The sequence below is a fragment of the Triplophysa dalaica genome, chromosome 16 (genome assembly GCF_015846415.1).
Source record: "Triplophysa dalaica isolate WHDGS20190420 chromosome 16, ASM1584641v1, whole genome shotgun sequence".
NCBI lineage: Eukaryota > Metazoa > Chordata > Actinopteri > Cypriniformes > Nemacheilidae > Triplophysa > Triplophysa dalaica.
The window spans coordinates 3,178,758-3,300,653 of record NC_079557.1 but is presented as its reverse complement, the minus strand read 5'-3'; the positions used below and the strand labels follow the sequence as shown (position 1 = coordinate 3,300,653).

Sequence of the window (121,896 nt, the reverse complement as noted above, 5' to 3'; positions counted from 1 at the left end):
ATACTTCAAATCCTCTTATCAATTCCTGTGTGCATATTTTTTATTTTGTGATAAAGCACAGGAACCACAAATTGACCATAGTTTTATAATAGTAACTACAGTTTAACCAAGATGTAGTTAAGGTAGAGTAATAAAAAATTTAATAAATCAAACAAAACATGGTTGCTCTGTGTATATATATATATATACACACAATTTGCAAACCAATCAATAAGCAGGCTAAATGATCATACAGGTTGATATCTAAATGTTTTATTTCAACTGTGGAATCGAAACTGGGAATAAATTAGAATCGGAATCGATAAGCAGAATCGAAATTGGAATCGCTATTCAAATGATACCCGACCCAGTCGCTGCTGGCCGCTCTTTTGAGAATTACCCACTCAAGTTTGGTCTCTATGTAAAGGTTAGAATTTCTGCTTTCAGGTTCATTTACTCTCCACAATGTCATTAGTGCGGTAAGCCCTAGTGAGCGTTAAAACAAACCTGTTTCTTCTTAGCTTATGCTTAAGGGCGTCTGATGGTTAACTTCAAAGGCGATTTTCTCAATAATTAGATATTTTTGCAACCTCTGATTTTGTAATAGTTGCATCTTGGCCAAATATTGCTCTGTCCAATAAACCATACATCAATGGAAAGCTTTTTTATCCAGCTCTCATATGATGCATCTATAAATTTGACCCACAAGACTGTTTTTGTTGTCCAGGGTCATGTAATTCGAAACTCAGTTTGTGAAAAATTTAGACATTTGTGAGATTTCTGACTTTTTTTAGGAGACATATCTGAGACGCAAGGGATTTAGGCTTTCTAAAAGACCTTGCTTTAGCCACAAACTATTGTCTCACATTCTTTACAGGCAAACCCAGAATGCAATGCAACAAAAGCAGAAATGGGTTCAATTTCTTTATTGAGAGAACAGTTGATAATAAACATAATAAGTACGTTCATTTATAATAATAATAAAATTTAATTTAATTACAATTATTTAGAATAATTCAATATAATAGAAAAATACAATATAATTAATAATAATAAACAATAATTATTTACTACTACTTACTGATTTACCACGTTACATATTTAATTATAATACTAATAAAACGTATAAAATTATTAATCTAACATTCATTTATAATAACTCATGAAATAATATATACGTTATTATTTAAAACGTTGACTATTTTACCCTATACTGTGTTGCTATTTATTGCTGTCTTTATTAGAAAAATCTAGACATTATTCTTTGCTCAGCAACATGTTAAAAATCTGTTGAATCAACTGTTGAAGATTGTTCGTCGCACATGTCACATCCAGTTTAAAAACGGTGTTAGATGAACTGTTGTGTTGATGTGTACTTTAGAATAAGATGTGATATTTGTGGTGGGTGGAGAGTTGCACTAGACATCAAGGCAGCTCACTGGATTCTAAACAGAGCCCACGAGTTCAGGAAACTCCCAATACAATCATAAAATTTCTCTTAAAATGCACATATATTTCACCAGGGGGCAATAACCTTGATGCCCGTCCAGTCCTCCCCGCCTCATCTATCTGTTGGGTAACGTTTCCACTCAGTCATCTGCTGCATTTAATGCGCCGCATTGTTTTTCAGTTACAGGTCATTAAAAATTAAGGAACGGCATATCAAAACTCTTAATCGAATCTAAAACCCCTCCCTCAGCTGCAACGGGCTCCTATCTGGACCAATTAGAGGCAGGCGAGGCTGACAGTAATGGGTGCTATCTGCAATCCCCCAGGGGCGGACGGAGGGAGACAGATAGCAGGAGGGCAGGTACGATTTACAGAACCCCCGCGGCGGTACCTCCCAACCCCCCCATCCCAGGAGAACTAATGCTCCCTAATGCACAAGACGGACGAAGATAATACCCCCGATTACAAACGCATCCCTCTCTAATCCAATCAGCCGTCAGCCGACCTACAAACACACACATTTTTCTTGACTGTCCCCTGTACCTGACTCAGGATGTAGAAAGCGAGGAGAAAGAAACAGCAGGGATGATGTGAAAGAGTCAGCGATGAAGAAGAATGACTGACACCCGCATTCTTTAGTGGGCGGCTTTGTTCGTTATGATATCATTACGCACATTATGATGTCATTGAAGAATTATGAGTGAAAACAAACGCAGCGCTAGACTTTCACTCTATTTTTTATTGTAGAACAAAACACCATTTATCTTCTCTCTTTTTCGTCGAAAGCACTTAGCCACAAAAACCCAGTGACCCCTGGACACTCTCTCCCCACCACCATCCAATCAGGAAAGGGATCTATGTGGAAGAGGGTCAAAGGTCATGATATTCACACTGTGGCATTCTAAGGTCAAACCTCAACGTCTTGTTTTATGCATTGGTCTTTGAATTCTGCAAATCTATCCCCACATTGCCTCAGAATTAGAATGGCTGTCATTCATAGAGTTGTGCAGACCCCGGCCCCTGAGTGTTCATTTGAGATGTAGTTCAATTCTGTCATTATTATCCTTACGCTATTATAAACGTGCAGTATGCTGTTTTCCCCATTCAACACAATGTTAAAATTATTGCCAAATAATTATGCAATCGGATTCATAATGACCAGCAGCTGTCAAGCTCCAGAAAGATGATGAGTAGTTTTGTATGACTTCTCAAAGTGTATGACAGCTTTACGTAATTTTTCCCCAAGATGACTTTCACTTCTGCAGAGGCAGAGCTGTTCTAATAAGAAACTGCATATTTGGGCTAATAATGTGTTAAAGGGTTGTACATCAAAAAAATAAATGCTGTCATCATTTATTCACCCTCATGTCATTCATGTATAGGTCTCTATATTCTGTGAAACACAAAGGAAGATATTTTGAGAAATGTCTCAGAGGTTGCGGTGCATACAATGAAAGTCAATGGAGCGCAGTGTTGTTTGATCACCAGTTTTTCTCAAAATATCTTCTTTTGTGATCTGCAGAAGAAAGCCATACTGGTTAGGAATGACACGAGGGTATGTAAATGATGATAGAATTTTCATCTCTTTACATAACTAAATATGTTTTTATTTATAGGTGTTTTATTGATGTAACAAGTGTGAAAATCTGGTAAATTCTTACTCTTGATAGACATCTCAATTTCAAAAAGTGTCCAAATTTATCCAACTACACCCTTTAAAACAGTCTTTTCAGTCTGGAATGTAGCTCGATTGTCAAAATTACTTTGTTCTGCTAAATGAAGATATTTGGAAGAATGTCAGTAACCAAACAGATCTTATCCCCTATTGACTCCTATAATATTTATTTTCTCTACTATGGCAGTAAATGGGGATGAGATCTGTTTGGTTAGTGACATTCTTCCAAATATCTTCTGTTGTGTTTAACAGAACACAGAAATGTATACAGGTTTGGAACAATCTGAGGGGGGATAAAAGATAATGCTTTTGGGGGAATTATATCATAATAAAGTCCTCTCAGTCCTGGCCATTAGTGTTACTCTTCATAGAAACAACCAAAACCCATCGACTAAAAACATCACAGTCATAGTTTTCTGTTGTTTTGTTTTATTTTGTTGTGTTTTTTTACAATCTCTGTTCTCCAGCCTATCCACGTCCTCTCTCAAACCCTTTATTTATCTTGAGGATTTTTCATATAATAAAGTGTTCCTGTGGAGCAGTGCAACGTGAGTATTTTCAGGAAACACTCGGGTGCAAAAGAAAGCATGAGAATTTCGATCTGGTCCCTTTTTTTTAAAAGAGCTTTCAATTATGACATTCACAAGATTGCACACCTGTCTTTGGCAAGAACCGATGGAAGGTGTCTCTCTTTCTATCTGCCTGTCTCCCTTCCTGAATGTTTCACACTATTTTTCTATCTTTTGGTCCCTTTCGCAAAAAGGTGATGGACTACACAGTGACATCTCCCCTTTTTTCTAGCTCCAGCTTGTCTCTCGCTCTCTATCTCTCGTGTGATGGAGTGTGGAACAGTAGCATGATTTATCACCAGCTGAAGGCTCTGGATGGCGTCACTCTAAATGTGTGTGTGTGTCACTCTTAAACTCTGTTACGTCCATCTGTACAGTGAGTTACAATGGGCAGTGTGTGTGTGTTTATGGGGTGTATGTATGCGTGTACAAAGTGGCTTATCATCGCGGAGAACAATTCTCAGATGGCGAGCTCCCTGCTGACTGAGGTTAAATCTCTTTTACACCCCACACACATATGTGCACAACATTAGTCAGACGCTCACACACAAGGCCTGCGAGCACCCGTGTTCCATATCTCAGAATTGAACGCACACACAAAACTACACAACTCCCCCTCTTTTTTACACACCTCACACACATTGAAAGGGTGTGATGGTGATTTGTAGCAGTTACAAGCACGTGTGGGCCCATTGCCACAGTGGGGTGTCATGCTGTGCTGTGACACTGCACAGATAATGGCAAGGTCGAAGGTCGAGAGTGAGGGAGAGGGTGTCGGGGGGGCATTCAGGCACTTTGGCAAATTGGCTAATGTCCCTAGGGAGGGGGGCAGGCAGAGGGGTGACACATAGACATGACATCATAGAATTCCCTTGAGAGGAGGCAGGAGGGGACGGTGAGGACAGAGATTCGCCACCTGGTTGGAAAGAATGTCTCTGTGGCTGTTTGCGTTTATACAGCACTATATACTAGCTTCTTTGTTTAGGCAAGCATTGCTATCACTATTTATGTTTTAAATCCTAAGCATCATATTTTCGTGCATAACTCCTTCCTCCTTGTTTGTGCTACATACGTCAAGGAATTTTTTCAATGTGGTCACATTATTTTGCTTTGTGGGAGACGTTATTAAAGCTGTACTGGTTGTATGTTGTGTAAATAGTAGATCCTCTTCTGTGTATTCAATTGCCCACATATAAAAAGTACAAAGTTTACATACTGGGACATATGAGTAGTATGGTAATGTAATATCAATACTACCAAATATACTATCTATCTCTGACTTATCTAATACCAGTATATGTACAATAAAAACATTGGTTACCGTAGGACCAGAGTACCCCAGAGATGACGTATTTTTGTAGGCCAACCCCAAAATTAGCGCTGACCTGGTTCCCTCGACAGAAAGCCTAAGCATTTTTACCATAGACTTCTGGAAGATGGCAAAAAATAAGTTGTGTGATTAACAAAGGTTTATGATGTTTACACGCTTTGTCTATCATGATAATTTTGAAGCCTAAATACAAATCGGCAGAAGTAAAAAGCTAACATAAGGCTATGACCAGACTACACTACGATCGCTCGATATCAACGTCACCACCCCCAAGTAGTGCAACTAATTGAAAATGAATCACAAATGTCAATTTTTGACTTCAATAATTACAAAAACAACAGAATCGAGGTAAAACAATTATTGTGCCGCATTCCATTTTGCATGGATCCTCTCTTTTCTTGTGGTATCAATCCACAACGCACTCTTTTCCTTCACAGTGGTTCAGGTGTGCTATTTCTTTACATTTATTTTTCTGTTGAATTCAGAGTTTAAAAGTTACGTTTTTCTTTTTCTTTGTTGTTTTAAAAGTTAATGAGTAATCGTATTAAATAATTGGGATCTCAATATAGAGATGATTATGATTTTTTTCATAATCGAGGAGCCCTACCATCAAGCCTCAGACAACCTTTTCAAACTTGATTAAAAATATGTTCCCTGATAAGCAATTACTCCATGAATGAATCCCCATCCATGTTTTTAGAGATTTGTGTTCATGTTACATCGTTTGTGAGATGTATATGCACAATGATGTCCTGCCAAAGGATGTAGACGACTTTTAGCAAATTGTTGGCAACATCGGTTTTTAAGACACAGTGAAGCTTTAAAAAAAATCATGGGCTGGTTAAAATTATCGTGTTTTACGTTAAAGATTAAACGTAAACAAATGTTAAAGGTTTTGTTAACAACTGATATTCACTTAGGAAATTGACCAAAACCCATTCAAAAAACCCATTGACTTTTGAGCGATGGGATCAGAAGTGCTAAAATGCTATCTCGCTTCCGGCTTTTGCATACAAAAATAAGTCATCTTTCCGGTGCTCTATTTTGACATTATTACTGCATGCTCTTCATGTTCCATAGGAATACTTTTGGAATTTTAGATCTAAAAAAATATAAGATAAAAGAGGAGGATGAGGTGCAAGGTACTGAACAGAGGAAGATGAGAGGGACTGTAGAAGAGCAAAAGCCAACAGTGGAACACCTGGAAAAACTTTAAAGAGACTACAGGAGACTGCAAGTAGATTTTTAAAGTTTCTGAAGAAGCTGTGAATGGCAGCACAATTGATGATATACACGCTAAAGTTTTAATCCTTATCTCAAATTCTAATACAAACAATACTAATAGTGATGCCTGCTTTATACATAAATACTAATGATGACCAATCTGACTTTAACACTGTTTGTGTGGGAGGGAGTTATTCTGGGGCTCAGGTGGATTCTGCCCCAATGAGCCAATCAAGGCCGTCATAATGCATGCCCTGATTTCAGCCAGGAACACCAACAAAATTTGGCCCAGAGGACACACGCAGAACACACACACTCTCTCTCTACACAAAAAGGGGTCGGTTTATGACAGCAAAGACAGAAAATGTAGAAACATGAAAGAGAGAGAAAGAGAGAGAGGGAAGAAAAAGAAGTTGATGGAGTGAAGAGGGCCAGAGGCTGAGAGGGAAGCTATCATCAACCCATACAGCGTTTCAGCTTTCTGTGCTTAATGGACTCGCTGAGTAAGAAAGACGGCCTAGATGATCCGAGCGAGAGAGGGAGAGAGAGTTATAAAGCATAACGCATTAATGGCCTGATGCTCGTATTAATAACACAGAAGGACAAAACAAAATCACCACGTCTCATCTCTAACTAACCACTCTCTTAGCTGACCACTCGCTTTCAGTCCCACCTCAGAAATCTCCCTGTTTGAACTGTGCGGCTTCAACGTGTTAAATATTTCATAGGCCCGTTTAAACATCTTATCCTTACTCTCTATGTTTAATTTCAATTTATTCTTTATCTTACAAGAGAGGAACTCGTTGAACATTACAGACCGTATTTATATACTCTAAAGAAGCCCCAGTTATGATTTTCTCTTTGGTTTATTGCATTAGATCCGTGCAATAATTATTTATGAGGACATTGTTGTGTCATATTTAATTTAGTTGCATTTCCTAGCATTTTAGTTGTCCTACATTGATTAAATGTAATTGTATTATTTGAACATCCACAAAGGATAGTGACACACAAACAAACGTTGTTTCATCCAAACCTAACTTCCAGAAGACATTTTGAGTAGTTGTAATTTCATTTAATACAAAACGATATTAATATTAATTACACGTGATAGAAATTGTTACGTATTATAACCAAACATAGACCCGGAAGTTAACTTCCGGCCAGGCACGTGCGACCGATGAAACGGTCTATAACGGCTATTCACACGATTGTAACAAAATGCATATTTAAACAAATAAGTTTTTACAAATTCGCAACTAAAACATTTACGTGGAGAAATTACGACAATGGTCGTTGAATCGGAATTAGCAATTTGTCATTAAAGGATCTTCCCGTTATCCAATCAGATCCGAGCTTTAAATCCTGACTGCCAATCAGAACCCGGTTTTCTTCAGGATCTTTCACTGTGGAAGTTCAGCATCGTGTGCGTGTCCGGTAGGTAACTATCCGCGTTTTTCCTTCCCATCCGCGTTTTTATTAAATAGATAATAACTTTAGACATTTCAATAATGACTGTTGAACTAAAAAGGTCAATTTTAAATGCTTTAATTTTATAAACAGGCACTTTATCTTACATATGAGAGCGGCAGCTGGAAAGGAGAATTCCTTGTCCGCGAAAAGGGAAAACGGGTCAATATTAAACCGTAGTTTTATTAGCTTGAAAACAGGTCCTCCGTTTATATGCCTCGAAGCTGTTGGTCTCCAACATCCCATTTCTTAATCTGTCACTCGTCTTGCTTTGACCTCTCTCTCTCTCTCTCTCTCTCTCTCTCAGCAACAGCTGCTGTTGTGTAGCTCTTTCCCAAACCCCCCACGGGCAGGAGATGTGATCACGAGCACACTACAAGGCTGAGCGGCCCGGTCCGGTGAGCATCCCCGTCTGGCCGACATCGCTGGGATTACAGCATATATATCAGTGAGGTATCCCCCAACAAAATCAAGCACTTACCCTCTCATATTCACCTCGCATCCCCTGCGCCTCGGGCGTTTGTCAGCCATTCGCTGAATAAGATGAGCCCATAAATTAAATGCAACAGAGATATTGATTCAAGGGAATGGTATTATAACCGCGGAGACGCCCGAGGACACCGTATTATGCCGATGCGTTCATTAATATTTGCTGTAGAACACGGGTGGTGCGGGTTCGTCGGTGGAGTGCTTACAAATGCAGCACGGTCCGATACTGCTGACGAATGACACCACACAGCTCAAACGTGTTCGGGATTATATTTATTAGACATCATTTGACGAGATCTTTTATTGTGAATTGTTTTGTCCAATCACTGGCGTGATTGCCATTGCAATCTACGTCACGTGCATTCATATTCCAGGATCAAACTCACAACCTCGAGCAATCTACATCACGACGACATGCATAAAGCGTTTATAAGAGAATGCAGTCAATGTCTTTTATAAAATCACTTAACCTTCAGCTGCCTACACTTTTTCAATAGGCAGTTGTATTAAAAATGTAATAGAAATATGACAAGTGAGATAGAGAAAGAAAGTTCTCCTTTCACTATACGATTATGACAATATGATTATTAGGGTTGGATTTTGCCATTCTGAGTCTGGAGGTAATATGGATAGTTTTTACCTGATTTGTAGAGTTTTAAACACATTTTAAAGTGAGCACATTTCTGCTGACTATGTTGCTCATCTTGTAATATATCGTGAGCAAAAAAATCTACAAAAGTCCACAGCATGGCCGCACACTGGTATCCTGGGGTCACATTTTATTATGCAGATTAAAATGCAAAACTTGCTGCCAGGTATTGCTTAACAGGCGTGACAGTTATCATACTTTATTTATTAAAGTTGTGGAAATGATGATCTCTGCTAAATTGCGATCTGGAATAAATTTGGTGCCATAAAGTTCTACTGTATGATGTTTGCCAACCAAACGATGGTGAACGAAACCAAAGTATTATATGTTATTTCAGTAAAGCATAATCACAATAAAAGGCTGGCTTTTGGCATTTTGCGGTGTGTTGTCGCTCCCTACTGGTCTACACGTGAACTACACTGTTAAATTGGCTGCTTGCTCTAGTCACACACAATGTAAATGCAATTCTTGCTGTAATAGTTTGTAGTGTTGTGAGAATTGGAACCAATGTGTATTGATAACAATTTCCGATAATTTCGGAAAATACAATGGGAAACGTTTTATTTCGAATAATAAAAAATGAGCTATTTTAGAAATATGACACTCACGATTTTGCGAAAATGGCTTGCATGATAGAATAACTATGAATTGCTCCTTATTATTTCCACTTCAAGGGTTGTGACAATATAAATAATAAGAATAATTGGAGGATGCGGGCATCGATCCCGCTACCTCTCGCATGCTAAGCGAGCGCTCTACCATCTGAGCTAATCCCCCGATGTGTCAAGCTAGCGTCGACATGACATTTGTGTCGCACCCTGATGGCGCTCACGGAGGTGTTTCATCATATTGTTACCGTCGGAAGTGAAGCGAACAAGTCTCGCGGACTGGTTCTACAGCGGGTAAAATGTCGTCCGGAGTGGGAAGTAAGTATTCATTTATTTCTTTATTACATTAACCACACAGTCCAGAATAGAAAAACGTAGTATATCTAAATCTGAAGCATTTTTCCGAACACGAAGTAAGAAGCTGTCGGTGTTGATAACGCCAGGGTGAGTGGTTTGCTTCATGCTAACGTTAGTCCGCTAACATGATAACAAAAGACGATCTGTGTTTGCGTTGTCAAGACACATAACGTTATTCCTCTAGTCTTGCACAAAATGTACTTTTTAAGGACTTTAGATCAAATATAAAGACTTTGTTTAATAAATGGTTCGTATTATTTTAAATAACGTTACGTCCCCAGAGAGACGCACAATGAGAGTTTTCTGTTTACAGCATCTCCAACGAAAACGTTAAACATGTTAAAAAAACAGCAGTGCTGCACAGATAAGGTGTTTTATCATGACAATATTTCATTGTCCCTGCAGAACACAAGATGCTTTCTTTGGGCCCGACGGAACCCTGGTCCATTCGGGAGAAACTCTGTCTCGCCTCTTCTGTGATGAGAAGTGGAGATCAAAACTGGTAAAATATTTATAAAATAAAACGTTAAATATATTATAAAACATAACGTTAATAATCCTAGAACAGTTGCGTTACATCATTTAACATAATTAATGTATTGAGAAAAATAACCTGTTTCTATGTTCGGTAATATTATGAAACGTCTATAGGGAATTATTGAACCCCACATATTAATTTATAAACGCTTAGCGGTTTTACGTCTTCTGTGAGGTAGAGTTATATTTCGTTGAATGATGGACTGTATTGTGTTAAAGATTTTGTAAAAATGTATAAATAATTGGAGGATGCGGGCATCGATCCCGCTACCTCTCGCATGCTAAGCGAGCGCTCTACCATCTGAGCTAATCCCCCTATATGGACTGCGTGTGAGGTGCCCTAAACATTCACTTTCTAGTGACCGGCGTTTGTGTTACATGTTTAAAACAATAGTTTAATGTATATAATTCGTTTAATATATGTCATATTGTTGAAAAATATAGTATAATTTAAATCGTTATTGTTACAAGCACAATTAAAATCGAATAGTTACCAGTATTTCATTTTAAAATATTCGTTTTCTAGACATGGAATCCATATTTTCCAATTTGAATAATGGCGCCATCTTCTGGACGAGAGGCGAAATACAGATAATATAAGACACTTGCATTAAGAATCAGGATTTCCGGAATAGATATTCTTTCTTAAAATTGAATAATCTATATATATTTTTCTCCAGCCCTACTGAATACAGTTTGTTGTCTGTTTATCAGGGTTTCTGTAAGCCGAGCCATCAAACCCTTCTCAGAGCCCAGACGACCCCCAGACTGGTTCTCCCAGAAGGTAATCCATAAAAACCATCAGTAGCCATTAATCTGAGTGCTGTGTTATAGAGGTGATTCATAGAAGTGTCAGTGCTCTTCTGTGAAGCTAATTCATATTAGTGTCAGTTGTTTTCCAAGTGATGTCATTCTGACCTCTCTGTGACCTCTACAGCACTGTGCCTCGCAGTATTCTGAGCTTCTGGAAACCACAGAAGCCCCAAAGTAAGTATTTCCATCTCTCGCTTTCTCAAATCACCATCAGTAAGTAATGTTTAACATACAGCAGTAATATGTTTGTGTGTGTGTGCAAGGCAGTTTAATGAGGATAAGCTGTTTAATGACTACGTGAAATTTCAATACATGATTAAAGCATATTTGTGAACTTCTTTTGACATTGATGTGACCTGTAGACGTAAACGTGGCGAGAAAGGTGAGGTGGTCGAGACCATTGAGGACGTGATCGTCCGTCGGCTGACAGCCGAGAGAATCGAAGAACTCAAGAGACTGATCAAAGACACACAGGAGAAATACAGGTACAACTCCACCTGTATTTCTGTGCGACATCTGTAATTGTTCACTCACAGGTGTGAAATTGTTATTTAGTTTAAAAGCTCACATGCTAAAATCCATCTAAAACCACATTAAATTACATTCTTAAATTGTATTATTGTTCACGCAATTTCCATGACATCATATTCATTGCAATTAATGCATGTAATAGTTGTACTTTAAAGTGGCACTCCGGAAGTTTGTCCTCTTTGTCGCCATCTCAGTTTGAAAAATCATAATGTAAGTTATCTGCAGAGTTATTTTTCTTTACATGTGTTGTGTTTTGGCACTTCTGACAAACACCTCACAGCATCAGAGCGCATTTGTAACTTGTGTCTATACCAGGTACATTGCGAATAGTTGAAAAACATCTCTATAACTCACGGTTCGGATCATATAAGGGATTTTTCATTTTCGTATCGGCTAATGTAAATGCTCATCATAGCGAAGTTTCCTAAAATACCCTGAAGATATCAATAGATTATTTAACAGATTAATAAACAGTTATTATTTTTTATTGTTGTATGCCTTTTCATTGTTACATGATATTCCCCAGATCATAGTTTTTACAACATTAAAGATTAAACTCGACGATTTAAATCCTAAACGACTGATATAAGAATGAACAACACTCACCCACATCAGCACTCCACACAAAAAATAACAAAACAAAGGTCCAGGGAAAAATTTAGAGAATTATATAACATTATAAAAGGAAGAAAAAACTACAAACAGACAATGCTTTGACAGCTTTTTTGTTCTTTGACAATTTGATTGAAATTAGGTATTTTTCAAATTCTTTCATGAAAACAAAAAGAGAGGTTTATCTAATTTTTTTTAGATTTATGAATGTGGAACTTAGCAAGTAACAAAACCAAGTTAATAACATATAATTCACCTTTCTTGGACTGATTGTAGTCAATAAAACCTAGCATCACATCCTTCGAACGTAACACGCAATCAATATATATTTAATTCCTAATAAATCCTTAAACATCTTTCGTAACTTTTAGTAGAAGGACAATGCCAAAAAAGATGAACAACAGTTTCATCAGTGTCATCACAGAACGAGCAGCTGGAGAAAATATATTTTATTTATTTAAAAAGTAAATGAACTGAATTATTTTAAAATAGAATTGTTTTACTTTATTGGTTAAGAAAAAAACAATGTGGTAGCATCCTGACTTTTCCCCAGCAGGTGTTACCTCCTACATTATTCCAGTAAGAAAGTACAGGTGGTAAACTAACAATATGTTTACAGACGTGATGTAATGATGCAACGAGGAAATGGCAAATAATCATTATATGCTTAACGTTGTTAATCGGGGTAAGATAATGTATTGACTAAATAATTGATTTTTGTTTATTTTTAACCAAAAAAAGTTAAGGATTGCATCTTTTAAAACAATACTTATCAAGTTGAGTTTAGAAAGTGGTGACCTGTTAATAATTATATGAACATACATTTTCCGTTATTTCCATATAATAATTCAATAAAAATGTGATACATTTTTGTAATAAATGTCTTTGGTCTCTGCAGAAAACTGAAGAAAGAGGTGGATTTGATCCAGACAGGTCACATGGACTCTCAACTGGAGGAGCATTGGGCAGAAATAGAGCTGTGAGATATTTCTTCCCACTTTTGTCTCTAGTTGCAGTGTTGTTAGACTGTATATCACCAATCATATTTGAGAATTAGACCAAACTGTTGTATAATTATAAACCTAACAGATTCATAATTAATATTGACCAATCTAGTTATTAAAAACAAATTCAAACAGCTGACGTAGAGTTATTGGGCTCTGTTGTAAATCTCGCAGTGTGTGTTTGTCAGTATGTGATTGTGTGTGTTTTCTGGCTTGTCAGAAAGAGGAAGCAAGAAGAGGAGGAGGCGGAGCAAAAGAAGCGTGCGACTGAAGCAGCCTATCAGGGTGAGGGATTTACTTTCCCATCAGAACAAAAAGTTAATAGCTCAACAAAACAAATCGTTATTTCAAATGAATATTCTCTATGTAATATGTTATTTATTTGTTATACAAATATCCAAATTAGTTTATTATTGCTATACTACAGCTGTTATTTTATAAATACTTAAATGTAATAAAAATAATGTATTATATTAATACGGGCTTATTTCTGGTTTAAATGCTGTGATCGGTATGTTATATTTTATTTCTTCTTTTTCAGTTCGTCAGGCAGCTAAAAACACACCAAAGAGACTTTCCAGCATAATGGTACGCTCTCCTCTTGGGGCCAGCTCCCCAAGCATGGACATCCCACAGGCGGACACATCACAGCCAATGACAGATGAGCCTTGTGTCAGTCCCATGGTCAGTGCACTACCTGCTCTTCATGAATCTTTAAACAATCCCTCGATTTTGTCTTAATTGTTTGCTGTGTTAGGTCCAGGCTCAGGGGGTGCCCGCCTTCATACCTGTGTCGGAGGCCACAGCCCCGGGACCGAAAGAATCAACTTTGGGTGCTCCAGTCGATGACTCCCCACAAAAGAAGCACCTGACCCCAAAAGCTACACCTCCTCCTTCCCCGCTGCTGTCTGAACTGCTGAAAAAGGGCAGTCTCATACCAGCCAACTCGAGACTGGTAAGCCAAAGATATTTATGTTATACATATTTGTACGCATTTATTCATTTAGCAGATGCTTTTATCCAAAGCAACTTCAACTAAAGAAGGTGTTTATGTCGATCTTTTGGTCAGGCTGTTGAAGGAGAGGTCGCCACGACGAGTAATGGATCTCATGGAGTTGAGCTTCACACGGCTGCGACTGCAGCTGCTACGGTGCCGACCAATCAGGACATCGCAGCCGGTAAACACACATATTTGTGTTAGTTTTAGTACTTAAAACATGTTAAGTTTTGTCGTTTAGAATTTCTTAAGCTCTCTCGTCCTGTTTTGTCACTATTAGGTGGCATGCTATATTATATGTAGTTAGGACTGAGTGGTTTCAGCGACATGTACGTAGCTCTGTGCGTTAGTGTGTGTGCGTTTGTATCGCTATATATGTGTGTGTGTCTTTGTGTCAGATGTTCCTACGTTATCTCGTCTGTTGGAGAGCTCCACCCCAGCGCAGCAGCCTGTCAGCGCTGACCCCCCTAAGCCCCCTACGGTTGTCCCCCCAGCTCCAGATCACCTCTCTGTGCCCAACGCAGGTCTCTATCTATGATTTCGTGTCCTCAGAATTCTTTCTGTAGGGCGGTTTAGTTTTATATGTTTCATGTTTGTGTCATGGGATGTGCTGCATCTGGAAAATGGTTTGGTTCTTTACTCCAGTTAAAGCACTTCATCTTTAGAGGACTTTAAAGGAAGAAATGAGTTTTAATAAGAGCAGAGTGAAAGAAGGATATGTGTGTGTAGGGACGCCAGCTGTGGCTGAAGGTTCTGGAGCGGAGGCCCTGATGGCGAGCTCGTCCACGCCGGTGGAGGTGGAGGAGAAAGAGGCAGAGCAGGTAGAGGAGGACACAGTGGTGTCTGTGTCATACATGGCTCATGAACTCGACCTGGAGACGGTGGGAGACATCATCGCTATCATAGAAGAGAAGGTATACAGAAACTATTTAAGACAGGTGGTAACAGCATATACATTAACCATAAATCCGTTTTTTTCTCAGTAAGATCATAAATTAATTTATATATTAAGATAATATGTTAAGTCGGAGCCAATGGTCGAGTGGTTCGTGCTCCGACATATGGCGCCAGTGCGTCCCGGGAGACCCAAGTTCGAATCCTGACTTGTGGTCCTTTCCCCTACCCCACCCCCTCACTCTCATCCACTTCGCTTCCCATCCTCTCTTAAATAGCTGTCCGTCCAATAAAGACAAAAATGGCAAAAGTAAATCTTAAAAAAAAGATAATATGTTTAAAAAACATAAAATATCTAACAATAGTTGATTCATTAAATATATACTTTGTATGTATGTAAACAGCCAGTGAGAAAATTAAAGCAGCCCTAACACACGGTTTCTGCCAATCTCATATTAATCATGAGTACCTATAGAGTAGGGTTGCATACTTCGTATCTTTTTTCGAGTATTTAGTTTGATCACATTTATAAAAGATGGATACAGCTGTTCGATTATTTCCCGAAATCATACGGCGTGTGCCGGGGGTCGAACTAAAGCACATTGTCAACAAAACACATCAGTTTCACTCATCGCAATACTGCAAAGAAAACAAGTTCATAATCACTTTTAAGCAATACAACAGTAATATTTGTATGTATTTAGGTAAACACAAATTATATGAGAACCTGGATGTTTATCACAGTTTTCATGCGTCTTGTCATGCTGGCAGTCTTTCACTTTGCTGTTGGATGACTTCATATCATTCCTGAGGTTCCATTTGATTGAAAAACAACACTGATCTGGATCTGGATGATTAAATAAAAATTTGGAATGGTCTCTTAAATTTTTCACTGCTGTATGTTATACATCACCTTTTTATCATTTAAAAGCTCCTCCTTTCTGTTGGAAAATCTTGAATCATAATATTAATGATAAAAACAAATGTATATGTCTCAGGTGGATGACCCTGTGGAAGCTCTGGACGCTGCTGCGGTAGAAGCTGCTCTCTCTCTCTGCGAAGACTCCGCAGTCGGAGGCCACTCGCTTACTAGCCCCTGGGAGTCCCAGACATTTAAGGCTGCTGAACCAGAGCCAAACATCCAAGAGATTGCCGCTTCTGGGGTGCCGGAGACTGTTTCAGACTCTGTGGGTGTGCAAGGAGAAATGGAGGTTCTGGTTGAGGAAACAGAAAAAACTGAGGTGGCCAATGGGGCAACGGAGGACTCCGTGGTGACCGCCGCCCCTGATGCAGAGCAGAGCCAGCCCCCTGAGGTTAAGATGGAGACGGATGCAGAAGAGGAAGGTGGAATAGAGGAGGCACCGGAGGAGAACAGAACCCCGAGTCCAGCGGTGAAGTGCGAGGGGGAGGATTGGGCTCAGCCAGAGACCGCCGCACCCTGTTTGGATTCAGAGGACAGCTCGGCATCGGCAAAAGATTCAAAGGTATCAGTATTAACACAGTAGCAATCCATTACCCAGCTTAAATAGTTTAAAAGTTTTCTGTATCACACATCTGCAGCTAGTACTGATGCCTCATCTCACCTTAGTTTCTTTGTGATTGATGTCTTGTTTTCTCGGACGTGCCGTAGGAGGTGAAGGAAGAGGATATAGGCAGTGAAGTAGATGTGGATGAAGGGATGGAGATGAAGGAATGTGCAGACGGAGATGGAGAGGGGCCGTATCTCTCAGAGGTGGATCCTCCTGCCAGTGAGAGTGAAGATGGATACGGCAGTCACTCTCAGCGCTACACTACAGCGGACTCCACAGCCAGCAGTCCTGCATCATCGCAATTGTGAGGCTGTGTTAAAAATCTGTCATCATTTATTGACCCTCGTGTCATTTAAAACCTGTATATGTCTCTCTTTTCTCTTGAACCCTAAAGAAGATATTTAGAGAACTGTCTTGGTGGTTTTTTGTCCAAACACTGGAAGTCAATGTTTTTTGGTTACCAACGTTCTTCAAAATATATTCTTTTGTATTTTTTCAAAGAAAGTCATACAGGTTGTACATGAGAGTCAATAAATGATGAAAGAATTCTCGTTTCTGGGTGAACTAACACTTAAATTCTCTCTCAGTTCCATGTGCAGTGAAGATCAAGAAGCACTGCAAGCTCAGAAGATCTGGAAGAAGGCCATCATGCTGGTGTGGCGGGCAGCAGCCAATCACAGGTAACCGTATGACGCTATTGGTATTTTATACCTCATTTGATGTTATACGATAACCATGGTCGCTCAGAACGTATTTGTTATATGACGTGATGCGATAACCATGGTCGTCCTGAAAGTGTTTGTGTGTGTATTTTAATCTTTGCATTGTTGTAACCAGGTATGCGAGTGTATTTCTGCAGCCGGTCTCCGATGACATCGCCCCCGGTTATCACAGCATCGTACATAGGTACCCAGCTTAGACACAGATATGACACATAATTCTGTGTTTATGGATTTGGCTCATAATATATCTTTCTTCTCCCTCAGACCCATGGATCTGTCCGCTATCAAGAAAAACATTGAGTCGGGCCAGATCCGTACGACGGCGGAGTTCCAGCGTGACATCATGCTGATGTTCCAGAACGCTGTGATGTACAACAGCTCGGATCACGACGTGTACCACATGGCCCTGGAAATGCAGAGAGACGTTCTCGAGCAAATCCAGCAGTTCTTGGCCACGCAGCTGATCATGCAGACGTCTGAATCGGGCATCGGCACCAAGAGTCTGCGCGGGAGGGAGGCAAACCGCAAGCAAGACCCGAACGAGAAGGTTAGAGACGCACATGTACAATCACACACATGCTGACACACAAACACAAACCCAGCGCTATCGAGTGGACCTAAAACCCTGGTACGAAGGTTGGAGGTACAACACGATATCCCACACGCCGTTAAAACGTCTCCAAATATATGAAGGAAAGTTTAGAAACATATGTTGAGAAAGGTTTGTAGGTTAAGTGAAGAGCCTATGTAGACATGAAGTAAAATAGAACATCTAGAACAGAGATAAACCTCTTGGGTTGAGACTCCTTTCAGAGATCAGGCTACAAGCTTCAAGAGCTCTCAAGAACAGAACATACATACAAAATACATGAGAGTCCGTGGACATCTGAAGTGAAGTGCAGTGAGAGCCCAGAGTCAGATTTGGATAGTAAGAACAGGTCTTTTGATGAATCTGCAATCCTCATTTATTTACTAGTGCTACCGTCCAGCCAGCATCTACAACTTGAAGTCCAAATGAGATCGACTAGAATATAAGCAGTCACAAGCTGAAAATGGCCTGGATGGGCATCAGCAAAAATAGCAGAGGTCTTATAATGTCTTTTGGCTATAGACCTAATGGCAGTCGATACAAGCAAAGTGGATTTTGCACCAAGAACCGAGTATGACATTGTTGTGATACACAAAGGTAATCTTCACAAATTGATTTTTCTGCTTCGTAATGGGAGGACAGGGCTGAAGTTGTCGGTTCAGCACAAGAGCCCTCGGGCGAAGTTTTATTTAAAATCCAAAAATGCAGCAATGCAGGAAAAAGTTTCTATGCCCAAATCCTGTGGCGGTCAGGAAGTCAGAAATGCTTATTCAGAACTGATTCACTGTCTGTGACTGTCGGATGACTCATACCGAGAAAAGTCTAGGTTGTAATTTCACCCTGAAATAAAAAATTAAATTTTGAATATAATGAATATAATCCTGTTTTAACACAATCATTTAATATGATTTATTTAATAATTATTGTTATTTTGAAAAATATTGTTATTTTAATTATTTTGGTTTTAAATTTAATGCTATATTTGGTTATGAACAAATAAATCAGTAATTGAACAAGCACATAATAAGTACAATGGTGATCTTATAATATTTTTTAGAGACAGTTAATAAAATATTCTGTCACCACCTTTAGGTTGTTTCAAACCTGAATAAATCACTTTGTTCTGATGAACACAGAGAAAGATATTTTGAAGAATGTTAGTAATTTTCAGTTCTGGAACAGGATTACACATAGTAGGAACAATTAAAATGGTAGTTAAAGGTGCCCAAGAACTGTTGCTAAATTCAACAAAACAAAACATATACAATATATTTTCTACTATGGTAGTAAATCATGTCCCTGAACTAAAAATTACTAACTTTCTTCCAAATATCTTTCTCCGTTCATCAGAATAACGTTATTTTAACAGGTTTGAAACATCCGGAGGGTGAATAAATGATGACAGTATTCTTGACAGGTTTCGTTAGATGAAAACACTGCTTGTACACATACACCTACTGTACATTACTCAAACTCAAAAACAGATTTTGTCCCCTACACACACTCACGTATTCTGCTGAAGTCCCTGACCATAGGGTTAGCGTAATGTGCACTAACACACAGTCTCGTATATAGACCCTGAGTCCTGCACACAAAGACCCTCATTTAGAGCCAGAACCAGCAGCGAGAAGCAAAAGGAACAACTCCAAACAAGACACAAATGAGAAGGTCAGTGATGTACAAACACACACACACACACACACACACACACAGAGGTGAGAATCCAGGGTGTTACATGCGAGACGTACAATCACAATGTTATTAACACGCACTGTTACAGTATTTCACGTGGCATTCTAACTATAAATCTTATTGGGAAACAGGTCACAAACGTCCATATTGTGTGCATGCAAAACTGCTGGCCGTGTGATGTGTGTACGTGTTGGGATAACAGCCTGTTTCACAATCTGTGTGAATGTAAAACGCACACCAGACCAAAGTTAAGTCATAGTCTTTTGTTTTTTGTTTGCATGGTTTTGTTTAGAGGTGAGTTGTGATTTTTTCACAGAGTCTCCAATCATTCAGTTTACGGACAGTCATTTTGTCATCAGCATACTTTGAGTTTATGCTGGAGTACTGCAGTCGTCATGGAAACGGTTGAAACGCATCATTCCTTCATCCGGTTAACGCGCACAACTCAGTCCATCGCACAATCCTCTCTTTCATTCCTTCACTGTCTTTCTTGCTTCTCTGTTTAAACCCCTTTTCCTCATCTGTATCTGTTTGTAGAGAAGACAGTGTTTTTTTGTGGTATGACGCTGTATCTCTGATGTAGGGTTGGTATTTAAAATATGATATTTTACATATATTATATATTTTCATTTTTTAGCACTAATAGCTTTGTCATATGAATTTACTGGGATGTAAGAATCACACCGCCCAACCCCGGCGTGTTTCATCTCAGGATCAGAGATCTTTGGGTTAGTTTACTGCTCCTGTCTGCTTTGCTTTCTTGCTCTGCTAAAAACATCTCTTTAGAGTGCTCGGCATTACATGTCTTTCTCTCCGCCTGTGGGTTTTCATAGGCTAGCTGTTAAATGCTAAACGTATGTTTAGGTTTCTCTTTTTCTCACTTTGCTGTTTGTCCAACAGGACAGCCTCTCCATGGCATCTCCTGCTTTTCTTCTCTCTCTTTTTGTAAGTATCCAGGCTGAAGATGTTTCCTGTCCCCTCTTACCAAACACAAACACACACAAAACGATACACAAACACTGATTGGCTAGAGCTTCATGACTCCAGCAAAAGGTTAAACTCATTATGAATTTACAACGGTTACCGTAAGTTGTTTGGCTGTTTATTACCTGATCGTACTATTGAATGTTTTGCGTTTTGCGAATATGCTAAATAATGCCAGTTTTGGTGACTTCAGTTTACTATTAACACACTTGATCTTATTAACAATTACAAAATCTTGTGCTCTTTCACTGTTGTTGTGCTTTACCTGTTCTTTTCTAGCTCATACTCTTTTTGAGCACTTTTGATAACTTCTTGTCGCTGCACTTGTCAAGTAAGGGTGTCAGAATAAACCAGAATTAAAGGAATAGTTCACCCCAAAATGAAAGTTTTGTCATTATTTGCTCACCCTCCAGTTGTTACAAACCTGTATACTACCTGTATATTTCTTTGTTGTGCTGAACACAAATTGAGATATTTTAATGAAAGTTTGTAACTTAGCCGTTTTGGGTCACCATTGACTCCCATGGTAGTCTTTTATCCCACTATGGGAGTCAATGGTGACCCAAAATGGCTTGGTTCCAAACTTTTCATTTTTGGCTGAACTATTCCTTTAACAACCATTGATGAGTGATATTAATAACCGTGATTATTGATGCTGTTTTACTTCTACAATAATGACATTGTATATTATTTAGATCTGGTTGACAATTCAACATAGTTGGTGGTGGTATAACACCCATTTAACATTTTGACTAAAGACACACGGTATGCCCATACTTCATGGCCAAGAAAGACAAAATCCAAAATAAATAAACGATCAGTCAAGTTCATCTGTAAAAACTTTCATTAGAATTCACGCTATTAATGTTACAGAGGGTATGGACGTGTGGTCACTTTACCACATGAGAACGCCGAAGAGCGCCCCCGTGGGTGGCAAAACACTCAGCAAAATGACTGCTTGCAATACCAGGAAACATTTCAGTTTCAAGGAACACATGGGCTACCTCCGAAATCGCATACTGTGACAGTACTTACTGAATTTGAAAAAGTACCTACCTACCTAAGTTCTATATAGTATATGTGGGAGTAGTATGAATTTCGGACATACTGCTTCAGCCATGTTTTATGGTCATGTGACCCGTATGCTCTTTGACCTATGTCATATTAACAGCAACCTGTACAAAGGCGCAGATAGAAACGTAATTTAGTTACGAGAAATCAATTTATTGGCACTTGCGTTAAAAATGGACGTCTGCATTAAAGGGGTTATATGGTGCGAACACATTCCATTACATCTAAAACAAACCATTATATTCGTTTTAGGCGTGTCATATAACCCCCTTAAAGTTTTCCACTATAATTCTTTGATTTACTTTTGAGATTTGACCGATGCTCATCCCCGTGGCGTCATGGGATAGAGAAGTGTCCATCCAATCCTCACTCACGAATCTCGGCGGAAGTAGTAGACCATCCGGGTAATTCTCGCCTACTGTTTTTGCATACTGAGGTTTCGGACATGCTATTCATGACTCATACTCATTTTCGCCTACCATATAGTACAGATGTAGGCAATCTTAGACGCAGCGCTGATTCCTTTGTAAGTCACAGAGAAGTCGTAATGATCACCGTTAAGTCCAGCTGGTTTTTAATGATCTCCTCGGCCATCTTGCTGGGTGTTTTGCCGTCGATGCATAGTTTGCATTAGTTTGTGTCATGAAAATATTGTGATCAACTGCTTTGAATGAATCGCTTATTTTTTAATAGCAGACACATACACGCATCAGGTAATAGTTTTCAGAACTGATGGTCTGGTGTGTTAGGGCAGTAGATGACATGCTGTGTTTTGATTGGCTCATGGGTTGTGCCTCTTGCTCTTCTGCTCTTTCAGGATGGAGGCACCAGAGGGCGCCGCAGTGCCATAGAGGCCGATATGAAGATGAAAAAGTGAATTAGAATTTCACTGCAGCTATGAGAAAAAGTGAAATGGGTTTTACCTGTTTCCTCTAGATTTTCGGACTAAGTTTATTTGCTTGAGGTTTGATGTAGCGAATACGCTGTCTTTAAATATCCAGATAACTGGACACAAGGGACATTTTACCTCCATGATGAGAGACTTTAAGGGCTTGACACTCGTCAAACCTCAACGGTCACAGAATTTCCACAGTAAGACCTGAAACACAGGTCTGATAGAAGACCCACAGAACGGGTCAGACTGACTTCTCCGGCACTTTCATTTAAGCTTGGAGGAGTTGATTAGTTTAACTGGTGTTAACTTACTGGCCTCTTAATGTTTATGTGGAATGTATTAGCATCTTGACCAGTTGATGGTTAGAATGTCACTCCTTTACAAGCCATTTTAAGACAAAGATTTCCGTCGCCTTATTGAAACACGTGCTGTGTTGGTAGCAAATAAACACTGAATAACATAAACGAGCAATAGAAATGAAAGTTGTTCTTATAAACTGAGCTCTATTTCTTTTGTTTTCTGTCTGGAAAAACGAATATCGATACTTCAAATTAGACTTTTTTTTGTCTGCAAAGCGTCAAGTGAAAATGAAGACACCTGTGCGTTTAGAAAGAACATATAGTTTTGTACAGGGTCTGTGTACAGTGCTTTTGTATAATGTGTTGTGAATTGATTTAATAAAACATAAGGATGCTAATAAACAAGCTATGAGTTCTTGAGGTATTTATTAAACTTGCGTGGCACTTTCAAAATGTACAGTCACAAACGATTCAGTAGTGTTTTTGAACGACAATACCAGCTTGTCCCTTTCATTTTCACAAAAGCACACTCATAACAATTCACAATGACATCAATATAATAAATTAGAGTGATTCATACATGAACCGCACTGCGTTCCTGAGCATCAGTGGAAACAATATTTTATAAAAGACGCTTTTACATTATGGAGCGTCAGTTTCAGCAGGTGACAGTGTCTTGACAGATTGAAGTGTTTGACGTTTTATGATAACTTTTTAAGATCATTTAACATTTCACATCAATTAACAGATCAGTGAATTGTGTAAATTCAACCAATGATATGTTAAACGTGCATAGTGCAATAAGATTTCATGAAAGTTATAAGCTACACAAGACAGCTTTCGAAGACATTTAGTGCATTCTGAATTAAACAAATGTAACCATTTTCCATGCAGTTTGTAACTAGTATATGTTGCCTTTCATGTAATTATCTTTTTTATCATGTTTTTAAATGTGCCGTGTAATTGAATTTTGGCTGAGACTTGAGTTGATAAGAAACAATGTGCATGTGCAAAACTATTCTCCTATGACCTGAAGTTTGAACATTATACAAACTTCCCCCTTTCCCTATTTCCCACAAATCTCGTTCAGTCTCAATAAAATTCAAGTACAACAGGAGTGGCGGATGAGTAAAGCTTCCGTTTAACCAGTCGGTATTCCCGTCTCAGGCTGAGAACTTTCCCACCCCCGAACAGGATCTTGAGGGGCGGCCACCCATCCACATCAGGCCGTAAGATGATTGACAGCTCGAATGTGGGAGTCAGACTTTCATCGGGCGTCACGGTCCCCAGGTTCTGTAGTGTGCCCTTGTTTTCGATAAACAGGTGTATTAAAGCGCCGCGTATACCGCATGGCTCATCCGCCGACGCGCGCAGGATGTCTCCAGCCACGCGCTCGGTCATGCGCCTGGGCAGACGCAGTTCCTGACAGCGCAAACTGGCCTTTTTGGCATCAAAAAGACACTTTTCAATGCGTTTGGAGAGCTCGAGCTGAAGAAGCGACCCATCCTCGCCTTCTTCCTCTTCCAAACTGCACTGGGATCCAAGGCCTGAGTAAGTAAAAGCGAAGAATGTGTCACGTTCAGCTGATCAGAGATGTGAGCATCAGCAGTTTTATAGTGAGGCTCATTAGATTGTTATGCGATACATATAGGCCTACAGTCACGTGACATCACCTGATCTGAAATGACATGCCCTGCTAAAAATAGAAACTGTTACAGGTATAGTAATCCAATAGATTTAAGGGTTATAAATGGGAATTGTATTGACTTTTATAATAATAACACTTCATTAAATCCCACTTGAATTAATAATTTTGTAATGGAAACTCTCTATATGAAACATACATTTATTGTCACGGGGTAAGAACCTGCCGTTTATTGACTAATTTGAGAGGAACGCCTATTTGAGTTATCTTTAAATTTAAGGTGAAAAGACAGACACTTTAAAATGACGACATTTAAAAGATAACCCGAAAGGAAAATTCTCAACGATGAAATCTTCATTTACAGCACTTTCTTGCGTGACAACCTGCCCCGGTGGTTCTACAGTATACATCGATGATTCCAGAACACACTTACTTGATGAGCTTTGTGCTTTCATGAGTGTTCCGCAGTGGCTTAATTTCTCTTTGTCTGACTCGAAGTCCTGAAGAAATCTCAAACTGTCCACTACGTTTTCCTGCTCGGACCTGCCGGCCATCCCGTTCCCGAACACCAGAGCTTGTGTATAGACCATTTCACCGTTTCCTCCGAGAGTTCGTCCGCCTCTTCCACAAAGAGTTTCGTTGATGCTTCCATGAATGCGAGAGAATGAAGTGTGTCGACTCTCATGGCGGTCTGTTTTTAAATGTCTGGGTTGCGTCAGCTGACGTTTGTGGGCGGGGCTCTCGGGCACGGGCCGTATTACGCAAACCCTTCCGAGGTTAGATCAGACTGGTTCGGTCCGAGATGTGCAACCTATTTGAGTATTGCGTGGACTACATTTTCTCTTATGATGTAATATAATCTAAAATCATTTTCTTTTTTAAAGTTGTTCTGTTACGTGACAAATAAATGTTTAATACTGTAGTTGAGGTATAAGTTATAGGAGGTTATAAAGTATTTTGTTTAACATAAAATGGATCTAAACTTTATTGTCTGTGATCATTAAACATTATGCCATAAAAAATAACAGATGAATTAATATAGACATCAGGTGTTTATATGTTATACAAAGTGACATCTGTTTTCTGACATTATAAGAGAACAGATAGTGTAAATGTAGATGCTTCTAGAGACATTGTGAGATGTGATGAGATATGACTATTTACAGGTCACATGACCAGAAAGACAAACACTGGGAAATCCTGTTTAACACCCAATGAAACATCTCCACAAGAGCTGAAGGAACCAATGACTGTAAAGAGTTTTACCAGCTGTCACTATTTGATGGTTTCAAACGGGATTGGTTTAATTTAGTTGTTTTGTGACAGCTGCCACACCTGGAAAATATTTTAAGAGCAAAATATATAACTTCAAAACAATATAAACTCTGAGTGCGTCTGATTTAAAAAGGCCCGCCCTAGTGATAGCAGGACGTGACACACGTTCACTCAAAGTATAATAAATCATCAACTTCTCTTTGCTGTGTCTGTCCTGCTCTGAGTCACGTTGTGGGACTTTTTGCTGTGATCTCACCTTTGTTCTCTGTTATTAACAAACCCAGCCGAGCTGTGATGTCACAGCGCACCACCACAGTACCCAGAAGTGTAGAATTATCTCACAATACTGAAATAAGGAACCGGTTAAGAGTTCTGAAGAACAACTTCACAGAAGTTACAGGATTTAAATGAGAAGGAAGTATATTCACCTCAAAGCTTTTATATATTCATCAATGGCCACATAAGGAAGTCTGCTTCAATAATGTGATTATTATATCTATCTCTGGTTTTTAAGATGTGATTTTTGTATGCAGCTTTTTAAAAAAAACATTCATTTTATATGTAGAAATATAAAAAATATTTGTAGTTCCTTCTTTAAATTCACAGAGGTATGTACTCTAAGCAAAGGGATACATGTAATATTAACTTTTCCTCATTTTGAACAAGCAGATGTTCATCCATCAATTTCAAAACAATTTCTTTTCGGTCAGTTGTATACCAGATTCATGGTATAATAGTCTCCATGGAACTTTTTTCGACATTTTTTCAATCATTGTAAAAGTCTTATCTCCTAACTCGTTTTCTCTGTTAAATATATAGCTACTTGTTTGTTTGTTTGCTTTTTTATCTGAAGCCTTTTTAAAATTGTAAAAAAAATAAAAGCACCATTATTTATTTAAAAATAATAAGCAAAGTTTCCATAAAAAGTAATCCCAGAATGTTTTTGTATTAACTCACTAATTATTGCATCAGATCAAGAAACCTGCTGGACCAGTTTGTTACTGAAAATAAACTTAAGGAACCTTTGACATTAACTATACAAATACTGACAAATAACTAGAATATTTAACTTTAGGGTTGATAAACTTATTTGTAATGCAGTAGTTTGCCGTGATTCATGTTATATCTTGTTCCTCAGTTTTATAGTCACTTGCGTGTTGGTCATCGCAACCTGTTTTAACCTGTTTCTCTCATTCTCAATGTAATTGTTCTGCCACAGGGCTGGAAAATACTACTGAGGATGTTTTAATGTTTATTCAGAATAAGGAAATGTCTTACGAAGTAAAATCTGAATTGGAATTAGAGCTTTCGGTAGACGTGACAAAGCATGTGGCACACAACACACCCCAGCTGTTACTAGTTATACAGACAGCAACATTTCACTATTAATAAATAAGTTAATAAGTTAATAAATAAGCACTATATATATATATATATATATATATATATATATATATATATATATATGTATATTATATATGTATATTATATATAAAAATATAAATTCTTAAAAATAGTAAATTATTTAAAAAAATATATAAATGATTATCTCCAGACTGAAGAGATTTATTTTTTTAAATCTTTTCAACTTTTAGCAACTTTTTAAAGGGGCTTTTGTGTGTAATGTTTTGTAGGATCTATATGCAGTATAATATACATAACTATGTCTTTAGAGGTGTATGAAGTTGAATATTGAAACATCTTGTTTCTATTACCTTAAAATGAGCTATTTCTACCGCGGGTTCCCTTCGCCATATTGTTTCTGTCGTGAATCGCAACCTCACCAATAGATGCCGCTAAATTTCATACACACAAGACCTTTAAGGTTTTAAGTACCTTGTCAATATGATCAGATATTTATGAACTTCCTCTCTGCGAGCTCTTTCCATATTACAACTTTCTTATATTTCACACATTGGGCTGATGTGGGTCAAGCAGAGTTTGAATCCCTCGAGCAATACTTTCATGTCTGAATACCAGTTTAATAAGTCTCAATTTTGTCTGAAGTCTTAATTCATTAAATTGAATGTCAAACTTATTAATAAGTATCATACGTGTCGACTCACACTTACGCTTTATCAAGACAAAAACAAGCTCTTTCCCATGCAATAGAATCATGGCATGAATGTTGAGGAAAAAATGTTAATTCTTTAGTTTTTGTTGCATTAGCTCCTCAGAATCTTTAATCTACTGCTTCCTTCCTTCCCTTATGTCTGTTAAATGCACATGCAAAACAAAGCAAGGTATAGCAGTATATCCACAATGATCTCATGTGTGTGTCTCTACAGACTGTGATTGGCCAAAACTGACCTGTGAAATGTAGAATTAGCACTAAAGAATTGGTGCTGATGTTTCCAATTTGTCAATCATTATAAAAACTGACAAAGAGAAAGTGAAGGTGGTGAACAAAAACTGGACATGAACTACCAATATTCATTTAAAAATGGAGCACAGCTCATAAATAACTTTTATTTTTCAAAACCCTAAATCGTGACTGACACAGGAGTCTCTTCTAGTACTTTATTGGCCGTAATTATCAGTAGTTTCTACTGGCTCTGATCTCAAGGATTGAGGGATACTGAACATGAGGGTCGGATCGCTGCTCATCTGATCTTCTCCAGCTGCACCATAAACATCTCTCATGACTCTATCTTCTGGAAGAGGATGAACCAGATTCTCTTGGATTGGATTCATGTGGATCTCTCCTTCCTGTTGTGTCAGGTGCTGAATGATCTCTCTGGAGAGGTAATGTGGCTCGCCAGTGTGCTCATCTGTGAACAGGTGTGAAAAATCTGCATTATATGGACAGCTTTTGAGATGAAATATCATATACAAACACTGAATATTAATCAGATGTTAACCAAAAACTACTTCAGATTTACAGTGAATAAAAGTTTAATAATGTGGGATTTTTAGGGGCGACACTATAATGTTATATATAGTTTATTCATTATTTAAAAAATAAAGCCCCATGCTTCAAAGACCTCATGACCCGTGTTAAAGAGGGTAGAACCGCTTGGTATGTCCCATATATAACGTCCTTTTACAGGAAATTCGTCAACAAAACCGGTGTTTTTAAATGATTTCTCAAGCTCACCGTTGATCAGTACAAGACGGAACCGATTTCGACAATCAAGGTCATTTTCCAGAATTTGGCTGAGGGTTCGGTAGAAAAGCAAGACTTGTTCTTTTCTTTCTTTTTCTCCGAATCCTGCATCTCTGTCCTGGGACATCATATACAGTGTCTGTAGTGGTGTGGCATATTCCAAGGCACAGTAATATGTCTAGGTATCAAAACACAAACGAAGGTAAGCCATCTAGTATTTTTCATTTCAGCTACAATACACGCTGTTATGCTGTTTCTAAAGTTAAATGATTGGGTTTAGGCTGCATCACGGCGTGCGCGGAAAACTAAACATGATGTCATAAATAATTGTAAGTAGGTTGTTATGTCAGTGGTGCCTGGACTGTGGACTACTTAGTGTACTGATCTGGTGGAAGTAGTATGCATCTATACAGTTGTGCATAAAAGTTTACACACCCCTTGCAGAATCTGGAAAGAGCTGAAACATTTAGAAAAAAAAGGATTTTTGAAAATAAAGGTTTATTTTTAATTGAGTCCTGCCCTGAGCAAGTTATTTCACTAAAGAAATGTTCACATAAAATTCACACTAAAGAATAATAACAGAATTTCTCAAAACATCCCAGGGCAAAAGTTTACATATCCCTGATTCTTAATACTGTATGATGTTACCTAAACAAGCAATGAAAGGTTTTATGTTTAGTTATAGTTGTTTAAGGGTTTCTTGTTTGTCATTAAACTGTCCACTTATCTTCAAAACAATCTCTCAGGTCCTCCACAGTCTTTGCTTTTTCAGCATTTCTGGATATTTGACTCATGTCCAGCAGTAACTGTAGGATGTTGAGATTCCTCTTTTGACATTGAGGACAATCAAGAGACTCATACACAACTATTACAATAGATAGAAACATTCAGTGCTGCCCACAAATTCAACAGCATTCATTTAAAGTCAGGTGGGTGTAAACCTCCTGACTTAGTGTAACTTAGTAAAACCTGTTAGTGTAAATTGTTTCATTTATACATCTTATTTTTTCATTCACTAATGTCCTTGAGAAGATTTAAAAATACATAAATATTTTCTGTAAATTATTTATAATTGTTTTTACACCAAAACCATTTTCAGAGGTTTACACCCCCCTGACTTTAAATGAATTGTGTTAACTTTGTGGGCAGCACTGAATGTTTCTATCTATTGTAATAGTTGTGTATGAGTCTCTTGATTGTTCTCAATGTCAAAAGAGGAATCTCAACATCATACAGCTACTGCTGGACATGAGTCAAATATCCAGAAATGCTGAAAAAGCAAAAAATATTGAAGATCAGGGGAAAGTCTAATGATAAACAAGTGACCCCTAAACAACTATGACTAAACATAAAAACTTTTGCCCTCTCTGTTAATATTCTTTAGTGTGAACTTTATGTGAACATTTCTTTAGTGAAATAACTTGCTCAAGGCAGGACTCAATTATAAATAAACCTTCATTTTATTCTTATACTTCCAAATGTTTCAGCTTTTTCCAGATTCTGCACGGGGTGTGTACACTTCTTAGCAAACTGTATAATACGTTTTCAACTAATCATCCTTTTGACTTGGAAATGTCAGAAATGTCCACAACCTATCTATTGGAAATTGGATTTCTATGCTTTGTTGCTTTTCATTTATGCTATAAATAAGAATGTTACTGTGTGTGTGTGTGGGGGACGTATACAATTTCGTCTCTGTCACACAAACCTCATTATTCTGGCCTGTGATTTTATAAACGCTGTTCTTGTAGCTGCGTTGTCGCACCCCTGCTCTGTTTAGCTGTAGTTCTGGAAGGTTCTCATGAAAGACCACGTGGTTGTCTTCATCTTCTGGTTTGTTTGGGGCTGCAGCATTGAGGGGCAGAAGAATATGGAGGCGAGGAGAGCTTAGTCTCATCCTTGTGGCGTTGAAGTTCCTGACTTTCTCATCTAGATCTGCAAATGATAGAATACAGAAGTGAGAATAAAATGGAAAGAGAGGGGAATCTCTGCCTAAACAAACTGCAAGTTGCATTTAATTCAAAGTAACAGTTCATACATGTTTTGTCCTAGGTTTTTTGTACAAACTGTATAATTATAAGATTTCACACCCTTATAAAAAAATTGCATTTTTACATGTTCAATAAAGAAAATTTAAGCACACTTACAAGGCATCAAAAGTCACCCCTACACACAGTTTTGTTTTGATGTCTTTATGGGGACTTATTGCCACAGACTTTGTTTTTTATACTGACCTAATTGTGTTTTCTATCCCCTAGCCATACACCTTAATATTTTTTATTATGTATTTTTATTTTAAAAAAAGCATAATTTAATATGCTGTTTAAATAATTTCCTGTGTTCTCAGGTTTTACTGTTTCAGTAGGTACATTTGGTTCCCAAAACAATTGACAAACAAGACAACATACGTCAATTCTAAAGAAAGAAAAAAAGACAGAGATTATGCAGTGGCAATAATAAATCATTGACATTCTGTTTTTGAGGATTAAATAGTGTGTGTGCACTGCCCCCTAGTGGTTATAAGAAATGGCTCGTGATAAGTGCAAATGGGTGTAGGAATACCTGGAAGCACAAATTTGAGGTAGCCAAAGTAGAATGACCAGGCCAAGCCATGTGCCACATTCATTTTCCTTACTTCACAGATTTCTGAGATCTCCGCAGGAGCAGGGCCCTGCCAGAACAAAACAAATATAGACAAAGAGAACTAAAAAAGAGGAGGGGGAATACCTGTAATTTCCTTAATTTACATTATTTTGTAAATTTGATTCAGAATCAAATACTTAGAAAGTGTTTTTCTGTCTAAAATCCAATAAGCAAATTGATTAGAACAACCAAAACATGATCATTCTGAAATTCTGATCATTTCTATGCATGTGCAATATTTTTTATAAGTAGACATTTAGGCTGTTTGGATCATTTCTTTAGACAATTCAATGTATATGGTAATTCCTTGATCAGGATAAATCTTACCAGGACCGAAAGGCTCTTAGAGAACAAGTAAACTGCACATTTAAGGCTTATGGTGCTCAGATGCACATAAGAAAACGAAACTCCACCCAACTTTAACATCAAGGAAATGACAAACATTCCCAGTAAGACATGTCCATTAAAGCATGCCTCAACTATCCTCCTTATTTGACCATGATACCTGTAAAAGAGCAGAAATAGATTGGAGATCTTTTACATTTCCATAAGGACAAAAATATTCAATATGAAAAATATGTTAATTATATAAAGAATATTGGACAGTACACGCTACAATAAGTTACATTTGTTAACACGAACAATAAACAAGCATTAATCTTAGTTAAAGGGAAAGTTCACCAAAAAACTAAATTCAGTCACCCTCATGTCATTGAGAACCTGTATGTGACTCTTTGTTTTGTGGAACATGAAGATGATGTTTTGAGAAATGTCTCGGGGGTTTTGTGTCAAGTGGAAGTCAAAAAATCTTCAAAAACCTTTGGTGTTCTGTAGAAAAGTCATGAAGGTTTGGAATCACATGCGGGTGAGTTAATTCTTTTTTCATTTTCATTTTTGGGTAAACTATCTCTCCAATGCTTTTCAACATTTACAAAGACATTTGTTAATAACAAAATGTTATGTTAACACACTACAGTGAACTTACACAAACATTAACAAAGTGTGACAAATGCTGTAAAAATATGTTATGAAAATCTGTGTAAATTGTCCTTGATTATATAATATTGATTAGTGAGGCACATTAAAAAATTAAATCAAACTAAAATCAAACTTAGATTTTCCAAATCTCATAACTTTGAAACTTTAGACTCACAACTTCACAGACAGGGTCACATATACTGCTAATTGTAACATTACTGTCATAACCTGCAAAATGCACGATGTATAGACAATAAACTGGTTTCAAACCGTTGCTTTAAATGGAAAATCCACTCCTCTGCAAACAAGCACATGCTATAAAGAGATGTTTCCAGCATGAAGCAAAAAGCTATCAGTCCAACTCTCTCAGTATATCGATCAGAGTCCAGCAGAAACGAAAATCCCAGCGCTAGAATCCCCAGAACAACCGCACACATCAGAGGCAGTCTGCTCCTCTGTCTGGGGACGAGATCGTCCTCCCTCATCACTGTCACCATCTGAACACATTACATTCATTGTGTTGAGAGGAAAGATTCAGATGATGACATGAATGTTGTCCTTCATTCATCAATAAATATGTACATGACATGTACATGCATATTTGACTCTAAATAATTGTATGTAGTACACGTAAGCATTCTTGTGGTAACAATAGTGATGGCTCAGGATATATTACTTGCAATTGCTGAACAACCAGCAACCTCCTACTTTTGACCCTTGAGCCACAGAACATCCGCTGTCTGATAACTGTCATTCTATACCTGTGTCTATACAGTAATTTTTTTTAATTTTAACAACAAATAATGTAAACATGCTGCAATAAAACAGTTAAATATTTCACATATACAGCGAAAAAAACCATTATGAGAGTAATAGAAGATGTAAAATGTACGGCTCTTGACATTAAAAGATATTATGGATCGTATTTCAGTAAAAATCCTATATATGTTCAATTAGATGATACGTGAACTTTAAACAATTAAATATTGTAATATTGTAAAGTCAAAGTTACTAGTCATAATGAAATGTAATGTGAAAAAAATGTAAGATGATGTTTCCATAATTCATTAAGCGACTCCTCACATTTGTTGTTTTCTATTCAAATAATAAGCTTTCTACCTCTATGTTGTATACATTAGAATGTTTTATAAAACATTTTATGTTATTTAATGTTTATACCATTATTATGTCATGTGTAACCATGAGCAGGTTACACATGATCTTAATTACATTAAACAGACTTTAAATAGCTGTACTTTGTTTTACAACTCAATTTGTTAAATTTGTGTTGTATAATTTAAGTTTAAGAGCTAATTTGATTAATTTAAAAAGTAAAGACGTTTTTTTACAGTGTGGATAATCTCTAATTAAATATTAATTTAGGGCAAGGCCAGTTGTGATGAACTTTGATTATAGGCATCCATTCTTCTTCCTCATGGTGGTTAATAATGTACAAATCAGATCAATGTACCATTTGTATATAAAATCAGTTGGTGAAATATACGGCTATGTCAAATAATATGAAACACTACAATGCATAGTTTTGACAATGAGTTTTCTTTAGTTTTAAAGTGCAAAGCAATTTGTGTTGTGTTTTTTTACATTTTCTGAAAACCAAAACTGGCAGTTAATTTCATCATGAAAAGAACATGATGCACAGATACTGACAGGTATAGTCTACACACATAACTACACCTCAGTCAAATGTACCTATAGATATAAATACAGCACATGTTTTCTTTATTTATTCATAATGCCTTTGAAATGTCGATTTCGGTTGTGCAACAGGTCTTGTTTTTCTGCCACAGAGCATGTTTTTAATGTAACTGAATGACGTCACATCCTTTTGTTAACCAAAAATGCAATTTTACCGTTTTGAATGGCATTCACTGTGGCAAACATTTAAACTGTAAATCCAGCTGTGAAAATACATTTTAACAATACAAACCACAACAGGATAAAAAACGACTGCAGGTGTGAGTGTGCGCGCGCGCGCGCGTGTGCGTGTGCATCCGTGTGTAAAACGCATTAGCTTCACAACACCCGCAAAGCTATAGTATTATCCAAATGTGGACAAAGAAAGTTAATTTAAATACATGCAAGATATGACAATAGAAAAATAAATCGCAAAACACACAACAGCTATGAGTGTTCTCTCATCTTCTTTCAAAAGCTGCTTATTCAGTCATTGAGGCAGCGTTACTACAACAACATAAACTGTTATGGTTTTAATAAAGTTCAGTCACTATAATGAATATATTATAATGGAAGCTTAACAATCAAATGATAAGACGGTGAGAGATGTTGCCTTACCTTAAATCAGCTTTGGTGATGAATGCTTATACAATCGGTTCACAAACTCTTCCGTACTCTCTCTCTTTCTCTCTCTCGTCGCTCATCTCTTCCCACCTACATTTTTCTTTGTTTTCCAACATTCGGTTTCACTTTCATTATTTGAACCACATTTCCACATGAGAATGTTTAAATCCCGTTGTTGTGTAGATTGTATCGATAGGTGACAGACCAGCATATATAGGCCACACATAATAGCCTATATCATATTCTTTATGCACGATTTATACATGGACACAATGGATCCCAACGTCTGAGCCACTGAAAGCCTATAATATGAAAGTAAACTATTATTACAAGTTCCTCAAATCAACCTGAAAGATGAGATTAAAAAACAAAGGAAGACGTTTGGTCCCCACAATACATTTTCTTACCAAATTAGCTGGATCATTTTATTATAACAATTGCATGCCATAGGTTTTTAAATGACTTTTAATAAGAAACGTTTAGCACAACTTTAATGCTGATGATCAATTTAACATCCCTGTTGTAAGTAAGTTTACAGAAAGTAGTGTTTACAAAACGTTAGAACAGTTTATTGTCTTTGTGGTATAATGATGGGGTTGGTCCAGGAAGGAGGTGGAGACTCGGTTCCTTCTTCACTATAAATCCACTGCTAGTGTTTGAATACTTTATGACTGTCACTTTTAAAGGCATTTTTTTAGCTTAACAATCAGAGTGTTTTTTCTTACAATAGTGTGCTTAAGTTTAAGTTATGACAAAACTTTTTGTGAGCACTACAATGCCATTACATTCTGGCTCTTTACCCAAAGCATTTGATCCACTTTTAAAAGAGATAATAAATCACCCTGATATAAGATCAAACGCCTTTGAGATGTATTTCTCTAAAATAACAAAGAAATAATGGAGTGGTGGATGTGACCTTGACCTTTTTGTTGGCGTGAGATTTACATAGCCAACAAAGTGGGTGTTGGTTCATGATGCGTTTACACCTGCTGCTTGTTTTTGAGTTTTGCCTGCTCATCGGTGATGTCCCACAAATATAAAACTGCATTTTGCGCAAGTTCAATCAAACTGGAACTTCCGAAAGGTTCATGCATATTTTATTCAAGAGTAAAAAAAGAGATTTGTCCCATAGGGCATGCTCACACTGTCCGTACTGTAGATCAGAAAATAACGATGATCAAAATGAAGCCTCAGAGAAAAATACAAGATATAGAAGCACAAACAACCCATAAACATTGCCATTAGTTATAAAGTAATGAGAAACCAAAACGAGGATGAAAGGAAGTGGATTAAACCTCTTAATCATAATCATAATTAACGTTAACCAGAATATTGTATAGAATAATGAGCAGAATATACTTCTCCTTAAAAACGCGAGACACGTTCAGGTGTGTCCTTATTGGATTTACATTTTGAAATAACCATGCAGTCATGCTCTGGCAGCCCGGATGTCTTTTGCACAGAATTATACGTGTTCCTTCACACTACGAGATCATTTCTGTACATCGAAAAAGAAACGTACAAACACATGTCATAACACCTCATCTGAACCCAATTAACTGTACAGCGATGTATACGAACGGAAAACAAACGAACCATAAATACCTAAATAAATAAAGTGAACATAGGCTAAGTGATAACAAAACGATCCTTAAAAATATACGCCATTTATATACAAAATAAACTCCCATGGGTTACGCGTGGCAGGAGACCTGTTCAGTCTGGCGGACCTGTTTGAAACCATCCGTTGCATCAACCACCTCTCGCTGAATATTCCCGCTGATCTGGAGTGATGAGGAGGCGACGAGCTGTCAGACTCCGGGGACACGAGGAGTATAGTGCTGCCATAGCAACCGCAGCACGACGTGACGACAGCGCATTAACACGACGCAGCGAGCACGAAACGCGGTTGTTTGCGGATTGTTCGTAGTATTAACCTGTGTGAAGTGGTTTTGTTGAATATTACGTTCTCCGTAGGTTATACAGTATATCGATTAATAGTAGCAAAACATAGAATGGCAGGAAAATTGTTAATGAAGTTCCTCACACAAACTCAAGAATGGAAACACACGCTCCTCTGATTCACAACAAATAGAGCAACGGCCTCGTTGTGAACGAGCATTTGTGAAAACCTACATATCACATAATTATACAACACACGTCTCCGACGCACGCGCACACACATACATACACGCAAAAATGCAAACACGCATAAATCAACGTTTCTTCAGACAAACGTTTCCAGTGTTCATAGCCCCATATCCGTAAAACTACACGTCCCATCATGCAACTCTCGACAGCGCGCGATCCTCTTCACGGAAAGCGATGCGGTCGTTCCGTCCGTCTCGTCTGTTGCTGAGGCGTCTGAGCGTCAAGCAGGGAGTTCTGTCTAAATATATCACATAATCCATCTGCTACACAGACGGCGGCAGTAAAAATTAAGAAAGAGGGGAGAATTGCATTATGGGAGAAGGAGCAGGGACGAGCGAGGGAGAGGGGGAGACGCGGAGGAGAAGATGAATCACTGGATGTTGCTGTTGTCATCCGTGCCGTTGGATTCGGCCATGTTCATCTTCCCCATGGAGACGCCCACGCTGTTCACCACGTCTCGGCGGGGGGGCATGCGCTCGTTTATGCGGTCCAGACCCTTCGCCTCCTCGAAACTGGTGATCTTGTGCTGCGGAGAAAAGCCACGGATGGCTGAGAAAAAAACGAGAGAGAAATCAAAATCCATGACCTACCATGTGTGACAGAAAAAATGTGGAAAATCAACTGGTGATAATATATCATTTTATGTATTAGTGTTTGTCATATAAAAGAGATTTATCTTCATTGCTAGTTTTTATTTCCACATTTTTAGCCATGTCACTTCATTGGACCGGTTTATTTGTCAACTACCGACGTACACACGCGTCGTAAATCTCACAAAAGCTGGCAAGGACATGTCCATTTCATATTTTATTCCAATCTAAAGAAAATACATTTAGAAACGTAAAATGAAGCTTTTTTAGAAAATAATTATGCAGTGCACAATTCAAAATGCAATTTTTCAATTAAACATACTGACTTTGAAACAGGGAATAATGTATAAATTATAATAATAACAACAATAACCATAAAAACAATAGCAAAGTCTGAATAGAGAAGTATATAATATATATATATAAACTTATCTAGAATATAAAATGAAAAAGACAATGAAAATAATGCTATTTACAAATTAAAAGTTAAATTAAAATGTAAAATTATGGTGAAATATATTTATATATGGTGGTAGTATTTATTTGTGATTATTTGTTTATAAAAAACGTACTTTTTTAGAAATTTAGTAAATATATATAATCTCAATAATTTCTTTGATCTTTTACAATTAAAATAATCTTTTTTTTTCCGGAAATATTGAATGCAAAATATTGTTTTCTTGTGATTTTGTTAAAATGTGATATGGACATTTCCCTATTTACATACACACACACCTTTTAACACACCTTAAAAACACTTCACTTATCCACAACACACACATCACAGGTACAGAAAACAGCACAGTACAGAGGGGACAGTTGTGGCAGTGGTGATGAACGTTACAGCTCATCCCAAAATCCAAGATCTACTCAAAATTATTAGGACCGACTATGTTTCCATTAGAAAACAAACTCCTCCAAACTGTTTTGTGCACGACTGCTAATGTAAATGTAAAAGATTTTAATAACCCAGAGCCATTCTGATGGAAACATAGTGCTTCATCACAGTCAGAGATGATGTGAGGTCCTCTGTTGGGTTTGTTCTCAGACACCATACAATCATTTTAGCTTCTTACATCTTCAAACCTCTAAAAAGTTACTTCTGTAAACTTTGAGTTTCATTGAACAAAGCCATTTTTCAGAAGTCACATGATCCCTGCAGATAACCTGGTTGTGAAAGACCAAACCCAGAGTAATAGCCGGGGGGTGATCAGTGTTTGGGCGTGGTGCTGTAAGAATACCAGGGAAACTGTGAGAGACGGAGGGGGGAATGCACCCCCCCCGCCCAACCACCCACAGCCCAGATTCTTGCCGTCTGCGGAGTCGTTCTTAAACAGTGCTGATTTTGCATACTTAAGAATGCCTTCCGCTCGTAAATGGGAGAGAACAGCAGAGCAGAGACCAGCATTTGCATAAGCAGGTAGACACATGTGTGTGTGTATCTGTGAGAACTTGTGTCTACAGGATTACAGTTGAAAGAAAAAGAATGTGAACCCTTTGGGCTTACTTGGATTTCTTCATAAATTGGTCATAAAATGTCTTCTGATCTTCATCTAAGTCACAACAATAGAGAAACACAGTCTGCTTAAACTAATACCTCACAAACATTATACGTTTTCATGTTTTTATTGAACACAACATGTAAACATTCATAGTGCAGGGTGGAAAAAGTATGTGAACCTTTGGGTTTAATAACTGGTTGACCCTCCTTTGGCAGCAATAACCTCAACCAAACGTTTCCTATAGTTGCAGATCAGACCTGCACAACGGTCAGGAGAAATTTTGTACCATTCCTCTTTACAAAAGTGTTTCAGTTCAGCAATATTCTTGGGATGTCTGGTGTGAATCGCTCTCTTGAGGTCATGCCACAGCATCTCAGTCGGGTTGAGGTCAGGACTCTGACTGGGCCACTCCAGAAGGTGTATTTTCTTCTGTTGAAGCCATTCTGTTGTTGATTTACTTCTATGCTTTGGGTCGTTGTCCTGTTGCATCGTCCATCCTCTGTTAAGCTTCAGTTGGCGGACAGATGGTTTTAAGTTTTCCTGCAAAATGTCTTGAAAAACTTTGGAATTCATTTTTCCATCGATGGCAGCAAAGCAGCCCCAAACCATGATGCCCCCTCCACCATATTTCACAGTTGGGATGAGGTTTTGATGTTGGTGTGCTGTGCCTTTTGTTCTCCACACATAGCGTTGTGTGTTCTTTCCAAACAACTCAATTTTGGTTTCATCTGTCCACAGAATGTTTTGCCAGTAGTGCTGTGGAACATCCAGGTGCTCTTTTGTAAACTTCAAACGTGCTGCAATGTTTTTTTTGGACAGCAGTGGCTTCCTCCGTGGTGTCCTCCCATGAAGTCCATTCTTGTTTAATGTTTTCCGTAGTGTAGATTTGTCAACAAAAATGTTAGCATGTGCCAGAGATTTCTGTAAGTGTTTAGCTGACACTCTAGGATTCTTCTTCACCTCATTGAGCATTCTGCGCTGTGCTCTTGCAGTCATCTTTACAGGACGACCACGCCTAGGGAGTGTAGCAACAGTGCTGAACTTTCTCCATTTGTAGACAATCTGTCTTACCGTGGACACATGGACATCAAGGCTTTTAGATATACTTTTGTAGCCCTTTCCAGCTTTATGTAAGTCAACAATTCTTGATCGTAGGTCTTCTGAGAGCTCTTTTGTGCGAGGCATGGTTCACATCAGACAACGCTTCTTCAGAACAGCAAACTCAAAACTGGTGTGTGTTTTTTATTGGACAGGCCAGCTTTAATCAACACATCCAATCTCATCACATTGATTGGACCCCAGGTTGGCTGATTCCTGGCTCCAATTAGCTCTTGGAGAAGTCATTAGCCTAGGGTTTCACATACTTTTTCCACCCTGCACTATGAATGTTTACATGTTGTGTTCAATAAAAACATGAAAACGTATAATGTTTATGCGGTATTAGTTTAAGCAGACTGTGTTTCTCTATTGTTGTGACTAAGATGAAGATCAGAACACATTTTATGACCAATTTATGAAGAAATCCAAGTAAGCCCAAAGGGTTCACATACTTTTTCTTTCAACTGTATGTGTGTTCTTAATTACATAAACAGCATTGTATGTATCTTGTATATTTCTATTAAAAGTATTGTAGTATACATAACATAATAGAATATATACATAATGTACATTTTCTGTCCAGGCTTGCCTTACGAAAATTAACCATGTTTTTATTGTGGTACAAGTGTTTTTTTACCATGGTTTGTGTACCATGTTTTTTTGGTGCATTGATTACTTAGGGCAAAACCATGGTTTTACTACAGTAACCTTTCCTTACTATGGTTTTTACAAAAACATGGTTTTCAAAACCGTGGTTATTTTGTTATAACCATTGTTTTACTACAGTAACCATGTTTTTTTGGTTTTAACTGTAAACCATGTTTTTTCAATTTTAACCATAGTGAACCATGGTAAATTTTCGTAAGGGTTGGAAACACATCCCTGATAGCACACATACATCTGGTTTACGTCTGTTTGACGTCTGCAATTACATCTGCAAGACATCTAAAATACATAGTTTGCTCATCTGCAATATGTCTCGGAGACGTCTGCTGTTAGACCTCATATAGACGTAAGATGTCTGTGAGATGTTTATGGTTTGGAATGGATGTAAAGCTGCTCTTTCTAAGATGTTTAGCAGATGTTTTTACGCAGCAGATTTCCAGATCTTTAGCAGACGTATTACATACGTTCAGACGTCTCCGAGATGTATTGCAGATGAGAAAAATATGTATTGTAGATGCCTTGCAGATGTAAATGCAGACATCAATGGGACGTAAGCCAGATGGACTGTGCTATCTGGGATGTTATACAATTAACCAATATTATTAGTCAAAAGTTGTTTGACTCTGTTTGTGTGATCTTTATTTTGCATTCATGGTACATCACACGTCTCAATATTTTATATCAAACATGCTAGTCTGATATCTACACAAACACCTGTGTTTCTTTATGTGTGCGACCGTGTGTGTGTGTGCAATACACAATCCCTGACCAGTCATAGTGCCCACACGCTCAGTTAGCTGGCCTGCTCTGTCTAGCTAGCTTGCGTGTTACGGTGGTTGCTATGAAACATCCGCGTAGCGTAGAGTGAGAGAGAGGCCGGTCAGTGTTTACCTTCTGAGTCCTCAACTGGCTCGATGGCTTCAATGGCTTCAATGGTAGCTGAAGAGTCACGGACAGACAGAGAGAGGAGAGAGAGGAAGGATGGATGGGGGGTTTATTGTGACAGTCATGCACGGAGCATTAGCTGCAGAGTAGCCGCTGCGGGCCGTTAGCGGTTAGCAATAGCGGCACCTGGTTCCTGTGTGCGCCTTCACGTTTCAGATGGCTTATTACCGATAAGAATGAAGAAAACAGAAGTGTCTGACTAAAAAGAGGGCTCAACAAAACTGTATCTGCGATTCAGTCTGAAAGTCTAAGTGACCTCGAAAGAAACCCTTTAGAAAAATGAACCATGGTTTTACTATGGTAACCAACGTTTTTAAGTTTTACAATAACCATAAGTTAATACTTTAGTATTTGAAGTAAAACTGTGGTACTAGAATCTGCAAGTTACCATGGCTACACTGTTAAAAATGTAGACCAATTTCAGCTGCCTTCAATTTTTAAGTTAAAAGAAATTAACTTTATGAGTCAATTTAACTTAAATTCCGTTGAACTGATAAAAAAATTCAACTAGATTTTCAAAGTCAGTTCAATATAATCTAAATTCAAGTAGTTTTTTTTAAACTGTTCTACACGTTTAATAAAATAAAACCATGGTTTATTTTTAAATTGGGAAATGTTTGGTTTTGTAACTCACCGCTCTGCAAGGTCTGTTTTCCTCCAGCCAGGACACCGCTGGGCAGCATACCGGTTGGGGTCAGTCCTTTCAGGGTTAACACATTCTCACTCTCCTCTCTGTTGAAACACAATTAGAGTCAACCTTTGTGCTATCTATGCTATTTTGGTAAAAAAAATCTTATTTTATTTATTAATAAACAAAACAGGGGTACTGTGCTCTACAGAACCACCATAAATTAGAAGTACATGAACAACACATAATTATAATAACAATAATAAAAAAAGACATAAAAAATGTAACTAAATCTAAACTTAAACTACATTTTCTCTCCCAGGCTTTTTAAACTCATATACAGAACACAGGGATCGTGGAGATTATTGGAGTTTATTCCATAGTCTCGGTCCAACGAGTCACGTTCGAGGCCCTCACAGAGTGTAATTGTTTGTGAATCGTAGGCCTGAGTTGAAGTCAGATAAATAAGAAGGCGCAAACCCATTTAAAGGTTTAAAATCTAAGAGCAATAAAAAAAAAAAACACTCTATAACGCACCGGCAACCAATTCAGAGCCATTAAAAATAAGGGTGGTTTGGAATTGTATAGGCCTATTCCATTTTGTTTCTTCACTTTTGGGGCCATTTGCATGTAAGCTAAATGGCATGCCTGGTTTAAAACATGTCATCTATGGATTAAATATCTCATAGTTTTAGAAAAGCATGTACAATATTAGTACATTGTCTTCTCATAAAGAACAAAGGATGAAAACTTTTTTTTAAATGGTTTCAATTTGATGCAGTTGTCATTCTTATTTTTTCTATTTAGAAACTGATTATAATTATAGGCTGTATCATTTTCATGCTTTGTATCGCTCATATAGACCTACATCTAGCGAAAAACCTGATACACACTTGCTATGGCATTAATACCAGTTATTTTATAGACGGTTTCAGCAGCACCAACATAAACAAATGTTATGGCCCAAATTAACTTCTGTTACACGTCCGCGAAGAATCAACAACTGTGGGGTAGTTTCATTTATTTTAATACTGTTAATATACAAAAAATATAAATATGAATTGATATGGATTAAATAAAAAATAAATTGTTATATTATCACCAAAACAGACCGGAAGTCCGATGACAGTCTCATATTTTGTCTTTCCAAGTTTTAATTGTCAGTTTGAATTTCTTAACTTTCTAGCTGCTTTGCCACGATACAAAATTATGAAAATAGAAATGATTTGAAATTTATCATGAAACATTTTTCTGCTGTCATTCCCCAATGAAAAGAAGCACACAAATTTTAGCTTCGCTTGTAATTGTGTTGTGTTTTTCTATGAAATGTCCAATTCCTTACAGACTCACCGCAAGACTGAGAACATTTTAGCCATTTTGCCGATGGCACGAATCTTGTTCCTGATAACTTCCTTACGGGCGGCCGCTGCATTAGCTGAGGAAAAAACATTTAGAACAGAGTTCACCTATCAAACCTTTATTTAGAGAATGACAAATATTCAGTATTGTACTGACTGTGAATAGTTTCTACTATACAATTTTTATATACATTCAAATCACATGTGCACAAACCGTAAGAAAATATACAATACAAATTTCAGTTTTTATCTGAAATGTGCATGTTTTTCATAACGTAAGCAATCGGTGGTCCTCACCATCAAAGATCTCCTCTCCATCATTCATGAGCTCATCGTCTGAACAGATGCTGAGAACATTCACCAACATCTCTGTCACTGTGAAGGGGTGAAAGGTCAAAAAAGATCTTGACATTTCCAATTTGTACAAGTACTTTGACGACAACAACGACATCAAAAGAACTGTGATTTTAGTATCTCCTGAATTTAATCCTTTGATCTCTATTAGATTACTTTTAATTATCATCCATTTGCAATTTCTTTTTTACCTCATTCTGGTTCTACCTGTTGAGGCAGTGAATAGAAATGTTGTAAGAAATGTTGTAAGCACTTCAAGAAAATGGTGTGTTTTTTGTACACACCCAGAATGTACCGTATGAAGTGTAAGGAATTTGTGTGAACACAAAAAATGTCTCCCATACATCGATGTCTTGCTGCTTTAAACACAAGAGCTCATATTTATACATTTATCTTCCCCTGAACAAAAGACGTGTTCGAGAACACATTCTTGGTTCCCACCTTTCTCTCCAACAAAAGGAAGAGACCAAGTGAAGACGTCCATGAAGTTGGGCAGCCAGTACGGGTGTGGGGAGCAGTTGAACTGTCGTATGTTCATCACATTGTTTTCATATTTAAGCACAGCCGCTGGGGAGAAGCAAACATCAAGAACATGAACATCAAGCGTGTATCAGTCACTCTCGACACATGCATGCTATATAAAGAACTCAACTAAAACAACACTAGCACTTTGTTTTTGCCGAGTGTGGAGTGTTTACTTTATACATCTCACATAACAGGTTTTTTATGGGTGTGCAATTTCGTGTAAATCTCAACCTTACAATGTAAAAATTTAGTTTTTACCAAAGGTTTTTATTCTAACAGTAGAGATATCAACATTTGGGGGTTCAAATACCCATTTCAGGTCCCAAATTTGAAAGCGTTTTTTTTATTTTTTATATTTTTATGATGTTTAAAACTCTATCAACAAGGGTTCAGTAAAATATAAACAAATGGTTCAGTTTATTGGTCACAAATACATTCACTGAGTGTTTTTATATCACATCCATGATTCAAAATGCCACATCCATAACGCTGGATTTGCCTGGGTGTTTTCACAAGCCTGTCTAGAACATATCAGGTTCATATTTTATGACAACATTATAAATATAGATATAAGACCGGTATTGACTTTATTTTATTATTTCCTATAAATTAAGCATAGTGATTTAAAATAGTGAATACATTTTATTTTATTTGATATTTAAGTTGTGTGTTCTGTACTTTGTTTAGTCCGTTCGCTGAATTCAGACCTTTATTGTTGTAAACGTCCAGGTAATTTGGAGCAGAAAAGATGGTGATGAGAGAGGGAAATCCTGTGCTCTGACTCTTTCTGTACATACGGTAACTGAGAGAGAGAGAGAGAGAGAGAGAGAGAGAGGGAGGAGGAAAATAGAGAAAGTCCATCAAAGTTACAAAAGATGAATTAAATCCTGTTAGTGTCTGCTGGAAAATAAGTGTGTGTAGCCAATGTGACAAACTAAAGACTGGCTAATTGTAATTTCTCAAACATATACATTTAAAATCCTGACCAACTTCATACGATTCATAATAATACTTTAGCAATAATACTAAAGTAATTTTTATGCATTTATTGTGAAGAATGTATTTGTACTTTTGATTGTATATGACTATACTGTACTTAAAACCTTAGTACTAATATTGTGCCTTATTGAAGTGCATTGACTACTGTACTCTTATGATCACATGTGATGATGTGTGGACTGTCCTTACCCAGCATCCTGAGCTTCATGTGCCCTGATGACCGACAGTAAGTTGTTGGTCTGTAGAAATTCGCACACAGCAGGATAGCTGTAAACAATGAGCAAACAATGTGATGAAACACTTATTAAGCTTTTTTGCTTATTACATAGAAAATACGTTTAAAACTAAATTTAACACAGGCATTTAACAAGAATTATGGAGATTATTCTGTACAGTAGAGTAAATTAGTGTTAAGCTTGTAAACACAGATCAGTGCACTATAGCAGTGTACAATCTGTATTATTGCAACTTTCAACTACGAGCCATTAGAGGGCAGCAGTGGTGTAAATGTGAAGGGCCACAATACAAATCTTTATTATACTAACCGCAGATACAGTAAATGAGAGCACAGTAATTCTGTTCCTGTACTGTGTTGTATTTAGAGTCTTATTGATTATTAAGGAAAACGTCTTTTTGAAAGTGATAGCTCACCCAAAAATGAAAATTCTGTCATAATAACTTATCAAACCTGTATGACTTTCTTTATCTGCAGAACACAAAAGATTTTCTAAACAAAACTGGTATCCAAACAGCACCGGCTGCCATTCACTTCTATTGTGTGGACCCAAAACAAATGCAAGTTCCGATTAACACTTTTGATTACATTTTTCCTGTTGATTTTAGATGATTTTACAGGTTGAAGCTACAGCTGTATCCATCTAGTATGAAATATATGAAATGTTAAATAACAAGATAAACTGAGTTGGTTGATGTTTTACCTTGGCGTTGAACAAAAAAGGTGATGTAAAAACGGAAAGCCATTATTAATATAAGATATTGAAAATAATGAGCCTATGAGAGGCTTAAAGCATCGTGCACACACACGTTTCATTGATTTTTGACGCCTTCATATGATGTGAAAACGCGAGAGCATTCTGGGATATATTCACACCTCATGCTCTCATTCACAGCCTCCTTAACATTTTTTCCGGTTCTATTACAAATTAGCTTCTATTCCTTCTCCATTTTTTACAAACTCCGCTCTACAACTACCCATCTTTTCCTCGATGCATTCTCTATTGTGTCTCCTATTTCTCGCTTCATCATTTCTCTCTCCCGTTCTCAGATTTTCACTATATCTCCGTATCTTCATATCTCAGCGGATCTGGCAGTAGTAGCCAGTTGTCATGGTAACGGCAGAGTGCAGATTCCCATGAGGCTGTGGGGATTTTGTGCTGTGTTGAAGCTGGTCACTTTGGACTGCTTTACAATTCCAATTAAATTCACACCGCGCTTTCCCGATCCTCCGCCGCTGGAGTTTCATCTGAAGATTCCTGCAGATGTCTCGGTCATGTGAAGTTAACGTATCGAGTCTCTCAAACCTTCACAAAAGAATCATCTGTGCTGCGAGAGAGTCTCAATGTAATCTCAATGACGTCTATGACAGACGATGAAGATGTATAAGAGATCTGATTTGTCATTTTTCTATTCTTTGGGTTCTGCTTTCTCTCTCTGGTGTGATTTAAAATCCTGCGCGTCCTGCGCATCTCACCATCCCAGAATGACCACAAGGTTACCTCTGTATAAATATACAGCTCTGTTTTTTCATCTTGCATTCTTGGAATCTGTCTTCTCGAATCTAAATGTTGAGATTAAGGTGTTGTTTACCTGTAGAAGTAAGAGCATCCACGGACACTGTTGTGGCTAAAGTAATCTTGGCTCTTTTCATTCCCAAAGTCCTCCAACGGATCGGACCACAATAGATCACACATGGGGCCAAACGCCGGGGGTTCTTTAAACCTGTCCAACTGACAGACAGAAAGTAAATAATGATTATAAAGACTCCGTGTTTGTGCTTTGCCGGAGCACTGTTGTAGAAAGTAAATGAGAAGCATAAGGAGGGATTTATAGAGGATCAGTCAAACGTCTGTTGACAGAGCCCAGTCTTAAAGCTAAAACGTGAAATATCCAGAGACTGCTCAGTACGGCCAGAGGAACATGAACCACACGCTATTATACCGAACATATAAAATCCATTAAAAGCTATCTTCTATGAAGAAGATTATAGTAATGCCTTTAAATACTTTACACCCTGGACAAGGTACAATAACCGTTATACGCACTGAAAAGACATTCACACCTAGAACATTTTTTTACAACCACATGTGCACTAACAGAGAGTTAAAAATATACAACGTTTGTTATTCTGCACACTTCTGAAAAAAGCTTAAACCTGACTTAACTTTAAACCGTGTGGAAACATGCTGTTATTTGTTAAGAAGGTTTTTGCAAAGGGGTAAAGTATGTGCAGTATAAAACATGCAATAAGATAACCCCAGATGACACTAACCCAGGGTGAAAGGGGTAGGTAATAAAAAATAATAAACGTTTCTTTATTTTCTATAGGACTTGTAAATGCAGATTTCATGTGGCATCTCAAACTGCTTTACAAGAATAGAAAAATACATTCAAGCAGAGAATACAGAATTATATAATATTTTTGGCACTATTACAAAATAATCACGTAAAAGCTACCTTTAAAAATATTTGTTTCATGAGATTTATAAACACTAATTCCACAATAATCCAGATTTGACTTTTTTAAAGTCAAAGTAATTGATTGTCATATGCACATTTACTGTACAAGTACTATAAAAAAAAGACAGAATACAACACACAACACAACAAGTTACACAAAATTATACATATCGCTGCTGTCCTTCTGAAACCTTATATCTCCATATTTTGTGATATTTATATTTGCCATAAATCATTATTATTAGTCAGCCTTTATTTTTGTCACAGGGTGCAAATATATAACCAATAAAAGGTATTAAAAAGTCCTTGTCAACTTTGAAAACACAGTATTTAATCATTTAAACAGTACAGTGTATTTCCATTTCCTTAAATTTTTTGGACATCTAAGGTTTCAGGAGAACAGTCTCGATCTGTACACAATTTTTCAAAGAGTAATAATCTCTCTCACTCTCTTGATGTCGTCTAACGTGTGGATCTCTGGAGACAGTCCGCCGTGAACACACAAAAACTGCTGATTCATCAGTGCAGCCAGAGGCAGGCAGTCAAACGCATCCATGCAGATGTCATACACCTGCTCAGAGTATTTGATTTTACCTAAAAGACAAAGACACGGATATCACCTGCCTGCTAGGAGCATTTGTTTTGATCTGCACTGCAAAAAGCTGTATTTAATCCCTATTTTTGTTCTGTTTTGTTTGGCAGCAAATATTTGAACATCCCTTTAGCATGGTACATGAAAATTCAGAATCAACACTGCATAAAAGGAAAAAAGTTATTTAATAAAGATTTTGTGCATCTCCAGAAAATATTAATGAGTTTTCTCCATCAATAAAATAAATCATTGATTATACTTAAGTAAAAACAATCTGCCAATATTTACAAGAAAAACAAACTTACAAGAACTGCTCTCTGAAAACAAGCAATTTAAATGCAATTTCGCTTTTCTGCTACCTTGTCTTGTTACGATTACCTTTAAACTTTGCACTGAAAAGTATGACAAAGATTTAAAAAAATGAATGGATGAACAGAGAGAAGTGGAGATGATGGTTGTGTATGGAGTAATGTGATCGTTCTAGAACAGATGCGATCGCTCTTGTTTTGTACATTTAGAAATGAAGTGAGCTTGTTTAGAAGGCTTTCTTTCCTCTGTATGATTGTAATTTGTACATTAAGCTTCTGCATTCATTCATTTACACGTTCAGAGGACGAGAGCGAGAGAGAAAGAGAGAGAGAGAGAGAGAGAGAGAGAGATGTGTGTGAGACATTCTGTGCTGTGTCAATCTAACTGCTCCAAATCTACCAATCTGTTCAGCCACATCACTGCACCATCCTGCTCACTCTCTCTCTCTCTCTCTCTCTCTCTCTCTATCTCTCTATCTCTCTCGTTTGTTTTACACACACATTAATGACAGATTAACCCTTTCAGTGGACTAGATTTCTTTCATATATACAGTAAGCCCCTGAAATGGACCTAAGGTTGTCATTATTCAGACATTAAAGAATCAATCAAGTTGCTTTGCGTGTGTATTGTGCACTACATTTATTGGTACTTTTAGTGTGTGCTTGCCTGTTATAGAAATCATAAAAACTGTTTTTGTAGGAAAAGAAGGGCATGAAAAGTCTTCATAATTTCCCTTTTTTATTTAAAAGAAAAACACACATGCTTTGTACATCTGGGTATACAATTCCATCACATTGTACTTGACATATTAGAGGTTTAGGTTTATTTTGAACAAAAAAAGTGTATGTTTTACATTACGGCAAAGCAAAGTTTTGTGTGTGTTCTGTCTGTCAGCAGATGGTTAAGCAGGGCACCCACTCCTGCTCACTTCTCTCTTTGGGGAAATCAGACTTGCGGGCTCTCTGGGCCCGACATTAACAGGCAAATTAATTTCCTGCTAATCATACTCTCTATCTCTCTTTCTTGATCTCTTTATTTATCTCTCTCTCTCTCTCTATGTTTGACAGTAGACTTCTCTAGAAAAAGACATGCATCATAGGAGAAAAGAGCAGGAGATGAGAAGAGACGGGAGGAGTTTTAAGGTGAACTGTTGTGTTTATAAGAAATCTATCTGTAATATATGTCTGCAACCCTGTTACTAAAGTGTCAGATGAATAGTGAAAAGAGGAGTTTGAGAGGATGAAGACAGAACTCACATTCTTGTTTAAAAGTGAAGTATTCAGTCAAGTGTCTACATTCATGGTTTCCCCGCAGTAGAAACAGAGTCTTTGGGTAGAGGATTTTCAATGACCAGAGGTACAGGACACACTGTAGTAAGAGAGACAGAGATGCTGTCACAGATCAAGAAGTGAATAACAGTGTAGAAACTGATAGTTAAGCAGAAAAGTTTGGGGCTTTTTCTATTAAAGAACTTGTTGGTATGAAAAGAACCCTAGAAAGTGAGCACTAACCTCAATACTGAAGTACCCTCGGTCCACGTAGTCACCTAGGAACAGATACCTAGTTGTCGCAGGAGATCCGCCAACCTCAAATAACTTCATCAGGTCAAAGAACTGCCCGTGGATGTCCCCACACACTGTAATGAAACAAAAGACTTAAACATCAGACCACATGCTTTATTTACCAAAGAATGATTAAAACATATTTGTTAAGTATTAGATTAAACGAATTAAACTTGAAGATCTGTCATCTACATTCATCTATATACAGCTTGCTTCCAACAATCCTCTCAAAGAGAGAGAAACAGAAAAGAACAACAGAAACGGCTGAAGATGAAGTGAATGTTTATTTCAAATGGAAGTCGGCCACCAGCTGAGGCACCAGAAATGCATGCTGGGAAGGATGGGGTGGAGTAAAGGTTCGGTCTCAGGTGTGAGGGCGCTGAGAGCGGGAAAAGGTTCCCGTGGACGGGTTCTCTGTCTGTTCAATTATGACATTTTTATAGCTGAGGAGCAGCATCTTTGTTATGGGTAACATCAAGCTGCTTGACACATTGACTCATGGGAAATTAAAGATATAATGTGGGTTCGGGTGGTCTTTACTAATGGCCTCAGCTAACGATGTCATTTATTCTCTCAGCCCACAGGGTCAAAGAGTAATACTAAAACGTTTTTTTTTTACTTTTAACCTTTGCCTGAAATAATTTACATTAGTATGCAGACTTATCTATGTATACATTAATGTATGTGGCATATACTGTACTGCCGTGAAAAACCACACTATTTTGTTTTTCTGAATTCACTATAAACAGATATGCGTTTAGGTCAAATTATAATTATAAATGGAGGTGGGAGACATCGTCGCTATGATAAAAGAGAGGATTTGGACAGATTATTGAAGACAGATAGTAATATTAAAGACATATTAAATAAAAAAATCAGACTATTTTAAAATCAGTTTTTAAAATGTACTATTTATAGATATGTGTTTAAATAAAATTAGATATTTTGTTATTCTGTTAACTACTAATAAAATTTCTCACAAATTTAAAATTGTTTCTATTTGCATTTATTTGCAGTAAATGAAAATCAGGTTTCAGACCTCAAATACAGCAAAGATAAACATTCATTTTCATTTTTAAGCAATACAACAGTAATATTTGGACATGTTTTTAGGAAAAGTTAAAAATATTTTTCTGTGTAATAACCTGGATTTTAATCACATTTTTCATGTGCCTTGTCATGCTGTCAGTTTTTCACATTGCTGTTGGATGATTTTATTTCATTCCTGAGGTTTGGTTTTATTGAAATTAATCAGACACTGGACTGGAATGACCACAATACATCTAGAAATGCTGAATAAATTAACATTTGGAATTGTCTCTTAATTTTTCCACGGCTGTATATACAATTGTATAAATAGCCGTATATAATTTATGTCTTTACTTTTTTAATAATATTTTATAAGTGTTATTATTAATTAAGACATATAAAAAATGTAGTAATCATGTTGAATAGTTGTACTTGGAGTGTAAACTACTCAGCTTTGTGAAAAATGAAAAGAAGCTTGGCAAAAAATGATAAAAAAATGAAGGAAATGTTTTGTTTTCTATACATTATCTTGTATATTAGAATAAATATAATATTCCCTTTTTGACAAAAAATTTGACTAAATAACTTATAAGTTTTATCTGTTTTGTACCGTACACCTTATTTTTGGATGGTTTAATCTAACCCGAGGGAGCAATTAAAGCAAAGCTGATAGAATTAAAGCCAAAATGAGGTCATCTTATAAGTTCAGAGGGTATATGATCACTAAAAATGTTGTCTAGATAGCCAGCTAAATAGGTTTTTAAAAACAGAGCCCTTTCAATTCAGCTCCTTATATTACATACATTTTTGATGAGTTAATGCAAGCTTTAAGATTAGGAAAACATCAAACAATGTAATGCTATAAAAACATCTGACAGTAACCTGTGACCGGAGCCTCTATGTCCAGCATTGTTTTCTCCTGGCGCAGAATGGCGGCGCCCTCATTAATGATGCGCAGGGCGACGGGTTCCTCCACACGGCCCTCTTTAGTGAGGTGAGCCTTCAGCAGGTCCACGCGAGGCTTTCCTTCACAGTCGAACACCTCGCGCATTGTTAACCTGTGGCTCAGCGGAAATGGCACCGCTGCAGAGAGAGAGCAAATAAAACAATGATCATTGCTGTGCAGTGCAGAATGCAGAGAGATACACAAGTTGTAAAAGGTGTAAAGCACTAATTCGATACACAAATGCCATCACACCTCGTCTGCAATGTGCCCTTACGTAAAAAAAAAGGTTGGCAAAGGTTGGCTTTTCACCAGTGAAGCGCATCACACACACACTGAGTCATAGCAGCCCACATGCAAACCCATTTCAACATCCAAAGATGTGTTTTCCAAAAATATTTTTCAAGCGTTTGAGCTACACAGACATGCTGCGGTGGCCAAAACAGCAACTGTGAACTTGAATCCAGTGAAAATAGGTTAGTCTGTATATGTGACCCTTCAGACAAAAACATCTCCGCCTTTCATCACTTCCACAATTCACACTCAAACGACTGTTGTTGCTCAGAGATTGCTCTAACATTGTTCACAGAGCTAACGGAGTTCTTTCTTTCGTCTGTGGAACACAAAGAAGATATCTTGAGAAATGTCTCTGTGGTTTTGTGTACATACAATGAAAGTCAATGGCCGCCAATGTTGTTCAGTTACGGTCTTCAGAAGACCTTTTTTTATGTTCTTCAGAAGAAAGTCAAGGGGTTTGACATGATGAGGATGAGTAAACAATGACATTTTTTTTATATATTTTGGGGTGAACTATCTGCTTAACGTATCCCATTATGAGTTTCCTATCCTTCAAGTATTTTTGTGTGCATTTTGGTAATTGTGACTAATACATGCATACAATTATTGGATTTCTTGCAAACATTTTTTTATGAAGGTTAAGCTTTTCTACTGTGTTGTCACATATTTCTTTTTATGAGAATGTGTAAATGTTGCTCACGTGCCTGTGAATGCTTGTGAATTGGGCTGTGTGTGTGTCAGTGCTGTGTATTTGCCTGAGGAAAAAGTGTTATGTAAGAGATCTTTGCTGCATACCGCACTTCAATAATACACCCATACTGCTACATAAAGACACACACACAATAACAAATAATATACTGAGATAGATGAGAATGAGACATTTATTCTAAACCTGTACGTAAACAACCTCTCTCTTTCTATGCATCTCATAATGTTCTTACCCGCAGTGGCAAATGAGATCTCTTTGATGTCTCAACTGCTTCTCCTACACATCACTGCGATTACCATGTCAAAGTCTTAATGGTTATATATTTCCATATATACACATTTCTCATCATGGTGTTGCAATACTAGATGATCCAAGCAAGCACTGTTATCCACCGTAAATAAAAGTAGATCCACTGGTTGTGCATTTTGTTAATAATACCAAGGTCATGGGGTTACACATACTGACCAATGTATGGATTCTGTCTTTATTTACTCACCCTCAAATTGTTTGAATAAAACAGAGAAAGATATTTGGAGGATTGCTTGTATCCAAACAATTCTTGGCCACCATTGACTACCATAGTATATGAAAATTGCAATATAAATTTCTTTATTCCGTTGAACACGAAAGAAGATATTTTGAAGAATGTCGGAAAGAAAACAGCTCTGGGGCACTTTTGAATACCATTGTAAAATAATTCTACTATGGTAGTCAGTGTTGACCAAGAACTGTTTGGTTACAAGCATTCTTCCAAATATGTTTCTTCTGTGTGTATCAGGACAATAAAATTTATACCGATTTACTCGAGGGTGAGCAAATGATGACAGAATTTTTATTTTTGGGCGAACTGTTCCTTTTTAATAATACAAAGGTCCTCTTAAAGGGATAATCACCCAAAAATAAAACTTCTGTCATCATTTAATCACCATCACATTGTTCCAAACATTTATACATTTCTTTGTTCTGCTAAACATAAAGTAAGATATTTGGAAGAATGTCATTAACCAAATCTCATCTCCCATTCATAGTGTTTATTTTTCCAGCTATAGAGGTGAATGGAATATGATATCTGTTTGGTTACTGACATTCTTCCAAATATCTTTCCTAGTGTTTAGCAGAACAAAGAAATTAAATTAGATTTGGAATAACTCGAGTATGAGTAAACGATGTCAGAATTTAATTTGTGAATTATCCCTTGAAATGTCACTTTAGATTAAGGCATACGTGTTAACATTGTCCTCTGGGCTACTTATAGCAGCACACAATATACAGTAGATATTTAAATAAATTCCTTGTGAATAAGCATACTGCACGCTGGACTCATTCTGAACATGAGAATAATTCCTGTCTCATGGATACAGTCATACAGCGACGGCTACACACAAGCCTTCCCATGTCAATAAACACACACACAGAGCTCATCTTTTCACAAGGATTTTGTGCAAAGAAAACACGCAGGATAAAACTCGACACGTGTCAGATAATAAACCACAACAATGCAACGCAATTCCATGAATCATTGATCACAGAGCTGGTTCACAACACAATGTGAGCTAAATATAACACTGCTGTTACAAGATGGGAAACTCGACCGCCCCACACACTTTACAAGCTTAAACAACAAATACACACGAGCAGTTAACACAGTACGTTACGTCAAATTGTCTTTTAGGTTTTGTCGTCGCTGCTTTTGATCAGTCATCATTTTCTCAAAGGTACAAATATTCAATGTTTATTTTCATTAATGCATTTGGAAACGCTGGCTTGAAGCATATTTAAAGGGATAGTTCACCAAAAATGACAATAATTTGATCATTTACTCGCATTCTTGTCATTTCATGCCTATATGACTTTCTTCTGCAGAATACAATAAACGATGTTTTGAAGAATGTTTTTAACCAAACAACACTGAACCCCATTGACTTCCATTGTATGGACACTAAACCACAGAGACATTTCTCAAAATTCCATCTTTTTTTCCAATGAAGGATTCGTTTAGTATAGACGCTTTAAATGTCTGTGACGAATATGATTTTAAATGAATGTGGGTGAATTTATAAGGGCAAAATTTTTCTATCATATGTGTTGCCTTGAAATTAAACTTTGCGCTGCTAACACAATGAGCAAATGATCTGTTTTGAAGTGATAGTTCACGGAAAAATAAAAAATATTTCGTCATTAAAAACCTGTATGATTTTCTTTCTTCCGATGAACACAAATGGAGATATTTGGAAAAATGGCCCCCATTTTTGGGTGAACTTTGAATGATATAAGATGATAAAAGCTGCATGCACAACCAATATAGATGGTTTCAGCAGATGCACAGGTCTGGCCTGAAGTAAACTTCTAGTCTGTGTTTGGTTATAATATAAAAAATATTTAATTTTTATATATTTTATTGTATATAAGTTGTTTTAAATGACACTTAATCTACGCAACAGCTTTTGATTTGAGTTCTACCAGAAGTTAAGTCTGGCCCACGTAACATTTGTTAAAGTTGTTACTGCTTAAACCATCTGTAAAAGAAAAAATATATATATATATTTTTCTTTGCATGTCACACCGCACAGGCCATAAACGTGCACAAGTAAACAAAGTGATCAGTAATGTCACTCACAGGTCAAGATGATTTCTGATACAATGTTTCACGAAAAGAAGCTTCACTTTTATTTGTACTTGTGCTTTAAATTTCTTAATGCTGACCCACGTGATAGTGTGTTTGGGATGTAGAGGGTCAGGACAGGACAGGACAGACAGCGTCATTGTAAGGTCATGATAACTGACCCATGAGTGTGTGTGTGTTATATCCTCCAGCTGCCGAGACAGATGCCAAGACTCTTTCCACATCAACACAAGACAAACACACACTTTGCCTTACTCAGTCAAATGCACACGCATAAATACAAATGCAGATACTTATGTACATCCACACAATTTACAATGATTGAAACAGTTTTAACATGAGATTGCCTGACCTGTATGAATGACTCCAACCATACAGATGCAATCTACAGCTTTGAAATGGAGCTCATGCAGGAGATGTTTTTGTTGAATTCATTTTTCATTCTGTCAACTGCTTAACAGCATTTTGTTCAGAGTATGTTCAGAGCTTGGTTATATTTATTATGAGTTTTGGTTTACAAAATAAAAAAATGTTTGCACAGCATTCGGAAACATGGTTGAAGTAGTTTAACATGGCCACATAAAATAACTATGGTTATGAACATCTATTAAAACTGAGCATTATGAACTTTACATTGTCATAATTACTGTATATAGACCTCTTCGGACATAGTGAACAATGCAGATTCAACACTGGTCCAGAAAAACCTCCAGTAACGCTTTACTTAAAGCATATTTGTACAATGCATTATAAAAGTGTTTTTTTTTGTATTAATTATGCCTTGTTATGCACCTTTTAATACACTGTAATATCTTATGAATAATTGTAACTACAGTTATTACATTATAACACTCATCGATTCATTCATTTGGTTTTAATTCTTTAAAACATCATTTAATGTCTTACAACACAAATGGTGAACAATTATAATTCATCAAACCCTTCAATAACACTTTATAATGCATGATACATAAACTAATCAAACGTTTGAACAAAATACAACCAACATAATATATATAATCGATTTAAAATGTCAAACAAATATCTTTAAGATTGAATTATGTAAGATTATAAAATACTAATACTAAATAAATAAATAAATCACTGAAACTAGAAGTGATTCTGGACAAGTATTTGCATCTTGATAAGTGGTCTATATTTTATATTTTGAAAAAGTTTAAAGTACGTTCTGTATTTTAGAGTTTAAAAAAGATATTCATGTAAGGAAATAATTATATTCACAAATTGATGATCATATTGAAATAAAGCCGGAAAAACCACTTGTGCGTAAAGCAATGTAACACATACGGCTTATTGTCTGGCTTCATAAAAAATTCAGTGCTGTCTGCTATTGACTCGTTCAGTGTATACAAACCAATAGCTTTATATTTTTAAAGGCTACTCTAATAGACAAGGAATAATTTGGAAAGAATTCGGATAGTGTCCAATTTCTTCCCGGTAATCCTTGATTTACAATGTTACCAGATTGTAGATCTGATCCCACATGGATCCAACTTTTACAAGTCCAAATTGATTTTTCTATAGGAATATTTTATTATAAAACTTGTTTGGAGAACTCAGTCTGACAGTTTCATGTTAAGTATATTTATAGTACAGTATATTCATTCATAAATGTCAAATTTATTTCTCTTTTTGCAACATCAAATTCAATTCAAACCCAGCAACAAAGCACTTTAGAAATATTATTATTCAACATTTTGCTGTATCTTTGAGTTTCTTGCATATGGGAACCATTATGTCCAAATGTCATTGACTACCTAAGCAAGAAAAGGCTATTTGCTTTTGGTTTCAAACACACTCACATGTGCAATGGTTAATCTTCTGTCTCTTTTCCTGCTCTCTCTCTACTTCTCACCTTGATTTATCCGTGTGAAACTCCCCTCTCAGAGTAACACTTACAAAACACCCGGCCCACCCTCCCTTTACACATTTACAGGCGATGAAAAGCATTGTTCTACGGATCCGTTGAGCCTGCCGGAGCCCCACCACTGGTAACACAGATAATGGCCTAGAATCATACTTTGGGAAAGTAGGGCGCTCGCAGGCTCGCACTTGTTCCCGGACCCAAGAGGTACGAGGGGAGGGACTCATTCAGGTCACAGCTGTGCTAAAGCGCTCTCTCAATCTCTCTTTTCCATCTTACCCTCTCGTCCCTGATCATTTACTTCTGCCCTCACCCTGTCCTGACCCGCACATCACAGAGATCCTCATGCAGCGGTGTCCATAGTCAGATAGTTTGGGGCTTTTTGCACCTTAAAGTGACCAAGAACTGCTTACTCAGAGCCGCATGACTGGAAAGTACAACATTGGAACCCATTGACTTCCATTATATGGATCAAAATATCTCCTTTGTCTTCTACATAAGAAACAGACATATACAGTTTTGGAACAACATAAGGGTAAGAAAATGAAGACATATTTTTTTTTTTTAGGTGAACTATCCCTTTAACCGAAGCATGGGTTGCGTTCTCATAAAGTGGGCGTTATTGCAATCAGCTGTCAACTTTCACGTATTGTTACATACTAACTCTTCCCGCTGGAAAATCAGTGACAACCAAAATAATGAAATATCAAAATATGAATAGACTTTCATAGTTTATCCTAGCTTTCCTGAAATAGCGTCTTCAACTTCTTGACCTGTACAAAAGTAACTGAAGTCTGATGTATAGAAGTCTCCTGATGTGATGAGGTCGTACAATTGCACATTGAGTACCATACTGATCTATTAGTGAGCTCACTGTACCATACAACATATATTATGAGTCTATTACCATTTATGGTGTCGAACAACAACTTTGAAGATCTGAAGCAACAACTGAAACCGAAGTCAGTCGAACACCCACAATGCTGTTCTCGAACCACTTCCAGTGTGCTACATGCAACATCCTGTAGTTAAACTTTTGACAAAACATCATCTAGTGATCCCTCGACTATAAGTAAGAAAGACCCGTTTCAGCGCCCTGGGGCACAAAAGCGATAAAATACATTTTTCTGCATGGAGCTACTAGTATGTCAAAATATAGTCGCCACTATTCCAAACAATCCCAGAATTCCTCAAATGAAGTAAAAGTAAAGAATGGGATTGAAGCAATGAGAACAGGGAAAACAAAAGTGAGTGTGTGACCCAGATTAGCAGGAGGTAACCAGGCATCACCCGCTTTTGACAGAGGGATTTTAACAAGCGCCGTTTGAAGTTGTGCAATTAATGCACACTTCACATGAGAAGGGGCCATCTGCACACGGGTACGCAGAGAGGAGGCGAGCCTTCCCGCTGACAAACGAACCCATCAGCAGAGTCAGCCGGGATGATTGACAGGTCAGAAGTGAGCAGTAAAACTCCATATGAGAGAAGTCAGCTGTAACCATCTCCTAGATTTCTAGATCACATAAATTTCCTGGTTTTGCGCGTCCTTATTAGGTCGCCGCTCTGCACCATTTTACTGTGTCCTCTGCGCTCTAAACTCACACCCGAGTATTTATGTTAAAGAGGCTAAATTTAGTCTCTCCCTCTCTTTCAATCTTGTTCTTTCACACTTCTTTCTCACTTTCACCTTTGTACAGTTTTGAACCAGATCTGTGGACAGGTATCTGCATGTGGCAGCGCGGTACTTTTTACACCTTTACACTTTCTGTCCTATGCAATGGTTTACATGATGCTATGACACAGCGTTACATATTCATCCAGGTCCTAATTTCTGTTAAAAGTAAATGACATTGAAGAAAAAATATCTGGCTTTGCTTTTTTAACTACGAGAATGAACCACGTCAACAGTAGGTTTCATCCCGGAATGGATCAAGCTGAATGCAAGTTTGCAGTGGGTTTCTGTTATCTTATGTTGACTTCAAAGAGTCAATATTACAATGTCCTTAAAGTCACATTTCATGCCGTGTGTAATGTTGTAATGTGTGTGAATGTAAGCAGTCTGCCAAGTTGTAAAGACGAAAGTGAATGAATAACAAAGTTCAGAAAACTTATACTTATTTCAGTTCCGGGTCGGATTTGCCCATAAACCAAAGTAGGACCTTAAAAATCATAAATAATTTACTCTTTAAAATTGATGTGTATTTTTTTAGGCGTGAAATTGCACATTAATTAATATCATTTACAACAAAAAAAATGGATAAAAATAAAGTAAACGGTTATTGAGTGGTGCAGGAATGATGTATTTTTGTATGCAAAACCAGCAAGCTTTTAGCACTTCTGGTTCTATCGCCCCAAAGCCACTGTGTTTACAATATTACAGGAGAATCAACCTGTGAATGATTAACAGTTGATTTTAGCCTCATGTCCTGCTTCATGAGCATCATGACTGTGGTTTGTGTTGCATCTTACAGCATCTGTATACGTGTGTATGAGAGAGAGACCCAAACTGTGCTGTGTGAATGTGGCCAAGTGTGTTAGTGTTCTCAATTACATACATATGCATGTATTGGTGAATGTGTGCTTAAGTCAACGTGTCCTGAGACCTGTGACATATGTGTGCTGTGTGTGGTTGTGCCTCTGTGTGGGAGGAAACAGTTTTCATCATATTCCAGTCACTGCATGATGTGAAATTGCCTCCCTCTCTCTCTCTCCATTGCATAATTTGGGTGGGCAATATAGCTGATTATCTCAGTATCTGGTTATTGGGACAGCAGTACTTTATGATCTGGTTATGTTTTACAAAAGTACGTCAACCATTCAACCCTTACTATTCTACATTGTTTGAATACTTCTACAGTTTGAATTTGCACAGTATGCATATTTACTGTATGCATAAAATACCCTAATGACCCTTTTTAGCATGCCACAGAGCACAACACAGGAAATATCGCATCCCACAATGCAATAGATAAAACACGCGGTCAAATTCATACATGTAAATGTACCAAGCAAATAATATCATCTTTTCAGGGAAATCTATTACAATGTAGTAAAGTTCAGCCCAACGATTTTCTTTTAAGGACATTGTTGGAGATTCTTACGTCATCTAGTGGTGAGGTTGCGAAGTGCAACCAATGGCTCACTCCAACCCTTTCGAAGCACTACGTTGGCTCTCAAAGGACTAAGATGTCGGCGCGCTTTCGCTTCTTTGCGGAGGTAGATAACGTATTTACGAAATGAGCTCTGTAGAACAGTTTGTCCGTTTAGGGCTGCTAAAGAAACAACATAGCGGATTCCATGTAAGGGGACCGGTGATGTATGTAGATATAAATAGCTCATCCTAAGATAATAATAATCGCTTTTATACACCTCTGAAGACTCCTAAATATTGCATCTTTAAGCTACGACCTAAGTGTGTCAGATGAAAAATCATAATAAAGCATTTTGGTGTTGCTTAAAATTAAGTTATAACTGTGAACGTTAGCTGCATATTGTTTCGTAGCATTGATGAAGAATAGTGACAAAGCTATGAAATAGAAAGACTACATTTCTAACCAAATTTAAATACGAACATATGTGATTATGACTTTCTCATTCGTAAGAGCGTCCCAGAAGGACTTGAGTACAGCATAACAGACACACGTAATGAGGTCATGTGACACACATAATGAGGTCATGTGACAACATGTTTTGCATGTATTTAGGTCATGTGACTACATCTGACCATAATGCACTATACCACTATTTTCAAATCTTGTTGTTGCTTAAAGGCATAGCTCACACAGAAATATTATTCATTCAAGTTTATTTATTCAAAGTTGCGATTACCAAAATATCTTCTTTTGTGTTCTTCAGAAGAAAGTCATTTTTATTTTTGAGCAACCTGTTTCACATACTATTCTTAATAAAAAAAGTATAGGGCAATATTTAGTGTATCCAGTAAGCATTACCGGATGTGAGAGAGGATGCTGGAAACAAAAGCATGCACATCCATCCATCTATCTGCTGTCAAGTGCCTCATTCCTCGTCTTTCCCACTTCTCATCCTCCACACCCTTCACACATTCCCACTCTCTTTTCTTTCACCTCCCCTCGTTTCATTTATCGGCAGGCTCATGACAACACTCCCAGTCTCCTTCGGGCCTTAACATCCCGTTCATGTAGCGTGTTTTGGCGCTCGGCAGGAGGCATGCATGAATTAACACGGACACATAATCTGGAGAAAATGTTGATCTGTGAAGTCGTGTCTTCTGTGCTTTGCTCTGAGAGCGTTTGAATGCGTGCTTGCCTGTGGGTGCAAACAGCGTATTCCTGTATTAAAACTGCTTCATTCTTAGAGCGGACACATAGTAGCAATCAAAAATACACTGCGATGCAATTAGCAGAACCTGGTCATTACCGTCGCATTACTACGTTCCTCGGAGAGACAGATGGCGGTGAGTTGCATTCTGTTTAATAGTGAATGCAGCACATAATATCCTGTGTTAATGATCAAAATCATCTCAAGAAATACAGCAAGTTAGTCAATGTGTGCTTGACTTTAATTATCTTAAGGATGACATTCTCTAAACACTACCTTTCATAACTAACAACAAGAGAGCAGAAAGTACCATAGTATTAACATGTCTTTTTAGAGATGGTACCACGGTATTCTTTAAAGTACATCGTAGGGGGGAAATTATTATCATCTTTGAAACAATACATCGCTTATGAAATAAACCTTGGTTTAACTATTGTTTCCAGGTTGTTGGTTTTAATTGTAGTAAAACCATAGTAATCACAAATTAGATATAAAGGCCTCACCACAACAGCCATAGTTTAACCAGGGTTTTTCTAGTAAATCCATGGTAAAGCAAACGGCCAAAAATGTTTTACTATAAATGGCTTATAGTAAATAAACTTTACTATAATAAAACCAAGGTTACGTCTGCTAAAACGTACCATGGTATTCCTATGTTTTGTCAATGTTTACCATTGAAATACTACAATGTATTTATGGAGTAACTTGAAGTTTGGTGTCAATAAATACGACAGCATTTATGAATAATGCAACATTCATGAAGTATATTAGCATGTTTTTAAGCAGGTACCATGGTAATTCTACAATGTTTACGAAGCACCTTGAAGTAAATACTACAGCATTCATGACAATTGTACTCATTCAGTACCATCAAACCATGTAAATAATACCTGATTACCAGAACATGGACTTACAATAGTATTTTAAGAGTTGGGTATTTACACTGGATCCACCTGTTTCACCTTAAGACTTGCTTTCCTTGAACACCAACTTGGTTATATGTGGTGGCATTCTCACATGGACAGACCATGCTTAAAGCTTGCTTCCCAGGCTACCTTACAGTTAAAATCACATGTGACACATATGCCATTATATGATTATTTAATGCGCGATGCCATATGTTGCTAAATAATTACAGGCAGCAACACTCCAGATTTGAGGGATCGTCCCTTGCACACCAGAAAAGAGATTTCTCATTGAAGGAATGGTTCACCCACAAAAGGAATTCTGTCATCATTTACTCACTTTCTGATTGTTCCCAACCTGTATAAATGTGTTTGTTCTGCTAAGCACAGAGAAAGATATTTGGAAGAATGCTCAGAACCAAACAGATCTCATCCACCCAATGACTCATATAGTATTTATTTTCCCTACCATGGGGGATGAGATCTGTTTGGTACTGACATTCTTCCAAGTAGCTTCCTTTGTGTTTAACAGAGCAAAGAGTTATACAGGTTTGGAACAATTTGAGGTTGAGTAAATGATGACAGAATTTGCATTTGTGGGTGATTATACTTTTAAAAGCACATTCATTATAATACAGTTAACCAAAATACCCCCAATTCTGTTGTCTTCCATAATCCAAAAACAATTCCAGCATTCCTCACATGCTCACAGACAGCTTCTCTGTCAACCAGAACTCTAATTAAACGCCCACACTATACATACACATACACATCAAATAAACCCCATCCTTACTGTATGGCCAGCCTAGGGATACGGCAGCAACATCAGCACCATCAGAAGCCGGTCTTGATTATACAGTATGTACCTCATCTTTCATAAAATGGGACTTTAAAATGGTTGAAAACATGCACAGGGATAGTTGTGGTGGGTATAGTGTGCATCATCATATTTATGCATCATCATCATCCCCATGAAATAGGTCTTTGGAACTGCAATGCATTTAATTCGACCTGCTTTTGGCAACAGTATTTAGCCCCAGTATTCATCCTTGTTTGCCACAGAATCGATAAACTGCTTTAGAATGACATGCTAAAATACCCTCATAGGCCATCTAGGCAAAGATGTACGTGTTCGTATATTAAACGAGCATCCCGGCGCATTTTCCCTCCCTGACAAATGCGCGCTCGCGTTAGATCCCAAGGCTTTGCACATTTCACATCATTAGACGCAAAATCGATACGTTTACTCACGAGATCATCTCGTTATACGAGCGCAGGTAGCTACAAAACAGGCGCGCGCACTGACATTGGAAAGATGCGTATAGTTCGATGTACGCCAAAATGCATGCAATAACGCACAGATGCAAAAGTCACGCTACCTTTAAGTCGTCCTTTCGCTGTCATCCTTAAACTGCCAAAAATATTTCATTGGAACGAGATGTTAGTCTCTCTCTGACTCTCTCTCTCTTGTTCTCCTCCCCCCTGTCCCTCTCTCGGGCAACCTGGCACTGTATAACAGTTCATGGATCCACCAGCAGGCGCGCGCAGCCTCCGAAGCGCTCTGGAGATGCGCCTCGCCTGCATCAGCATCACTGACAATATAGGAAGCCTAGGTTGCAAATTTAATAAGCGAAAGAGGGTTTTTTTTGGAGGGGGGTGCAAAGATATGCTGTGATATTTGATCAATCACTGATGCATGACGTTAGCTCAAATAAAAATCTAACTACAAACACACAAAAAATCCTCTTTATTACATCTTATCACCAGAACAATATAAGGCAAGCGACCATAATAGAAACAAAATTATCACAAGTCATGTAAAACCGTGAAGCTGTGGAGTCCAACATGCACAGATATGCATCATTATTCACGCACAATAAACCCACTGCACTTACATTTGATTAAGCGGTCGGCGGGGTTTAAACCCATGATGTCTGCGTTGGACATCTTCATGGGCTGTTGCAGATAACGGGGAAAGCGCGCCTACTCCTAACGGGTGTGTGTACGGTCTTCGGTGGTGCGGGATTCGCGAGCTGCAGAAGCAGCATCACTCGGTGCGTCTCTCCTTCGTCCACCGTCGATCAGGGGGTAAGACGTGTCGCAGCAGATCCGGAGAAACTGTGATGCTGGGGATGCTGGACTCTGCCTGTTGCCGTGAGGGGGCGGATGGATAGAGATGGATTGATGGAGAGACAGGAGGGGGGCTGGGAGACTTCTGCCCAATTCAGGGTATCCTCAGCGCGTTGCAGCACCACCCCGACATGGCGAAGGCAGGAACTCCCACGCTCAGGCTTGCAGGGACTGCCTCATACCGCCATCACGCGGAGGCTGTTTCGGGGTTTCCCTGCGTACGAGATTAGAAAGCGAGCGCGCACCCTGGTCTTTGTGATGCTGCACAGTGAAGAATGTCAATTCCTATGTAAATGTACAACATTATAAATTCTGTTATGGATGTTTAAAAAAAGTGTTCCCTGCTTGCTATTCTGTATGTTTGCTCAATGTATGCATTGGGTTTTAAAATACACGGTCTAGTAAATGATTGGTTTAACTCTGTATTGTTGCACTAAATCCCTTATTTTCATATTCAAAATCTGTTGTTTTCTATGAGTGAATAGTATGATCATTCAGCAACCGAATAAATCCCCTGTCTTTTTTTAACAATTATGTGATTGTCTGAATGGAGGCATAGAGCTGTTTGCCAGATGAAGGTATCATAATATTTTGGTAATATAGGCCGGTAGTTTGATCTTTTTGGATTTGTGTAATCGGGATTATGTGAGGATCAGACAAAGCATTCCTATAAATATATTGCATTAATTCTTCGTTCAATCGAATATTATAAATGCGACCGATCCCAAGTGATATAATACATAATTAAAACGCATCATGCATTTTAACTGAATTAAATTATTTGATAGTCAAGATGATTTCACATGCTGCCCACACAAAAATACTTTGTACTATAGTAAATTGTAGTATCAAGCATACTGCAGTATTCTGTGGTGTTATTAAATATTATAGTGAGTTTATATAAACTGCCAATACTGTTACGCTTAATAGCCTAAAACATAAACACGAAACGTACACACAAATTAATTCCCCATCGTCTATATGGGCCCCGTGTCGTACCGCGATACAAACATTTGTTTGTAAAATATCCCTCCGCATTGGCAAAACTTCCTCCGACCTAACGTTACAGTATTTACAATCATGATAAAATGTTAAAAGTCGTACTGTACTCATCATTTAAACATGTACACGAGTCGTGTGAGTACCAGTTTCAACTAGCAGGTCTCAACCAACCCTACAGTGTCTAATTCTCTCCGTCCTCTGTCTAAACTGATCACCAAACTCGTTTTCTGCTCGAAATGGAAGCGTTTAACCACAGGATTCATTTGGGCTCAAAAGCGTTAAAGTGTGCGAGGCAGAGTCGCCATTTTGGCTCTACTGTTGCATCAGTTTCGCAATTCTCGAAGCGCACTCGAGTAACTGGCGTCGGCGCGCAATCTGTCCCCGGCGACTGCGTCCATTGGCGGAAGGATCTGATTAGAGCAGCGCAGTGTGCGTGATGCGGTAGCTGCTCGCTGCCGCCGCTCCTGCTGCAGGAGGAAGGACCGAACCGCTTTCAGCACCACCTTTCAGTTTCGCCTTCAAATTACACCAACCGGCTCCGTCACATACGCAACACCGACTGAACTATCACCCCAAGGCGTCCCATATTACGACTCCCGAGGGGTTTGTCGAGTTTAAATTGAGGAAACGCCGTTTTAATCGAATATAAAACGGGGTTTGTGTGTTTTTGACAGCACTAACAGCACAACAATGGCTCTCAAAAGAATCCACAAGGTAAGGAGAAGGAAGTCACGCCTGCCAGGGCCTAATTCCGCACCGAAAACATGCCATCCTCCCTCATTTACGCCTAAAAGTTAATATAAGGGATGTTATGGAAGGGTAAAACGTGTTAGCTGTGCCGGTGGTACGATGACAAGTGTTGTAAAGCGCCCCGGTTCGATGGTTCGGCCCGGGCTAGCGGTTAGCACGGAAGCTAGCGCCCCGTCGTCGAGCTGTGTTTGGTTGATGTTAAAGCCTATTTATTATCGTTATTCTATTTACATTTAAACGATTTTCCTTGGATCAAAATAAGTACTTATTTCGAAATGGATATACGTTCGAAAGTGACCATTGGTGGATTAACGTCTGCTCGTGATAACGTGTTAGCATGCTAAACGCTGATGCTAGAGGCCCATTAGAAAACCCCGAATAAAGATCGTGTCCACCATTTACAGTACCAGAGACGAATAGTATTGTGGTAGTATTGTTTGGGGCTGGTTGTTATCACTTCATCGTTAATGTCGTTTGGGGTATGGGTTTAAATAACGGGATGCTAGCCGCGAGACTGCTAACCGCTCGGGGAGAGGCATCTGGGCCGTCAAGTTGCCGCTGCAATGATGCATTTTCAACAGTTTCATGTTATTTTCAACAGTTTCATATTATATCAGCACCTTTTTGAGCGTGTTTATAATTTTAAACTGCTTGGTTTTTATCAGTGTATAACAATACAACCTGTTAATCCACATGTCATGTTTTAAAACCCGAACTCGCACATCATGTGCTTATTTATGTACAAGTTGTGCTCATGTCGCAAACAAATTGTCTTTATAAAAACGCGGTCCAAAGCGTTCATATAACTTTGACATTACAGTAGTTTTGTGTTAACCTTGATACCACAAAAGTTTAAGAGGCACATGGTTTGTTAGAACTGACAGAGTAACGTTAACTTGGAAAAACGCAGTTACCAGTTACATAAGCTGTGATCAACTGTCTTGTCATTACAGCCACTGTAACTTGACAATCATGTTTCTGTTTTGATACTTATCTCCGTTTATTCTTAAATTACTCACACATTTCGGTTGTTTGATATATTTCACTGTTAATTTATGAAAGGGAAGACATTTATAGTTTTAGGTTTCGGTGTCAGTTTCATTTCTTCGCTTCACTGCACGCTGGTGTGAAGGCATGTCAGGCAGGTGATTCTAAGATTTATGTGTAAGCTTATCACATTTGACAAACTGGTTCTCTGTGTTTTACAGGAGCTACATGATTTGGGCCGTGACCCACCTGCTCAGTGTTCAGCGGGCCCAGTAGGGGATGACAGTAAGCCACTCATTTTTTGTTTCCAGTCATTACACTGGTTTCTTGAGATTTCCTGATGGTTTTGAACTTTTTGTGTGATGATTACATTTAAACGCTCTTTCTAGCTATTAAAGGAACATGGAATTGGGAAAATGCAGGACTTAGTGGAAATCTCCAAAATGATATAAATACTGGATTGGGATATTTCTATAGCCTTGTAAAAGATTGACAATTGGACCTTTTTCAAATGATACATTTGCGGTTTCCAGGACTAGGCCTAAGTTAAATGTGACATTTTAGCACTTTTTAGATAACATTACTGAAACAAAGGACTGGTTTCTTTTAAGTTGTGAGCTGTGCATGCTTTTTTTTCAGTTTAGACAGCTCTAACATTTAATTTAGCCCATGACTAGCCTAAACACTACAGGAAACCACCCCATAGTGTACCACAATCAACTTTTGTATATTAAATGTTAGGGCTGCACGATTTATCATTTTTTAATTGTGATAATGATTAGTGCTTCCCACAATTAATTGTGCGTCATTGTTTTGATGCTAATATTTTAAAAGCAAGAACAAAGCTCCTGATCAGAAAAGGTCAGAAAATTGTTGCATAGCTAGTATAATTTAAAATGCCACTTTTAAGAAATATAAAAACACAACTTTTTTCCAATGCATTTGTATTATTTTAATACTTTTTTGCAAAATTTACAGACAAACATGAAGGGTGACCAATAGTAATGGTTTATAAAAAAGCAAGGTGTCATTCGGAATGTAAATTTTTGTAGTGGAGTGTTTAGATGATTGATACGTGCTTTGAAAGACGGTTTTGAAGAAGTTTAATGGCAGCAAATAATAACATATTGATTGGCTGTAAAGAATAGGCCTAATAAACATGCTGAAGTGAAATTAAAAACAAAAGTTCTGAACTGGCATATAACCGTGTTTATTAATCGTGAACAAAAATTTGAGCAAAATAACCGTGATTATCGTTTTACACATGATCGTGCAGGCCTATAAAATGAACAATTTATTCTCAAAAGAATAGAACATTAAAATTTATGCCCATTAGCTCTTTATGGTGGGTCATGCATCATATCCTCAATCACAAATTGTCATGAGTGTTGTTTTCCTTCCTGATTGTGTTTTCATTGTTAACCACCTGATGTGATCTTTTTTGATCATAAATATTTAGTGGGAAGTTCATTCACAGAAAGACAGATTGTTTGAGCCGATTTGACAAATAGCTTCCCTCAAGGAACCGGCCACATTAAATCCTGAATCATATGTAAAAGACTATCTGACCCACTTAGAGCCTCAGGGACTTGACTGGAATATGAAAACATAATTGTACCCAAATTTGCTTCATCATATATTATTCTGTAATCCCAGATGGGTATTTAAATGATTCTGAATTTGCAGATTAGTTTTTTTTAAGATTTGGTCATTTAATCCGCTGATACAGATAATATCATAAAGAGTAGGCAAATAATCAGTCATATTTGAATAAATGTTTTGTAATATGTGTGGGTTTTGATGTGACCTTTATGAATGACATTGGCACTCTAACAATGCGGTTTCTGTTTGTACCTTGTGTTTCAGTGTTTCACTGGCAGGCAACAATAATGGGACCTGTAAGTATTTCATACCACCATAGGAGCTATGTTATTTGAATTTTACTGTTCATTGTATAGATGGAGTTGGTCAGCGTGTGTTCAGGATTACTCATGTATCCTTACCTGTCCTTACAGATAATATAATAAGATACAAATACTATAATAAGACTTGGTTTACATTACTTTGGTTTTTGTTTTATACCATAGTGTTGAAATATCTATGAATGTTGAAATGGATCATATTTTGCTTTAAATATTTGCTTGCATGGGCATAATATATGAAATGTTTGTTTGTTTTACAGAATGATAGTCCTTACCAGGGTGGAGTGTTTTTCTTGACCATACACTTTCCCACAGATTACCCCTTCAAACCGCCAAAGGTCAGTAATGTCCACGCCTGTTTGACAAAAGCTCAGCTTCTAAATTGTTTTAGTTATGCTCAGGTGCTGGTTAATTATTTCTCAGTTTGGATCCTTTCGTTTCACTCTTGCGCATGACACAAGGAAATGGTTTTACTTATAGCGTGCATTCAAAATGTGGTGTAAAATTAGATGCGAAGCATCATTTTGAATACTATTGTCATTTTAGCAGAGCACTGTTTTCCTGTCTAACTTGTTTATTTTTCTCTGTCTTTCTAAGGTTGCATTTACCACAAGAATCTATCACCCAAATATCAACAGCAATGGCAGCATCTGTCTTGATATTCTGAGGTCACAATGGTCACCGGCACTTACCATCTCCAAAGGTACATCTCAGCATGGTTTCTTCATCCAACAAATTAAGGAAAAATCCATGCCTGCTTATAGTTTCCTTGTTGCATAGGAATGTTTAAGACTGATCTACTGTTAAGGTATTTTCATTGCATTTTAACAAGTCTTAAGTTTAAATTCAAAGCTCTCTGGTAGCTTGAAACTGTCGTGTGATACTCTTGGAATTATGTTGATTATTGTAAATTAAAATGAGATTTTACACCTGAGCAGCATGTCTGCAAACAAACTTTTTCTAGTAGACTGCTTTAGTTACAAATATACTTTTTTTTCAATAACTTTTAAAAACAACTGATAAATCAGATTTTAATGTTCCCGAGATTAGCACAAACCTGACCAGAGAAATCTGAAAACATTATTTTAAGCGGAAATGGAAGATTTAAGAATTTAATGCATGTTGTACGTCTATGCAAATGCATGCAGATGCAGGGAATTTCTGTTCATGCGAATTCTGCTCACGTAATATATTTTCACTGATAACCTACGTTATTAATGAAACGCTTTTTCATGTTCAATTAAGTTTCTTGTGTTGTAGGTTTAGGCTTTTAGGGGTAAAGTGTGTACACTCTGTATCTCCATATATAATGATAGTTTCCAAACAAGTTTCAGACGTTCTCTCCATTGGCAGAGTCTGCGTTCTTTTTGGTGCAGCTAAAATAACAGTTAACCTTGTAAACTCAAGATGATTGTGTAGAAGAGTGGGTTACAAAGTACTTCTCTTCTTATTTTGGTTTCTAACTATTTGTCTGTTGCCCTGCAGTTCTCCTGTCCATCTGCTCCCTGCTGTGTGACCCAAATCCGGACGACCCCTTAGTACCTGAGATCGCCCGCATTTACAAGACTGACAGGGAAAAGTGAGTGTCCTCCGGCGCACTAGAGCAGAACAGCACACTTTGTTTATAAGGGCGAGGTGTTTGTTCAAACACTTTGTCCCTGTTGGCTTTTTCACACATTAATATGTATATAATTCCATACATTGTTTGTTTACTCTTTCCGACATCAGTTACATCGCCTCTGCCCTGGGGATGTGTTAATTATGCACTAATGCCCTTAAAGGCCTTTTATGAGATACGTTTACTTTAACTGGAGCTAAACTTTAGAAGGCATGAGAGTATTCTAGGCTTTGTTCAGGCAGATGGCATCAGAATAACTCGTAATGGCTGCTTTGTTGTATAAGTAACGTAACATTGTTCTGACGTTTGCATTGTTACTATAGCAACCGATGTAGATATACCAGATATGGACCACACTGTCTGAATCGGATCTGATTTCATCACTTGCTAAAATGAGTGTGGACATCAGTCCAAAATATTGGATTTGATTTTCAACAAAACTGAAAATGTTTTTTGCTTGTAATGTAGATATCAGGTCAGCAGCTTGAAAAGAACAGCCATTGTTTTCCTTTATCCAAGCAAAGTAGTGTGTGATAATTACAGTCTTTTTGTAGCTTTTGGCAAGACTGTGTGTGTAGGTATTTCCCCTGTAATCTTCATGAGTATTGACAGTATTTTTTTCTTCTCTTTAAAGGTACAACAGAATAGCTCGGGAATGGACACAAAAGTATGCAATGTAGTTTTGGAGTTAAAATCATGGTGGGAGAAAAATACACCTCTCCATCGTAAGGTTAGGGGAGATTTGAAAGTTTAAAAGAAAAAGCTAAAGAAAAACAGATCTTGTTGGTTTCCATTGGAGTGCTTTCTTTAAGCCACGCCTCCCCTCACCAGAGCACCTCCCCTTACTCTTATTCCCCCTGGCATCCATGGTGTACATACTCAAAACTTCAACTGTAGCCCCTCCTCCCCAAATTCAATTCTCCACTCCACATCTCCTGCTTTACCTTCTCCGTTGCTATAGCGACGTGTCCGCTGCTTAGGATCAGTTTGTATCAATTTTGCTGTTGAAAATGTTTATGGCTCTAAAAGCATTCCTTGTTTTTAAAAACTGGGATGGGAGGGCTTTCTTTTTTCCTCCCTGCATTTGTCATAGTCTGGAGGTAGAGGGATGTGTTCTTTACAGATTACTTTATTTTTGTTTCCTGTGCTTCCAACTGTACATTGGATCAGGATTTTTTATTTTTTTTGCAGAGAAGGGAGGGGTATGCTGGCTATCTTTTTGTATAAAATCTGTAAGGAATTCTTTTAAAATCATAGCAGGTAATTAAAGGAAAACGGACCTCCTGTCCTCTCTTCTGGAGTATTCTAAAGGACTCGAAAACTATGAATATATATATTTTGTTTCCATTTGCCATTGCAAAGACTGTCTCTGCCCCTTTCCATAGTCATTTACAACTTCACAAACATTCGCCATTATGGAGGGTTTCGAACCAGTTATTTAAAGCAGTCTCAAACACATCCGTCTTATTGTTTTGTTTTTTTCTCTACCCCAACCCACCCTTGTAACCCTTAATTTGAGTTGTTTTTTTCCTTTTCCTGCTCTTGTTAAATTAGATGCTAACATGGTTCAGCCAGACTCGATAGGGTCCATGGGTGAGAGGACACAAACTCCTCACAGACAAACTTCTGTATATTTAATTTCCTGACAGGCTCGTTGAGCTTTGTGTGTTGATTAAAACTGTGTAATAAAATGATTACTAAAGTCTGAACAACAGTGTCTACTCTGCTTTGTCTAATCGGGTGATACCTCACTGAACATGAAGAACTTTGTCTCATGCATTTAAACCCAGTAACTTAAAAAGCTCTTTAATATGAAATGGTCTGAAGTCTGCGTCCACACAGCCTTTTCTTTCACACACATATATTAAATAATCAAGGATAAATCTGTGGAACAAAACTGCTTCTCTATAAGGGAGGGTGCAGTACTATCACTTTAAAACTCAATGTTACAAGTATCATGTCGTGGCATTAAGAATTGATCCATGCAAAGGTCATTTGTACATGTTTTATAGAAGCATAGTTTCATATTAAAAAGTACAAATAAATTGTCCTTCATACTTAAGAACAGTTTAGCACAAATGTATTAAATTAGCCATTCCCATTTATTGTGACTGTTTCATGCAAATAATTTAGCAAATGCCTAGTATTTTCTAGAAAGTTCTGTGATGTCTTGTCAATCTGTGTTATTTGTGTTGCAATCATTTTGCGTATATAACGACTGACGTAATGCACAAAAACAGGACTACATAACCAACTGAACTTGAAAATCCGGATATGGCCCTCACGTGCGAAACATACCATTCCCTTGCATAACATCAGTGCACTATTTAAACGAAAATCCATGTGTAGCGCCGAAATAAAAGTGGATATTATTTAGTGCACTCATTCAATCCCATGATGCACTACCGCAAATGTACAATCCGAAGTACTGACCGATTGTCCACTCGTTTTGTTCGAATTATGTAGGGAATGAGGGCGTAAGAAGCGATTTAACACACGACCTAGCACTACGCTCTCTAGACATTGGTCGGCTCCTCCGTGACGTCACCGCGCACATGAGTTCCGTAGTGTATTGACGACGTGCTCAGCGTCCGTTCAGCGCCACTCAGACCTTGTAGTGTCCTTATTCAAAACACTTGAAGTTCTGCGACTCTGTTATCATGTTATTCCAGGTTCAAGCTCTTTCTACGTTCACTAAACCGGGATTAATACCGGGTTTAAGGGTTTCAAAAGGTAAAGAATATTTTGTATTATTCCGAAGCAGATTTATGGCAACACCATAAATCATCATCAGTACGTATCTGTGCTCGATCCAAGTTAAACACTATATATATTCAAACTATATAAACATATTGTTGCGCAGTGCGTTGTATTCACGTTAAGATGTGTGTGGTTATGGTGTTTTAATAATTCAAAATGTATTTACACGTTGGTTATAAGGTTTCATTTGCCAGTGCTGTTTTATCCTCAGTTAAAACATTATTAAAATCTCTACAGCATGCATTGTGCGTCAAATGATGACGTTGTCGGTACGTGTTTTCATTACTCGGGGAACACGTGGCTGACTGTACACAAAGTTTTAGTCTGGACACATGTAACAATATTTTTAGCCCTGTGTTTCGTCAATCTGTGCTATCTCTCAGGTTGTTGTCTTGGATGATACGTTAAATTTGAGACATAGGAAGACGATGAAGCAGTGGATGTGTATTTGTTTCAAATGAGATACATATCAGTGCATACTGTCAACGATTGCACAGATTTCGGAAATATGATAATTGATCAGACATGCATTAGAAACATGTGTGTTTTTCATTTTCAAAAGATTTGGGTCAGAATAAAAAACCATGTACCTTAAATCTGAGTTAAGGCAATGGCATAGTTTTCAGATTATAAAAATGCACATGCTTTTCTATATATGCTATTTCTTGAATGGTATATGGTGAATGGTTGACAAACGACTAGATGTGGTTGGAAACACCAGACATTTTATACAGATTGAAGTACATTTTAACAGTCTATTTATTAAGGTTGTCATTTCAATAAACAAGGGAGCTAAGTACTCATGTGAATCATTTTGAGGATTAATTGAAATGTCCTGCGAGGTTAGAGAAGGCAGATTATATGCACGATTCCACCAGACCGCCCTACCTACTGGGCATAAAACCATCAGCAAATGAAGATGGCTGGAGTTGTTGAAACAGGATATGAATATTAACGCGTGACTGAATGTATTCATCTGAGTGTACTCGCCTGAGTGGCCTTGTTAACACTCCACTTTCTTGAAAACAGAAATTTGTGTGAAAGAGTGCATTGTTTGTCACACACGGAGTTAAGTTGAAACCTAGAAAATTAATATGTACATAAATGTAGAAAACAAATATTCAAATGCATGTGTTTCCTCTTTTAATCATGAAAGTGATCTCCCTTTTGATTATGAAAGTGACCCGTCCCCTCATTCACAAGCGAGTCCTCATATGTGATCATCATCGTTCCTGTTACAGTGGCTGCGGTTGTGAGTACGTACATGCTGACACGCTACTTTAGCGAGCAGAGTGATCCCAAGAGCAGAATCAACCAGACCATCAACAAAGACAGTCCCAAAGTAGTGCACAGCTTCGACGTCGAAGACATCGGCAACAAAGTCATCTACTGCAGATGCTGGAGGTCCAAGAAGGTGAGTGAAATCATTGCATTGTGGGAATTTGATTGTTGAATATTGATGGGGTGGTCAGTGTACACAGGAGAAAGCGAGATGCCTAAACAGTCTGTCACTAAATCCATCTAACTGTCTTTCTAATATGGAAAACACAGATTTGATTTCTTTTTACATATTAACAAATGATGAAAGTGAGTAAGGATGGACACCGTTGAGTTTCCAATTTCCATTATTAACTTCAAACCAGGTGTTTTTTCTTTAAAGACGAGACGAGTGCAAAGATATTACCAATTCAAATGCTGCCTAATAGATGAATATTAGTCGACTTGTGATTTATATCAACTTATTTTTTACAGTTTCCCTACTGTGACGGCGCACACGACAAACATAATAAGGAAACTGGAGATAATATCGGACCACTGATCATTAAGAAGAGAAATGCAGCAGGCCAAAAAATCCCTGAGTGAGAGAGAGTGTGTGTGTAGTGAATGGAAAACACTGATGCAGGGTTACCCTAAAAATTACTGTTGTTTCCATTGTCATACCACTATACAAATACATGTTAATGCAGCAGGGGCCTGAACAGCATACTGGTAATCCATAGTCATACATTTTCTTATAACTGCACACGCTCAGGTTCTTGACAAAGTTGCTGTAATTCACTTACCTACTTGATATTAATTTTCACAATTCAGGCCGAGGACGTGCATAAACAAACATACTGTATTTCCTGTAACCACGATGAGGTTTTACGCCTTTTTGCCTCTGACGTAACACAGATTACTTGAAATGTGCTTTAAAATGACACTAAAGGAACTTTGGACAGGGTCAGAGCTACAACCCACAATGTTTTATTGAAATTTTCAGTGATTGTAGTCTTAGCTGTCTTCCATTTCAAATATGCCAGAAGAGTTTGGGTCCAAAATGAGATAACTCTGTTTATAAAGTTTTTCAAAAATCATGTTTTTTTAGCGCACTTCAGTTTATATCATTTAAAACACAGTTGATTGGTTTTTTTAAGCCAATAGAATTTAAAAATTACAGCTAACTAACACAATAAAAACAGAGTTATCAAATTTTGGAACAAAACTCTACTTTTATTTTCTATAGTAGTATCTTGGGAGTCACGGTGTAAATTATAAATGTTGCTATTTTTAATAAATGTTATTTGAAAGTGGTCAGCTCCTTTTCTGTTTTGTCAAGTTTGTGTTTTGAGCCTCAGCAGTTAAATGGTTGGATGAGTAAACAGTTTGGATCTCTACCCAGTGTTTTAACACAGGATGTGGGAGATCATGTGCTCTACTTCCTGTAATACCAAAGAGGAAGTCAAGAGATCACCCTACTGCAGTTCCTCCTACAACCACCAGATGGAGCCACTGTACCAGTTCAAGTCTCGGGTACCTTGAATTAAAGACATAGTTCACCAAAACATGAGGATTCTTCCATTGTTTACTCATCCTCATGTCAAACCTGTATGAGTTTCTTCTGAAGATATTTTCAGGCACATTTGTAACCAAACAACTTTGCCCATAATTGACATCCACCATATGGACACAAAACCACCGAGACGTTTCTCAAAATGTATTACTTTTGTGTTTCACAAAATACATGGGTTTGAATGACATAAGGGTGAAATATTTCAAATTGTGAATCTGGTTAAGGACAGATGTGTTTTCAATCAGACATGTGCCCTGTGTCCAAAATCACCTACTTCCATACTACATAGTAGACAAAAATTAGGGATGGCAAGAATATTAAAGACTTGGAGGTGGGGCTTTTTTGGTTTGGACCAGTAAGTACCCACCTAACAAAGCCCTATGAACCAGCTGAAACACCCTAGCAACTGCAGAGCGAGCGATACTAATAAAAGAACGAAGGACCCATAGGTGAGGTAGAAACCTTACTGGCCTTAACAAAACAGTGACAGAATTGACAGTCTTATGATACGTATACTGTCAGTTATGTTGGTGGCATGGATATCTCAGTCACTGAAAAACAGGAGGTTGACAATGCGGAACTCAAAACCTCAGGAACAAGCTTGTGAGGGAGAGATGGAGAGAAGCTGTCCGGGGTACGAGTGGGCTGTATTTCTACATTTGAGAAGCAGGCAGACAGCATTCCTCAGCGTCTAAGAAAACCGGACGTTTCCTCCATCTCTTTCTTTTTTCATCTCAGTCTCTGTGCCGTCGTCTTTCAAGTGGGTTTTATCCTCTCCTGTGGAGCGGGTCATGTGTCTGGCTGCCAGAGAGAGCCATGTGACGTTAATCCAGCGTCCGTTCCCCACCCCCTTCCCACTCAATCCCCCCAACCGACAGACAGACACACACACACACACACAGACCCTCAGATAGGAAAGTGGGAGGGCAGCTGAGGTATTAAAGTTATCTGAGAATTATGCGGCCGTCAGGAAAGGCGAACATTTCATTGAGATTGTTTCTCTTTATTTAACATTGGCTGTTTAATTAGTTTTGGAGTCAGAAAGGTAAAGCTTTGTCATGTGGCCTATTTGGAGATGAGACGTGTTTCCCCACATGTTCTAACACTGCTGCGCTGGGGCCAGATACTACAGGAATGTCCTCCAGGGTATGAGGCAAGATCCAAAGTCTGATCAATGGGCCTGCAAACAAAACTGGCTCAAGTCAGGACCTGCACCCCCTCCCCCTATATAAAGATTATTGGTTTGTCAATATGGGTTTCAGATCTTTAGATCTACATGTTTGGCTGCCTTAAATCGTTCAAACTGCATCCTTGATTCTATAATATGTTTTTGCATGGACGATCTGGATGGTGATAATAACAATATCCTGACAACATAAATACACAAGTTTCATAGAGTTTTCAGGATGACACCATCTGTAATACCATCTGGTACAATCACTGTATCAAGAAATATTTAGCTTAACAATGCAAAGGTTGTTGTGGGTTTGAACCCCAGGGAACATGCATACTGATAAAAAAAGTATACCTTAAATGCACTTAAAGTGGCTTGAGATAATATCTAAATGCATTAAAGTAGGCTAATGTACATAGGCCCGAAAATAGAGTTGTCAATTCTGTGCATATGGATAAATGGAGACATGTGAACGAAATGACAAGCTTTGGAAGTATGTGCCACTTTACTCCTGTCTAAACTTTCCAGCTAATGCAATTGTGTAGGACTATAACGCGCACCTCCGCGTCAAATCCGCAGCCGGCAGCGGCGCACTGATCGATCCGCATTGATCGTCCCTGACGAGCTGTTCCACTTTCCAGCCAATGCACGAGCGCCCGTCTGCGATTGGGAAGGAGCCCGAAACGGAGGAAAATTTCTGCCGCCCTGGCGGTGTCACTTCCCCACACTTCAGCTGGCCGCCTGCCAAGCGCGCAGGACGCTCGCAAGAGGTGGACTGGACTCACGAAGCGACGAGGAAGAGCGTCCACGAGCGAGCGGATGGACAAATGGACACGCGCGCAGAAATTGCTCTTCTTTGACAGTGATGCACCAAAGCACTGAAAAACCCAATTATTATGGTGAAGACCAGTTCAGTTCATTTTTTTGGTTAAGATTAATAACATTATTATTCATTTTGGTGACGTACAGCAAAATTTAAATGATGATGAATATCAACTGTTTGACGCGTACTGCTAGTAAATTAACCTGAATATCATTTTATCAACGTGCCTGATTACTTCAATTACAAAAATCAAACAAGAACGTTTTAATAGCCCAATATTTTTTTAATTAATAATTAAATAATTGTAATTATTAAATAATAAATACAACATATGCTAATAATATATATTATATATGTGTAATATAATTTCGTTTATAGTTTTATTGTTGTTTGTGTATTATGTATTTTTGGTAATTAAGTATTACGTAAACATGCATAATGGTTATTATATTTTACGAAGATTAATATCTAACTCGATTTAGTTCTCAAAAAACGTCATCATGCAATAAATTCTGTATTTTATCCTTGTCAATGGAACATTACGTGACATTATACTATTTCAAATAATAATGAAATAACCAGTCAACATCAATTTCCTAAAAAGCATGAATCTGCAGAAGTTTTGGAATTACAAATCAATCGTGCGCTCGAAGAAAAAAAATTGTAAGAGCAGCCAACAGCCATTAAGAACAATGTCAACAATGGGCTGAGACTCCAGCCCTCTCCATAAGAAGTGCTCTCAAAACTATACTTCATTCATTATTCCATTCTCATATGCACACACAGAAAGAGAGAGAGAGAGACATAGACATCCACAGGACTATTATATCATCTCCCATTCATGCGCACCTCTTTAACCACTTAGAGGTTTATTTATTTTTTCCGCGACGGAAAGTCCACTTCGGTTTTTGTGTGAAGCTCCAAAAATCTATGAAATGTGTTTGCATGCTCTTCTCCGGGAGCGAGGATGTGGAGGTGGGATAGAGAGACGCGAGAGGTTGGAGGAGCCCACGCGCTCGCTTTCGGACAAAGTGCGTTCCGCCCGTATCAGCCGGTGTTTGGTGTTTATTGAAGGAAACAGCGAGGATCAGTCTATTTGGGTGAGCATGGTCTTTAATTCGTGATCTTTGTCTTTTCTATCTCTTTATTTAAATATAAATCAGCGCCGAGCGTGAGAGCGCCGGACCGCTCGGACAGTCGTAACGCGCCCCTCGGCTCGCCAGCGCGTCGGTCGGTCGGTCGGTATGGTGCGAATAAAAAGCAGCCTGTGTTTTCATGCATGCATTCTGCTTATATGCAAGTGAGGGCAATGTTTGGACTTGTTTTACGATGTTCGAAGTTACAATGACATTCACCCGACACGAATAAGTTGGCACGAAAATAACAAGGGAATGTCCGTTAATTTTACAATCGCGACGTGTTGGCGCATACCGAGTGTTGTCACCATAGACACCTCGGTTGAGATCAGACAAAAGGGGGTCTGTTTTACTGTCAAATGATCGGAACTGCTTGACATTTTGCCTATAGTCGGATATGCATTAGATGTATTGATGTAACTTTGGCACGGGTAACCAAATAGGCGCACGGAATAGTTTACGCATTTACGCGTGTTTGTTTCTGCCCGTTGTTTGCCTGTTTGGCTGTATCGTTGACACTGTAAAGATACAATTATGACATTTTATGGTTTAATTGATTGTCCGCATGCTATTGTGAGAGAATCCGAGAGGGAATATTTCTGTTATTTTTGAATTACTCGCGGAGAACCTTTAGCATGCATGCGCATTATATATTCCCTGGATTATTAATCCATTATGAGTTGCATGGAAACTTTTTGTGCGTGGTGCGTATTTGCATCTAAATGCTTTAAATCGTTTGAACGTGAATGATTGAATTCAACCCGGGTCTGTAACAGGGGTTGATGAGAGGGTGAGATGAATGGGTTTAATTGACGTGATTGTTTGACTAAAATGAGCTGACACGTAGCTCTTGATAAGCAGGTCATCTCGTTCAGGTCGAGTTGGGCTATTTGTGCAGGTTCGGCTATTGTTCCCTGGTGATGTCCAGAGCTCTGTATGCTACGTCGCGCTATTGTCCCTCTGGCTCGCCGCAATACCGGACACAGCAATTTCCAAACGCGTTTGAGCCTCATTTATGTTTAATCTGCCCATGGCGCATTGGACACGCGGCAATTCAGAATTACGATCTACATAAGCGTTCAAACTGTTGCTAGGAAGTTATTTATCTGTAAATCCGGTCAATCATTTACCGAACTCGTCATTTACTAGATTCGGATAGTTTTTCTCCTGGTTTTACCTGCATATGGGGGCTACTTGTCAGTAAGTTTGTACTCATGACTGTTTTATGTGGATGTGATTATAATATGAGCTTGTTTTAGATCAAATCTATATTATGTAACCTAAATTAAACTCATTTCAAGGTAAATAAACAGGTGTTTATGACTCATTAAACTCTAAATGCATAGTTCACCCAAAAATGTACTCCTGTCATTCCAAACCCGTGTGACCCCTTATTCTTCTCCAGAACACAAAATAAGATATTTTAAAGAACGTTAGGTAAACAATATTGTCCCCCATTGACCTCCATAGTATGGACACAAACCCATCAAAAATTTCTCAAAATATATTATTTTCTGTTCCGCAGTAAAAAGAGTCACATACAGGTTTTAAATGATATTAGAACACATCATTGATGACAGAAATTGTATTTTTGTGTGAACTGTCTCTTTTGATACATGAGGTCACACCAATGATGTCAGATCAGTTAGAATAAGGGGACCAACCTGTATTCTTTAGTATGCACAATCATTTCAAAATAAATAAATGAAATTTACATAATTAATAAAAAATGTTCAATGTCCATTTCATCCAAACTCTCCCCCAAGTTTTTTCTTTCTTTCTTATTACAGACAGCAGTACCGTGGCTTTGCACTTAATTGAAATATAAAGCGCATGACGTGCATGCGTGCCGGCGTGCTTACGACTGACTTTGCACCTTGACATCCTGATTTCACTGTCGGCTCACCCCAGGAGCTTTGCGCCTGAGCTCACGACACGGCTTCGTGATAGAACAGACCGCCTGTGGACCCTGATAGACGTTCCTCACTGCAAAGCAATTGCTGTCACGAGAAACAGGTTTCGGAACGTTATAGTTATGAAATAAAACAATTTAACCGACTCAAACCGTCCAATTGGATATCTAAACAGAATCTTTTTTTAACCTTCTCAGTCGTTTGTAACTATTTCGGTTGTGTGGGAGGACATAGTAGTCACTAAAGCAGTTACCTAGAAGAGATAATGTTGGCCAAGACATCAAGATGGGTCAAATGAGGCCACTGTGAGCAGCAGATTATTTGCCACTTGTGATCTCGCGCTCGTATCAGCTGAGCCAAACAAAACAACATGGGTTATGTTGATTCGTGTTATCATTGTCAAAGAATTAGTTTGGCTATAAACAATTTTTAGCAGGAAGGGAAGTAGTGTGATGCTTTGCCGCTGCAGCGTGACGCTAATTTATTTTGCGCTTGACAGGGTTGGAAAGCTTTGAGGTGAGACCGACGTGTTTCTCCACGCTTTTTATGTCTGGAAGACGCTACTAAATGAATCATGCATCTAATCAAACCACTCTTGCTCTCTTTTCCCTTCCTTTTTGACTTTCTTCACCTTTCTTTCCAAGATTTCTTTCTATCCTTCTTGTGTCTCTTGGATTCTCAGGCCTTTGCGGCGAACGGATCAGTGAGATGTTCCTGAGGCAAGCATAGTGAGGACTGCAGCTCCAGCGGCTTTTTCTCCAGCTGTGCATGCGTCAGTCTTGTCTTGGCATCAGTCGGAGGAGCACTGCAATTTTATCCCCTGTTCATCCACACCTTCGTCATCTCCCTCCCCCTCACGTCTGCCTAGCGGAGGGTCCATGGAGGGAAACCGAGCTATTGAGGATGAGGAGGCGCAGGACAGCTGCTGTGGCGATGAAGAGTCGTCCCCTGTGGTCGAGCGGAGAAACCGCAGCGGTATCATCAGCGCGCCGCTCAGCAAGAGTCTGAAACGCTCACGGGCTCTCTCACAGTACATCGCAACTTGCTCGGCCGCCGCCGTCGCCAGCGTTGCGAACGCTAACAGACTCGCCCAGAGCTCTATGACGGCAGCGGGTGTCAAAGCCCACGCCACGAGTGGGCAGCACAGAGCACAGGTTGGGTACGCCAAAGTGGACCGCAGCGCTCTCATGTCTGGTCTTCTGGACTCTCCCAGTGGCCTTCATCTCGCCCAGGCCGCCGAGCTCTTGAGGCGGGCCGGCATGCTACTTCCCGTCAACGACCCCTCTAACGTCAACGTGGGAGGGGATATGGAAACGGTCTCGGCCTCTGATTCGCTTGCCAGCGTGATGGACTTCCCGTTGCTTGGCAACGGCGGAGTGGGCGGCAGCTTTCCGTATCACCCGGGGCTTTTCATCATGACACCGGCGGGTGTGTTTCTGGCGGACGGAGCACTTTCTCACGTGACGGGGGCGTCGGAACACCAGCAGACGCAGAGCGAGATCTCATCGGCCATTGGGGCCAATGGGAAGAAAAAGCGGAAGCGCTGCGGCCTGTGTCCGCCCTGCCGGCGCAGGATAAACTGCGAACAGTGCAGCAGTTGCCGCAACCGGAAAACCGGCCATCAGATCTGCAAGTTCCGCAAGTGCGAAGAGCTTAAAAAGAAACCTTCTGGTGGGCTGGAGGTAAGATGGGATGCATTAAATTCGTAAATAACAACACTAAATATCCAGTTTACAAAAATGATGTGAGACTTAACCCCGAGTCACTAGCATGAGCACCACAGCTCAATGTGTCAAAGCATGTGGGCATATAAACAAGACACACATGGAACACATTGAGTTTTGGTGCTTAAGCGTAATTTCCTTACACCCCCAACATCTCCACAGTGTTTCCTGTCCCATTAAAGCTGTCCTTAAAGGGATAGTTCACCAAAAAAAAAACTTTCTTCATTTATTTACATTCATGTCATTCCAAACCTGTGTGACATTTTTTCCCCTGTGTAACACAATGAAAGGTATATTGAGAAATGTCTGGTTTTGTGTCAATACAATGGAAGTCAATGGGGGGGTCAATGTTGTTTGGTTGCCAACAATCTTCAGAAGGGTGAACTGCCATTCATTCATAAAACCATTCTTATAAAATTATTATTAAAATGAGTTTTTGTGACTGTTAAGTGTTAATTAATGGTACTCTTGGCATACTATCAAAATTAATGTTGTTTTTTGTTAATCAAAATTAATAACTGTTTCTCAGACTACACTTAAAAAAATCATAGGTTGGATTTACATAAAAAAGTTGTGTCAAATAGTTCCACGCAAATATGTTGAGTAGTTTTTTTAGTTGTTTGAATAAAATTAATTTAAGCAAAGTTGACAAAACCTTCAGATTGTCCCAGAAAGTTTAAGCTAATGGAACTCAATATTTATCCTTCTCAGTGAAGGTTTTGGCATTAGCACAGTTTATGCTCATTGAATGATGCAATAGACATCATGGGTGCTTTAACCTCTCACAGCATAAACACATGTACCACTCTTCTAAACAATTTTAACCCTAAAATACAACAAACTCTTCCAAACCTCAAAAATAAATGAACATTAAGCACAAACAATTCTTTATCTTTACTGACAAACACTTAAAATAACACTAAATTTAGAAATTGACTGCCTAAATGCATTCTAATGCAAATCATACTGGGAACTGAAAATCTCCCTCAACCAGTCGTGTTGAATTAACTTGTTTATATTAAGTAAACGTAACAATAGGACCAATATTACAGGGATTTGTGTTTTACTCAACCATGTTAAGTTGACCAGTCAAATACTTGTTAAGAAAAGCCAACACCACATTTTTTTTGTATAAATAACATTTAAACCTACGTTAATGTAGTAACTTGCATTCCTTATGTACTGTGAACAAGGATGGGTTTAGTAAAACTAACAACAGCGAAGTTCGTTTTTTTGAGTCGATGTAACTTGAGATGTTTCTGTATTGTGTTCAGGTGTGGGAAAATAAGTTGTGAGCCTTTGCTGGTGTAAGCTTGTTAGGGTCTGTCAGCAGTGTCACGATAAGATAAGATCTTACTTCATTGCTTATTTTTTCAAGGAAAGTGTTGATGCGTTATGAATGCTCTACAGGTAAGACTTCCCCTCACTGGCGTCTGTTAGGTGCTGTAATCATCTGATGATTAGATGATTAAAGTGTCAGTAACGCATTTACTCAGTCTGGATGAATGCAATGAATATAAAATGTTTAACTAATACTGACTCCCAACCAGGCGCGGGGTGACAAATTCTTGACAAGCGTCAAGTAATTTATTTGGATATTGGACTCTGTGTATAACAGTGGGCAGGGTTTCACAAAACAACAAGAATACTAGCTTGTGTACTGTCTGCTTTATTTTCAATAGTCACATGACCTCATCGTGTTGCATGTGGTTACCATATTGACTTAGAAATAAAAATCAACCTTTTTTCCATTTGCGTAAAAATGTGTTACCTTATTCAACCGAGTAATGAGTAACTAAGACAATTTTCATAAATTGTATTACATTTTTAGAAATAAAATTGTACTTTGCTATCTTCGTTTGTGTTATGTAGAAGAAAGAAAGTCAAGGTTTTAAAAAACACGAGGGTAAACTATAAAATAATTTTCATTTTAGGTTGAACTATCCCTTCCACATACAGTAAATCGTGTACAGTTACTTACATTCTTAGTATCTCCATCAACAGTGAAATCTTAGTGCAAAAAATCCACATGCTTTGTATTAAACGTAAAACGTTTTGTCACTCGGCACAGCACAACGTGATGCTAAAATGTGCCATGTTGTGTCTGGTTAGGACACAGTGTAAGATGTGTAGCTCAGGGACGGGGTAATAACCTTCATCTGTAAGTGTACATGTGGGGCCTGAGTAAAGCAGTTTCTGTGTGGTAATACGAATACGTTTGTTTTCATGCATGTTTGCGTGCGTGAATGTGAATGCTTGCGTGCGGCAGCCCTGTGAGGTCCATCTGGCCTTTGCGCCTGTCATCTGGAGCGCCAGGTGTCAGTACGTCCCAGAACCCCTCGCTGTCTTATCCTCCGGAGAGCCCTGACCGCATGTGCGTGTCTGTTTGTGTGCGACAGCTCTGGTGTAAATCATTATAGACCGTGCGTGTGTATATTCTTGTGTATTGAATGCTGACCAGCCATCTTCCTCCGATAAGACGTTCTGCAGTGAACGGTTGGAGGTAGTTATGGAGGTGTTGCTGTGTGCTGGAGCTCCCAGCGTTTGTGTTGATCTGTCTTTGTGAAAGCCTCAGTCAAACTAAATGCGGATATGTGAATAGTTTCTAGCTGCTCAAACTTAATATCACACTTTGTCACATATCTGAATGTCTACATCTACTTTGTAGCGTGTCGCAAATGCGCGCGGCATTCTTAGCATTGCTACGAGGGGCGTTACAGCGGCCTGTTTTCTACGGTCAGTTCTTTTTTCGATCAAGATAGAATCACAGTGAAGCTAAACTGTTGATGTGCTTTGCTACCCTTAAGACCAATAACGCATCGGGTTTAATGGCACACATATTTGAAGGAAACACCATTGCCCCCTTGAGTACTCAGGATTGTTATGGCCCCGGTAATGCTAGAATGCATGTTAAGCAAGTACAATGAGATCACACACTTGCAATGCCAATCATCTGTATTTGCACACATACCTTACAAAACAAACATTTATTAAGGGGATAACATTCATATGGGAATATATGGGAAAATACAATGCAATTCGGTTTACATATCACTTCTGTCCTTCTGAAACCTCGTATATCCTTATTTCATTTTATAACCAGCCCCATTTATGTTTGTCAATGGGTTTTGTAAATATCTAACCAATAAAAAGTATTGCAATACGGACAGCGACGATATTGCACTTTTTGTTTAATTTTCTATATATCAAATTTATTTTCTATATCTATATTTTATTTATTAAATTGATTAGAACACCACCCAGTGTAAGGTTTGTGCCACAGCTGCCCTAAACAAACAGTATTGGTGTTGAACAAAATCATTTTTATGGTTCTGTAATGGTTAAAGGAGTAGTTCGCCTTCAAAATGAAATAATGTCCTTATTTACACCTCTCGTCATTTCAAACCTGTCTGACTTTCTTCCTTCCTTAGTACACAAAAGAAGATATTTTGAAGAATGTTGTTTACCGCCCCTATTTACTTGCATTGGTTACAATAGAAGCTGTGCTGTTCTGTTACCAACATCTTTCAAAATATCTTCTTTGTGTTCTAAAGAAGAAGGAAAGTCATACAGGTTTGAAATGACAAGAGGTGTAAATGATGACAGAATTTTCATTTTGAAAGTGAACTACTCCTTTTAATATACACCAATTTGTGTTAGCTCTCTAAAATATAATTCTTGTCATCCCTGAATATTCAAATTTTCAAGAAAGGCAGAAAAAAACGTAGAGCACTTTATTGTGTAATATAAAGCATGTTATTATTTATTTTTTATTCTGATGCCCAATCACAATTATGTACTTTCTGTAACAGTAATTTCTAAATTCTGAGAGAAGTTTAATGTGCCGGGTATAAAGACAGGAATAAAGAGATAGTTGTTTCAGTTTGTTATTTGCCGAATGAATAAAAATAGAAAAAATAGTTTTCGTCTAGTTGTTGACAGATTCTTAAAATATTTGTGTTTTCTCTTTATTATGACAGGTGGTAATAAATTGGTTAAGTAAATTTTAAAATATTGAATATTGTGGCATGATTGTGTAATTGTATGATGATTGCATACTGCGTTGTCAAAGTTGACAAGCACTTTTTAATACTTTTTATTGGTTAGACATTTGCAAAACCCAGTGACAAACATAAAGGCTGACTAATAATATTGATTTAGTGCCAAAAAAAATTAAATCACGCAATATGGAGATAAGAGGTTTCAGAAGGACAGAAGCGAGAAATTGACAGTAAATAAATAGGAAAACTTTCTTTTTGATATTTTGTATGTTTAGTTTAATATGAATTTGTGTTTTTGAATCAGAGTATATGTTCGTATGTGTGAACTGTTTTAAGTTGACAATGATTTTGTGTTAAGGTGTTTGTGTATACACTACTGTGTTGTGTGTGTGCATGTTTTTTATTGACAGCGGGGTTGGTCTAGTTGAATGAGGCGTAGAGGACTTATAGAGTTTAAAGAGGCTTTATTGACAGGTCACAGTCAGTGGTGTTGGGGTATATTGACTTTTGATGCATAAGTGTGTGCGTTCTGGATGGCTAAATGCGTTCTCGTATGTAACGCCTTTCATGTGTTTCGAATCAGGGTTAGGTGTGTGTTTTCTGTAAATCTCGTTTGATTTTTGGACGGATTTATCGACGCTGCCTTGCATGTCAGTGCATGCAAGTTTTGTTTATGTGCGTGTGCTGTGTGCTGTGTGATCACAGGACATCTGTGTGGTGGTGGTCAGTATTTCGGAAAGTCCCTGATAGCTGAAGGGGTGTCATGGGCGTGGTCTCAAACAGTGCCTGTCAGGCCCCACCCTTTCATCCTGTAGCGGAATCTCAGACTCCCAGCCAGACGGTCAAAGTATTTTAGGAACATGTGTATCAGTGTCTGTGTATGTGTAAGAGCCAAAGAAAGAATCAAGCAGTCTATCAGACAGACTCGCTGTGATGTCTAGACTTAAATAGACGGAACAGTTTATAGCAAACATGACTACTTAAAGGGATTTAAACTATTTAGACGCCCTAGCAACACCCTAGCAACCACCTGGGACTCTTTAGCAATGGCCAAGCAAACACCACTCGGAAATAGTTAAAGATGTCTGTGTGACTGCTGTGTACTGTATGTTATGTCATATTTGTGTTTATGTGTAAGGTAGTGACACAGAAGAGAGGATGATGGGTTAAAAAATAACCTCCAAAATTAATCTGGTGAGTGTTCATGTGTGAGAGAGAGAGAGAGCGTGTGTGTCCGTCCGTGCATTGGCGGTCTGTGTGATTGGCCATGTGTATGGGCCCAGAGCCCATCTGTGTTGGCTTGTCTGAGGGGTAGATGAGGGAAAAGGGGGTCTGTGTGTGTGTGTGTGTGTGTACAAACGCCAAAGCCCTGTCAGAGAGTAATGAGAGAGTGGGAGAGAGTGTTTGGGAATTAGAGAGAGGGGTAGGTCACATAAGGTGAAGTCAATGCCTGTGCACGTTACCTCATGACGAACATAACGCTCCCCTCCCTTTTCTGCCTCGGTCCCTCGCTCTTTCGTTATGAGGCCTGGAAGCCTTCCCAGGAAATGTTGCCGTTGTCTCCAATCTCCCAAAGTCCCACAGCCATAGACTCCCCCTACCCAGTCCCAAAGCAGGCTGGGAAAAAATCTGCCATTTGTACCACTGCGGTATAACAGCCCTTTACGGACTTAGTATTTCTGGCTCTGCAGAGAGAGAGAGAGAGAGAGAGAGAGAGAGAGAGGAATGATAAAGATCTAGAGATGTGGACAGAAAGAGAATCTTGTTTAATGTTTCCATTTTTTAAACCTAAAGGATGCTGGTGCCCAATTTGGATTTGTTCTGCTCATTCACACTAGGTGTGGTTGAAAATCTTTATGAAAGTATTGCAATGTTTCGCTTTTCAAACCTGATATTCTTAAAACAAGAACGAACAATTATAGTTGTTTTTTCACATAAATATCTTTGGTCAATTCAGATAAAAATGTTAATATAATGTGCTGATGTTTGTCAAAACAAAAACTAGATATGAAAAATTATGAAAATAAACAAACCATGCAGAAAAATGCATTTATTAATTACTTTATTTTATTTCATTTGAATTTATATACTTAGATAACATCCCACCTCTGCAACAAATGTAGTGCATGATGACATTAACACATTGATTAAAGGGACAGTTCACCCCATAATTCTGTCATGATTGACCTTCGTGTCATTCAAAACCTGTGTATGTCATCTTTGGAACACCAAAGAAGATATTTAGAAAAATGTCTCAATTGTTTATAACTTCATACAGTGAAATTCAGGGGGTCTTATGTTGTTTGGTTTCCCACGAAAGAAAGTCATTCATGTTTTGAATGACTTGAGGTTGAGTAAATAATGAACGAAATTTCATTTTATGCTGATCTTTCCCTTTAAATTACTTGGCATGTTAAAATATTTCCGTCCTCTTGACTGTGATGCATTAAGTTTGTTAGTCAGCACATTTATGTAGCAGCATAGAAGACCAATTGATCTTAAGTCAGTGTAACGCAGGCCGTTTCCTAGGTTCACAGTTCTCGAACACCATGAGCACAGCATCATTTCGTTGCAAAAGTTGTTTTAGTCTGATGTGCTTATGTTTTATCTCAAATAATCAATGACTCATGCTATTTTCTTTTCTTGTTTCCTTTCCCTTTCCATGTCCTTCCTGTCTTTCCAAGAAGGTCATGTTGCCAACTGGTGCTCCATTCCGGTGGTTTCCGTAGGGCAACTGGACCCTGCCCCCCGACGTCCATCCCATAATGAAGGACCACCAATGGACAGCGATGCCACACCAACTCGGACCGCGTGGACTTGTAACGCTGGGTACAAACAAACAAAACAAATGAAGAGCAGAACGATAGCACTATTCGAGAACGAACATGTCGCGAACCAAAAATAAACAGTGAATGGACGAACGTCATTCCGGTTTTTTCTCGGCTCCATTTCGGAACCGCCTTGAGTTCTTCTTCGGAATCTTGCCCTTTATTGGATGCTCTGGAACTATTTACCGCCAAATGGAAAATGGACAATCATTTTTATTTGTGTGTTTAGTGGTTTTGTTTGTCCATGTGTGGAGAAATGCCGTAATTTCGTTTAGAGAATGTATTCCCAAGGGTCTGTTTTAAAGCTTGTGATAATTAAGGAGCACTATTGTAATATAGCACAGTGGTTCTTACTGACTGCCTCAATGTTACGATTGCCTTTTTATGTTAAGGGTTTCTTTTTTTTGATTCGTCATACAGTTTTCAAGTCGCTCGATATTTGATACGAAAAGAAACGCAAACACAACTCTTTAATGTAGCATCCCTTACCTAAAACCGCTTGGAAGGTCCTTCGGGATTCGTCGTCTCGGTTGTTTGTTTTTAAAAGCTGTACAACAAGCAGAATATTTTTTTCATTCTGCACTGAGGCCTGCTGGGATTGGAGGGTGGGTGAAACAGACGGAACTACAATATTTACACCAGCTATTGGTGTAGTTGTGTGCCAGCTATTTCTTGTACCTGCCTCATTTTTGTGTAGCCTTACAAGATAGATCAAATGAAAACTAGTGGGAATCACACAATGAGTAGCACACCAGAACCTAAAACGTTCAGGATCGATGTATTTCTGATTAGGATGTGATTTTTCTTAATTAATCTGATAAAGATGTCCTGAAGAGTTCTCCTTTACCTTTAAAAACACAATTTAAGACCCTTTCACATGATTCGTGTCAACGTTGCTTAATGTCCTGAACTATTTGGAACCAATAGTTTGCCGGAAAAAAATTAACTTTGACCTTCAACGTTTACCCTGAACTTGCGTAGCATAGCTGATATCAGCCGACAATTTACATTATGTATCATTACACAATAAAAGAAAGACTTCTGCGATAATCTTGATACATCGAGATACATTATGCGCACCTGTTTTCTGTTTCATGAAAGCAATCGACTGGACATTTTTCTGTTCTAAGCTAAACGTTATCTCTATCATGCGCTTTCAATGTTTACCACGCACGCTTACCTCCTTTCTGCTACCTGGCAACCTCGTAAAATCTCCCTTCCGTAACACGATCTGCAAAGGTTCGGAGCTCCAAGATACTTGTGTTGGGAGGAACGTTGAAGGCGCGAGTCATATGAAAGGGACTTTCGGTCATCCATATAACATGGAGACCGTGTTGGATAATGAGGTTTCTGTTGGCTGTGATTGTCATTTGTTGTTCTTTTTTATTCTGAAATTCTGGTCGGCCCCATTTTACGTACTAATCTTCATTGATTCCAAGACCTTTAGGATTGAAATGCACAGAACCAAAACTCTTCATATCGTTCAAGAAAGAATACAACAGCAGGCCGTTCCTATGTTCTATGGGGGCCAAATTTATTGGTCTGCATAAACGAATGCATGTATTTGTGTCCAAAGCCAAGCGTTCAGAGGTCTTGGCATCCTCAATTTAATAAACCGAGGTGCAAACCAAACCCAACATTTCTTTATGTGTGTCATATTAACATTTGCATTTTACAATTCATGCTGCTTCATTGTTCATTATTGAGTGATTTTTTATTTTGTCTTACTAATAGTAGTATACCTTTAATCACAGTTGGGAATCTTGTGGAATTTTTCATGATGATGGGTAAGTTCAAATTTATCTCTATTATTGCACACTTTAAAGACCATGACCAAGAACTATTATTAGACAACCATAATGATAAGTGTACACACCATCTGACAATAACTTTGTGTATTTTGCTGCAGTTTCACATTTTACATGCGAACCCTTTATATCTGGATGGATTGTGACTGGGTGTTAATATTTTAATATTTAACATCTGGAGATAAATCAATCTCAAAGTAATCCCAACAATATTGTTCTTCTGTATTGTTATAGTTGTGTTGTGCAGGCTGCTATTCTCTTAAATATTGAAAGATTTTTTAAACCCTAATATAAACACCTATTGTTCTTGGTGTTAAAATGGGCGCAAAGGGATATTTATCTTTTACATGTATGTAATTAACACATCCTTAAGTTGTTCCAAACCTGGATACATTTTGTTATACCGTTGAACACAAAGTAAAAAAAACGACTATGGTAGTCAATGGTTCCCCAGAACTGTTTGGTTCCTAGCATTCTTCAAAATATCTCATTTTGAGAACAACGGAATTAATACAGGTTTGGAACAACTTGAGGTTGAGTAAATTATGAAAGATTTACATTTTAATTAAACTATCACTTTAAAAAACTTCAACAAACGGCAGTGGGCAATTTTGGCCAATAGAAATCACCCACACGTTCCAAGCAACCCCTTAACAACCACTTAAAGATGCACTAGCCACAGCATAGCAACGCCCTGGCAACCACCCACCCCAGTAAAGCTATTTTGCACAGGGAACCACCCCTTTAAAAACATTTTTATTTTTCTAATTGTTCATGTCGCAAAGAACTTCATGGAGAGAAGTCACGCGAGGTGAAATCGACACGCATATTCTTCAAACTGATTCGTGTTTGTAGCGAGTGGGTTAAACCAGTGAACGATATTTTTGTCCGCGGTGTAGGAGTGAATGAGGGTGTGAAAGTTTTTTTCTCCGCAGGCCGCGTCTGACTGTCTCACTCCCCGCGGCCGTCACTCCGATGAGAGCCAGAGGGACGCGCGAGGACGGCGCATGCGCGGTCCGTGTTTGGAAAAAGGGAGTTGTGTTCTGCTTGTCTTGCCGTCCAGGTGCAAGTGCACGGCCATCGCAAGCGATTTAAACGAAACCACGCGATGAATCTGAATAGGCGCGCAAGCAATCCAGAGTTGCGTGGGTTTGTTAGCGCGTCATTTGCAATGTTGTGTGCATTCAAGAAATGATGGCTTACGATCACAGAATGGCTGATGCTTGGGGGACGATGCACGGGCTCCTTCAGCCTTATCAACATCATCCAGGCTCTTCTGTGCACAGGTCCAACACGCACACACACTGCTCTGGCCTCTCACTCAAGCGACGGGGCGCACGTAGAGAGAGAGAGCGAGAGCGAGCGCGGTAACCAGGGCGATGGTTGATAAGATATTCGCTCCCCCACGGTTCATTCGTTCCAGGGGAACAGGAGCGCGGTGCTACTATGGTAACGGTGGAGCGAGATGTTGCGCTATAATTGGTGCAGTGCTGCGAGCGGCATAGCGGCACTTCCAGGTGCGCGTGTCAGCGCGCGGGAGCCACGATATTACACTCCCGCTGGGAGAGACGACGGAAAAGCACAACGTGTCCAGACTCTTCTCACAAAATTGCAGCACGGTGGTGTTGGATGTTAAAAAAATGTAATCCTTTATGAAAATGATTCACGGTTTTACCACAGTAAAGATAGTTTAACTATCCACACTTTTACTGCGTTAGCCGTAGTTTAACTATTATTTATTGCAATGGCAATCGGTCCACCAAGAACAGGCCCTGGCTGACACAGATATTACGGTTTTGTTTAGGAATATTATCATAGCATGCATAATTTTCACATTTCTGTGATTGATTTGACAGATTCTTATATAATAAATAATGCAAAAAATATTTAAAGTCCCAGTGAAATAAAAAATTAAAATACTTATTTTCCTTGAAATATTGCAGTGTTTATAGTAAATAGCTTATAAATTTGTGAAATTTTCTTTTTAAAATTCATGTCACCTCATAATCTTCAATTAAAATCTGAAAATACACTTCCGCCCTAAAAACCTCAAATGACATATATTTGACGGCTGGGCGGAGCATCTTATAACTCCTCCCCTTCAACTGTCTCTATGCTGCCAGTTTTATTTCTAAATACAACAGGTGTTTTTATACATCCATTCAATTCGCAGTGAAAAACTTTCTAATATTCTTTGAAATTCCTTTTTACTTGGAAGTGTGTCAGAATAGAATGTGAAAACGATCGGTTCACAGGGACTTTAATGTTTCATTTTTTTTTATTATAAGCTGAACCTTTTTGTAGAGGCCAAAGGTTACTACACTTTAACTATAATAAAACCATGGTTAATGTTCCTAAGGGGTGGAGAGCCTGAACCACTTTAACGTTGGAGGACTCAGTGTGGCTTAAATAAATAGTTCACCTTCAAAATGAAATCTGTCGTTATTTACACTCTTGTCATTACAAACCGGTATGACTTTTAATCTTTTGCAGAACACAAGAAAATATATTTCAAAAATGTTGGTAGCAGAGAACCGTTGGTCCCCATTGACTTGCATTGGTGTTGTGTCAATACAATAGAAGTCAATGGGGACCAACGTCTTTTGGTTACCAACATTTTCCCGATATCATAATATGTGTTTTGCAGAAGAAAGAAAACCAAGCAGGTTTAAAATGACGGCCATTTTCCATTTGAATGTGAACTATTCCTTCAATGTCTTGAAAATGTGATATGATAAAAACACATGTTTTAATATAAATAATGAATCTAACTCTGTAAAATAATATTTGACGACTAAATCAATATCAAATTCATAATTTAACAACTGCATGTGTAGTTGACCTAAATAGTCTTTGGGTTATTAAAGGTATAGGGTTTTTTTGTATGTTTTGTGCCAACAATTGGTGCTATAATGACTTAGTTTCCTCAAGAAAGTCTAATCCGTAGTGAGCTCTCCATTATGTTTCCCATTCATCTTAACAGATGTTGTAGCCCTGGAAACGTGAGACCTGGATGTTTCACTGGCAGCAAGATTGTTCAAACATTATATACTTTACCCAAAATATTGAATTGAACTAATGCTCGGGCACAGGTGAGTGTTTCTGCGTTCATGTCAGATTTTACATAAATTGCTTGTGAACGGCGAGGCCGCATATGGAAGCAAATCACTTTTTAAGTGTAATTTCTGAACTGTCATCTCTCAATCGTGGAAATACAGATGATGTGAACCCAGCATAAATCCGCCATTAACGAGGACTTCCACGAAGCACATCCAAATTCAGAGGCATTTAATTCATTTCTGGAGTCCAAAACACACGAGAGAAGAAACAGGGTCGCAATGTCATTTCAAGTTTTCCACAGGAAACCGTCTTTTCAAACGCATGTGTGCTTTTGAGAAACAAAATCAATCCTTTCATGTGACTTCGCATGGTGAAAGTGTGCTGTTTTCACAGGCCAATCTATGAGAACGGAGACATGGAGTAGAGCTATCAACGCAGACGGAAAGAACATTTTCCTTTCCTAGAGATTGCTGGATCCCCAACCCCCCTTTGTCCAGGCTGTGTCTGGCTTTAATTGCGTATGGTGGCAGGAAAACGCTGCTGGCCACGCTCAGGTCTCTCACAGAGAGGAAGCCATCTAATTCCACCCCCCCCCCCTTCACGCTACAAACACGCATGCCGCGCAGCTGACGGAACACCATCCTCTCCGTCTCCGCGACCTTTTCGCTCTATGTATGTTCACTCCTTTCTCGAATACATAAACACGTACCACACTAGACCATGTTTCATGTTTGCGTTTATACAGTCATCAACACAAACTATCATATTTCTCTTTGCCCTTGTGGGCACATAAATGAGACACGAATGTATTTTTTATTTATATCTATTACAGTGTCGCACTACAGTACATTAGTGATGAGTTCAGTAAAGTTCAGATTTTGGTACAACTCAAGAAATAGGAGAACTGAGAACCGAACAGACTTTGTTTTGGTTGAGTGGCGAGATTTAACGTTATTGCCACTGTGTTTACATTTACATCGCTTGTTCTCGTTTGATATTTGAATATATACTGTAGATTGTTAGATGTATTGTTTGGCTTGGAAGACATTTATTAACCCAATGGAGTCATTTGGATTAGTTTAATGATATTTGTTAAGCTTCTGGTGCGATATAAGAAGCTAACGTAACTGCATTTTAATATGAAATTGTAACTAATAAGGATTAAATGGAGTAAACAATACTATTCCCATATTTGGAAAAAAGTGCTTGTTTAAAAGAAAACGCACTCCTCATCACATCTCGACATTTAATGGTGACATGCTTAAACGCAGACGTATTCGCTTTTGGAATCGCACTTAGTCCACTAAATACTTTCACAAGTCTGTTTTCTGTAGGCCTGTTGTTTGCGGAGATGTCATGTTTGTTAACCTCGCCTGCCGTGAGAGCTCCATCTCGCTGCTAATTGGACACGACCGCTATCTCACAATCTCCTCCAGACCAATCAATACACAGCATTTACCGAAGGGAATTATGAGCCATTCGACAATTACGCCGTAATACCGAGACACACACCATAAACCTACATTAGCCAAGTTGAAACTGGAGTGAAGCCTATTTCACATTCACATTATCATCTGAACTGGAAACATTCTCTGCGGCGGGGTCGACAGAGTAGATTCGCTGGTGTTGTAATTCAGCACGAGCTCTCGTCCTGATGGTATGGTGCAGGGCAGAGGGAGGTGAGAGGGGCGGTCAGACACTTCCCAGATCTGGGGGAGGGGTGGTTGTGTGTGTGTGTGTACACAGTTTTCACCTCGCCGCTCGAGTCACCAACAGAGCCTATTAAAGCCAGCGGCCTTCTCCAACAAAGAACGACTGCCAATTACAGCCGCCTGTCCTCTCTCTCTCTCTCTCTCTCTCTCAATCGCTCCTCTCAGCCAGTTTTTGGCTTTCACTGTCTTGCTTTTCCGGACCATCATGCCTCTCGCTGTCCTTCTGTCTTAAACATTTATTTGTCACAACTGTTCAGTAACTGTACAGTGTGGCTTAAAAGAATTGAGTTCACCTTTAAAATGAAAATTCGGTCATTATTTTCTCGCCCACTTGTCATTGCAAACCTGAATGACTTTTTTTGCAGAACACAAGAGAAGATATTTTGAAAAATGTCGTACTGGGAACCGTTGGAACGCATTGACTTGCATTGTTCAGTAAGGTTTTACATGCCTTTTGATGTTTGGGGCAACAAGAAACCTTTCTCTTTAAAAAATAAAAGATGTGATTTTCTATGCAATAGTTGCTGTCATGATGCTACGCCGCTTCTACATGATTGCTAAGGTACAATTGTGTTATAAGATGTTGCTTTGCTGTGGCTAGGGCATTGCTATAAGGTTTCTTAATGACCCGAACAAAAGATCCACTCTTTAGTGACTATGATTGTTTCCCTTTTTCATGGTCCAGGTGGTTGCCAAGACGTTGCTATGCAGATGCCAAGGTGTTCTGATGGGTGACCACATTGCTATCCAGGTGCTTGGACGTTCTGGATGGTTGTTAGGTTGCTACTTAATAGCCACAATAAAAAGAGCCCATCTAAGTTTCTATCCCTATTTTAACATCTACCTGGGAAAATCTTTTAACAAGGTGAATTATTGGAAGAGTTATTCCTGTTTGTGATAAAATAATCTAACAGCCATGGACTTGAAAGAATAGTTCACACAAAAATAAAAATAAAAACATTTATTTGCAATTATGTCATTTAAAGCTGTATGACTCTTTGTTCGTTCTGTGGAACACAAAAGAAGATATTTTGAGCAATATCTCGTTCATAAAATGTAGTAAATAAGGGGCCATGTTGTTCCGTCATTGTGTTCTGTCAAACAGGTTTGGAATGACATGAAAATTATAGTAAAAAATATTTAGCAAAACCTCAACCCTAGAATACTAGTGATGTAATGTACAGTATATTCATTCAAGAGATGCGTAACATCCATCATTTAGTGCTGAATCTTTATTGAAGACAAAACTATGTGCTGTGTTGCGCCATATAACATCTCTTCCAGGACTTGAATTCGTTAAACCAACGGGTTTAAGCTTGCATGAGCTGCTGGAGGTAAAGTCTAGAACTGCTTGAGGGACAACATCTAACTGATGATGTTTTATGCAGCGAACTCAGAAGCGCAGAAGTTGCTGTGGAACTCCTGTTGTGAGGGGATGAGGAAGGTGAGCTCAGTCGTAGCCTATGGCTGTGAATCTACCCACAAACACAATGATTCTCTCTCTTTCTCTCTCTCCTTTTTTGTCCACCTCTCTCTTTCTCTTAGTTTTGTGTCCACCTCTCTCTCGTTCTCATTTTTTTCCACCTCTCTCTCTCTCTCTCTCTCTCTCTTTTCTCTCTCTCTCGTATATTCTGTTAGCTCTGCTGATGTGACAGGGCCCTGACAGCACAGGGAATTCACCCAGGGTCCAGAGAGAGAGAGCTGCCACTGCATAGTGATAAGATAGTGGACATAAACCCTCAGGCGGTGTCTGTGTGTGTGCGTCTGTGTGTGTGTGTATATGTGTGCAGCGAGGGTATTTGACAAAGGAAGCGGTACCGTAGGGAATTGACCACTGCAGGCTACACGACAGTTCCCAGTATCCTGTTCATTTTTTGCCCCCTTTTTCAGTGCTGGTGGAACATATTTTACCTTCTTGTTGTGATCTCATTGCCTGAAGTTCAAAAATATCCACCTCTGGATTGATCTTGCTATGCAGAACTTTTTTATTGCAACGCAGGTTTTAAGGTTTGGATTTTAAAAGGCCATGTGTTTTTGTTTTCATTGATTTATTTCGTGGCTACAGTCAGCCCGCTGAATCTTTTGAATTGGGATACATTACATCACTAGTATTTAATGTTGAGGTCTTGCTAAATATTTTTCACGATCATATTCATGTCATTCAAACCTGTTTGACAGAACACAATGGCAGAACGACATTTGCCCCTTATTTACTTCCTTTGAATGAACGCAAAACCACCGAGACATTTCTCAAAATGTCTACTTTCGTGTTCCACAGAATGAAGAGTCATACAGGTTTTAAATGACATAATGGCAATTAAATGATTTATTTTTGTCTGAACTATTCTTTCAAGTCCATGGCACACTTCCTTACTGCTCTTACTGTTTTTGTTGTATATACATACAGTAGTAGCCAAAAGTGGTGTCCGAAGGGCCTTTTTATACAATTATTGCTTTTAAAGATCAAAATATGAGTGCAAAATGGACTAAATCACTAAACAATCAATGTATTAATTAGACAAAAATATTTATATTTATCAAAAAGGCAAACCACTCTGTTAGGGCATGTGGGTTTTATTTAAATATACAAAAGCGCATGAAAAACAAGCACAAGGGTCACTGGAAATACGACTTATCAACTACAATTTTATCTGTTAATAATATTTGTTGATCCTCTCTTTGTTTTACAGTAGTCAGTTCTCCTGGGCCTTGACTCAGTAAGCTTTGCTCGTGTGCAGCGGGGTCTTGCAGGGGCTATAGCCCCATCAGAAAACTGCTTAGCCCCGGCAAAGCACATCCAAGGATTTCCTAATATATTTAACAGAGTGTCTATTTCCACTGAGTGCAAATATCCTGTCTTTTAAGAGGAGGCAATACACTTACTCTGCCCACTCGTTTCAAATGACACTGGCCAACTAGTGTCTCCAGTACTGTACTGTTCGCTACAGTACGGTCTGTATGTTCATTCTGTATTCTGCTTCATGTTTTTGTTTAGTTCATAAATATATTTGTTTCGTAGGATACCCTATTTACACATTGCATAACGTTTCAACAAATAAGCACAGCATATAATGCAAGCTTGTTGTAAAATGGTCACAAAATCTTAATTAATTAACAATAACTTTAACTAATTGCACCCAAGTGTGGGCTAATGCACTACAACAATATTGTAAAGACGCTGTTCTGTATTTCACAGGCAAAATTGCATGTCGTCTAGCTAAGGCATTTATTAATTGTATAATTTTAAAAGCCCACCCTCTAAACTGTTAAGCCCCCCCCCTTAGCACCCCCAAGAAAAACATCCTGGCGCCGCCCCCTCTCGTGTGTTGTGTTCATTTTTACCAAGATTATTACCAAGTTTACACTCCAAGCACAAGTGAACAACACTCATACAAAATCTCTAATAGTATTTAGAAATATATTTTAGACTACAATTTTTCTAAAGGATATACATTTAGTTTGCTACTGTATACTGTTTTTAAACTGTGATTGATCGCTTTACGTGTTGGTTAACCCATCATTTCTTGTGTTAGTGAGCAGGTCTAGACCAGAATGGATCAAACTTTGTCTGTATGACTACTTTTTAAGCTGGTAAATGTACTTTTTGCACTCAATTAATCCAGAACGTGTTGTTCCTTTCAAATTTAGCTACAACCGAATTTAAATTCAAAGTTACAGCTTCATTAATTCAGTTTTAAGTTTCAAGCGCTCTTTGTTCCAAACCTTTTTTCTTATTCCCCGGCTTCCCATTTTCCACGTGAATGCTTCCTTTCGGTGGTTCCCGCACCTCTAATTCCGCTTTTCCGCAAATCTGTGTCACCTGCTGTCCACGCTGGCTTGTGCCTGCCGCGACACCGGCTTGCCAACGCGCCAGCGGGCACTGCTTCCCGGCAGGATGGCAGGATGAGCGAGGGAGAGGAAAGGGGGGTGGGAAGAAGAGAGCGGCACTGATTTGCAGAGGAGGATGGACTGATATAGAAAGCTATAGAGTGATGAAATGCACTATTTAAAGCTGGAAAATAAAGGAAGCGTGATGCACCTGGTTGTTATAAAAGTTTTTGAGGAGGGAGAGAGGGAAAGAGACACCACGTGCTTGTGAGAGTGAGAACAGTTTAGTTATTGGCCATGGCAACAGAACAGAACCAAGGACACCTTTTCATGCGGTAGAGACCGTACGAAGTGCACTTTCCGTGCATCTGTGTGTGTTTGAGAGAGAATTTTGTGCAGGGTTAAGGCCAGAATATATGCAACTTTATCCAACAATGCAAACGCAGATGTGAAAGCATCTGGCCAAATGTTCATGTAACACATGTCCTTGCATTCTGGTAACAGTAAGTTACTTAAATATATGCTTTTAGACTGGATGTGATTTGATTCAGGCGCTAGCTATGAAGGTACCAATTTATACAGTTTCCTCTAGAGAGCTTTTGATTGGACGAAAGCTGTGAAGTGCAGGATGAGTCATCAGTAATTTGTGGTCTGTTAACCATAAAAGAAAACTAAAATATAGATGCTTATATGTCTGCTTCAAGTACATTCTGCCCATGTTTATGGAGAAATAAATTAAATAAATATTTTTTTATTTCAATTTAAATAGCACAGCAAGAATTGACCAAACATTCAATGGGGACCAGTGTCGTTTGGTTAGAACCATTCTTCAAAATATCTTATTTTGTCTTCTGCAGACGAAAGAAAGTCATACAGTTTTGAAATGACAGGGGGTGAGTTAATGATGAAAGAATTCAACATTTTGAGTTTACTTTCCCTTTAACACAGCTGCAAGGATCCGAACAGCGTTTCTTGTCTTTCTGTGTCTGTTTGTTGTGAAAAGAAGAGAAACAGAGTGTGACGGGAAGTAAAAGCAGGCAGATAATGTGTAAGTATAGGAGAGAGTAAGTGTGTTTCCTGCGTTTGTGAGAGCGTGTGTTAGAATGAGCCAAAGACAGTGAGATGGAGACAAGCAGATGCAGTCTAGGAGAGATAAAATGGATTTGTCTCAGGAGATGCAGTCGAACCTGGCTGAGTGTGTCACAGAGACATCGAGCGTCGCCCGGTGTCTGTGTTTAATATGGGGTGGGAGAACGCGCCCACTGCTGCAGTGGAAACCTGATGTTAATGATTAAATAGTTCGTGAAGGTCTGCTTCATTAACACAGCGCCATGTGACTAATTCACTGAGCGGTACTGACCCCAGCCAATGCGTGTGCAATTCTGCCACGCTGGAAATCAAGACATCAGGCAGGGTGTGCTCATGTGTGTGTGCGTAACAAAAGAATCTACCATCTACCTGCTTCTCAGAATATACTATTATAGGATTAGTTCCGCCACAAATGAAAAATTCGGTCATTATTTACTCCACCTTCCTGCTGTTTCAAGCCTTTTTCTATTATGTTCTAGAAGACATGTTTTATAATACTTTTATGGTGTTTTAGAGAATTATTTTCTCCTTCGTGCGTTCCACTGAAAATATAAGAGCATGCAGGTTAGGAAGAGCATGTGGTAAATCATGACAGACAATTAATGAGAAAATTAGAACTGTTCCTTTAACAAACGTACGAGCTGCTCAGTAAATCCGCACGAAACCCCCCAAAGTCCTAAAATACATGATTGATTCTCCATACTCATTCCGTAAGAGCTCAAACTAAGCCTGCGTGACCGTGATGTCTATCTGTGCCGCATCAGGCCTGTGGGCCGGGCTCGCTCAGCGTCAGCCGCGGGTACTGTTGTGTAAAGACAGGGCTGTGAGGGGCCATTGTTCTTCTCACCGCAGTCTTGTGTGTTGCTGCGCTATCTGACGGAAAATAAGGGCCTGACTTTATTGAATTGGCCTAAAGGAGAGACGGTGGTGGGGAGGGGGGCATCTGATCTCCGGTGTCTGATGCTGTCACCTCTGCAGACTAACAAAGTTTACGGCTTTATCTTTAATCAGATTTCCGTCACGTAGACATCAAACACACACGTGTGCGCTGTTGGCTGTAACCCAGAAAGAGGATTAAACATCGGGAAGAACAAATCGGACAAAAGTCTGTGTGACGCTTACACTGTTTACACTCTTAATTCACGTTTCTGGAGTTACTGTGTATAATTCATTAATGCAAGAAAATAAAAGAAATGTGCGAGAAACTTGCTTCATCTCTAAAATGACTTTAGGTAATGGGGACAAAGATAAGAATGCTCACCAATATCCAAACTGATTGTTTTAGGATGAAGTTTCCATTTGGATTCATCAAGATGCCTTTAAAGATGAACGCAAGCTTCAGCCTGGTTTTCGAGATGGAACACATGTGGGATCCAACCAGTTTCAAATAAATAAGAAGCTCCGTAAGGTTTGCAAAGAACCCTATACTTTTCAATATTTATTTCTGGATGTGTTTTATTCTTATAGCCCGAAAGGTTCCAGAGATTGTAAGAAGCTAAGAAAGAAATGGTTCCTTTAAGAAACATTAGGGGCGCAGGAACGATTTCGCAGTTCCGGAACGACTTGCAAGAAGTACCCTATTTTTGGAGGAACACTTCAGCTCCTTCTCCCAGGCAGGGTCTTTATCAGCAGGATAGGGACGACCCACTGAATGACCGAACTTCTGTTGTTTGTCGTTGTTTGATGGACACGTTAAATTGACGTTGCTGTCGACCGTCACTAAATAAATCCATTTGCCAGTGCGAATGCGAAAGGGAAAATGATCTGAAAGAAACTTAGTTCACAAACGACAACCCAATTTAATCGTTCCGTAACTTTATTCCTAAACTTATCCGGTCTATTGAATGAAAGGTTATTTCTATTAACTCATTTTAGCACCTTTATTTTTAGATATGTTTTTGAGTTGTCTGTATGGTTCTGAGATCGAAACCATTCTAGATTTTAGGTTCTTCAGAACAGTGTTTTGGTTTCTTGATTCTTTAGAAAACAATGGCTTTATGTCGGAGCCGAAAGCCTAGTGGGCAGTGCTCTGACATGTGGCACGGTTGCGCATCGGGCGACCTGAGTTCGATTCCCGTCTCGTGGTCCTTTCCCGAACCCACCCCCTTCTCTCTCCCACTTCGCTTCCTGTCCTCTCTACAACTGAGCTTTACAATTAAAGGCAAAATGGCAAAAAAACGAATCTTTAAAAAAACAATGGCTTTATAACATCATTTCATTTGATTTTGTCCTTTGATTTTTGTTTTTTTCTAACTGGGATGTTTGATTTAACAGGCATAAGGTCAAATTCAGAAGTGAAATTGATCATGTTGGAATCTGTATAAGAGACTCAATATAATAGATTGTATTCAGACCATGATTTCGTTATATTTTGCACCATGAATTCTTCCTTCCATTTTAACAAGATGCCCAGTCCCTGCTGGTATGAAGAGGTTCTACTGTATGATGCAAGCCCAACATATTTCAATCAAGGTCTGGGGGTTTTCAAGCAGAGGTTAGATTTACACCGCATAAATTGCTTTGTATTTTCATGTAATTATACTGTATCTTGTTCTCATCTGACCACAAAATCATTGTTACCGGCTCGCTGTTAAGCTTGAACATGCCTTCTTTCTTTCTCCAGTCTTATGAGGAACGTTTGATATTCTTGACTACTGCACCTTTATTCAGTTCTCTGTCCTGGATATTGTAGCTTTTTCAAACAGACCGTTGGCTGCGGTCAGTCTTTTGCTCATTTACACAGAAACTTTGGAAGGACGCACTTTTCTAGACAGTGACTGGGTTGTTTGAAGTAGCGTCTACTGCCTGATAATTAAAGAACTGTACCAACTGGGGTTTCCAACACGGCTGGGTACTTTTTCCTAAATTATGTTCTTGCTTCAACATTTTTGGAATGGGTTTTAACATTCATTTTGTCACTGATAAACCTGTATAATGATAGTAACCATGGCATTTTTGTGCAGAAATTTATTTTAATGATTCACAGGTTGATGCCAGTTGTGTCCTTGTTTGGGAAGTTGTTTCTCATCTCTGTGAGAGAGGTGATGCAACGCGCAACTGAATTTATTTTGTGTGAATAAGTTTATTATTTATTATTCTTAATTATTAATTACTGCTAAAATATTACCAATGCTATGATTCTTTTTTTCAGAAATTAAATAGAATTACGATTCTTTTACATTGTCTGTGCAGAAGTGGGCCTTGTTTGCTGCATTTTTTCAGCCAGGTGACATTTTGCAGGTCCGCAAATCCTATCCTTAAAAAAACGAAATACCTGCTGTGCGATCTGAGGTATCGTTTCTGTCTGTAGCACAAACAGCTCAAAAAAGTTATTTCTTAGAAGTTGCTCTTTGATAGCTCATAAGATTTTATACGGTTCTCAATTGTGTTTCATTAAAGTATCAACTTAGTCTCAGATGTTTCTACAAAAAATGCTTATAAAGACCGAAGAGGCAATTGTAAATACATGAAGAGTATGCATATGTAAAATATTTGTTTAGGAGTTAATTTGATGAGAAATGTTTGAGTTCATTTTGAGATCTTCAATAAAACTGACTTTTGATTGCAGACTTGCCAAAACCGTTTGAGACATGGTCGAGGTCTATTTTCTTTAACTCAAATGAAGACATTTGTGAGATTTCTGTCTGTTTTTCTCAGGAGAAATATCTGATATGCAGGAAGCTTCCATTTGCATTGATGCCTGGGGCTGAAAGAAATACTTCAAAACTCAACTTTATTTATTTATTAACATTTAGTCATTTAGCAGACGCTTTTATCCAAAGTATAGTGGAAAACAATAGAGGCAATTTGTGCAACAAAAATGCATAGGTGCAATAAAACTGGTCTCAGTTAGCCTACCAATGTATACAAATCTGAAATTTGTTTTGGGTGGGGGGGCGCAGGAAAGTATAGAAGAAGTAGAAGACTACTAATGGGTCAGATGTTGATGGAAGAGATGTGTTTTTAGCCGATTCTTAAAGACAACTACACAATACGCGGATTTTGTGGCAAGAGGGTGATCGTTGAACACATCCGGAGAAAGTGCGTGAGAGTGATTTTTTCCCGTGGTGGGACGGCACCACAAGACGTTGTTCGATTGCGGAGCACTGGGATCAGTCGAGCTAGTCTGAATTAGCGTTTGTTCAGTATTATTCTTGCCTTAACACACTAAGTATTAATTATGAAGTTCAATTATTTTTTAAGAACTACATGCATATCACATAAAAAAATATATAACATGTAAAATGAAGGATCAGATGCGTTTAGATTCGACACTCTTACATAGACCAGCATGTGTACGAGTAAAAGCGTACCGAGAAAGACGCAATTTCTGCCTGTGCTTCTCTCGCCTCCTGAGCACGTATCCCAGCATGCACCAGGCCTGGCTACCCGCTCTAGGGACTGCGTGACCACCATCAGTCACGGTTCTGCGTTGTGCGGAAACACACACACACACACACACATCTAAGCGCCTCGCCGTGAAATCCTACTCCCTTGAGTAAGGGTGAAATACAGGTCTAGCTTGCAATGACCTCTCGGGTTTCCATGGATACGCCGCACTATAAATAAAACAGGGTTTTACTTCTAGCGGTTTGGCGGAGCTGTAGGGGCCTGCTGGTGGTACAGTTCCATTTTCTCTCACCCCCCTCCTCTCTTTTCATCCCTCCTCTTTGCACGTAGGTGTCTCCTTTATTTAATTTCCTCAGCGTTGTTCTCTCTCTTTCCAAAGTTGACGTTCTTCACTTCACGGCGGAATATTCAGATCAACACAACGGAGAAACTGACAAACAATGAGTCTTTATAGACAAGGCCGCATTGTGTGCCCATGTGGTAGCGGATGTCGTATTTTATTTAGTTTATGAAGGCGTATAGACGTTCTAGTGTGACTCACAATGATGTCGTTTGGGGCTGCATCCTCTGACGGCCCCAATGTTAACCATCAAACAGTGCTCCGCCCACAATTAATGACATCAGACATGAGAATTTGTGCTCGGGTGGGATGGTATTGCTAATAGAGAGACAATTGCTATTTTGCACTATTTAGACATCTCATTAATATTTTGCTCTCTTTTTTGTGCTAAAATATCGTCAATATTTTCTGTTCAAATATTTGTTAGAGTGTTAGTTTGTGTATGTTTAACACATGACAAACAATGCATATGTGACACACCAGAGCCATTGAAAAACAGAGTTACGACACTCGATCTCGCCGCTGTTTGGTCACATGGTTCATGGAGCGCTCGATAGGCTTGTTCGACTTCATGCGGCACCACAAGAATCTGCAGCTGCCGGACAACAATAATGCATTCTGGTAGACTTTGATCGGCGCTGCAGCCGCCTAAAGATCACATGTGCCATTAAAGTACCGCAAGAGCCACACAAGACTGGCCGCCTAGGTCAGGCGCTGCAGTACTCAAAATCGGCTGCGAAAGCCTTGATGACGACACACGTTATTCTCATTGGCCAGAATATGTGTTGCGGTTACTATAATGCTCACAATTAGATTTTTGTATCACATTTTATGTTAATTGAACTGATCTTAATGCAAAAAAATAGGTATTCCTATCATATTCGCCTAATCCGTGATAGAGAAATGAATATCATGTGGTCACGAAGTGTCCGACCCGACGGCCGTCTTTTTGCTCCACCCCCTCCTGCAACCGGCTGATCTCGCCAGTCAGTGCCAGGCTAGTATGGGTCAACTCGAACAAGCCTAATAGTTCCAAACAAATCTGTGTTGTCAACCTATTTGAATGGATTTTAGCGGGACAGACAGCAGCGACTGTCATTAACATACATTTTGCTAAATACATTGTGTACACTGAATACTACGTTGACTACATTTATAGCAGCATTTCGTCTGGGGAGTAATATGAATATAAGATCAATGAATATAAGATATTCCTGCCAACTCGTAAAAGTGTATAAACATATCGTTATTTCACCAACTGAGTAGCAAATGCGTTTGGGAGACATTGAAATGAATGGGCTTGAGTGCACTGTTTGAAACTATTGGTCACTCCATGACACGAGTTACTTCCGCATTCCATTCTCTCAGCGGACGTCTATGCGAGTGTCGTAACTCTGTTTTTCAAAGGCTCTGTGACACACTATTGAGTCTCAGAAAGTGAATCGATCATGAAATAGTGATACAATAAACACAAGTGTGTGTGTGTGTGTGTGTCAGTAGGCTAAATGCGGACAGCTCATGTATCGAGGTCATTGCTCTGCAGTTGCTCTGCGAGAAGGGAGCGACATCTCTCAACAGTTACAGCTGTGCAAATATACTTTAACATCAGTTTTTTGTAAACAAAGACTGTAACACATAATGGCAAACTTTGTACTATTCAGTCTTAATTGAGATCACGTGAAGACGAATGCAGTTATCTTGAAACAGGAAGTGGGGGCGGGATCTATCTAAATAGCCAATCTTCTTTCACACAAGCGACAGTTACGTTTAGGAGCGGGGCTTCATAGTTTTTTTTTTTATTATTATATTTTTGTAAGGTTAACATCATATTTGCCACCTTTCAAAATAGTTCAAGATTCCCACAAAGCCCTCTGTGCTGTCTACTGTTTCCCACAATGAAATGCACTTCAAGTTCTTTTCTAGACAAAAAATGACCTTTTCATGTTTCCGGGTTTCAGCAACGGAAGTTGTAATAGTTGAGTAACCTTCTATAACTCCCACAAATACATTTTTGTCATCTCATTTGCTCAAATAGCAAAAGAAAAACTCAACTATAATGTTTTTCCTATTCTCAACAAATAAAAAGAATAGATTTCTAATAGAAAGAGTCTAATAACGGCAGTCAAAAGAGAGAATCTACCATGACTTCCATAGACGCTGTGTAAGAAACACCCTCGCATTAGCATTAACTGTTAAGAATTTTTTATAATTTGATGCATCGGTAATACTATTCAATAATATAGTGTTATAATCTTACATTTAAAAAAAATGAAAATATAAAAAACTTTGGAGGATTTACGGTGCTGATGACTGTTGAACGTGTCATCACAGTCTTGTGAAATAAGGTTCATTATAAAATAAATTAACTTTCTCTTAAAGACTGCTCAAATAAATCATCCCTACACAATATGGAAACCCTTTTTTATCATTTATAAAAGTTAAAAGCCACCAAATAAATTAAACATGTCATGTGATAACATCATGTTTTTGTCTGCGTGATGTGTTCTGATTTACATACTATTTTACACTCAAAGTCCTGATAGTAAAATAATGTGTTTATATTTCATTCTGAACACACTGTAGCTGTGGAATCTGTTGTGAAATTGACAGGGGCGGAGCTTTGTTTGACTGACAGCCCTGCGCCCTCTAATGTCCGCCTGTGAATTCCGTCTCGTGCCTTTCCGGCCCCGTGATTGGATTCAGCCGACAGACATGTGATGTATATGTTTGAAACGCTCTTTCTCATCTCTGCAGGGGATTTCTGGCTATGTGTTATCCTGATGGTGCTGTCGGTTTAAATATTCCGCTCACCAGAGACTCAAGGCCGGAAGTTTCCAGGTCCAACTTTTCATGTTCTGAATTGCATATATAAATTCAGGTTTCCCATAACACCTTTCTCCTTATTCACCGCAACATCAAACCAGCACTTCCTTATGTTACATTTTTAACATTATGTTTTTGAGTGGTTTTAAAATGCTGTCAGATTCTTTTGAATTGACTTATGATTCAGTGAAAGGAACCACACTAAATAAAACTTCAATAAATCTACACAGCTTTTTTGTGTTTAAGAGAGTGGGATTATGGGTAATTGTGTGTCACGTCGTGGGCAGTAAGGGGTTAAGAGCGTTGGAGCTGTCGCAGTCCCTTTGGCCCTCGGCCTCCTGCCCTCACTCTGATTAATCATGGAGGAAAAAACGCAGTAGACCGTACACTGCAAGACACGCACACACATGCACGCCACGCATGCACACGCAATCCCACAGATACACACACACTCACACACACAGAACGGATTGTTTTCCCTGAACGGATTCAGTCACACACACACACAGGCTTTCTCACTGCAGACCGTTTCGCTCTTGCCTGAGGGGGCGAGGATTGGTGGAGGGGGGATCTTGTGTGTGTGTGGAAAGAGTAGCTCACACCACAGCCCTGTCACATGTTGCAGACACACACATCTACACACATACTTTCCCTCGCACACACACATCCGTGCCTCTCTCTCGCCAGGGGTCACTGGATCCGAGGTTCAGCCCACACGGCCAGAGCGGCGCAGCACTTTTTTCTCTCGCTCCTTTTTCCCCTCTCGCTTTTTTCTCTCTGGGTGACAGTGGTGGAGGTGACGGTGGGGCGGGGGGTCTCTCTCTTCCTGCACACAACAGAGTCTTTTTTTATCTGCCTTCTGAGGGTCCCGCTGCAGCAGGGAATTGTGCGTGCGTGTGTGCGCGCGCGCGTGTTTAAAAGGTTTACGATGCCTGAGTACCCCTGTCCTCCTCAGTCAGAGAACCCCCCCGCCTTCCTATTCCTCAAGGAAACTTCTTCTGAGCATCTGAGTGTAACGGCAAAACAGTCGCGGCCTTTGTAGAAGCTTAGAAGAGCGAGCGAGATAGAGGGAAGCAGAGAGAGTGAGAGAATATCAATTCTCCTCACATGTAAAAATTCTAGGCCGGTTTGGTCACTACAGAGATGACAGACACAAAGTATCAACATGAACTGCGAGTTGCACAGCGCCTTCCCCAAACTCTGCAGAGCCGTGCGTACAGCAGTGATTCTGCTTATGAAATATTAATAAATCTCTCGCCAACCGTGCGTCAGTACATCCAGTGGTGTTTCTGAGGCAGGTAGCCATCATTAGCATCACTACAAAATCCAATGTCTTATCCAGCATCAACTTCCATTGCCTGTCCATTAATTGTTGCGTGATGTTTAGAAGAAAAAAAAGTACATGTCTTTATATATTATATTATTTATAATGTTTTCTGCTTTTATTTATGGGGTGATCAATCCTCAAACCAGCACTATCCACTGAGCTCAATGTGCAGCAGACATGAGCTAACCACAAGGTCACAGCTCCAACATAAACTTTGTGATTTTAGTTTATTTAAAGCTTGAAAATGTGCATTTCTGCATTTCATTTCATATCTGTAAACTTCATTTCCCATTGAACAAATATGGGGCGGGACTTGATTTCCTGTTTTCACATTTGATTGGATGATGTAAAGTGGGCGTACGCCAGAATATAGACGAATGTTTGTTTGCATTTTGTTTGACTTCGCTCTTGATTTTTTTTCTGAAGAGACGTGAAGGATGAAGGTCAAGTTCACCCTCAGGAGCATCTCGACAAATGTCGAGTAAATCTGTACTTGGTAACATTGCCTGACATTGTTGTTAACTGTCATAACAGTATTCCATAAATTATTTGCAATATTTTAGATAAGCTAAAAAATGGCCTAAATAGCTTTTCGGCTATAAAACGTAATGTTAGACATGATTTTAGACTTATTTAAGCACTTAAATTCATAGAAATGAATCAGACTTAGACCCTAGCTTCACATCAGTACTCAACCTTAAAGCCACGGTTTGTAAAATCCGCCGCAAGAGAAAGCACATTCAAACAACAACAATGGCGTAGCTTGATGATGCTGTGAAGGAGTGGGGAATGATGGGATCTTTTGTCTTCAACTCCACCGCGGATGGCCATCAATCAGACGGGAACGAGAAATCATGTTAATCAAGTTTCTACGTCAGTAAAGATGTAACAAAGGGTAACGTTCATATGACGCCATTGACAGGCGACTGCTAGGCCCTGTGTCACTGTTTAAAATACAGATTTTCTAACAATTCACAAGTTGGAAACATTCGAGAGATAAGTACTCAACTGAAAAAATGAAATAACACATTGGTTTTTGGAGACTTTACTGTAAAATTGTTACAAACTGCACCTTTAACTAGTGTTTAGGCCATAAGAAAAAATTGTTTCCCTTTAAAGCCATCTTAAAAAAAAAAGCTAAAATCGATCTTTAATTTGATTCACGACTCCCTATACCTCTTCTCTACTTCATCCTTTCCTCCCATCAGCTCCCATTTATCTGTCCTCCATCTATTTCTGTCCCTCCCCTCACCTGTGATGATGCTTCAGGAGGAAGGAACGGAGCGAGATAAGCGAGAGGTCGCTAACTCCTCTGCATTTGAGATGAGAGGGTCAGCGTGACGGACCCGCGCCGGCGTCTGTCTCGGCCGGTCGGAAGCACAGATGAGAACTATACCAGCTGCTGTTTCGCCGCCTGGAATGATTGACCGTCTCCGTCATGAACCAGATGCTGCTGAGATGCCAAACATGTGGTGATAATATGGAAAAATGTTTTGGATGTTGATTGACGACTGGTGATTTTCTGGAAGGTTTCATTTCAGTATCTAACTATCTGAAAATTGCTTGATATCTACATTGTCAGTGTTTACTAAACATGAGAAGAAATTAAATCTTACGATGAATCGTACGATTAAAACTATGATGTACAGTCTGTTAATGTACGCTGTTAAAATAAGCATTTTATTTTATACAATAGGACACCGTTATTTACAACCGCAAAAGATTAACCAGTAACTTTATAAACAGTAGACAACACCTTTGGTCTTTCTCCCTTAAAGGAAACAGTTGGAATGAAACCATCACACAGACAATATCCCGACAAGGCAACAGAAAAAATGTGAGTTCTTCAGAGAGCGTGTTCCTCTGTAAACATAGTGTGAAAATGGAAGCGTATCAGTCTGAGCTGGGTCATAAAGAGCGTTTAATTCCCGTACTCAGTCTCCAGCTGAGTCCACACCTGCATCTGCTCATACGCTCAGGCGAATAAGTCTTTTTTGTTCTTATAGTCCATTTATCTGCTGTTTGGATACACGGAGACGTTTCTATATTTCAGGTGTTTTATCTGACGGAGGGGGTGGTCATTAGGTGAAGAGGCTTGCTGGGGATTGGTGGTTTGACAAGGGGGGCGGACCCGTTGGCGTTTGTGGTGTTGAAGGTTTGTCTGAGTTGAGCTACACGACTGCCTGACGTCCCACTGCTGTTCTTCATTCTCACCGTTCCTGTAGAGAGATAAAGACAACATGCACTTTATTGATATTTGATTGATTGTTTTTTGAGAACACTGCAATATGTTTTGTTTTATGAAAACAACACTGTCGACATAGGAAAGGCCTACCAGAACCACAATGACCTCACGACTGGTCAAGACTAAGGAAATAATCAAGCAGAATTTGGTGATTACCAGACTTTGGCTCTCAGTAAATCATCACAGACTTTAAAAAGCTGTTAGACCCCTGACACCAGCCCGCCGGGGATTATAATACATCCACAGCTGTCTTTCTCTCTCTCTCTCAATCCTCCCCTCCACCCACTCAGGGCAGGTCTAGAGGTCACAGGAGGAGGAAGTGAAAGAACGGAAGCACGTAGAGGAGAAGAAAGTGAAAAGAAGAAAGTAAAGGACGAAGCGGGTGCAAATAACTGGAGAGTGAGGTAGAGGGTAAAGGCTGGGGGAGTGATGAGTCAATTTGAATGTGTTAAACAGGGTGAGACAGGTGGTCAGGGAATCAGTGAAGGGGGTGACTGAGGTGGGGGGATGAAAAGAGAGAGAGAATGAGGTATCGCTTATGGGGACTGCGGTTGACTTCATAGACAGATGCTGCGGAGACTCATGGGAGAGCTGTATTTTTAGATTCTCCCTGAGGGGTTAACAGAGCCCGGAGTCACCCCTTCACTCCTTTCCTGTAAGATTCACATCATTTTTTCTTCTTTCGCACTGATACTGGGGTCTTTCGTCACATTCACCTGAATCAAACCTCTCCGACCTTGTATAAACTGCAAGCAGTGCCAGAATCTAGACAATTAAAATGGATCCAATGTTATCGATGCAAATGCACAAGAAATCGTTCGCAGTGTGGACTTGCTCAACGTCCAACCAGTCATTTAGACTTGAGAGATGTAGACGAATCGACCAAAAAATGACTACCGGTAGTGATGTGAGAATTTGTACACAAAAAATGTGACTGCTGTATGAATTTGCGCTCTTCATTCATTATCTCTTATGTAATGTTTACAATAAAAATTATGCATTAATTCAGTGAGGCACCACTAGCTCCTCCCTCTCCCCGAAGGCCTATCATCAATTAGTTTGTATCGATTTGCACTTCACATTTTAACCAGAAACACTATACTTGTACTTTAATTTTAACTTATTTTAGTTTCACTTTCACTTCAAAAGATTTTGAATATTAGAGAACGTTAATCGGGTTCTTTTTTGAAGCTTCGTTTGGGTAGCCCCGCCCACAGTGGAATCTCATTGGCCCAAATCTGCTTCACACCCATTACGTTTATATTTTATACTTTTACATTCACGTTTGAAAACGACTAAGACTTGCCGCAGCGAAAATGAAAACAAAGACAAAAGTATACTAGACTAGACAAAACAAAACTAGACAATTTCTTTGGTTGAATTCGAAACAATCCAGGTTTGTCACGACGCTCGTTCTCAGTGCAGAGCTGACTCTCTCTCTCTCTCTCTCTCTCTCTCTCTCTCTCTCTCTCTCTCTCTCTTTCCGTCTCAGTAGTTGAGCCGCAGTTCCTGTTGATGTTTCTCGGCCGTTCCCTGCAGCCGTGACCCCCTGACTGCGTTATGCCGTCGCTATGGAAACGTGGGATCAGCTTTGGCGATGAGCACAAATTCCCGCTCCAGCGCGCACATGCACGCACGAGCACACAAACACACGCTGACTTACACTCTCGCTGAAACACACACACTCACACACAAACCACACTTAACAGCCGTCCAAAATAAAACAAACGTGGATGTAACGCAGTATATGTGCTCACGAGAAACAAAACATGACCAACATTTGACCTCACGAATGCAAACAAGGTCTCAGGTACGTTTTAATGTTTCAATCATGTTGTGTTGCTGTTCCTTAATAAAAGGTTGATTATACGGTGTTGGTCTGTACGCAATTCAGCATTTCAATCACACAAGTACAACAGCCGAAAGTTTCCTGTTTTAAAATATTAAAGTATGGAGGGTAAACAAAGGAAACGGTTGTAATGTTTGTTGTGCCCTCTAGAGGTCGCACGGCGCACGCAGGATGTATTTGTCTCGTGTTGGTTGCGCAATGACGCCAGAGATCCACCAGATGGCGCATGTGGCCTGTTCACGTTCATTGGCACAAAAGTCTTCCAGGATTCCTCCCTCAATCTAGCTTTTTCATTAAACCGATGCTTCACTCAATAATGAAAATTCTTTCATCATTTACTCACCTTCGAGTTGTTCCAAATCTGTATAATTTTTTTGTTCTGATGAACACAGAGGAAGATATTTGTAAGAATGTGTATAACCAGACAGATTTTGCCCCCTATTGACTACCATAGTAGGAAAAATACAATGATTGTCATAAGTGCCCCAGAAGTGTTCGCTGTTCTACATTCTTCAAAATGTCTTCTTTTGTGTTCAACAGAAAAAAAAGATAAAGAAATTATGGGTTACACGTATATGTATATCTTATGCATATTTTAGACGTACCTTTGTATGGTGTGTGTGTCTTTTCTGTGGTTGACAGCTGGTCTTTCATTGCTCTGTGCAATCGGACCTCATTCAGGGTTTCTGCTAATGTTGCGGCTCTGTGGCTGAAATGTGGTTTGTAAAGGCCGATTACTACCTCGGCGATATTCGTCTCCGAGTCCTCTGTTTGGGCCTTGGTGTCATCAGTAGACTGATATGAACCGCTGTCCTGGTTACATTTGTCTGAGTCGGCTCCAGAATGACTGAGGTCCTCTGGTTTCTGTGGCAGATTGGATGAAACTCATTTGAAAATGGTAACAAATACTTATGTGACAAAGCTCAGAGACCTAGAACATTGGTTGTAGTTTAGTGTTCGAATGGGTATGTGTGTGTTTTCGGTGTATTCCCTTTGGCACCGGGGCATTGATGCCATCTGATAGCGTTTAATTCTCTACCCAGGCTCTGAACCATCTGCTCAGGGGACTCCGGCCCGTCCAAACACACACACGTGCCATACACACACACACACACACACACACATCTAACTACTGCTGTTTTTATTATGAATGTCCTGCACACATTATTGTGATTCATTTGAACGCATGTGACATAAAAATGTCATATCACTTTTATGCACAACTAGTAAAATGTATACACACACATTTACTTATCCTGCTATTTATTTAAATTATAATTTAAAAGTGGGAACTTCATTGTATTGTTTACTCACTAAACTATAGGTAAACATGCACTCACACACACATTTTCTGTCTTGATACTTCAAGCTATTTTTTAATCCCCATGTGCCACCAACCCCTACCCAAACTTACATTTTCTTCAATAGATTGTTTATTATTTATACTAAGATTATCAGCATGGGGTTCAAACACGCACCTTGAGATGAAGTTGAATCCCTGCTTCTGTGCTGGTCTGTGGTGCTCTATTGGCTTTGGTCAGGCCGTTGTTTACAGTTTCCACGTTTGCTCTACAAACAAAGAGAAACATTTATATTATTTGAACATGGCTGAGATCGAAATACTATTGATTCCAATTATATTTGCAATTCAGACAAAGTAAATCTAAAATATTTTGGGTACAGTACTTTTGTGTTATTAACATAGTATGTTTATTAGGATGTTTATTACACAAATCTTTGGAAACGATTCCCTTTAATCAGATTTTTCAATCCTACATTCAACAGTCAAATATTTGTGTAAAATAATACTAGCTCTGTATTTTTATATTATTATGATAACTCTTTGTTGCACCAGACAACTAGTGTCATGCACTCTGCTAGTAACATGTCTCCCATATTCCTCTGAGATCTTCCCTTATAATAAAATAATGCAAACTAAAGTTAATATTTCATGTCTGTTTTATTATTAAGCAGACTTGTAATAAGCAGGGTAATGTACAGTAAGGCATGTTGAATTCTTCCTTGTAGTATTGATATTTTTTTTTATTACCTGTTGATATTGTTAAGGTTGTCTGTTGTCTTATTCCTCAGCTCTGACAAAATAAATTTTGGAGATTTAAGGTCGTCTGATTCCCCAATGATGCACACATGCACGTCGCCGTCGCTACCCAGCAGCCAGCTCACGGTTTTACAAGGACCTGAGAAGAAATCAGGTATGCATAAATTTAACAACTTAAATCTGTGACTATTAATGCTGCAATTTGGCAGCAAGGACAATGAGACACAGTAACTTTGTACATTTTGTGTTTTATGGTCATAAAAGCCAACCCACGTCATCCTATTGGTAATGCATTTTCTCGACCATCAGAGGGCGCTGTGGCATTGAAGGAAACCCAAGTTTTACCCTCTCTCTCTTTCTGAGAAATAGTTTAGAATTGTACATGTAAAACACTGGTAGATATCAATACTTATACATATAACACTTACATTATAAACATCTTCAACGCAACTCACATGCACTTTCACTAGTCCATGAAACCGTGACTCTCAGCCTCCCTCATCATTATTTTAGTGTGATTTAACCTTCTCAAATAACACGAAACCTTGAAGGCATATGAAATGGTGTGTGAACAGCATATACGTCAGGAGCTTATGCGTACAAAGATGACTTGTAGGGGAATAGTTCACCAGGTAAATGATTTAAACTTTATGTAAATCACCTAGAAAACAACAATTAAAGATGAAACTGTAAATATTCCCCATGTGAAATGGAACGTTTCCTTGACGCTTTGCATGCAAGGGAGGATCTTACACCTTAGCTCGGACAGAAAGTGTTGCGTAAAGAACCGGTTCTCCAGGTTGGGCATACAGAATCAGCTTAGCAAGTAGCAGGGTTTAGATCAAGCGACCTTACACCATTGCCAGCCCGGGGAATGATATCTACAGAGGGTTCATGTTAAATCTCAGAAATGTTTAGCGTCTTTTCTTGAAATGACATAAAAGAAAACGAGCGCACATTATTTCTGCAATGTATTGTCATGCTTGTAGTGGATCTGTTTGTGTGTATTTGTGTGTTGCTTGTTGCCTAGGTCACAGGGCTCAGGACACACACAAGTATGTGTGTTTTTGTGTATTTGAAAGGTGATATGACAGGATGATGTGTACGTTTTCTTAAAGGGTGTGCTTCTTGGAACACAATGACCTGACAAGGCAGTCCATGTCCCCGAACTGACTGGCGAGATTATATTTAACAGCCACTACCGTTAGTATACAACCACAGATGTTCAGATTTACAAAGCTTTTCTTGTATTAGTGATTTGTTTTTTCAAAGCTGCTTAATGGAGACTTTCCTTCAAATGTTTCTCTTAAAATTCCTTTGGACAAAATTAAAACTGACCTGAAAAAGAGAATTGTTGACATGAGATCGTAGTAAAATATTAATTTACATTAACATTTATGCATTTGGCAGACGCTTTTATCCATTACATCCTATACATTTTTACATAGGTGTTTGCAAAGAAATAATATGTGTTTGTAGTGGTAGTTCTACTAATTTCTGTGATCTGATCCCTTTCATTTAATCATGTTGTATTATGTCAGCATATGCAAATAACTCTTCATTTGAATTTGTAGCCCAAAAAGACATTTAACTGATTCAGAGGACCTATTTGCTCAGTTTAGTCCCACTTCTATCTGGGAGAAACAACTCGATATTAGCAAAATCTAATTCTTGATTCTTTTTTCAAGTGGGCTACAAACCAGTGAGCGATACAGTTCAAAGTCCTGGTGATCTGTTTTTAGTTTGTTTGTCTTTGCACAAAATTGACAACTTACACCTGAAACTTAAACAGTTTTTATCTAAACTACTGTAATGTTCGTCCAAACGGTGACGTATGGCTGACACACAGTTTCATCTGAGCTGAGGCAACTGAAACTGACCACACAGATTATAGTTCTGGGGCAAGGGAGACAATGAGAGAGAGAGAGAACAACAGCTCATAGTGTTGCTGTAATAGATCTGAGCTGTATACATTGTGGGTTGTGTGTCAAAAGAGCAAAAATAGAGCAAAAAAGATATGATTCTGTTCACGTCAAAAGTAATTAATGAGAATTGCCGTCATATGTTTCTCATTTCAACTCAGTTTGTTCAAAGGTTAAATATTTTTAACTTCACAAAAGCCAACGCTCTAAAAAATGCTGGGTTGTTTCAACCCAAGGTCGGGTAAAACATGCACACAAGTTTTGTGACACTTGAGTGAAATGTTTCTCATTATTACAAAATAAAACATTTGATCTGAAAGTGTATGCTTAAATTAGTTTAGTAGACAAAAACCTGAGGTTGCAAACAAATATTTTTGTTTCATGACAAAACTAACATTTCATTTAATAAAAAGTGCTTTTAAAATGGATGACTTTGACTGAATAATGAAGAATAAACAGCCAATAAGAGCACAGAATAGATGGAAACTCCTTTAAAATGGTTTAAAAAGTATTTTAGAGCGAGACATCAAGAAGCTGCTAGATAAAAAGACAAGAAAACATTTCTGCAAATTCTAATTACAACATAATTCTCATAGTTCCCTTTGTTTGATTTCATAATTTTGCTTATTGAGTTTATTATTGTTCTAAAATGTGGAAAGAATATGAACAACTGTGAGTAAGTGTCCCAAAGTTTTGATCGGTAGTGTAGAAAATCTTCATATTTCACCCAACCATCAAAACAACCCAACATTTTTTAAGGTTCAAAGACATTTGCGGATCATGTGATTTGACCGTTTTTGCTGAGGAACAGAAGCTGAAGTATGAGCGATAGGAGATGCCAGTGCTATTGCTAGAAACGGTTAAAAGAACATTCGTTCATGTGCTCATGTGAAACAAGAAATGCTGCTCGGTTGGATTCCATCATTGACAGGTGAACTGTGAGTTTTTAGCCTGTGAACCAGGTTCAAGGTCTCATAAAGGCATAATGAATGGGATGTTTTGAAATCCCAATGTGAAGTTTTGATTTCAGTAGAACCACAAACATTCTTGTGTTGGTTGAAAACGTTTATTTTTGTAGTTGAAAAACTTGTTACAGAGTTGTTCGCCATAATGCAGTCAGAGTGGTTGATGGTAAAGAATTAGAGGCAGTTGTTGATAATCTTGATTAGCATCCTATCACTATGACCTTCAATTGGATATGGACCAAATGTGAATATGGATGTTGTGCCTTTGCGCAGCTTTGTTATGTTTTAATTGTTGAGTGAACACGTTTTTAAGCCATTCAGAGTTCATATGTATGCTGTGTATTTGACTGTTTTTATTGGCAGTGTTATGTTTTGACATTGCGTAACATGTCTGTGCCTTTAATATTTTGGCAAAAAAATGAAATATGAGTTTAGCAATATATAGCAACTTTCATCTGAACTATTTGTTGTTTGTTAGATTACCATTTCTAGTTGTTGTAAAATTAAGCTCATTTAAACCTAAGGTAGTGTTGTTTACATGCACTAATAAAAGGATTAACATTTCTACGAGATGTTTGATTAACTCCGCAAGTTAAATGTTGAACTCTCAGTAAGTGTTAGTTCATTACAGTCCCCGTGAACGGAAGTTGCGATTGTTCAAATCGGAGAAAAGTAGTGCGTTTTTCAGTGCGAATTGGTTGGATATGTAAAAACAGCTGTTGCATTGATTTTGAGATGGTAGTAAACTGACCGTTGAAGGGGAGAGTTAACGGATGCTCCGCCCAAGCCGTCTAGTTTACGTCATTTGAGATGGGTCATTTCAGGGCGGAAGAGCATTTTCAGATTTTAACTGAAGATTATGAGGGTACATGAATTTTAAAAAGTAAACAACCCACATTGATAAGCTATTAACTGTAAACGCTGCGATATTTCATGAAAAAATAAGAATTGTCATTTATAATTTCACTGGGACTTTAACATTTTTAAAAGTGTTAATTTAACTGTGGGTTATATATACACCACAAAGTTTTAAAAATAACACTGGCGATTTAACTGTGTACTCTTACACAAACTCTGTTACTTCTAAACCACAATAATGTTATGTAATGTTATTTTTATCTATTTTTGCATCTGTTGTGCTTCCTGCAAACATTCCTTGCCCCGGCTAAAACACATCCTTGAAATGTTAAAAAAGCATGAAATGTTTACAGGATTTTACAGCCTTGTTGTGTAACAGCATCATCGAGACTGTGTCCAAAACGGCATTCATTAACATGCCAACACTGATGCTGTGTAATAATAAACTGTAATCTCCCTC

The 121,896-nt window shown here is 38.5% G+C and overlaps 9 protein-coding genes and 2 non-coding genes across 20 annotated transcripts in view; 5 read left to right on the top strand and 6 right to left on the bottom strand.

Annotated features, from left to right (window-relative positions):
• Positions 1-7,536: 7,536 nt before the first annotated feature.
• Positions 7,537-23,345, top strand: brd8b (bromodomain containing 8b). Of its 4 annotated transcripts, none has more exons than XM_056769438.1 (21): positions 7,537-7,663; positions 8,004-8,149; positions 9,509-9,760; positions 10,205-10,301; positions 11,051-11,120; positions 11,274-11,323; positions 11,512-11,634; positions 13,191-13,271; positions 13,517-13,581; positions 13,838-13,980; positions 14,054-14,251; positions 14,366-14,474; positions 14,692-14,817; positions 15,023-15,207; positions 16,186-16,671; positions 16,818-17,020; positions 17,304-17,396; positions 17,554-17,622; positions 17,703-17,985; positions 19,603-19,695; positions 22,592-23,345. In XM_056769438.1, exons 3-21 carry the CDS (start codon positions 9,742-9,744, stop codon positions 22,649-22,651), a joined length of 2,553 nt encoding a protein of 850 aa, XP_056625416.1. In that variant the 5' UTR covers positions 7,537-7,663; positions 8,004-8,149; positions 9,509-9,741; the 3' UTR covers positions 22,652-23,345. The 4 variants fall into 4 exon arrangements, with proteins under 4 accessions (XP_056625416.1, XP_056625414.1, XP_056625415.1 ...); XM_056769436.1 differs by lacking the exon at positions 22,592-23,345 and adding an exon at positions 19,851-20,613; XM_056769437.1 differs by lacking the exons at positions 9,509-9,760; positions 22,592-23,345 and adding an exon at positions 19,851-20,613.
• On the bottom strand, positions 9,539-9,611 carry trnaa-agc (transfer RNA alanine (anticodon AGC)). Its single transcript has one exon. It is a non-coding gene; the product is annotated as a tRNA-Ala (tRNA).
• trnaa-agc (transfer RNA alanine (anticodon AGC)) lies at positions 10,580-10,652 on the bottom strand. Its single transcript has one exon. It is a non-coding gene; the product is annotated as a tRNA-Ala (tRNA).
• A 32-nt stretch (positions 23,346-23,377) lies between the features above and the next one.
• si:ch211-39i2.2 (DNA damage-inducible transcript 4-like protein-like) lies at positions 23,378-25,294 on the bottom strand. The gene is made up of 2 exons (XM_056769440.1): positions 25,047-25,294; positions 23,378-24,515 (listed from the first exon to the last, which is right to left on the bottom strand). Exons 1-2 carry the CDS (start codon positions 25,201-25,203, stop codon positions 24,061-24,063), a joined length of 612 nt encoding a protein of 203 aa, XP_056625418.1. The 5' UTR covers positions 25,204-25,294; the 3' UTR covers positions 23,378-24,060.
• A 3,026-nt stretch (positions 25,295-28,320) lies between these two features.
• Positions 28,321-35,010, bottom strand: sting1 (stimulator of interferon response cGAMP interactor 1). The gene is made up of 7 exons (XM_056769735.1): positions 34,929-35,010; positions 32,886-33,112; positions 31,965-32,142; positions 31,557-31,665; positions 30,703-30,929; positions 28,986-29,172; positions 28,321-28,659 (listed from the first exon to the last, which is right to left on the bottom strand). Exons 2-7 carry the CDS (start codon positions 33,110-33,112, stop codon positions 28,409-28,411), a joined length of 1,179 nt encoding a protein of 392 aa, XP_056625713.1. The 5' UTR covers positions 34,929-35,010; the 3' UTR covers positions 28,321-28,408.
• A 1,004-nt stretch (positions 35,011-36,014) lies between these two features.
• On the bottom strand, positions 36,015-66,282 carry ppp3cb (protein phosphatase 3, catalytic subunit, beta isozyme). 3 transcript variants are annotated; one of them, XM_056768998.1, is made up of 14 exons: positions 65,496-66,277; positions 52,822-53,022; positions 50,860-50,984; positions 50,605-50,716; positions 48,896-49,041; positions 47,578-47,717; positions 45,940-46,017; positions 45,459-45,553; positions 44,668-44,793; positions 44,170-44,247; positions 43,865-43,949; positions 42,521-42,618; positions 41,833-41,880; positions 36,015-37,634 (listed from the first exon to the last, which is right to left on the bottom strand). In XM_056768998.1, exons 1-14 carry the CDS (start codon positions 65,551-65,553, stop codon positions 37,456-37,458), a joined length of 1,569 nt encoding a protein of 522 aa, XP_056624976.1. In that variant the 5' UTR covers positions 65,554-66,277; the 3' UTR covers positions 36,015-37,455. The 3 variants fall into 3 exon arrangements, with proteins under 3 accessions (XP_056624976.1, XP_056624977.1, XP_056624978.1); XM_056768999.1 differs by lacking the exon at positions 65,496-66,277 and adding an exon at positions 64,980-65,113; XM_056769000.1 differs by lacking the exons at positions 36,015-37,634; positions 41,833-41,880 and adding an exon at positions 41,888-42,046 and having other exon boundaries at positions 65,496-66,282.
• An 871-nt stretch (positions 66,283-67,153) lies between these two features.
• ube2d2 (ubiquitin-conjugating enzyme E2D 2 (UBC4/5 homolog, yeast)) lies at positions 67,154-73,721 on the top strand. The gene is made up of 7 exons (XM_056769001.1): positions 67,154-67,446; positions 68,691-68,754; positions 70,336-70,367; positions 70,652-70,729; positions 70,989-71,094; positions 71,877-71,970; positions 72,644-73,721. Exons 1-7 carry the CDS (start codon positions 67,423-67,425, stop codon positions 72,687-72,689), a joined length of 444 nt encoding a protein of 147 aa, XP_056624979.1. The 5' UTR covers positions 67,154-67,422; the 3' UTR covers positions 72,690-73,721.
• Positions 73,722-74,581: 860 nt separating this feature from the next.
• Positions 74,582-77,342, top strand: zgc:110843 (uncharacterized protein LOC541492 homolog). Its single transcript, XM_056769747.1, has 3 exons — positions 74,582-74,742; positions 76,011-76,183; positions 76,522-77,342. Exons 1-3 carry the CDS (start codon positions 74,670-74,672, stop codon positions 76,630-76,632), a joined length of 357 nt encoding a protein of 118 aa, XP_056625725.1. The 5' UTR covers positions 74,582-74,669; the 3' UTR covers positions 76,633-77,342.
• Positions 77,343-80,419: 3,077 nt separating this feature from the next.
• On the top strand, positions 80,420-92,833 carry cxxc5b (CXXC finger protein 5b). 3 transcript variants are annotated; one of them, XM_056770067.1, is made up of 3 exons: positions 80,420-80,699; positions 83,331-84,330; positions 91,058-92,833. In XM_056770067.1, exons 2-3 carry the CDS (start codon positions 83,527-83,529, stop codon positions 91,100-91,102), a joined length of 849 nt encoding a protein of 282 aa, XP_056626045.1. In that variant the 5' UTR covers positions 80,420-80,699; positions 83,331-83,526; the 3' UTR covers positions 91,103-92,833. The 3 variants fall into 3 exon arrangements, with proteins under 3 accessions (XP_056626045.1, XP_056626046.1, XP_056626044.1); XM_056770068.1 differs by having other exon boundaries at positions 83,293-84,330; positions 91,061-92,833; XM_056770066.1 differs by having other exon boundaries at positions 83,293-84,330.
• Positions 92,834-113,200: 20,367 nt separating this feature from the next.
• zgc:92242 (uncharacterized protein LOC436899 homolog) overlaps positions 113,201-121,896 on the bottom strand; it is a 12,652-nt gene continuing 3,956 nt past the window's right edge. The window contains exons 3-6 of the mRNA XM_056769134.1: positions 117,683-117,830; positions 117,111-117,201; positions 116,238-116,496; positions 113,201-113,757 (exon numbers count right to left, since the gene is read on the bottom strand). Coding sequence (XP_056625112.1) covers positions 113,597-113,757; positions 116,238-116,496; positions 117,111-117,201; positions 117,683-117,830 — 659 coding nt within the window. The 3' untranslated portion in view covers positions 113,201-113,596. The remainder of the gene's footprint in view (positions 113,758-116,237; positions 116,497-117,110; positions 117,202-117,682; positions 117,831-121,896) is intronic.
• psd2 (pleckstrin and Sec7 domain containing 2) overlaps positions 117,719-121,896 on the top strand; it is a 45,265-nt gene continuing 41,087 nt past the window's right edge. For all 3 annotated transcript variants that reach the window (XM_056769128.1, XM_056769127.1, XM_056769133.1), the window contains exon 1: positions 117,719-117,845. The gene's annotated coding sequence lies outside the window, so the exon portion shown is untranslated. The remainder of the gene's footprint in view (positions 117,846-121,896) is intronic.

What these genes read in the sequence shown, in the direction of transcription:
- brd8b (XM_056769436.1), top strand. An exon ending in AGCCTTGTGTCAGTCCCATG is followed by an intron (nt 13,981 to 14,053) that starts GTCAGTGCACTA and finishes TTGCTGTGTTAG; the next exon opens with GTCCAGGCTCAGGGGGTGCC. An exon ending in AACAAGACACAAATGAGAAG is followed by an intron (nt 19,696 to 19,850) that starts GTCAGTGATGTA and finishes ATTGGGAAACAG; the next exon opens with GTCACAAACGTCCATATTGT.
- si:ch211-39i2.2 (XM_056769440.1), bottom strand. Translation starts at nt 25,203, where the DNA reads ATGGTCTATACACAAGCTCTGGTGTTCGGGAACGGGATGGCCGGCAGG. An exon ending in GAAAGCACAAAGCTCATCAA is followed by an intron (nt 24,516 to 25,046) that starts GTAAGTGTGTTC and finishes TTACTTACTCAG; the next exon opens with GCCTTGGATCCCAGTGCAGT.
- sting1 (XM_056769735.1), bottom strand. Translation starts at nt 33,112, where the DNA reads ATGGTGACAGTGATGAGGGAGGACGATCTCGTCCCCAGACAGAGGAGC. An exon ending in CCTCAAATTTGTGCTTCCAG is followed by an intron (nt 30,930 to 31,556) that starts GTATTCCTACAC and finishes TATCATTTGCAG; the next exon opens with ATCTAGATGAGAAAGTCAGG. An exon ending in TCACAGGCCAGAATAATGAG is followed by an intron (nt 29,173 to 30,702) that starts GTTTGTGTGACA and finishes TTTGATACCTAG; the next exon opens with ACATATTACTGTGCCTTGGA.
- ppp3cb (XM_056768998.1), bottom strand. Translation starts at nt 65,553, where the DNA reads ATGAAGATGTCCAACGCAGACATCATGGGTTTAAACCCCGCCGACCGC. An exon ending in TGGAGAGGAGATCTTTGATG is followed by an intron (nt 43,950 to 44,169) that starts GTGAGGACCACC and finishes TTTTTTCCTCAG; the next exon opens with CTAATGCAGCGGCCGCCCGT. An exon ending in AAAATGTTCTCAGTCTTGCG is followed by an intron (nt 42,619 to 43,864) that starts GTGAGTCTGTAA and finishes GTGTTTCAACAG; the next exon opens with AGAGGAGAGTGAGAATGTGT.
- ube2d2 (XM_056769001.1), top strand. Translation starts at nt 67,423, where the DNA reads ATGGCTCTCAAAAGAATCCACAAG. An exon ending in AGGCAACAATAATGGGACCT is followed by an intron (nt 70,368 to 70,651) that starts GTAAGTATTTCA and finishes TTTGTTTTACAG; the next exon opens with AATGATAGTCCTTACCAGGG. An exon ending in ACCCCTTCAAACCGCCAAAG is followed by an intron (nt 70,730 to 70,988) that starts GTCAGTAATGTC and finishes TGTCTTTCTAAG; the next exon opens with GTTGCATTTACCACAAGAAT.
- zgc:110843 (XM_056769747.1), top strand. Translation starts at nt 74,670, where the DNA reads ATGTTATTCCAGGTTCAAGCTCTTTCTACGTTCACTAAACCGGGATTA. An exon ending in GGGTTTAAGGGTTTCAAAAG is followed by an intron (nt 74,743 to 76,010) that starts GTAAAGAATATT and finishes TTCCTGTTACAG; the next exon opens with TGGCTGCGGTTGTGAGTACG. An exon ending in GATGCTGGAGGTCCAAGAAG is followed by an intron (nt 76,184 to 76,521) that starts GTGAGTGAAATC and finishes TATTTTTTACAG; the next exon opens with TTTCCCTACTGTGACGGCGC.
- cxxc5b (XM_056770067.1), top strand. Translation starts at nt 83,527, where the DNA reads ATGGAGGGAAACCGAGCTATTGAGGATGAGGAGGCGCAGGACAGCTGC. An exon ending in AACCTTCTGGTGGGCTGGAG is followed by an intron (nt 84,331 to 91,057) that starts GTAAGATGGGAT and finishes TGTCTTTCCAAG; the next exon opens with AAGGTCATGTTGCCAACTGG.